The sequence below is a fragment of the Schistocerca gregaria genome, chromosome 1 (genome assembly GCF_023897955.1).
Source record: "Schistocerca gregaria isolate iqSchGreg1 chromosome 1, iqSchGreg1.2, whole genome shotgun sequence".
NCBI lineage: Eukaryota > Metazoa > Arthropoda > Insecta > Orthoptera > Acrididae > Schistocerca > Schistocerca gregaria.
In genome coordinates this window covers 189,208,766-189,352,944 of record NC_064920.1, presented here as the reverse complement: position 1 = coordinate 189,352,944, position 144,179 = coordinate 189,208,766, and the positions used below count along the sequence as shown (strand labels likewise).

Here is a 144,179-nt window from a genome sequence, read left to right as displayed (position 1 = left end):
GCACAAGTTACGACCAGGTGAGGCCTGATTGCAGTAAGTTACTCTGGCCACCGGTTGCGAAGTGGAATGGAGGCCACAGGAGCCTTTGAACCGCTGAAAAGAGTAAATGCAGCAGTTCGCATGTCGCAAGCTATAGGCAGAAGGGGCTCACTGGCGCAACCGGGGTGTGGGGCGTACGTGATTCGGAGTGATGCGTTAGTGAAAAAGAGGTGCAGAGCCGAGTACAAATAGGTGTTGTTTTCTAACAAGATTCATTCTAGTATGACAGCTCTCCTGGACGGCAGGGCGTGTCACACTACCGGCGACATACGGAAACAGATGGGGCGACAGCGCCCCAATCCACGCCGGTTCGTTGGTTCGACCATCTGAGGCTGACACTGGGTCTGCAGCCAGCCAGGACGAGCCACTCTTCGGCTCGCTACCGCGGGCAGTCGTCTCGTCTCCCGACACACGCCGGACACTAACGAGGTGAGGACCGCAGCTTCGGACGCCAGAATGGGGTCAGTCGTTGCCGCCTCGTTCCCACCTACACCAGCCGAGAAAGAAGCAGCAGTGGGGCCGGCCTATGGCTCCCGGTGCAGCAGTGCGGAGTCAACACGGACAGTGCCCACTGAGTCGGCTGCTGGCGCCGCCATCCTGACGTAATCGGAAATCTACAGCTGGCGAACAAGGCTGGCACGACGCAGCGTTGCATTGCACAGGTCGCTGGGGCAGTGGCCTCAGCAATGCGGGGCCTGTGACATGGACCAAAGTGAATGAAAAGCTGCAGTGGAAATGAATAAATCATTTAAAAAGCTCGGACGAGTTTAATACAGCGCCTCCTGGCACCCACACACTACATTTGGTGTCAATACGCCGCATTTGGCGTCTGATACCACAATAGTATCATGGCAGGGTTGGTGAATCATCAAGATCTTGTTGAAAGTGACTGGAGCTGTGATGGTGTGCAAGAAGATAGGATAAAGAATCGTGTACTCCTTCCTGACAACATATGTGCAATGATTGTATGTTCATCCAACTGTGGCAAGACAAATGTTGTCATGTCGCTCCTAACACATCCAGATGGAGTCCCCTTTGAACATGTATGCATATTTTCAAAAACGCTGATTCAGCCCAAATACCAACTATTACAGGCAATATTGCAGAATGTAGGTGGCATGACATACAAGACATTCAGTGAGGGTAGTGATATCCCTCCACTGCAAAAAAATAAAGCCAAACGCAGTGTTCACATTTGATGATGTTGCTTTGGGAAAGCAAGATCAAATTCGACGATATTTCTATTTTGGTCACCATATGGCTGTTGTCTTATTTTATCTGAGTCAGATATATTCCAGAAACCCAAAACAGCTGGTAAGGGTTAATGCAAACCTAAGTATAGCCTTCAAACAGGACAATCTGTATTTAAAACATATTTACCATTCTCATGTAGGAATCGACATATAGTTCAATGATTTTGTAAATATATGTGCAGAGCACTGGAATCACTCGCACTATGCCAGGAGTATATATATATATATATATATATATATATATATATATATATATATATATATATATATATATATATATATATACCGTGGGTAAATTCGCAAGCATGCTGGGAGCTCAGCCTGATAGGTGGTGGGTGTGCATGGACAAAACAGTCACTTGTACGTGAACGTGAAAATTCGAACTCTCTAATGTAAAGTTAGAGGTGTAAGCAAGAAACTAGAGACTGGAGATATCGTCAAACCCTTGTCAAGCTGAAAAATACACTCAATGATCGAGTTAATACAATCGAAAAGAAAGTAAACGACTTAACTGAAGGTGAAATAACTGTTATTGAGAAGGAAACGTTGTATGAATGGGTTAATGCAATTGAAAAGGAAGCGACTTAACTGTAGGGAAAACAGCTGTTACTGAGAAGGGGAAGGAGCATAAGAAGAATAAGAGCGAATATATAAAACTTCATGCTGCACAGAAGTCCGATTAGTATACATCGAGATGTCGACCAAGCATAAAGTCATCAATGCATGGGAGGCTATTCTTGAGAAGTTACAGTTGCTGTGCTTAAGGCGTTTGAAGCAGGAGCAGATGCTGCGAGAAATGTTTAAACCAGTTACTGAATCTCTTGATGAACACTCAGCGAAATTCCACAACGACGACAATGACACCGTTGTTGACTTCATTAACCATCACAGCGTCACTAGAATAGACAAAACATTCAGTGTCAGCGGTGAAAAAACCATACATGTGGGGCATGCAGCCTGTAAGTTTAAATAAAAAAACAACACATACCACCGACAGACAGTTTCAAAGAACACCTGTCTGCTGAACCTTAAGACCCACAAAAATTTAATTTATTCGCCTAAAGAACTGGAAATGTAATGTGAAATCTTGCATTTGACTGATCTGCATAAGAATGCAAAAAGTCAAAGCAATGCGAATCACAAATCCATTATAAAACCTATACTGGATGGTGAAAAACGTAGCAGTGGTGATGGTATTGACATTCAACACAAAAGAGGGAACAATCATCTCCAGCAGTATGTACAGTGTGAGTCACTAACTATTGCCACCTAGAATAATTCCGAAAGTATGATAGGAGCTGAAAAGTTTGTGGGACAACGAGAGCTATAATATGGCGTTGGTTTTTTATTGCTAGGCGGGGTCGCTTCAGAGATATGATGATCAACTTTGCTTTCTTAAATAGGATGCTATAATTTGGTACTTATTTTCTGATAGCAGCTATCTAGACAAATCCAATTATGTGTAATGGTAAGGTCTTTGAAGGACAACAAAGGTCACCCATTTACAGAAGGTATTCGAAATGATGACCATTGGTATAAATACAGTGCTGCAATTTTCTTATCGTCCGCAGCTCGTGGTCGTGCGGTAGCGTTCTCGCTTCCCGCTCCCGGGTTCCTGGGTTCGATTTCCGGCAGGGTCAGGGATTTTCTCTGCCTCGTGATGACTGAGTGTTGTGTGACGTCCTTATGTTAGTTAAGTTTAAGTAGTTCTAAGTTCTAGGGGACTGATGACCATAGATGTTAAGTCCCATAGTGCTCACAGCCATTTGAACCATTTGAGCCAATCTTCTTATCATGGCTTGAGTGGTACTGCTTACCACATTGGCACTTATAAAAGCACATGCTCTGACAAATCTCGCTCTTCAGGTGTAGTTGGAACATCTTTATAAACAATGTCTTTTACGAAAGCCCACAAGAAAAAATCCAAAGGTGTCAAGTCTGGCGAACGAGCCGCCACGACACATTCCCTCCGTGTACAATCCACCGATTTGGAAGTGTGTCTGCAACTCATTTCTAGCCATCGGCGAAAACTGGGTCTGATACTCATTGTGCTGATACCACATTCTGTTCCTTGTTCCTAAAGGCATTTCTTCCAATAACAGACCTAATGTTTCTTGTAGGAATGTGGTGTACTTCCTACCTTTAAGATATCCTTTGATGAAATAGGGGCCTATAATTCTGTCTTCCAGAATCCAACACCATACATTCACCGACCACGGTTTTTGGTGTGCAACTTGCCGCAGCCAACATGGATTTTCAGTTGTCCAATAACACATAATATGTAAATTAACATTTCCATGGTTCGTGAATGTAGTCAGTGAAATCAAATTAATAAATGTGCCAGCCCTCTGAATCTGAAGTTGAGTCAACTGGCAGAATTCAATGTGACGCTTACAATCCGTATCAGTTAATTCTTGGTTGAGCCTGATATGGTAAGGATGATATTTACGGCTATGCAGAACACAAACAAATTGACGCGAAGTAACACGTCTTGAACGACAGTGGCAAGAGTGCCAATTTCTGTTTCCTCGTTAGTAACTTTCCTTTGCCAAATATGTTTCCGATGGGTTAAAGATTCAATTGTTCGCAATTTATCATACATATATTTAAATGCACGACGTGTAGGGTGAGTACGTTGAGGATATCTTTCAGCGTATAAGTCTCTAGCTCACCCTAAACGTTGTTGACATTCTCAGTAAATGAGAAGCATATCGACTTGTTCTTCGAAAGAATACATCATTCACATTCGCTTGATTCAGCGATGCTAGTCTTACCGTCCCTATTAGCGTTGTATTGCGAAACTGTCGAATGGTGTTTACATGTCATTACATGTTACATGGATACGCAGTATTCGGTAAATATTTACTATTTGCACGAACACGAGAGAGAATTATAAGGGCCAAAGTGATAAGGAATACCACTCAATCCATGATAAGAAAATTGCAACACTGCATTGATACCAATGGTTATCACTTGGAACACCTTCTGTAAATGGACGTTCATGCCACCTTTTTGACCTTCGTTGACCTTTAAGTCCACAGCTAGTGGTCTAGTGGCTAATGGTGCTGCCTCTGGATCATGGGGTCCTGGGTTCAATTCTCAGTTGGGTTGTGAATTTTCTCTGCCAGGGGACTGGGTGTTTGCGTTGTCCTCATCATTCCATCCTTATCACCATTCGCAACAGTGGCTAAATTGGATTGTGAAAAAACTGGGCTGCGTAAAAATTGGGACTTTGTATGGGCATTGATGACCACAGTTGAGCGCCCCATAAACCAAACATCATCACCATCATCATCGTTGACCTTCAAAGACCTTAGTGTTACACGTCACTGGATTCGTCTCGATAGCCGCTGTCAGAAAATACCCAAATTATAGCATCCCATTAGAAAAAATTGGCCTTCATATCTCTGATGCAATCCCATCTAGCAACGAAAAACCAACGTCATCTTATTGCCCCCGTTGTCCCATGCAACGTTTGTCCCACAAACTTTTCAGCTCCTATCATACTTTCGGAGTTATTCTTGGTTGCAATAGTTAGTGACTCACCCTGTATGTTATGACGACCCCAGTGAACCAGCAGACCAACTACAGCTGCTCATGGCATCAGCTGCCGCTGATAATACAGCTCATATGAATGAAGCTGTTTCAATAGCTTCTGAATTTAGAGAGAGAGATATCATCGACGAAATATGGTAGCTGTGGTTCCAGAACTGCACAAATCAGCACACAAAACATACCCTCGAAGATACATTATGATTAAAGGTTTGGACGACTTGGGGCAGGCGGATCTTGTCGACGTGACGTAATTTTCACGTGTCAATAACGGATTCAAATATATTTTAATGATCATTGATACTTTTCCTAAATTTGCTTGGGCATTGCCCATGAAAGCACAAACGGGGAAGGATGTCTCACAAGTGTTTGAGCGATTGTTGCAGACAGGGACGAATTGAAGCCCAGATAACCTTCAAACAGATCACGGTGGCGGGTTTTACAATAGGTATTTCAAGACTGCGATGGGGCGGTATGAAATACATCACTACTCGACGTTCACGGACCTGAAGGCCAGTATTGTGGAATGTCTGAAAAGATCAGTTAAAACCCAAATGTGGATACGATTCAGTCTTCATGGCTCACACAAATGGCCCAATATCATCCCGCAAATAATTGCACGTTATAAACAAACCAAACATTGCACAATAAAAATGAAACCAATCGATGTTCGTGATAATAGGCTTTTAGATACGGTATACAACTGTATTAAAACGTTAGATCCGCGCAAACAGGAGTTTAATGTAAGTGATTTCGTACGTATTTCAAAGCAGAAGACAGCATTTGAGAAGCCAACTGCCAAACTGGTCATCGAAGATATTCACAGTTTCCGAAGTGCGGAGAACGAGCCCTAGAATCTATCTCTGAAAGTGGTACTGAAATTGCAGGATGCTTTTTCTCAGAAGAGTCACAGAACAGCTCAGAACCAGACGTGTATCTCATAGAGAGGGTCATACGGCGTCGAGGGAATAGAGCATTAGCTAAGTGGCATGGTTTTCCCACCAAAACAGCTGGATCGAGTCTAACGATTTTCTACACAACAGGGTGCGCAGACCACAACCACATGAGTATAACATGCGTGATAGGAGCCGCTTTAGTGGAGGAGGCGGTATTGTCGACAAACTATCAGTCGAATTACACATTCCTGGATATAACCGCTGTGGACCTGGATCTAATTTATAAATACGATTGCCACATGGTAATGGGGGGATAAATCTGCTAGATGAAGCGTGTATAGAACATGACAACACATATACAGCAAATAAAGATCGTCACACCGCCGATAGAATTTTAGCTGATAATGCTAAGGCAATACCAATGAGGAGGGCTGTTGATATATGACAACGCATTGCAGCATTTGCAGCAGAAAGAGCTATGCATGGTAAAGTTAGGGTGAGCTTGGGTGTGAAGAAGTTCAGCCACGTTATGAGCGCTGCACGTAGGGTGCTAAGGAAGAAGTTGACAACCAAAGGGTGCATGAGAAAACATATTCCGGCAGCGTTGTATGCAGCTAAAAGTGCCCTGAAGCAGAAAGGAGTGGGATAAAAAGATCTAATAAATCACGCAGGATTCTACCAATACCCAAGATGTAAGGTGGAATTATTTCCTTCCTCATTCTTGCTTTAGTCGGTCTATCAGTGATGGCTTCACTGGCTGAGGGTGCTATAGCTATTGTCCAGGAAAGTAAAGAATGCACATAACTCTCAGGAGCAATTGCAGGAGGCACCAAGACGTACCCACATGATGGAGGCAGCAGCCATATGAAAAGCGATATACTTGAAGCCATACAAGAAAGTATTAGCTCTCTTCATGAACAGAAAAAGCCCCCTAGCAGTCTTACCAGACAGGGCGCTTACAGATACAGATCTGTTAAGTTTGTTAAAAAGAAATGCAACATTCCGAGATGTGATTATGCGGAATACGTTACCAAAGACTATGTGCAAATCAGGAGAATGCAGAATTGTGAATCTGCATGTAGCAAGAGGACCTGGAACTTACAGGGTCGCATATGTTAAGAAAAGAAATACAAATGACATCTATTATTTCGACTCATTCGGCGACCTGTAACCCGCAGCAGAATTACAATGATACTTCACAGGCAGAAGACATGTGCTCTACAATTTTCGATACAACCAAGACTTTGGTACATTCCGGTGTGGTCATCTATGCATCATGTTTCTCCTGACGTTTACGAATGATACGTAAGGATGGGTATTCAAAATCCATTCACCATCTGATGTTTCGATGCAATGTTGTACGCTCTGACTTTAAAAAAACTGTCGTGAGTACTACTTGCGAATTACTTCCCACCAATTGATTTAAACGTTGGAGACTGGAGTATCGCCCCGATTGGACTGGAGACATACAACACCATCCGAAATATGATAGAGGCCAACAATAAACTGCATCTGGAAATCAGTGGTAAAAACGAAATTGTGGAAATTGAATCTGGTGCATACGCTACAGATCATCGAAACGAAGTTTTAAAACAGTTCAGAAAAGGGATTTAGCTCTGTGCGCAAACATCACCACACTTAAATCTGAAATAAGAATGGTGAATGCATCGACTGACTTTAAGCACAGATGTTCAGTAGGCCCACTACTGTGTTTCACAAAGGTTTTGCAGACGGATCCCAGTAAATTTTACAAATCTGATCAGACAGTGGATATTCTCCCTGTCAGTACAATCCGTGTTGAGTGTAAGATTGCAACGAACTTATATCTCAAAGATAAACTGGTTCATTCAATTTACGGATTCTTCCCATCAATTAGAACAGACAATGACATTGTTGAGACTCCTTCCTCTCCCAGTCACAGCTGCGTATTGTTGACCAGAATAACCAACTTGACTTTCGTGGTGACGAAATCGTTGTACGACTACATCTAAGAGAGCGCAAGGTATAAAACCAGTGCACACGGCACACAGCTCAGGATTTCTCAGCAGAACCGCAAGGTGATAACACATGCTAACCAGTGGAATATAATGAGCAAAACATACACCAGGAATGCTTTTCATATAAACTTTATGCATCAACGAATTTAACAAGAACGATAAATTTTGGATTGCCATACAGCACCAAGACGCTTTAACTCCTCCATGCAGGCTTACACATAATGCTTTGGCATTCCTGATCCAGGAAATATGATATGAACTTCATGGGAAAGAGATTGATCATACACATAATGTTAGCATGGTATCAATCCTTAAAACGTTTCTCTCGTCATCACCCTTGGATTTGAATGGTTTATAAAATTCAGAATGGTTCATAGACAACCCTGTGGGCAGAAAATTAGAAGAGTACCACCGATATACTTCATGCATACCTCTAAAAATGCATATGGGGTACTTTGAGAACATGCAGATGAATGCTGTACAGGAGCTTATTCTGGTATGGATTGCCAAAGATAGCAAATCATGCATTCAAGGACCTCAAGAGGAGAATCAGATCTTCATCCACTAAATTATATGGAAAATGCCACACATCACTGTGGCAGACAAGGAGCATTTAAACCTTTTAAAAGTTCTGAATACTGGCTCATATCTGGCACTAACTTTCCTCTAATGGGAGGTTTTTGAATATCCAGTGCTACCGACAGTGAGCAGCCAAACATAGGCTTTTAAAACCTCTGTACAGCTGGAATAACCGAGATTTAACATACTTATATTTCAGACCAATAGAAAGGGGAATTGAGCAAATGATTCCACCATATTTTAGAACAGTAATTCAGCTAATTCCAGAGTCTGCTTGAATTCAGAATTCTATGCATATGACAATTTACTGTTAAAGTGGGATTAGAATGTATACAGTCTAGCATTTGAATGTATATAATGTTCCATGCTTCTTACTATGCAGGTGTTGAAGAGGAAATATGTCTTCTCAGGCCACAGAAATTCAAGGATCTAGCACCAATCATTGTAACAAACTGTTCCAAACAAAATGAGATAATTAAATCAGCACCAATAGATTTACGAATCGCGTTTGAATCCTCATCAAATTTCCGATTATACACTGTAGAGTGTATGCTCTAGTTCTACAGGTCCATCTGATTCACTGTTACCCACTTACTGGAGTTGTGCATCGTGCTGTATAAACGACCAAGTGCTGTGGCATACCCAGAGCATTTCACAATAATAACTTACAGTGTGAACGTCGTTGCCAACATTCACGGTTTCTTTGATTATGGGCGCAGACAATTCATCTTTAAACACATAGCATTATAGCATACACAGATTGCATCACCGAGGCCTATCAAGGATGTGAATTGTGCTAAAACACACAGGACTGCAAAGTGTTTTACACGTTTCTTTCATGAACTGCACTGTGATGATCCAGGTATATGGTACCTTATAAAGAAATGATTATGTCACATCGAATATTCGATCATCCTGAGACCACCATCTACATCAAAGGTGTGGAGAAGGTCACATGGCTGCAGTGAATCTTCAAGCTTGCATATATTCAAGATCTGAAAATCTATGGGTGCCTTTCTATCCATCAGCTCAACAAGAAGAAGATGTGTGAAAAGAGTGTTGTGTCTGCTTATGACAATGTAAAATTACTTTTGAGTTGTATTAATGAAAATAAATGAACTTCTTATCTCACAGTCTGTGTTTTTCTTTCTTTCCACCTGGCTCCTAGTTAGATAGTATGCAACTTTGCCTACATCTTACGTCTCTGACTTAGTTCAAGCCCAGGAGGTATAATTTCAAACATGTTTTCTGTTAGTCTTTGGAAGTGGACACGATCACGCGCCCCCTGTTCCCAAAAATCTGTAAGTGCGACATGATAGACTAAATCACATGCAATCATTACACATATTTTGTTTTCCTCTGTCGTAAATGTCACCTTCCTCATGCTTCAAACTAGTACCTTGTGCATCTTGCAGAGCCTTTATATACATTTGTAAGGGTAGGGATTTGTGAAATAATAACAAAGACGAGTGGTAACAAATGACAATTTTTTATTCAGGCATAAATTTTCACAGTACTAACAAAGCTTTGCGTTGACAAATCTTCTTGCTTTACAGTACAAGAAGTAATACTTCTTTTAAATTCACAGTTGTTTTTAATGTTTGAATTTTTTTGTTCACTGCTCTCCTGCTCTTGGTATTACTACTGATAGTACTGGCCGAACAAATTTTGTACTCTACGCTGCAGTACTGATTACAGTTATTGCAGAGATACACATTTGTTTGCACTAATACTCTTTCTGCTACTACTGAAATCCCATCCAAACAGAAGACTTAATTTGTATGTTGAGCTGTGTGATTCTAAGCATGTTCCACCTCAAGAAGCTGAAATAATTTAATAATACAATGAAGCAGATGGCCATAAAATGTTCATCTCAGAAAGCTGCACTAAAATGAACTAATTGGAACTCACATTTAAACTAGTACAACTTGGATAGCTAATTGTAGGTGAAACTTAAAAATCAATATCTTTACACATACACTCACACAATCATGCATACACATAAAGTGCAAAATAGAGAAATATGGAAAATTATCTATTATATATATATATATATATATATATATATATATATATATATATATATATATATATATATATATATACTTATTTTTTGATGACTTTAATTCAATTTTTAATCTTTTATCAAAAAATAAATAAAAAATAAAAAATGAAGGAAAACATAGTTTGCCATATTTTTCTATTATATATATATATATATATATATATATATATATATATATATATATATATATATATATATATATATATATATATATATATATTAAACTTTTTCTTTTTTTAATTTTTTCTGGGCCTTGCTGCTTATCTATTCATATAGGTAAGAAAAGGCGGTTACTGTACTTTCAACTACTGGTTGTCAAGGTCTCTTGGCTACCCACTTTCCTTGTTGGAAATAAATGCACATGGATCAATGTAAATAGGAAATATCTTAGAGTTTTTGGTAGGTTAGTGAATAAGACAAACAAATATTCTAGTACAAAATTTTTATTAAGTTCTGCATATACATTTACATACAGAAAACAACTGTTTCCTTTTTTGTTAGGTATAGCTTTAATAATTTAATTTTTAACTTGTAACTTAAATCTACATCTGAATCACCTGTTTCTTCCTCCAGCCATTAATCTGACAAATGCAGAGTAGGCATGTTCTCAAATTCCATTATCTACCTAGTTTTTGTCCTGCAAACTACTTCTTTTATAGCTTTAACAATTCGTTCCATTCCTTCTGCAGCTCTTCTAGATGAGTGCAGTCCGGGATTTTAATTTTTCGTCTTATTTCCTGCATAAGACTGTTGTTATAACATTCCACATCTTCCAGGGTGTTCTGCTGCTGCACATTCTTCTAGAACTTCAGCATAGATCTTTAAGTTTACAGCTTTGGCAAACGAATTTCCGTTAAAGGTTATTATTCTGTATGTTTTAAGCTATGCAAACGGTTGTTCTGTTGCTAAGTATATATCGGTGTAATGCAACCATCCTTTTTAAGCAGATCCAACGAGAAATACAGTTTCATATAGAGATTTTTCATGTGTCCTTTAACACAGTAAACGCGCTCCACTCTGCCGTTTTCAGGCAGTACTCCAACAAATGGCCCGTTACCACTATTCTTGTCCTTGGTTTCATAACTACCATCTTACCTTCTGGTGCATTCATATTTCTCAAAAATAATTTTACTTCACATGATCAGTTAGTTGTTTGAACGCTCATGCAGGACAAATAGTAATAATTTCATTAATACACTTACCAAGGTTTTCTATTGACATGATTACGTGCATTTCACAAGGATGGGATACAAGTAATACTTCACTGACTTTAAATTTAATTCAGCTGTTAATAAGACTCCATCCAACTGAATATGATGAATTGTATAACATGCACTATACTGCATCTGGGCGTCATCCTCGCAATCCCATAGAGGAAAAATTTATATATACTCCCTTCCTCCTTAGAAAAAGGTGTGAATACAGCATAAATGCCTGTATTCCTAACTACATAAATCTATGAAAACAAAGAAAAAATTCAACTATTTCCCATTTACCTCTACATCCACAACTATGTATTTCCTGGTCTTATACCATATGGTCTATTCTGTGGTATTTCTTTACTCTCTTGCTCCTGCACTGTAGTATGTGCCATCTCTGCTGGTACTTGCAGAAAGTAATCTATGGCTCCTTGGAAAGGGGCAATAGATGTATACTACTGAGGTGCATACTGGTCAATTCAACTTCATATTTACAAGGGACTTGCCCTCAACCCCTTTGTAAGGACCCTGAAACTTCGTCAAAAACTTTTTACCTTACCCTTGAGAGTATAACGATTTGCCAGTAATACTAATTGATCTATTCGGTACTGTGGTAAATTCCTCTTACTTAACCCTACACGCTTTTGCCATTCTAATGCTTTTGTGTTCGCCTGGTTTACCTTTTCCTTTTGCCAGACTTCCTCTAGAGTTTTTGCGAATAACCTTCTTTTCCCAAATTTGGTTTAATCACATCTAATGCAGAAGACCACCTCGTAAGGTGATAACCCTATTCCTTTATAATTTTTTGAATTGCAGGTGCAAGTTATAAAATCTAAATGTACATTACAGTCTAAGTGTTGAGACTCCTCATAATGTCTTAGCATCTTAGATAAGTCCTATGAACTCTTTCCATATGACCATTTGCCTGTGGGTGGAATGGACTTGTACATAATTTCTTAACTTTCAGTAAGCGACAATTGCATAATGAGATCAGAGAAGAAATTTGTGCACTGCTCCTTAATAATCTTTTGTGACAACACAAATTTATGTATCGAATGATTTACCATAGTGTGAGCTACTGTGCTTGCTTTCTGATCTGATATTTCTGTCTTTACCAGATACTTTGAGGAGTGATGAATAATTGGTAACACATAGTTGTTGCCCAATTCACATCTGTGAAATGGCCCCAAAATATTTGTTTCTACCATTTGGAATGGATAATCAGACTCTGCTAACCTTTGTAACTGTATCTTTTGATGGCATAAGTCATCACATTGTGCACATGGAATACAGTTCATAAAGTACTGTTGAACATCAGTATGTCTTATCCTCCACCAGAATCTTTCTGCTACTCTTCTATCTCTCATTCTCTAACCCCTGTGACCTGATAACATATGATCATGTGCTTGTATCATCAAAGCTGCTGGAACTATATTGCACAGTCCAAACTTGGTTGATCTACACAAACCCCATCTTGTATGACAGACTATGATTGTTTGCAACACACCAGACTGTCTATATCATTTGATTGTGCTTTCTTTGGACCTTTTAAATCAAGTCCAAAGATTTGCAATGCCCCAATCTTCCTACTTGGTATGTCCACATTTGTGTTTTAATTCCTGGTTTGTGACTCACATCATACTGAAATTCACTTAGTTTCAAAGCCCAGTTCGTTAGACAACTTGACGGATCTTTTAGCCCTAGTAGCCGTTTTAAGACTCAATGATCAGTAATCAGTATGAACGTACATCCATACAGATAATATCTAAAATAAGAAATACCATGCATCAATGCTAACGTCGCCTTTTCAATGGTAGAATAATTATGTTCAGCCATATTAAGCTCATGAAATGCATATGCAACTGAGTGGTCTTTCCCATCAATGATTTGTCCTAAAACAGCAACCAAAGCTGTACCACTTGTATCACATGACAATATGAATTGTTTTTTGAAGTCTGAAAAAATCAAAACTGTATCTGAAGTTAATATGGATTTTAATTTTTGAAAATGCTGTCTGTCACTTAGGTGTCCAGCTAAACATAATACCTTTCCACAATAATTTTGTTTGTGATTTAGCCACTTCAGCAAACCCCTATACTAAGTTTTATAATAATTTGCTAATCCAATGAAGGATTGTAATTGTTTATCTGTATGAGTGACCAGAAAGTAATTTATTACTGATATAAGGTGTGGATCTGTCCGTGCTCCATCTTGGCTTATTGTATGCGCCATATTGTTTACTTGTGATTGTCCAATGTGAGACTTATCAATGTTAAAGCGTAAGTCGAGCCTTTCTCAATCTGTGAAATACGCTTTCCAAATGCCAAACATGCTCTTCCAAGCTTTTTGCGATATAATTATATCATCGAAATGTACCATGTATTTGTTTGGTTTTAAACTTCTCAGGACTCCATCTAATAAACGTTGAAATATATCTGGTGCATTTTTCAGACCAAAATGTATCCTACATTATTGGTAGTGACTGGATTTGTAGTAAATGCTGTTTTTGGTTTGTCCTCACAGTCTACCTCAATTTGATGATATCCACTGCTTAAATCTAGAGTTGAAAAGAACTTCCACTGACCCATGTTATCTAATATGTCACTAATATCTGGGATCAGATATACATCTGTTACTGTTTTCCTTTTAAGTATCTGTAGTCGCAACAAAACTGATATTTCTTTGTTCCATCTGGTGACTTCGTACCTACAGTCACAATACTCACTGACCATGGGCTATTACCATGTTCTATACTCCCATCTGATAATTGCTGAGTCTCCATTTCTTCTACCAAGACTGTTGTAAATGCTTAGTTGGCTGATATTGTTTTCTAAATACTGGTAGATGATTGCCTGTTGGTATTCTATGTTGTTTGACTGGTGTAGCAGGTAACACTCCTTGTGAACTGAACGAATCCTTATACCATATTAATAATGATTGTGTTAATGCCCTATCTTTACCCTGAAGGTGTTTAAGTTTTTCTTACAACACAACCATGACAGTTAGTTCTGTTCTACCTCATACCCTAGAATCACAATACCTCCCTCTTCAAGAACCTCTAATGTGGCTATCAGTAATCTGTGTGTGCATTATACACCTGTGTACAGCACAATGTTATTCATCCAACATATCATTACTTGTCAGTAGTTTTACCAAATATACTACATGCTGTGGAATGTTACTGTCTGCTGGTACCCAGATTAGTCTTCCCTTAACCGTTGGTATTCTGTCATGCAAAACAACTTTTAATGCACTTATACATAGTCTATTCAGTGAGACTTTTGGAATGGGTGCATCTTGTCATATAGAAACATTTGCAACTATTGTACCCAACGGAAATAACTTACCATCAAGTTCAATCGTTCATTGCAAAGCTTGATTCTAGCATGATCCCTAATCAGAAAATCTAACCCAAGTATCACAGTCACATGTTGTCCCACAATTTGTAACACTTACCTTTGCTCATGAACCTCTGTATTTCCCTTTTAAAACCAATGTGTGTATTTCTGGGTGAATCAACAGCATAGCTGCCTATTGTGTGTAACCTGTACCTTGGCTCTTGTAGTCTCCTCTTATACATGAGCTCCAGACCCACAATCAATACAGGTGCCCCTGTATTTAACAAACTTTCATTTTTTCCCTTTCAAACAAACCACCAATGAACAACCCATCCCTGCTTGTGCATTGAATGCACATCTACAGGGTGCGACAGAACCGACTAAGCAGTCTTAAGGAGCAATAAAATGTAAATCTGGATGTAAAGAGAAAAAATGGTTTTATTTTCTAAATTAGTACAGTATACTATTTTAAATTAATTTTATCTTGAAAATAATGTCTTCAAGATGGCGGCCATTAGCATCAATACATTGTTGCAGACCATCAACGAAGTTTCGAGCAGCTCTTGCACACATATCATGGGGTATGGCATTCACTTCATCAATAATCCGCTGTTTTAATTTTGATAGGGTGTGAAGGCGGGTTTTGAAAACTATTTCCTTCAGATATCTCCAAAGAAAGTAGTCACAAATGTTCAAATCTGGTGACGGATCAGGCCATCCGACATCACCAGTCAACGAGATGAGGCGTCCTAGAAACATTTCTCTCAAAACATCAAGTGAAATTCGAGCTGTGTGAGCAGTAGCTCCATTCTGTTGGAACCAAAAGTCCCCCAGTCCATGTTCTTCAACAATCTCGTCCATTCTGGGTTGCAGAAAATTTTGCAGCATTGAAACATAACATGTGGAATTCACTGCCGCGGTCATTCCTTCCTCCTCGAAAAAGTAAGGGCCTGCCACGCCAAATTATGATATGGCACAGCACACTGTCGCTTTAGGAGAATGTTACGGTGTTTCATGAATTATTCAGGTGTTATTTTCAGGCCAGTAGCGAAACTTTTGCTTATTCACACACCCACTAAGACGAAAATGAGCCTCGTCACTACTGAAGAAAACTGCATTCGAAGGGATCTGAGTAAGCATACGCTCACACAGATTTTGACGGTTGTTTTAGTCTGCGGGGCGTAATTCTTGAGCAATCATTATTTCGAAAGGATGAAGCTTCAGATCGCATTGCAGAATCCTTCTCAAACTGTGGTCTGCAATCCCCAATGAAACAGCATGTCGTCGAGCAGAACGTTGTGGCGATTGTTGAACAGCTGTTCTCACCCACTGCACATTTTCTGGCGTTCTGATGGATCTGCGTCGGTCATGTGTATCTATTCTTGGTGTGCTACCAGTTTCCTACAACTGCCGAACCCAGGACCTAACTGTGTTTGCAATAGGAACGACATTGTTGGTGGAACATTGAACTGTCGTCGAAAAGCTCGTTGTGTAGCGATCAAAAAAAAAAAAAAAAAAAAAAAGGCTCAAATGGCTCTGAGCACTATGGGACTCAACTGCTGTGGTCATTAGTCCCCTAGGACTTAGAACTACTTAAACCTAACTAACCTAAGGACATCACACACATCCATGCCCGAGGCAGGATTCGAACCTGCGACCGTAGCAGTCGCACGGTTCCGGACTGCGCGCCTAGAACCGCGAGACCACCGCGGTCGGCGTAGCGATCACAGATCTGTCGTTTTCATAATAACCACGAACGACAAAACCACGATGTGCACCGGTCCAGACCATGTTGGCTACTGAAATGAGGTCAACGAGTGAACAAAGGCAGACCATGTGCAGCTGCCTACCCTCACCACAGCCCCAGCGGTAATCGAAAGAAACTGCTTAGTCGATTCTGCGGTACCCTGTGTTTAATTGAAACACTTCTTGATAGAAGGAAGATTCCCATTGTCGTTTAACGATTCCATTTTCCACTAATATTTCTTTGAACTACACTGCTGTACCTTACCACCAATCCATTGACAGTTACAACATTGCAGTTGACAGCACTGTGTTTTAAAATGACCCTTTCTTCCACAGCGATAACATTCTTTGTTCGACACAAACATTTTCTCATCAGTCTGAGACTTAGTAGCACTATCTATCTTTTGAAGATATCTGGCTACCTGCATCGCTTCCGCTACGTCTTGTGGGTTTTCCATTCTCACTCGGCTAGAAAATTCTGGAGAAATCCCCGTCAGGAACACATCAAGCGTCCTATCCTCAGACTCTCTCATTAAAACTGCATGTGTCCGGTTTGTTAGTCAACTCGTAAGTTTGGGTGTTAAACTTGCTTATCCTGTCTGAAAGCACTTCGACAGTGTCATTTGGCAATTGTTTCAAATTACTAAATTTTTCTCGGAAGAAACGAGCACTATTTCATTTTCTGTACTGTAACCTTAAACCATATGCCAACTCTGTAAATGTGGTTACTTTACTTAAAATCTCATAGTACATGATGTACCTCTTAGTCTCACCTGTCAATCGCAATTTCGTCATGTGCAGTGATGTTTGTCGAGAACAGTAGCACAAACTGGTTACGGTTAACATGTCCCGAAAAAATATAGTGACATTCTCTGATGTTATACGAGAAAAAGGTAAATAAGGCTAGTGGCTACAGGATCCACAGGCGAAGAAGGTACTGCTAGGTACTTCAGTAGGACCCAGTTGTAAAGGAAGTTCCATTTGACTACCTGAGTGCCATGTCATTTGATAGTTCAGTTCTTTTCGCAATTTAACCTGTTTTATCAGAGCTGTAGTAACAGCTCGCATTTCTGTCACATTTCTGCAGTTTCCTTTTCTATCGTAGTAGCTTTATGCACAACACACATGATAATTAATATCAGAATCACATATTACTTCACCTCATCTACACCCAATGGCACTTAACAACGCTCTCTTTTGGATGACCACATTGGAAGCGGAATGTATCACAGGAAAAAATCAATTGCAAGGTGCTCTTTGCCCAGACAAATTACAAATTTTACAACTGCTGGTACAAAATATACTTTAACATAGTTCCCCTTAAATTCAGATACTGGCTGTCGAAAGAGTAGCTACAAACTCATGTTGTCTTATTTGGACATGATCACCACCAAAATAAACTTGTGTGAGAAACAAAGCTTTCCACTGACTCATCCCACAGTTGTTGTAACTGATGGTGTGTCTCTGTACAAAACGCTTCATATAGTCTTCTGATGTAGATGTTTCAAGCGTCAGGAACATGAACACAATTTAGCAAGAGACGACTATTGGGAGGGCGTGAGTATAGTTGGTTCTGTGTCAGGTGGCACTCTCCCAGTTCACTCCATGCCAGTTTTCCTCAGAAGGATTCTAGTGTAGTGACCTGTGATCGCCAGTAGGTGCAGTGAAAGAAGACTTAGAATTATTTATTTATTCCCATAAAAATGTAGGTAGCATCTTGATTAGTGGTTGGCATCGTCAGTCAAAGTCCGCTGAGGAATTGTGTCATAAGCAGCAGCCTTCAGCCCACTCATGGCAACTGACACTGTACACTTCATTCCAGCTGGCTGCTGCACTGGCAGTTCATAGCTTGTGGTGAGCCCAGTCTGGCTGTTCCACAACACCACAGCAATGAGTGATGGCGGCACTTATACTGAATTTACATACGTCGACTTGGGAGGTGCTCTGATCCCTCCTGCTCACCACCCTTCTTTGTCATCTGTCGTATGGTGCTGACTGTTGTTGTGCAGGTGTGAAATTTGATGATACCTGTCTGCTATCCAGGTAAGTACTATTCAGTTCGCCAGAATGTCAGAAATACTGGTGTCCCGATACTGGTGGGACAGAAATGCCTCCAGGTCCTCCAATCTGTGTCAGAGGCAGACTGTGGTGCTGAACTCTGTGACTGGTGATTATGGCGAGGTAGTCATCTCTCCCAATAGCTGCTTTTATTGTATGTGGCACGCAGGAAATTCACAACCGACTTGTGCCAGACGTTACTTCACTGCAATGAGGGAATTGAGTGTAAACGTCATATATGCCTTTGTATTTATGGTGCATCATTCATCTTGAGCACATAGGGCTTGCCATTACACAGGTATCGGCGGTTTCCATTCTGCTGTGCTTGCTTAATGTGTTTGTTATAGTATAGAACTGGTTCATAAGAGCTCTTGGTACCGTTTGTTGCATTTGCCTTAGCTTTCTTTCATCACATAACGAAGTTGGCGTGACCCTGTTTGGCTGCTCTGACACACTATATTCTGCTGAAATCTGCTGCGTGGCTAGCCAGAAATGTTGATGTGTTTTGCTCTGACCCAGTCACGGTGGCGAAATATTTTCATAGTGGCCACCTCGTTTCGACATTCCCATAATTTAGTGAAATAACTTTGCTTGGACTACGAAAACTTTACCTGTTTTACTACCCCGTATAAGGTTGGCCTGCAACAGTAGTCACTTACTTTCGTTTTATGGATAAAAACAATGTGGTTTTGCCTTTTAAATTATAAACTCACTTGTATTTAAGTTATTCCTTATTATAACTAATTTATCAGTGCAGGAGAATTTTTAAATATCTATTTGTTATACTGTAACTTATGGAACAGTGTTTGCGTACAGAGAACCACAATTATAGAAAACGAAAGAGAAATTTTTGGATTTTAGTTCCCTATTAAATACATTGTTATAATAAAAGTTAATGTGCACTTATTGGCTGATTTTAATATTAAATTCGAATACAGTATCTCTGATAACTTAGTGTTATGTACTTTCGGTAACTTATAAGATACAGCTTACCCTAAGTAACTGTAATACGCCTGCTTTTTTTATTGTCTTAGAAAAATTAATTGGTATTGTATGTATGGTAATAATGAAGCAGAAAAGCAACTCAATAACCTTTCAAACTTCCAAAAACAATAAGTGGTACACACATGAACTACAAAAACGTAATCAGCACAATAATTTCTAGTCCCTAGCAAAGATCTACTCTCGTTTGCTTGCCAGAGTAAGATACAAAGAACTGAAACATCAGTTCACAATGGATATTAAGAAAACTAAATTAGGATATAATTGTAAAGTTATTGCATGATATGTTAATAAATCAAAACAAAAATATGGAAAATTATTGATGAAAATGTAGTATCAGGTAGCAAAGAATTTGTGTCAAAGCCTAGTTTACATGACGACACTAGGTTGTAGGCAACTGTGTTACCAGCCACTGCGCATGTGCGCCTCAGGTTTGCGCTACTTGTTGGTGAAACTAAACTCTTTCGCTGTGTTCCAACTTTGGCGACACTAGCTTCATGAGTTCTGCGGTTATGTGTGTTTGTAGAGTGTAGACAAACTGTAATATGAAGTGGGGAATGGAGAATAATGTTTGTGTTTTGGATATCTATGCTTTGCATAGATGTTGTGGGATTTCAGTGATGCTGTTACAAAAATAAGCAACATATTGCTGCTGCTGAGACCGTCATGTGCGATCATAACGTAGATGGTTTGACAATATCTGAGCAACAGGGCAAAGTTTATTGAGTTAGGAGCACATATACAACTGAATAAGAAAAATACAAGCAAGTGTAATTCTAGCTGTAGCAATGCTCTCGTCTACAAGACTAAAATCCCATCGTTCGCTTTGGCCAACTCTTTGTTAAGGAATATTGTTGACAGGAGGGAAGGCTATACAGATTCAAGAAGCTGCATTCTTTATTAAATATTCATCTATTTAAAATGTCGCTCCAGTGCTCCCCATTCACATATGTTATAATTCAGAAATATTACCACTGTACAGATCTATTTTCAAGAGAGTAGTTTGCAAACCATTATCTTCTTAATATGGCCTGCTTCAGTTAATTATTGTTGCTAATGTAAATAATTATTAATGATAAGGTGAATAATTATTGGTGTTAATGAAATAACGTCATCACCAACTAAAACCGTATCTTATAGCATGCCGAGTGTTCTCGATTGTAATGCACACAATAACATATGTAATTTCCGTCCTGGTGACAGTGCTTCATGCATTATAGTACTTTTATTCCTTATTGCATAATTAACTCTATTTAGAAAAAATGTGAACAGTTCTGGTGACACTATAAGGTAATTAAAGTAACTTCTCAGATCTTCCACTATGAATTATTTCAGCAAGGATGCTGAGCAACCGAGCTGACGTCTTTTCTTCATCCAGTCCCAAATCGAAACAGATTTCTTATTTTTTATTCTCATGCAGCGATTCCACACAACAAACTTTAACTCTGTCACAACTCTTGCTATGTGAAGCTACCAAAACTTTCATTTCAGACACGACTCATTTACCCAGAGAGTGAAGAAACTGAAGTGTATACTTGTGTCGCCGTGTCTACAGCCGTATATGAAACCACTTGTGTGCAACTCATTCACGCAACGAGTGGCGCAACCCGATGTCGTCGTGTAAACTAGGATTAAATTGCAACTACCCTCTAGGTCCCTGTGAGCCAAGTTTATGACTGATTAGAAATGAAAAACACAAAATCTATTAATAGGTTTCTTTTGACAGAAACCATGACTTCTGTCTTTAACAGCTAATTTCTCTGTATCAGTATTCCAAACCAGGGATTCATAAACAAATCAGTATGCTTCATTATAAACATTTGGTTTACATGAATTATTTGCCAATGTTCTGTGATACTATACAAGGAGGCTCTGACTTCTGCTGATGTGCTATAGATCATTAAATAATCATGTGCATCCTCACCTTTTTCAAACAATGTACAAGTCGTAAATTATGATTAATACATTTCCTTGGAATAAAATATTTAATTTCATCTTTTGAAATTCAGGTAAAGTTACTGCTTTTGTTGCTCCGCACAAAGTAATAGGACAAATATCTAACAACTCTTCTTTCAGACACTCAGCAAAATGTGTTCACCCTTTAGTGATGAGAAAAGTATTTGACTCAGTGCCACATCTACAATTATCATCAAAAGTATGATCATATGATGTATCAATAAAAATTTGTGACTGGATCACTGTTTTATTGATAGGGAGGATGTAGCATGTTAGTTTCGACAGAGTGGTCTCTTCAAGTGTAGAAGTAACTTCGAGTGTGCCCCAGGGAAGCCTGTTGGGGCCTTTGCCGTTCATGACATTTATTACCAATCTCACACACAACATTAATAGTAACCTCAGATGTTTTATAGATGATGAAGTCACCTGTAATGCAGTATGGTCTGAAAGAAGCTGCATAAATTTTCAGTCAGATCTTGATAAGTTTCCAAAGTAGACCAAAGACTGGCAACTTAATTTAAATTTTCAGAAATACAGGATTGTACACTTCATACAACGATAAAATATCAATTAGTCACAGTGGAACTAATCAACTCATACAAATACTATGTTGTAAAATTTTGTAGGTATGTGAAATCGAATGATCACATATGTTCCGTCATGGGTAAAGCAGATTGTACTTTTCAGTTTATCGGTAAAACATTGAGGAAATGTGAGCAGTCCACAAATGAGGCTGCTTAAAATCACTCATCTGACTTGGTCTAGAATACTGCTCATGTGTGTGGGACCTTCACCAAGTAGGACTGACAGGGTATATTGAGTGTATGCAGAGAAGCGGAGCACAAAAAGTCACAGGTTTATTTGACCCATGGGAGGGTGTCTGAAGTAGTAGACTCTTGAAGATGACGATAAAGCCCCCTTACGAAGTTTCGAGAGCTGGCTTTAAATGTTGACTCTAGGAAATACTACCCCCTATGTGTCGCTCCCATAGAAAACATGAGGAGAAGATGATATAAATTACAGCCTGTGCAGAGACATTTAAACAATCATTCTCCTCACACTCCATACATGTATGGAACGGGAGGAAACCCTAATAAATGGTACAATGGGAAGTATCCTTTGTCATGCACTTTACAGTGATTTTTCGGAATATTGATTTAGATGTAGATGTAGATGTAAATGTTTAATGATGTGTGTTGTGGATAACTGTCACCAACTACACAGATAATTTACTGAGAACGGTGTTACTCTTAGGAGTTTTCTTGCCAATTGTGGTCAGGTTTCCTAGTATAATGTGATGCGCAGCATGCTAGTTTGTGAGCCTGGGAGGTGAGCTACACCAAGATCTAATCTACGTGACATCTTAACAACTGTGGGCAGGTTCATTGATCAGGCTGTGTGTTTTGAGGTAAATGGTGGGATGGTTTGTAAGACCCGCTCAGAGAACATGATACAGAAACTTAAAACACGACAACACAGAGAACAAAGATTCTACAGTTTACAGACAGACAGAACACAGGAGGTTACTGTGGCGACTGTGACATCAGAAAGGTATCCAGCCACAAATTAAATAAAATATAATTGGACGTTTCCTGAAAAACGGACAGTGTATTAGACTGTGTAAACGGTAGGGAGAAGGAGAATGTACATGTAGATAAAGTAAGAATATTTCTTGCTGGAAACTTAGGTTCATATATTATTCCTTTATTCAGTGCAGTCACGTTTGCGACAGTGAATTTTTGTAAAAATCAAATATGACATCATAAGTTTTTCTTCTGTGTTTGGAAAGGCTACTTCACCGCGATACTACATTTTGAGCAGTCAACGCCACTTTTTAGGGCGTCGCTTTATTTGCAGGTAGAAACCTGGATTCTCTTCACTGGTTTTGCACATTATCTTTCCCGTGTGGTAGGTGTGAAATATCTTTGAGAAGTTGTCTTTGCGCCAGCGTTTTGGTAGTGCACTTAAATTGCAGGTGATCAACGAGCTCCTGTGTTTGTTGTTATGCGGTATCTCTGTGGATGCAATTAGTTAAGGGGAAGTGTATATTTTCGCACCGGTGCCGTTCCCGCAAGTCACAGTAGAATGGTTCTAACGAAGGAGTATAGGATATGTATGCCATTGACAGTTGAGGAGGTAAAACATTTTTTTTAATTAAACAATTTGAGAAGACGTTTGAAAAAGAAAACCAAAGTTTATCACGCTTGTGTCTATAGGAGTCCTGTATATAAACACACTATAAATAAAGCCACATTACTAACTGTTGGCTGCTATGTAGTTGTATTGCATATTCAGGCAACAAGTTATTAAAACTGTTATCGCTTCTACCTACCAATGGCATAAAGCTATGTATTAGGAGTAGAATATTTAATATGCCGGAATTAGGTACATTGATCATTGGTTCCCTTTGATGCGAGTGGATAAAAGGGATCCCTCTACCGTAAAGAGTTTAAATTTGAGATAACGTGCTAGCTTAGCTGATATTCGGTTCAGGGCTTTTAATTGATTGGTTCATCTCGGAATTTGCCAGGAACTCATATCCAGTTACTAACATAGGCTGCGCGTTATGTCTTTCTCTTTGAAATAACTTATTTGATGAAATAATAATTTTGAACTGTGGGTGTATTGTGTCCCTATCTCTTCTTTTTTCTCAATTACAGTATCAGATAGGGCAGTTGTACATGATTGCTCGACATAGCCATGAACAAACAGATTCTGGAGAAGGTGTGGAGGTGATAGAAAACACTGCCTGCGAGGATCCAGAATATGGGAATGGCCAATACACGGAGAAAAGGATTCATCTCTCTAGGTAGTTGGCTTTACAATATTGTTTTGGCCATTAATTAATTTGCATGATTAAAATTGTTATGCAATGGTTGTAAAGTGTCAATTGAATTAAAGGTAAGATTCCTTGTGGCCTTAAACAATAAAGGCATGAATGAGGTCTTAGGAATGTTGCATGGGATATTCTGAAATATTTGTGTGTTTCAGATGAAGCATGTGTTATCCATGCTGTGGTAATATATTGCTCCAAGACATTATGTAAGGCCTTACTGTCATTCCCCAATAAATACATTAGTTTTTCTGCTTTTCTCCTTTGTGTGTTCATAAGCCTGAAATCTAGTTACAAGAGTCACTTATTTCGCCTTATCTGTATAACTTTGGGTTTATTGTAGTGTTATAGATCCTATTAGAATTTCACACATCATTTAAATTCTATACCAATGATTTTCTATGTCTGTAAATGCACATGTGGAAAACTGAAGTTTATGGCTTATGTGATAAAACATAAATCGCAACACAATTATACATTCTTACATTATATAAATGTTTGTGATGTATTTGACAGGCATGTGCAGATGTAAGGTTTACACTGTGCATAATTTAAAAAGTCACATTTAATCAAGATACAATTAAGTTTTGGCAATGTTTGCAACATGTAGTTCTGCAGTCGATGTGTTTATTTTTGACTTTTTGATTCCCTTGCTTTCAACTGTCAGAAGTTAGGTTTTGGGCAAATGTTGGATTGACGATGGCAATCACCAAGATGTATTGTAAATACTACTTTCGTGCAGGAGCATCTGCAGTACTGTGAACCTTCACAACTTGCTTTAATTTCTGCGTTATCGAAACCACTATTTGTGATGTGGAAATACATTCTAGAATGTGCATTTATTTTATGAAACCAATTTGAAGTTTTATTACATAAAATTGTTTCATCTCACCTTGGCTTTCATAGAGGATAATTTTGTTGTAATTGTTTTGGATTTATTATTTGAAAAATAATTCATCACAAACTTGATACAAGTGTTTTGTGCTTAGTATTTTCACCAACATTTTTAGACTTGTTTATAAAGAAATAATGTTGTTTGAGTTGTTACATTTTAAATTAAGGATGACGGCAAAAGTCATTAGTCAGATTCCTATGTTGAATTAAAACACTACATATGATGATCTGAATCGAAGACACACTGGTTGGCCCTAGGTCTAGGGTGGATCTGTCTTTTGAATCTACATGAAGCCTGTACTGTGAAGCATTGTGATCAAAATTTAGAAGAGGTTATTCCTGATTATTTTTAAAAAAATTATCACCTACAGTGGTTGCGTAGCCTTTATTGTAAGAAAGCTATGTATCACCTTATTGACAAAAATCACAAAACACTTATAACTTTGCTACTATGACAGACATTTTGTAACAAGTGCATCTTAATTGTAAATCATTCAAACAGTGAAATCTATTAGAAGCAAATGAGGCAGTTTCTTGGACCACATCATGCAGCATCGAAGACTCAACTCAAAAGTTAATAGCTGTATATTGTACATTTTGATATACTTTTAACATTTCACCTACCAAAGCATGTGTAGGCCTACATAAATAACACATTATTGCATTATATGCTATCAAAGCTATCAGTCCTGTCTATTGGCAAAACAGCTGTCATGTGATTGTAGTAGAACAGTGTAAGTGAAACATTGTCTTATGTCCATCATCTTTTGGATTTGAAATCGGACACAAAATAAGGAAACTGGAGGACATGGCATAAACAAAGATTTATGAAAAAAGATTAAAAAATATGAGGAACAACTGTTTACGAAGTATTTAGATTGTGTGTGGTGTCCCCCCCCCCCCCCCCCCCCCCTTTCCGCTCACTCACTGTTGTTGGTATCCTATTCTCATAGATATATATGTACATTAAATGTAACATGGAATGGAGATGGTACTGCTTTCATGAGAAGAGCTTGATCATGGGACAGCTTTATGGGAAAGTAATTACTTTCTAGTATGAAAGGTTCTTTTTTTTCCCATATTAAATGTTTGTTGAACAAACTTAGCCCCAAAGAGTATTGTCTTCTCTCATGATTAAATTTGACTACAACTTCCCTTGTTTTGTGGGACTAAATGCTTCTAAGAGTATTTTCTCTTACAAAGTTAAAAATGTGACCATGTTTTGGAGCCACAAGTGTATGGGAATTTCTGTAACACCAAAACTGAAACAGCACTGTTAGGCCATGTAGATAACGCTATGTGCTTAAGAAAGGCAGCTGCAGTTGTCATTGTACAGCTGGAAGATAAGGCAGCTGGTCAAACTGACATAAGAAATGGATCTAGTGTCATTACCCACCAAGTGTACCGTTTAGTTCCCATCTGAGAACTTCCTGTTTGTATGAAATTTTGCACAAATGTTTCATGGTAAATAAAATAAACCTCTTCGAAATTTGAGCTCAAGATATGAAAAATTCATGGTATCAAGAGAATTTTGCTAGAGAGCTGCAAAATGTCATGTGTAAGCTCTAGGACAGTTCTGGCCAATTGTTAGATTACTTAATAATGGAAACTAGTAGTAATCTAAGGTGATACTTGTATAAAGTACACAACTTTTTATGCTCTACATAGTGTTTTCAGGGCTATGCCGTCCACCATTTTCTTGCTGCATGAAGTCAAAGCTGGGGAAAATCAATAGCAACAATTTTTACCATTTTATGTCTGCAGTAATTTTTGGATGAAGAAAGTATGCTGAGACCCCTTTAGTAGTTAAGCAGAAATGTTACTTCTCAGTGTCACTGAACTGCAGCAGTTATTTTTGAGTTGGCCACCAGTATTCTAGAAATCATTAATGTGGAAACAGTGATTATCACCCTAATGATCAGGCTGCCACCACCAATTAAAACACTACAAATGTCAGACCTGTAAATAATAGATTTCAACTATCTGTCGTCCTTTTTAAATATTATTGGCAGAGCTAGATTTCAGCTAGAAAGTAGCCATTCTCAATGCACTATCATTTTTGATCAACGCATGTAATGCCTGTTGGTTGGGCTTCACAATGAACTGTGAATGAAGCCTAACCAACAGGCATTACATGCATTGATCAAAAGTGATAGTGCATTGAGAATGGCTAGTTTCCAGTTGACATCTAGATCTGCCAATAAAAAAATTAAAAAGGGCGACTGATAGCTAAAATCTATAATTTACAAGTCAATAACAGTTGCGTGCAACAGCCTTCTTAGATTAGATTAATACTTGTTCCATAGATCGTGAATACGACACTTCGTAATGATGTGGAACGTGTCAGGTTAATAAGATGTTCAGCAGAACAACGATGTGTTGCTTCCAGTTTAACCTCTCATCATTGGACACACCTAAAAATTTTGAAAATTCTACCTTAGCTACAGACTTCTGTTCAAAGTCTATATTTATTACTGGAGTTGTGCCATTTACTGTACAAAACTGTATATACTGTGTTTTATCAAAATTTAAAGAAAGTCTGTTTTCTGTGAACCACTTAATAATTTTGTGAAAGACATCATTTACAATTACATCACTTAGTTCTTGGTTTTTGGATGTTATTACTATACTTGTATCATCAGCAAAAAGAAGTAACTTTGCATCTTCCTCAATGTGGAATGGTAAGTCATTAATGTATGTCAAGAACAGTAAAGGACCCAAGACTGAACCCTTAGGGACCCCGTACTTGATAGCGCCGCCCCCCCCCCCCCCCCCCCCCAGTTTGAGGAATCAGCTGTTGTTTTAACTTTGCATCAACCACTTATTTCAACTTTCTGAATAGAGGGTAACCTGATATGTCGGACAGTTTGCATCTAGAAACAAGTATGTGTGGATGTGCATGGTGCTTGTGAAGTCATTTGTAAAATTTTCTATAGGTGGGTAATAGATTGTATTTCTTTTAAATTTTTTTTATATCATGGTTGCCCCTGATCATATTAATTACTTGGTTAAGGTTACATACAGATAAAACATGTAAGTATTAGCAAATATATAAAATTACAGCATCTATAAATAACAAAAGTATATTAAATATAATAAGTTTGTATGTGTCTGACAGTATTTTCAAGTGATTTTTTTTGAATTCATCCAATCAAAATATTTTCTGTTAAAGTGTTCCTGCTGTTTTTAGTTAGATTATTATGTTCTAAATGTAGTGGTAGACAGTAATTTAATAAAAAAATATGGAGACCTATTTACATATCAATAATTTCCACAATCCGTTCAAGTAACTGCAGCAGTTTGGTAGAGCTGACGATAATTAACTTTTCTATGGTCTTACAGAGGGGTTCTAATCTGGTTAGTTTGTTTAAGAATCACTGCAGTCCCAAAATGGTTGTAAATTTTCAGTTGATTTTTCTCCACTTTGACCATATGAAGTATGAAAATAGGGAAGACTCAGCTTTGGGATTATAACAGTGCGAAGAGCACAAAAAATTGTGAACATGATCCGAATATTTCTTGTATTTTACTACTAATTTCAATTTTAAGCTGCCTGAAAACTGTTGTAGAGCTCACAAAACATTTTGCACCATTCACAAAAAGCCTTCTAAAACCTTGAATTTTTTGTGTATTGAGCTAAATTTTGAACACTTTAGTTTTATTTTTTGGCAGTTTCTTTTAAATTGGAAAGAGCTCATTAGATGATTCCTGAAATTGGTGTGTGTGATGTGGAATGACCCCATATTGAATGATGTCATCAAGCATTGCTTAATGAGATTCTCCACTGAGTGAGTGTGATACAAAATTTTTGTTCAGGTACTGGGCTGAGTAAGGCATGAGTTGTGCACAGTTTTTGTTTACAATCCCTTACAGACTGGATCTGTGGGTTATTAGAATGAATCGGAGATGTGGTACACATTTCTTTCATGTCAGTTATTGTGGTGTCCCAAGAAAGTGTGTCATGAGAATTTATGAAACAGTGTTTTGTTAATTTGAAATAACCTTGCTGATACCCTTCAATACAATGTGTCCAGTTCTGACCAGACCAATATCAGCAGTGAACATGCAAAATTACACGTGAGCTTCAGCTATGGAACTTAGTATCTTGTTGATTACTTGATGGTGACTTACTCCTTTCATGTGTGGTGTACAGACATGTGCTTGTTCAAAAGCTTTGTATAAGAAATGGTCCCAAAGACCATCACTTGTTACAGCAAACAAAGTTTGTGCATCTGAGTTTGAACACACACACACACACACACACACACACACACTCTCTCTTCACAGGGGTGGATTGATATGGTTCTCTGGCTATTTGGTGTTCCTGCTGTGACAGTTTATTTACATGTTAACAAATTTTTGTCATTGCCTGAATGTTGCATTCTTCAGGCCTATGAAAATAGTACAGAATAAGTTTCTAAGCTAGGACAAGACTATCCGTGGGAAATATGTAGGGGGGGCAAGTAAAAGTGGTGTGGAAAACAAAGTTCTGAGGTACAAAGAAACACAGCAGAAGAAAGGAAATACGGTACTATCCTGACTACAGCAAATGTTGCTAGTGGCTACTAGTCACCTCTTAGCATTTTTGGGGCCTGGTCAGCAAGTTGCTGAAGACAGATCGAAGCTGGACTGCTGAAATTGCTGCAGTTGTGTCCAAAATATGCTACTTCAGATCTTGACGACTATGAGGGTGGTTGTGATACACCTTAGCCTTAAGGGCTCCCTACACAAATTAATTGCACAATGAAAGATCAGGTGACCTGGGAGGCCACCTAAGATCATGACCAGACTAACTGCTGCTAACAACTATGTCAGGTGTGAGGACTGTGTAAATGTGCACCAAGGTTCAGCTGGCAGTAACCGGCAGTTGCTTCATCTTGTTGGACGTAACTGTAGGTCTTTTCCTCCTCCATTAACACTGCCACAAATTGTTTCAAAATGTTGGCAGTGTAACATACCAAAGACAGCATCTAATGAAAGAAGATGGGACCAATAATGTGACGTACAGACACTGCGCACCAAACCCCAACCTTCTTATCGTGGAGAGGTGTTTCATGGAAGTTACGCGGATTCTCCGCTGCCCAGAACCTGTGATTGTCAGATCACATGACCACTGAGGTGAATAAAGGTTTTCTCAGGTACACAGAACAGATCCATGTCCAAGCCATTCATTAGTAGGAGTAATCCATCGAACTACAGACCTACATCATTGACGTTGGTTTGCAGTAGGGTTTTGGAGCATATATTGTATTCAAACATTATGAATCACCTCGAAGGGAATGATCTATTGATATGTAATCAGCATGGTTTCAGAAAACATCGTTCTTGTGCAACGCGGCTAGCTCTTTGTTCGCATGAAGTAATTGCCGCTATCGACGGGATCTCAAGTTGATTCCGTATTTCTAGATTTTCGGAAAGCTTTTGACACCGTTCCTCACAAGCGACTCCTAATCAAGCTGCGGGCCTATGGGGTATCGTCTCAGTTGTGCGACTGTATTCGTGATTTCCTGTCAGGAAGGTCGCAGCTCGTAGTAATAGACGGCAAATCATCGAGTAAAACTGAAGTGATATCAGGTGTTCCCCAGGGAAGTGTCCTGGGACCTCTGCTGTTCCTGATCTAAATAAATGACTTGGGTGACAATCTGAGCAGTTCTCTTGGGTTGTTCGCAGATGATGCTGTAATTTACCGTCTAGTAAGGTCATCCGAAGACCAGTATCAGTTGCAAAGCAATTTAGAAAAGATTGCTGTGTGGTGTGGCAGGTGGAAGTTTACGCTAAATTACAAAAATTGTGAGGTGATCCACTTGAGTTCCAAAAGAAATCCGTAGGAATTCGATTACTTGATAAATAGTACAATTCTCAAGGCTGTCAACTCAACTAAGTACCTGGGTGTTAAAATTATGAACAACTTCAGTTGGAAAGACCACATATATAATATTGTGGGGAAGGCGAGCCAAAGGTTGCGTTTCATTGGCAGGACACTTAGAAGGTGCAACAAGTCCACTAAAGAGACGGCTTACACTACACTCGTTTGTCCTCTGTTAGAAATTTGCTGCTTGGTGTGGGATCCTTACCAGGTGGGATTGACGGAGGACATCGAAAGGGTGCAAAAAAAAAAGGGCAGCTCGTTTCTTATCATCACGTAGTAGGGGGGAGAATGTGGCAGATATGATACGCGAGTTGGAATGGAAGTCATTAAAGCAAAGACCTTTTTCGTCGCGGCGAGATATATTTATGAAATTTCAGTCACAAACTATCTGTTCTGAATGTGAACATATTTTGTTGAGCCCAACCTGCATAGGTAGGACTGATCATCAAAATAAAATAAGAGAAATCAGAGCTCGAACAGAAAGGTTTGGGTGTTCGTTTTTCCCATGCGCTGTTCGGGAGTGGAATGGTAGAGAGATAATATGATTGTGGTTTGATGAACCCTCTGCCAAGCACTTATATTTGAATTGCAGAGTAATCATGTAGATGTACATGTATTATCTCAGTGAACAGCCACTCACAAAAGTGGAGGCTCTGAGTGGCATTTGCTGGTTTTAATGCATGAACAAAAGACCCTCAGTATGTATGTAATTGGATGTCTCTATAGGCCCCCGGGCTCAGCAGCTGTTGTGGCTCAGCACGTAAAGAATAACTTGGAAAATATTTCGAGTAGATTTCCCCACCATGTTACAGTTCTGGGTGGAGATTTTAATTTGCCGGATATAGACTGGGAGACTCAAATGTTCATAATGGTTGGCAGGGACAAAGAATCCAGTGAAATATTTTTAAGTGCTCTATCTGAAAACTACCTTGAGCAGTTAAACAGAGAACCGTCTTGTGGCAATAACATATTAGACCTTCTGGTGACAAACAGACCCGAACTATTTGAATCAGTTAATGCAGAACAGGGAATCAGCGATCATAAAGCGGTTACTGCATCGGTGATTTCAGCCATAAACAGAAATATTAAAAAAGGTAGGAAGATTTTTCTGTTTAGCAAAAGTGACAAAAAGCAGATTACAGAGTACCTGACGGCTCAACACAAAAGTTTTGTCTCAAGTACAGATAGTGTTGAGGATCAGTGGACAAAGTTCAAAACCATCGTACAATATGCGTTAGATGAGTATGTGCCAAGCAAGATCGTAAGAGATGGGAAAGAGCCACCGTGGTACAACAACCGAGTTAGAAAACTGCTGCGGAAGCAAAGGGAACTTCACAGCAAACATAAACATAGCCAAAGCCTTGCAGACAAACAAAAATTACGCGAAGCGAAATGCAGTGTGAGGAGGGCTATGCGAGAGGCTTTCAATGAATTCGAAAGTAAAGTTCTATGTACTGGCTTGGCAGAAAATCCTAAGAAATTTTAGTCTTATGTCAAAGCGATAGGTGGATCAAAACAAAATGTCCAGACCCTCTGTGACCAAAATGGTACTGAAACAGAGGATGACGGACTAAAGGCTGAAATACTAAATGTCTTCCTCCAAAGCTGTTTCACAGAGGAATACTGCACTGTGCTTCCTTCTCTAGATTGTCGCACAGTTGACAAAATGGTAGATATCGAAATAGACGACAGAGGGATAGAGAAAAATTAAAATCGCTCAAAAGAGGAAAGGCCGCTGGTTCTGATGGGATACCAGTTCAATTTTACACAGAGTACGCGAAGGAACTTGCCCCCCTTCTTGCAGCGGTGTACCGTAGGTCTCTAGAAGAGCGAAGCGTTCCAAAGGATTGGAAAAGGGCACAGGTCATCCCCGTTTTCAAGAAGGGACGTCGAACAGATGTGCAGAACTATAGACCTATATCTCTAACGTTGATCAGTTGTAGAATTTTGGAACACATATTATGTTAGAGTATAATGTCTTTTCTGGAGACTAGAAATCTACTCTGTAGGAATCGGCATGAGTTTCGAAAAAGATGGTCGTGTGAAACTCAGCTTGCGTTATCCGTCCACGAGACTCAGAGAGCCTTAGACACGGGTTCACAGGTAGATGCCGTGTTTCTTGACTTCCGCAAGGCGTTTTACACAGTTCCCCACAGTCGTTTAATGAACAAAGTAAGAGCATACGGACTATCAGATCAATTGTGTGATTGGATTGAGGAGTTCCTAGATAACAGAACGCAGCATGTCATTCTCTCATTCTCAATGAAGAGAAGTCTTCCGAAGTAAGAGTGATTTCAGGTGTGCCCCAGGGGAGTGTCATAGGACCGTTGCTATTCACAATATACATAAATGACCTGGTGGATGACATCGGAAGTTCACTGAGGCTTTTTGCAGATGATGCTGTGGTTTATCGAGAGGTTGCAACAATGGAAAATTGTACTGAAATGCAGGAGGATCTGCAGCGAATTGACGCATGGTGCACGGAATGGCAATTGAATCTCAATGTAGGCAAGTGTAATGTGCTGCGAATACATAGAAAGATAGGTCCCTTATAATTTAGCTACAAAATAGCAGGTCAGCAACTGGAAGCAGTTAATTCCATAAATTATCTGGGAGTAGGCATTAGAAGTGATTTAAAATGGAATGGTCATATAAAGTTGATTGTCGGTAAAGCAGATGCCAGACTGAGATTCATTGGAAGAATCCTAAGGACATGCAATCTGACAACAAAGGAAGTAGTTTACAGTACGCTTGTTTGCCCACTGCTTGAACACTGCTCACCAGTGTGGGATCCGCACCAGATAGGGTTGATAGAAGAGATAGAGAAGATCCAACAGAGAGCAGCGTGCTTCGTTACAGGATCATATATTAATTGCGAAAGCGTTACGGAGATGATAGATAAACTCCAGTGGAAGACTCTGCAGGAGAGACGCTCAGTAGCTCGGTATGGGCTTTTGTTAAAGTTTCGAGAACATACCTTCACCGAAGAGTCAAGCAGTATATTGCTCCCTCCTACGTATATCTCGCGAAGAGACCATGAGGATAAAATCAGAGAGATTAGAGCCCACACAGAAGCATACCGACAATACTTCTTTCCACGAACAATACGAGACTGGAATAGAAGGGAGAACCGATAGAGGTACTCAGGGTACCCTCCGCCACACACCGTCAGGTTGCTTGCGGAGTATGGATGTAGATATGTATGTGTGTATGTATTTATGTTCAGGTCCAGGTATATTTATCTGGGTGATCAACATGATATGCTGGTCTCTTGCAGAAGGTGTTTGGTTGATTTGGTAGGACTTTGAAGCATTTTCTGGTGAACTGCAGCAACACGTCTGGTGTGCAGAAATGTTTCGGAATCCTTTTTTGCTTGTTCAAAGCAGATCCTGTCTGACCCCATTTTGAGACTAAACATTGCATGACATTCTTTGCTGAACTTTGACACCATTAAACTGCTTAACAAACAACTGACAACACAGTTTCCATGACTTTGTTGTGACGTAACTTTCCTCAGTGAACACCCGCTGCTCCAGTATGAGTACATTTGCCCTATTTGCAGTGCTACACACACACACACACACACACACACACACACACACACACACACACACACACACACAGAGAGAGAGAGAGAGAGAGAGAGAGAGAGAGAGAGAGAGAGAGAGAGAGAGAGAGAGAGAGAGCCCTCAGTGCACTCTGAACTGGTGTAGATCATGCCGTGTGTGCATCACAGGGTGTGATTGTATGCATACATTCATGTCCAATCATATCCCCTTGTTTGGGTCACTTTTATTGTCCAATCATGTAGATTGAAAAGAGGAAGCACTTTTTTGTGTTGGCTCAAGCCTACAAAAACATGGACAAAGTTCCTCTTAAAGGGCAGAGTGGTAAATGATTCATTGAGAGAGAGTTTAAGGAAATAAAGATATGGTGAGGAAAATTCAGCTGGCCCAAGGCACAATGGAAAGAAACTGATGGTTGAACCAGGTAAAAGCGTTAACAATCAAGAAGTTGGAGATGTGGAAGACTATTATTTTTATACTGTTTATTCCATGACAGTAGTTGCCCTCACACACAGGCATCCACAGAAATTTTTTTGGGTGAAGTGATGGAGTTGGGAGCAAGGTTCTAAAGTTGCCATTTATCACTGTATCCCCAAGAAATAATGATTATCTACTTGGTATTTTTTCTGGGTAGATAACTTGGACATTAAGCATGATTTCAAGCTTACCTTCAAAGCAACATTTTTTTTACAGCATGTTCCACTAATAGTACGTGTGTGTGGTGAGAGAAAGGAGAAGGTGAAACCCAGTGCCAGCATGTAGCCTACTACTCGTGAATAGCACCAAGGGGGCCACCAAGCTCAATGTTCCCATCTGATGGGTAGATCCCCATCAGCATTTTCATGTGCCCTCATTTTGTGAGACACTGAGGAGAGGTTCGGTATTCATACAAGCACATTGGCGGAAGGTCTGGTGATGAGGAACTTTATGCCATCAACGCTCCTCCCCTTGCGAGCCAAATGCTGAAAGCGATTTTTTTTTTGCGCCACTAGAATTCAAACCAGCTTACCTCCATGTTGAATGCCTCTGTCACCACATCTGTTAGCAACCTCAGCTGCAGAGTTTGGTTCTGTTTTCTTTCGTATTATAAAATGGTTATGGGTATGACACATTTCTGTAGTAAACTTCTAAAAGTGTATCCTTTTATGTTGAAAACTTGACTGAAAACTTTTATGTTGGAAACACGTAGGGAAATAAAGCATAAAGTATTTAGAAACTATATTTTTATTCCTACACAAATTGTGCTAAACTGATGTAGTTTGTGAAAATTGTGAGGTAGGAAAAATTTGAAATAGGATTACTGTTGGTTATAAACAAAAATAGCCATTCATAAAGAGCCTTTTACTAATCTTCCTTGAAAGTGAAGATGCAGAGAACAAATTTTAAAACTGCTTATACGTTGTTATCAAAAGCTCTGCTAACAAAAAGTATGTCCAGTCACATTCACAAAAATGCAGTTTCAATAATATCAAATTACAGTTTGAAATAAATGTTCTCCTAACGAGCCGATGGAAAAAATGACTAACGATGAAGGAATTATTCACCTTCCTAGCATGATGGGTTGCTAAGCGAATGGGTGTGGTTTTGCTTCCCTGGCGAGCTGGAAATTTTCTCTACTCAAGGACTGCGCACTGGGTTGTTCTTACTTTTATGTCATGTAAATTGATATTACTATTGAGGTGGCTGAATGGACATGGCGCAAAACCCAATAAAACAATTTAAAAAAAAGATGAAGTTGCATATGTGATATGAAACTACCAAAAATGTAATAATACTTCTGGTGTTGTTTGAAGGTGAATAACAATCACCGAGTCTGGTACCCAAATTTGTATTGAGTAACTTAGTAAACCCAGGTTTTGAATCACTTTTCTTCTGTTAATACTTAGCTTGTACAACTCACATACCAAGTTTTTTCTCATCGTAGAACACAACTGCAGTTTTACTCTTCCTAGAGTCTGAAGAATAGTTCAGTCATGCATGCAGGCAAAGCAGTTAATAAAGCCTTTTTCTTAGCAGGAAGAAGCTCTGTATGTTTGCCAATATCGTCAGTGATTGATAGATTTATAGACATTTGTGCTCTTGTTGACCAAAAATCATATCTTAGTATTGCTTTGAGTAAGAAGCTCATCGTTATAATATTTTTGAGTTGCTTTGTCCCAGAAAACATTAGCTTTGCAGGGCTGTAAATTATGCAATACATGTGTCACATCATACAACATTTCTTGTGAATAGTTTTGATAAGAGAAATAATTGTAGCCATTCAGTGCACGTCCAGGTATGACGTACACATAGAAAATTGCAGAGTGAACCTAATCACTATTGTATTTGAGACAAATGAAGAAACACAACTTCATTATCAGTAGCTTTCATCACCCAAAGCCTTCTCCTCCAAAGTCCTAATTATTTAGAAATGGTTTCAGCTGATGACTTAGGACATGTGGTTTACTGTTTAAAAACATCAGTCACTGACTCCCTGCAGGCCATAACAACTGTGAAAAATAAGGATGGTTGTTGTTTCTGGCTTTAGCCTATTGAAATCCACAGGACTAAGACTTTTCAGTAGCCAGACCTGGCAGTAGCATTCCCTTTTTATGTAAATCTAATGCACTCGATTAACTGACAAAGCTTCCTTCTGCAGGCTAGTCTTCCTTCTACCTCTGTGAAATGGTGAAACATACACATGGATGTCATCTCGCGGTGTATTCGACAAAGTCCCTGTAAAAGTGTTCATTAAGGCACAGCACAAGCATACAAATACCACATATCGTGTCTGCGTATCCGCACAATGCTCTACGAAGCATGTTGTTCACCTATTGTTGAAGACTGTGAAGAGTAATTTGATTCTGTTACAATTGCGATACGCTTCATAGCCAACTTGGATAAGTGGAAACCATGTCTAGAAGTGTATGAGTGTTCTGTAATGAATAAAAACTCTATACTGTGGATACGTCTGACTTCACACATTACCAGTAACCAGCAGTTTGTTGAAACCCAAAGTTATAAGCAGATAGGTTTGTAGAAAACAGTTGTTATGTGGGTTCCTTTGAAAAGACGTTACCAATCACCCCCCCCCCCCCCCCCTTCCTTTCTCCTGACCAGCACTTATTCTCAAACTAATGATCCTGACTTCTAGGGAAGTCAAACTTTAATTCTCTTTATCCTAACCCAGACAGTGGAGTGTTCATAGAAATAAGCAAAAACATTAAATGTAGTGAGGTTCAAAGTAAAACTGACTGAGCTCGTACAGGCAGAAGTAAGTAGTGGTGATGTCAGAATTTGATTCATAATTTTTTTTCTGTTGTCAGGCTGAACCACAACAGTTGTAGCCTCATTCAGAGATAACCAAATCTAAATTTGATGGCAGAGAAAATTTAATTTCACCCTTATTACGAACACTGTATAATCAGATAGTTTTCTGACCTAATGATGTTAATAATAAGGGTGAATTTAATTTGCCAAGTTTTTATTGATGAAACTGTGGATGCATTTTTCATCTGTGACAAAGCCTTCAGAAGTAGTTCTGAACACATTATCAGAAAACTGCCTCATAAAATTAGTCGAACAGCCCACTTTTAAGGGAAACATTTTGGACGTCTTACCTTCTGCACCTTAACATATTCTCTGGAAGCCACTGAATAATACTTTTGATAGAGGATATTTCATAACGGTATTGGTAACTTTCTATCCTATTCAATTTGTGTTTGGTGTGAGGCAAAAAATTACTTTCTATGCTGATATGTCTCGGTACATGTTCTCACAGTTCTTATGCGCGATAAACAATGGAGGATGCAGAGTTTTTTCCTGGTCTTCTGTCAAATATTGGCACTCCGCATATATCCAGTGGTGTTCTCATTTGAATTCTCAGACCATCTGTTTTACAGCTTCATATGGACTGTACTGATCTGTTACAATCCTAGCAATCAATTCATTCGATGTCTGCTGTCATGCCTACTTGATGAGAACTCCAAGCACTGGTCAGTATACAGTACATTATAATTTGTTGTACTAACATGTGTGTGTGAAGTTTCTTTTACTGATTCAGCATACTTTCCAAGAATGCTGTGTCAAAATTAGCTGATCTTGCAGTTGTTCTGGTGCAGTTTTATATTTCTGTCATTTGATAATTATCCTTATCACATAAACATAACTGCTGCATTCTGCATCGTCAACTGTCTGCCTTATATATTTCTATTGAGGTTGGTGAACTCCAAATGTACTTCAGAGTTTCCTTTCCATTCTTTGAGGAAGCAATCTTGTGTATTTTTGATGCAAATTACGTTAGACTGAGTGTGTGGTAATTTTCACGTCCATCCACTCTTGCGTTCTTTGGGTGTGTAAAATTATTTTGTTTCCAAAATCTGGTAGAACTTCCCCAGGTACACAGTTTTCATTCATGAGCTTGTATTTTCTGGATGGCGATTCTTCTGGAAAATCTGGAATTCTCAACAAATTACATTTTACCTGGAACTGTCGGAGAAATCTCGGGGAATTTCAGGTGTTTCATAAAATCTCAGTGAATTCTGTGTTTTTAACCTAACATTGAAATTAAATTTTATTGGGTTTTATAAATCACAAACTTCAAAATAATTAATACAGTGGAACTCTGATTTTACATTCTCCAGTTTTACGTTTTTCATGATTCTGCACCTTAAATTCGTAGCCCCTGTGCAAAACCCAAAAGATCAAAATTAGTGATTTTACACTACTGGCCATTAAAATTGCTATACCAAGAAGAAATATATATTATACTAGAACTGACATGTGATTACATTTTCATGAAATTTGGGCACATAGATCCTGAGAAATCAGTACCCAGAACAACCACCACTGGCCTTAATAACGGCCTTGATATGCCTGGGCATTGAGTCAAACAGAGCTTGGATGGCATATACAAGTACAGCTGCCCATACAGTTTCAACACGATACCACAGTTCATCAAGAGTAGTGACTGGCGTATTGTGACGAGCCAGTTGCTTGGGCACCATTGACCAGACGTTTCCAATTGGTGAGAGATGTGGAGAATGTGTTGGCCAGGGCAGCAGTCGAACATTTTCTGTATCCAGAAAGGCCCGTACGGGACCTGCAACATGCGGTCATGCATTATCCTGCTGAAATGTAGGGTTTCACAGGGATCGAATGAAGGATAGAGCCTCACGTCGTAACACATCTGAAATGTAACGTCCACCGTTCAAAGTGCCATCAATGCAAACAAGAGGTGACTGAGACGTGTAACCAATGGCACCCCATACCATCACGCCGGGTGATACGCCAGTATGGTGATGACGAATACATGCTTCCAATTTGCGTTAACCATGATGTTGCCAAACACGGATGCGACCATGATGCTGTAGACAGAACCTGGATTCATCCAAAAAAATGACGTTTTGCCATTTGTACACCCAGGTTCGTCATTAAGTACACCATCGCAGGCGCTCCTGACTGTGATGCAGCATCAAGGATAACCGCAGCCATGGTCTCTGAGCTGGTAGTCCATGCTGCTGCAACCATCACCGAACTGTTTGTGCAGATGGTTGTTGTCTTGCAAATGTCCCCATCTGTTGACTCAGGGATCGAGACATGGCTGCACGATCCGTTACATCTCGACTGCTAGTGATACGAGGCCTTTGGGATCCAGCACGGCATTCCGTATTACCCTCCTGAACCCACCGATTCCATACTCTGCTTACAGCCACTGGATCTCGACCAACGCGAACAACGATGTTGCGATACGATAAACCGCAATTGCGATAGGCTACAATCCGACATTTATCAAAGTTGGAAACGTGATGGTACGCATTTTTCCTCCTTACACGAGGCATCACAACAACACTTCACCAGGCAACGCTGGTCAACTGCTGTTCGTGTAAGAGAAATTGGTTGGAAACTTTCCTCATGTCAGCACATTGTAGGTGTCGCCACCGGCACCAACCTTGTGTGAATGCTCTGAAAAGGTAATGATTTTTATATCACAGCATCATTTTCCTGTCGTTTAAATTTCGCGTCTGTAGCAAGTCATCTTCATAGTGTAGCAATTTTAATGGCCAGTAGTCTACATTTCTTCCTAGTAAGGCTTACCTCTATTCTAAGTTCTTGCTTGACACCTTGCTTGACTTCATCCCATTTTCTTCCTGTTGACATTTGATGTGCCTGATCAAGTTGTAAGTGGATCAAAAGACAGGTGGTTTGCACCACAGGTGGTGGCAGAATTAAGGGAATATGTTAGACCATTTTGGAGGGAGGAGATGTGAGAGGGGAAGTGCTGTTATAATCTGTGATTGGTGTTGCCAACACAGCTTGCAACTTTTAGCTTCACCAGACAATTACGATGCAACTACTGCTGTGTTGCAGTGGTAGTGGAAAAACAAGACAGTCAATGCAATGTGTTCTGAACCAAGCCAATACATGACAAAGGGGCCCAGCCATGACCTATTTTTGTGGCACTTAGAACTCAGTCTCATCTTTTTCCACTGTACTCAGCAACAGTATCAATCATTAACCTGATAAATTCAAACACTGAGTCCTGAAAAATATGCATGGTCATGAATGAGGAAATGTTGTCCATTCCTGGCTAGTGAACTGTTGCTGGCTGGCAACTTGTTAAGTCACCCAATAGCCAGCACAGCCACCGCACCACACTAACACACTTAAAATGAGCTCACTTACGGAATGGAGAGGGGGGAATGGTCCATCAGCAACAGGAGTGCAGGTAGGGGTTAAAGCGTTTTGTGAAGTGCTGAAAATGTACTTTTTGTGCATATGATGTGCTATGACAGAGATGTCAGATGGAAATAGAACATTTTAAAGACTTTTGTGTTCCAATAGGGCATCATACAGTTGTGACAACTACATTACGTATTTATATACTTTGCATCCCCCCCCCCCCTCCCCACCACACACACACACACACACACACACACACACACACACACACACACACTCTCACTCACTCTGTAAATCGCAAAGATTGGCAGCAGTGACAGAGCGCATGAAGTGAAGCTGTGGCGCCAAGCTTTCTGTCAAATTTACATGTTACACAACATACAGAAATTGACTGACCTGATTTGTAATAAGCGTATAATGTCAGTTGGGGAGGTAATTTAGTCAAACTGATTACTTTGATTTCCGGACAGATACTGCCTCTCGAAAAGGTTTCAAAAAGTGTATTTGCAATGGCAGACTTGAGCCCAGCTCGGGCTTCTATTACCATTTCTCCCTCCTCATTTTGCTAGCTGAGGCTGTACTCTCCACTGTCCACTACTTTCACCGCCGACTGCATTTCAGTCTCCCATTACGATTAAATTCTTGTCCCTTGGACTTATTTTATGAATTCATTAATATTATGAATTTTTTCAATTTCATTGTCATCTGCATATGTGGTTGGCATGCATAACAATGTGATAGTACTGTCTGTTGGATATACATTCAGTTATATCATCAATATTCATACTGTTTGCTACAGTTAATTGTCTACTCCAGTGCCATTTCACCTAATCTTTCACTATCTGACCTAGCATGAATAATCCCGTGACCTCAGAAAACCACCTCCTCCTAGCCATTGAATCTTGCTGATTCCTAAAACATCAGTCTGCATCAGTTTCATTTCTGCTGCCAGTTGGGCAACTGTTGTCTTCAAATAGGATGAAACATCTCTGTGCTCCAGCACCAACACAAAGGGTAGCTGTTGTTGCTCAGTGAGCTGTGTTGTTGATAGCGTTGTCCCATACACATCAGTCATCTGCAATCTTTACTCTAAATATGGCTAGAGGCTCTTACATGGTAGTATCACTTAGGCACTTGGATCAAGGCATTTGAGGTCTTACTCCTCCACCACCCCCTCTTTATCTTCTCTTATATCAGATAGAGATTATTCTCCCAAGGGGAGGACAGGTCATCAGGTCCATACAACCCACACGTAAGTGTAAGAGATGCTTGGATAGCTTCAGTGGGAATCTTTGGAAGAAGGATGCACAATCCTATTTTGTAAGTTCAGATAACCAGCATTTGAGGAAGACTGTTGGACAGTTTTACCACTGTCCAAGAATAGGTTGTGCGCATGGGTTCCATATGCAATCATTTTTCCTTTGCTGAGGATGTGAATGAATAGGACAGAATATCTCTAGAGTTCTGTGTGGGTAAGGAGGTGGGTTCTGGGAGAATCATAGTAGCAAGAGGCAGTATACTGGTTAATGCTGCAGTCAGTAGTGCAACTCTACCAGCTGCATGTTGCTTGGTGTGCTCTGAATATTATAGAAATCAATACCCAATTACAGATATCTCAATTTGGTGAATGAAAGAAGTTGTGGATCTCAACAGAAGCTGACAAATAGTGTTCAGAATATTAAAAGGCATAGATTTCACTTGTCTTAAGATGACCAGTGGGAGGAAATTAGCATTGGACAGGAGTGATATTTTGGGTGCAAGTGAGAATGTCAGAAATTTGTGATAGCACATCTGGCATTTATTACATCAATAATATAAATATATATATATATCTATATATATATATATATAATTTGTGTTACACCCACTGCATCTGACAGTGACTGACACGCTGGAAGGTGGGGACAAAATTCATACATGCACATAAAGGTCTCTTCTTTTACTGTGGCACTGCACAATCGTCTCTAATTTGCGTGGGAAAATCAAAGGTCGAATACTTTTTTAGACAGACCTCGTACACACAGGATGATTCCTTGCTGATGATACAAACTTTAAAGGATAATGGACAAGGACAAATGTATCAATTTGAGGTAATGGTGTCTGCACCAGAATTAAATGAGTTAAAAGTTATAAGCGAAAACTGTTCTGGTCTCTCTGTCAGTATATTACATATATGGTACTGTTGTTGCTAAGATCGTAGGGTAGACAATTTTCTGTGGATGAAAACAAGAAAAATTATCTAGTAAACGTGAGCTCTAAAATGCGTACCTATGAGCACTTTTTCAATAGAGGAGCTGTGTTTTACAGTAGCGAAGATGAAAAAGTGCTTGTAGGTTCTGAGGTGTGCATTTTAGAGCCCATGTGTACTGGATACTTTTTCCTTGTCTTAGTCCATACTACCACCTCTGAAAGTTCACACGTCCAACATTCTTAGCAACAACAGTACCGGTACATGTATTCCACTGTCAGAAGTATCGGAATGGTTTTCACTTATAACTTTCAGCTCATTTGTTTCTTGTAAGGAACTTTTGCCTCAAGTTGATACATTTGTCCATCACCATCATCCTGGAAAGTTTGTAACATCGTCACGGAATTGTCCTGTACATACATTCACAGGCACTGGTGACTATAACTTTCTTCCTCTATAGCATTGTTGGATGCCCTTTTTCGACATGGGTTCCTGTGTAAAAGTTGGTATGTAAGTCATCTCTACAACCTCTAAAAGTGTGTAACATGAATTGTGACACACCCTGTATAAGTAATGATGGAGGTTTACCATTGTAAAAGAACATGAAATATTTCCAAACCACTGTTTTCGATACCTCCCTCTATGTTGCAGTTATTGTAATTGACGTCAGCATCCACTCCATGTAAACCATTAAAGCTGCTGCTTTACAAACCAGGAAATTTTTGTGATATCACTTGGATATTGAGGAGTAGAATCCCCCACAAGTCATTGCAAACCAGACTGGAATTTCTATTGGTTGTCAGTGTCTCTAAGTTTGTGTACATTCCTTTTGGAATAGGTATTACAAAACAACATAGGCACCAAGTTAATAGATTCCGTAGAGCTGGCTTTAGTGCAGATTAGACCACTCATCAGATAAAAAAGTATGCTTAAAATTGTAGATTTCAAGAGTTGTCCAATAAAATGAGATGTCCATGCTTCCAGAACAGCTGTTTGACTAGTGCTGAAATGGAATCATATAGAGGGCAAACTGGTGATGTTGTGTGAAGTATTGTCCCTCCCTTTCTGTACAGAATGCTTTGATGAGCCACCTTTTTACTTAAGCACCATTATAATTTTGCCATGAAGGACTGTCTGCCACGTACTGTACAATGGCTTGTGAGTCTGTATTTAGATGTAAATGTTGATGTAGGAATCAAAGTTACCTAGTTAGTAGTGTGGATTTTTTAAATTCTACTCTGCATCTAGTGTTTCAGCTGTGGCACAAAGGTAATTAAATTACACTTAGTAAACTACATTTTGGCGAGTGGTGGGGAGTACTTTTGATTCCGATATCATGTTACCCCTTTTCTGTTCCATCACGAATTGTTTGTGTGAGGAGCGACTGTTGATAAGTCTCCTTATGAGCTTGAATTTCCCTGATTCATGAAGGCATGCTCTCAGAAACCACAGTAACCAGCCATGGCACACTCTTACTAACTAGATGAACCCATGACAAACTTGCCCTCTTCTGTGTCTCTCCTCTATCAATTTTTCCTGATAAGTGTCCCAGAATGATGAATGGCAGGCAAGAACCAATTCACCGAGACTTTTGCAGTTACTACTCTGTGGGTGAATCACATTTCTGTTGGATCCTACCACTCAATCTCTCTGGCATCTGCTTTTCATTCAGTTAGTTTCATATGGTTGTTTCAATTTAGGTTCTACTGGTCACATATTTTGGGATATTCTGTTGTTGTAACTGTTTCCTGTGATTGACTGCCAGCTATGAAATTAAATGCTAATGGTTCTTCCTACTTTCTTATTGTAATTTGTTACATTTTCTTTTATTTTGAGCACCTGTGATAACTATCTTTTTGTGACTCTTCATACAGTTCACTAACATTTATTTCTGTCGCAGCTCCCTAATATACAATGGTACCAGAAGCAAACAGCCTTGTGGAGCTTGTGACATTATCTACTACAGCACTTACACACATCGTAAATAGTAATGATCTTATAAGACTCCGTTTGTGTTTCCACTGAAACTGTTACACATTGGAAGATTTCTCACCACAAGAAAGATGTACTGTATTCAATCTGTAAGGAAGTCTCCAGTCTGTCATAGAGATAGGGCAAGATTCAGTTAGCTTGTATTTTGTTTGCCACACATGGATCTTGCTGGCCATGGGAATATCTCAACAACACATGGATACTTCACATAGGCATGAGCCTTGTTTGGAGGATGATTGTCCTACTGCAAAATATGACAGTGATACTGTTACACAAGAGGTAACACATAAGCATGCAGGACATCTATGATGTACTGCTGTGACATGAAGTCATGTGTGCTGGCTTGGTAGACTATGCCACCAGGAGTAACTCCATTGCCTCTCCTAAACATTGGAAAAATGGGACTTCTCCCCAGGTCATAACCATACTTGTCGATGATGGTCATCCGGGGTAATGTAGAATTGCGAATTGTCCGTGAACATTATGCGTTGCCAGTCATCAGCTTATAACACTTCCATCTGCTAATGCTATACCATAACCTTAAAGCTGGAGGCAGTTTGTATAATGATATTATTTTTATTCAAGCAGTTATAGTATAAAGAAGCAGGGCAGTGTTACCCTCTGAGAGGAATTTTGTTATGTTGATCATGTTGTACCTAATGGAGGTGGCTTATCGGAAGTGAAAGTCAGAATAACGTAAATATTTAAACAGTAACAAACAATATTTTACCTGTCTACACTGTTCAAAGAATAAAGAAAACGGTCGCCAGCCTAATTAGGCAAGAGAATGATTGACAATCTTGTTCAAGAAAATAGGTATGAGTAACTTTAATGGCCAAACACAACCTATACTTCACCACATGCGAGTGCAATGAACTCTGACACCTGAATAAAGTATGTTCACATTAAGGTTGGAGTTAACAGATCAGAACAAACTATTTACATAAACATAACGGATAACAAAACACACTTAGTCAAACTGAATGATCTCAATAACGTTACTCTTAATATTCATTGTAGAATCTTAAATTAGACATAGGTTTAGTATTAATTTTCAAACAAATTCCTATCTGATATGAAATATGGATATGGTTCACAGCAAATTTATTCACTGTGCATAGATTGTCTCTCACTACTAAACACTATTAAATTAAATGGAGTCCACTAAGAAATTACTTTTCACTGTCTTTTGAATAAAGAAGTTACTATTTTAAAAACAAAGATTCCAAGACTTACCAAGCGGGAAAGCGCCGGCAGACAGGCACATGAACAAAACACACAAACACACACACAGAATTACGAGCTTTCGCAACTGGCGGTTGCTTCGTCAGGAAAGAGGGAAGGAGAGGGAAAAATGAAAGGATGTGGGTTTTAAGGGAGAGGGTAAGGAGTCATTCCAATCCCGGGAGCGGAAAGACTTCCCTTAGGGGAAAAAAAGGACAGGTGTACACTCGCGCGCGCGCGCGCGCGCGCACACACACACACACACACACACACACACACACACACACACACACACACACACACACACACACACACACACACAAGCAGATATGTCTGCTTGTGTCTGTGTATGTGCGGATGGATGTGTGTGTGTGTGAGTGAGTGAGTGTGTGTGTGTGTGTGCGCGCGCGCGCGCGCGAGTGTACACCTGTCCTTTTTTTCCCCTAAGGGAAGTCTTTCCGCTCCCGGGATTGGAATGACTCCTTACCCTCTCCCTTAAAACCCACATCCTTTCATTTTTCCCTCTCCATCCCACTTTCCTGACGAAGCAACTGCCAGTTGCGAAAGCTCGTAATTCTGTGTGTGTGTGTTTGTGTGTTTTGTTCATGTGCCTGTCTGCCGGCGCTTTCCCGCTTGGTAAGTCTTGGAATCTTTGTTTTTAATATATTTTTCCCATGTGGAAGTTTCTTTCTATTTTATTTACATCATCATTAATTTGAACCCAACAATTACGAAGTTACTGTTTTCATAGATAGTGACCTTTCTATTAATCATTATCTAGCATGAGCACAATAGACAAACTGTTGACCCTGTTCAGGGTGTATACAACCCGGGAGATCCGGGAAAAACCCGGGATTTCTTTCATCCAGGAAAAACCCGGGAATTGTTTAGAATTTTGGGAATTTTTCATTGTTTTAACTTTCAGTAAAATTTTTGTGATTTTGGCTGGTAAGAACCAATACTCGAACAAAGGCTATTACTGTATACTGCTACTGCAGAATTATACTGCAGCAACAAAACATGAATGAGAGAAAAAAGAAAACGAAAATAAAACTTAAGTAGCAAAGAAAATGCACCTATACAACAACAAAACAGTGCTCATACAAGCGTCTGCCAACAGCAAAGTGTGTCAAAGTACCTTCTCCCGCTTCTGGTTACAGAAGTGTGGCTGGACACTACTGCTTAATATTGCCTCGGGTCGGAAATATAGTAAATCTGGGGCTGATGCACAGAGCAGTCTGAGTTGAGGTGGGGAGCGTCCACGTGACCTTTTGTTTCCTCTTTGTTTATTGCTCTCACGTTAAATGATAACAAAACGGATTTTTGTGGCCAGGAGCTATCAAATGAATTAAAATAAGTTAGCATAATTACGGAAGGCTAAAATATGTTATTAGTTTCAGATTTTATTTCCACTTTTCTGACAGAACAATGAAGTTATTTTTGCCGGTTTGGTAAAGAGATTTGGCTTTAACTTAAATCTTTTCTGCTGAGGCAGTCAATTTATTTGAAACGAAGTGTTTAATTTCACACTATTGGCTAGTTTCAAGTGTTCGCTGCATTGCAAGTGCACGTATAGCATTATGCCATAATAAAGAACCAATCATGAGATAATACAGTACTGGTACTCCAAGAAAATTTACATATGAATGTGCATTTTAAGCCGAATTGTGTGTTTTAGTATGGTTCACGAAATTTCGGCGCTCTTGAAGTATCATCTGATGTCTTGTTTTTTTTTATGCCATACATAAGATCTTTTAATGTTTTACACATACGAACATACGGGCTTCCTGCGTCATCGTAGCTGCGCAAGTGCGGTGACACCTGTTATTTGGCGTTCTCTTCCAACTGCTGAAACAAACCTATTTCTAACAGGTTGCGGGAAAATATTGCGAATGATGGTTTGAAAAGCGTTACATTCAAAGCAGATTTCCTTTTACGCAAGATGAACTATGTGCGAGATTGTACGGTGAATTTCTTAAATCAAAAAGAGTTTGACTCTCATTTAAAAATCAGCTCTCTGAGGATGACCATTTAGAAAAATTTTGGCCCTAAAAGATCAGACACTTATGTGATTTTACTAGCACATTTGTGTGATCATCTTTTTTGCGCGTGTTACATTTTAAGATACAACATTATACATGGAAGCTTTACTTCTTTTCCAGCTTATTAATCTTCGAGACTAATATTATATATGAATTCTGTGTATATTTATTTAAACCATTAACTTTTCGTATTTTTGTGTTCGCGCTACTTAAGAGTGATCTTGCTATTGGCTCACTACATCATGTGTCCTATGCTGCCATCAGCTGGCGAGATCACGTGACAGGAGCTATGACTGTCTTACAAAAGCCCATCATAATCTAGATTTCAATGTTTCGGAAAGTAACATACGATATTTGGTGGAATTCAAATTTATACCCTCGTAATACGAAAATATGCAGCGTACATGTTGCTGCACATCAAAGGTCTTTCAAAACGTGTTTGCCCCCTTCTGAGTTTCGTTTTCTAAAGTATCAGGAAATTCTACTCCCACATATAAAACCACACGGCTGATAAGTTTTACAGTGCTGTCATTTAGCATGGAGAAAGTGTATTTTCATCCAGGAGAATGTGTATTTTTAACCGGGAAAAATCCGGAAATTTTTTTGCCTTGTCCATGTATACACCCTGCTGTTACACCATTAGTATGCACTTTTAATACACAAGAAAAACAAGTGCTTAGCAAGCATGAGTATATAACTTTCCACAATTGCAGTTTTCAACTTTTACTACAGTGAAACACAAGTTTGAGATATTTGTAAGATCCTGTCAAAAACAATATTAATTTCAGCACACTCTAATGCCATATTAATTTTAAAATGCCTTCAATAAAGGATACTCGGTAAACACTTTAGCGTGTGAGGAACCCTAAATGGATATGTGACTGAGGATAAATCATGGTAGGTACAAGAGTTCAGTCAAATTTTACCTTATATTTGGGTACACTATAACATCCTATGAGCTGATCCTTCACTGTACATTACTATAGTGTTCCATTACAGTGATTGCGCAGTGTGGTGACAGTTGCATGTCGGTAGGTGGATTTGCAGGTAGAATTGCTGGACTCTGTCATTTCTTGGTGGCGATGATACATACCAATTCCAGAATAGTTCCAGCTCTTTATCCATCCATCCGAGGCATTGGAAAGCGGCACAGAAAGCCTCTCTCGGCACCAGCTCAATATACAACTTTTACATGAGAAGTTGACAGTTTGGTAGCCTCATCCCTGACTGGCTCTTTGTTTCACCTTTTCTACCTAGGCGAGCCACAATTTGCATGTGCTACACAGTTCCTAAATGATGATGGCATCCTCTTGGGTAAAATATTCCGGAGGTAAAATAGTCCCCCATTCGGATCTCCGGGCGGGGACTACTCAGGAGGATGTCGTTATCAGGAGAAAGAAAACTGGCATTCTACGGATCGGAGCGTGGAATGTCAGATCCCTTAATCGGGCAGGTAGGTTAGAAAATTTAAAAAGGGAAATGGATAGGTTAACGTTAGATATAGTGGGAATTAGTGAGGTTCGGTGGCAGGAGGAACAAGACTTCTGGTCAGGTGACTACAGGGTTATAAACACAAAATCATATAGGGGTAATGCAGGAGTAGGTATAATAATGAATAGGAAAATAGGAATGCGGGTAAGCTACTACAAACAGCATAGTGAACGCATTATTGTGGCCAAGATAGACACAAAGCCCATGCCTCCGACAGTAGTACAAGTTCATATGCCAACTAGCTCTGCAGATGACGAAGAAATTGAAGAAATGTACGATGAAATAAAAGAAATTATTCAGATAGTAAAGGGAGACGAAAATTTAATAGTAATGGGTGACTGGAATTCGAGTGTAGGAAAAAGGAGAGAAGGAAACATAGTAGGTGAATATGGATTGGGGCTAAGAAATGAAAGAGGAAGCCGCCTAGTAGAATTTTGCACAGAGCACAACTTAATCATAGCTAACACTTGGTTTAAGAATCATGAAAGAAGGTTGTATACGTGGAAGAACCCTGGAGATACTAAAAGGTATCAGATAGATTATATAATGGTAAGACAGAGATTTAGGAACCAGGTTTTAAGTTGTAAGACATTTCCAGGGGCAGATGTGGACTCTGACCACAATCTATTGGTTATGACCTGTAGATTAAAACTGAAGAAACTGCAAAAATGTGGGAAATTAAGGAGATGGGACCTGGATAAACTGAAAGAACCAGAGGTTGTACAGAGTTTCAGAGAGAGCATAAGGGAACAATTGACAGGAATAGGGGAAAGAAATACAGTAGAAGAAGAATGGGTAGCTCTGAGGGATGTAGTAGTGAAGGCAGCAGAGGATAAAGTAGGTACAAAGACGAGGGCTGCTAGAAATCCTTGGGTAACAGAAGAAATATTGAATTTAATTGATGAAAGGAGAAAATATAAAAATGCAGTAAGTGAAGCAGGCAAAAGGGAATACAAACGTTTCAAAAAGAAGATCGACAGGAAGTGCAAAATGGCTAAGCAGGGATGGCTAGAGGACAAATGTAAGGATGTAGAAGCTCATCTCACTAGGGGTAAGATAGATACTGCCTACAGGAAAATTAAAGAGACCTTTGGAGAGAAGAGAACCACGTGTATGAATATCAAGAGCTCAGATGGCAGCCCAGTTCTAAGCAAAGAAGGGAAGGCAGAAAGGTGGAAGGAGTATATAGAAGGCTTATACAAGGGCGATGTACTTGAGGACAATATTATGGAAATAGAAGAGGATGTAGATGAAGACGAAATGGGAGATACGATACTGCGTGAAGAGTTTGACAGAGCACTGAAAGACCTGAGTCGAAACAAGGCCCCCGGAATAGACAACACTCCATTAGAACTACTGACGGCCTTGGGAGAGCCAGTCATGACATAACTCTACCAGCTGGTGAGCAAGATGTATGAGACAGGCGAAATACCCTCAGAATTCAAGAAGAATATAATAATTCCAATCCCAAAGAAAGCAGGTGCTGACAGATGTGAAAATTACCGAACTATCAGTTTAATAAGCCACGGCTGCAAAATACTAACACGAATTCTTTACAGACGAATGGAAAAACTGGTAGATGCAGACCTCGGGGAGGATCAGTTTGGATTCCGTCAAAATGTTGGAACACGTGAGGCAATACTGACCTTACGACTTATCTTAGAAGAAAGATTAAGAAAAGGCAAACCTACATTTCTAGCATTTGTAGACTTAGAGAAAGCTTTTGACAATGTTGACTGGAATACTCTTTTTCAAATTCTAAAGGTGGCAGGGGTAAAATAAAGGGAGCGAAAGGCTATTTACAATTTGTACAGAAACCAGATGGCAGTCATAAGAGTCGAGGGGCATGAAAGGGAAGCAGTGGTTGGGAAAGGAGTGAGACAGGGTTGTAGCCTCTCCCCGATGTTATTCAATCTGTATATTGAGCAAGCAGTAAAGGAAACAAAAGAAAAATTTGGAGTAGGTATTAAAATTCATGGAGACGAAGTAAAAACTTTGAGGTTCGCCGATGACATTGTAATTCTGTCAGAGACGGCAAAGGACTTGGAAGAGCAGTTGAACGGGATGGACAGTGTCTTGAAAGGAGGATATAAGATGAACATTAACAAAAGCAAAACGAGGATAATGGAATGTAGTCAAATTAAATCGGGTGATGCTGAGGGAATTAGATTAGGAAATGAGACACTTAAAGTAGTAAAGGAGTTTTGCTATTTAGGAAGTAAAATAACTGATGATGGTCGAAGTAGAGAGGATATAAAATGTAGACTGGCAATGGCAAGGAAAGCGTTTCTGAAGAAGATAAATTTGTTAACATCGAATATAGATTTATGTATCAGGAAGTCGTTTATGAAAGTATTTGTTTGGAGTGTAGCCATGTATGGAAGTGAAACATGGACGATAACTAGTTTGGACAAGAAGAGAATAGAAGCTTTCGAAATGTGGTGCTACAGAAGAATACTGAAGATAAGGTGGATAGATCACGTAACTAATGAGGAGGTATTGAATAGGATTGGGGAGAAGAGAAGTTTGTGGCTCAACTTGACTAGAAGAAGGGATCGGTTGGTAGGACATGTTTTGAGGCATCAAGGGATCACAAATTTAGCATTGGAGGGCAGCGTGGAGGGTAAAAATCGTAGAGGGAGACCGAGAGATGAGTACACTAAGCAGATTCAGAAGGATGTAGGTTGCAGTAGGTACTGGGAGATGAAGCAGCTTGCACAGGATAGAGTAGCATGGAGAGCTGCATCAAACCAGTCTCAGGACTGAAGACAACAACAACAACAACACAGTTCCATTCCCGAGGAGAACCACAACACCTTTTACATACAAAATAACTAAGAACCCTTAAGTGAAGGTCAGCAGTTTACATAACAGCAAACAAACATTTTAAATAAAACAGAACATTTGCATATATTGGTAGTTCTGCATTACTTGTTCTTGGATGGCAGGTGCAGATGTGGAAGGGTTAAAATGTGTTTTGATGCACAATATGGTAGTCCTTCCTCCTTCCTGAATGTTGACCTCTATCTCTCTGATGGCTCTACCAACACTTGTGTCCACATTAAAATGTGGGGGTTGAAGGGACCAGACTACAAAGGCCATTGGTTCCACATTAAACCCACTAACCACCAACAGTATCTGCATTTTGACAACTTCCATCCTTTCCACACCAAAAAATCCCACCCATATGACGTAGCCACGTGTGGGCAATGTATCTGAAATGATGAGAACTGCCTTCCCCAGAATGCTGAAGGCAGTACCCCTTAAACCTAATCCATAAACAAATCTCCCATGCCATATCCTCCTCCTGCCCCCACTTCTCCCACCACCCCCAAGAAACTGCTACAAAAGAGTGTCCCCCTCATCACCCACTATCACTCTGGACAGGAAAGAGTCTTGATTATTCTTCATCCTGCATTGAAATGAGGGACATCCTACCCAAGATCCTGCTCACGCCTCCTAAAGTGGTGTTCTACTGGCTGCCCAATCTACACACCTTGGTCCATGTGATAAACTAAACCTAATTCAAGGATTGTTGCTGAATTTATTTTGTTTTGCTTTTTATAATTTGTTAAGTTCATTGTGTTTGTTCAGAAACAGTATGTTCTTGTGTTGAAGGCCATTACTCTGTTTGCTTTGGTTCCCTGGTATTTTCTCCAATTGTTTGAAACATTAGCGATGGTCATTTTGCGGATGTTAATAGTAGGCTTATCTTGTTTTTTGATGAATTTTGTTTTCCCAGAACCAATTGTTTTATCACTTTTGAACCAGAAGGGATTGCATTTATTGTATAACATTTTAAATACTGTTCATATTGTTATGTTAGTAAATTATTATCAGTGCAGTATGTACTTGGTTTATTATGCTTTTGCTTCAAATAGTGATATTATTACAGGTTTGAAAGTAAGTGAAGTAGGTGCTTTCGAAGTCTGATGAACAAGTGTACAAAAATCTTTCATTAGTTGGAAGCTTTTACATATTTTTAAGCTTTGTCTTTTTTTCTTTTGTAGTAGACTTCCATACTGGGTTCAGTCATTGATACCACGAGTATTCTACGTGACAGAGAAAGCATGGAATTACTACCCATTCACAATTACAGGTAGATTTCTTTGCTGTTAACTTTCTTGATCATAGCCTCCATAGAGTTGAAATACTTTCTGGGCATTTTTACTAATTGAGTGTTTCTTTTACATGTGCTTCCTTTTCCAAATTATGTGGATTTCAGAATACACTGTAAGTATAAAGTATTTAATAAGTATTCTGGGCTACTGTTTATTACAATTTGCTCCTTGCAAAGGATTTATATTTTAAGAGCATTTTATGTTGCAGCTTAATTGTTGTACCTAGATTATTTTTCTGGTGTCTTTTTACTCAGCACAGCCTATTTTTAGATGTCTGGAGTGTCTACTTTTAAGTTCCATGTTGGTGTGTTACCACACAACTAACAATATTAGAAAAAGGAACCCTCAACAGCCTAGCAGTACTGAACTTAAGGTTGAGGGCAAAGAGTAAAGTGAGCAATGCTGTTGTCAGTGGCATGTACAATGAGTAAATGGAACAAATATATCTCCAAACGATACACACAGCATATACTGTAGACATTTGCACTGTTGTTCTGATGTTTTCATTGAAATAAGTTACAAAAGTAAGTGGGGCTAGAAAATCAAATGGGCTGTAATTATTCTGTGGTGAGTCACCAGAGACAATGGCTCCCTTGCAACAAAAAATCTCAGAAAAAAATTTGCCTGAAAAACATCCGAAATTTTGTTGGAGTTTGGTTTCACCCAGTATGTAGCAGAGGTATATGTACACATTTGTGTAACTATTAATGTGACTGAAGTGTTACAGTGTTTTAACAGGGAATGTGGAAAGAGTTGTGGTCTGTAAACCTTACAGTGGTTATACTTGTTGTGGGTTCATAATCCTGAAGTAAGAGTCCAGGAAAAGGTTGCTACTCACCTGAAAGACTAGGAACCTGTACATAGATGTTAGGAACTCCTTCTTTCTCAAAGGCAGTTTTTTGAGCTTATCTTTCTGGGATGACATTCAAATTAACAAAAGTTTAATCAAAATCTTTTCATTAAAATATTCCTTTGATTTTTGTTGTGAAAATAGGTTATTTAGAGTAAGTTAAGGTGACTATTGTGTGTCCCCTATCATAGACTCCAGTGGAAGGTATTTCATTTCCTCAACAAATAATTCTAAGTTCTGTGTCTAAAATTGGGCTATTGTTGTCAAACTACCTGATGTCTCCTCAGATTAAGAAAAACTGGAATTGATTTATATAATGGTGTGAACTGTTTACAAAGTGTAATATTTGGGATTACAATAAAGATAGATCATAAAGGCAAATAGAGTTGGAATTTTCCGCTAACTATTTATGATTCCTATAACATGACAGTGCATCTTCCAAAAGGTATTATTTTAACTGGACTATTTATTCATTATATTTTTTATCACATAGCATGCAGGATTTGCTTACCGAATTTGACAGATTACTCGTGTGTCTGTCACATGTTCAGGTCTGTGGATTGTTTGATTTAAACAGTGTTTTAACTAGGACACACAACGCAACCAAGAATGTTAGTACAATTTTATTAGACTGTTGCCTGTACGCAATTCACTGTGACATATACTGAAACAATACGATAAGGTAAGGTATGCAAGTAGTAACAACACGATAACTGAACATGAGCATAGTGTGGCAAGGTTTGAGATGAAAGTTCACAGTATTGCTCTTTTGCGGCGCACTCTCGCAGATGTCGACACACTGCTAAAGTGGGTGGCTTTCAAATGTCTGCACGTTATTTCATTCCTCTTCCCTTGGGGATCAGCTCAGATTTGCAGGATGTTCATGGTGTCTCCATAAGTCTCCTACTGAGATGACATGCTGATAATGGGGCATATGTCGAGCAGCATTGCAGTCCACCTTCTCATGTCAGTCCATATGGTAGGACGGGTGACATCAGTGTGAGCTCCATGTCCACGTCAGGTCCAGGGCGTGGTGGTGGTGGTGCCGCCGGTGCCCCTGCACCTGCAGTTGGTGGCTGAGGCAGAGAAGACAGCTTCAGTATGGATGGCTGCAATCGTACTAGTAAGAGTATTGGGAAGCTGTGCCAGGTTCGTCCACTGGTGATGGAGGACCCCTTGTACGTCATGGCAGGGACCCAGCCACATCAGGTGATCCCTCAAGCAATGCAGACTAGAGTGGTGATGTCGATGTCCTGGGTGGGGGTTGTCCAGTTGTCCACGTGCAGGCACAACTGGTCATAATGAGGTGCACAGAGGTCCTCCTCCGTATGGATGTGGCAGAGACGGGGGCTGCAGCATTGGGAGATGACAACTGGAATCTATTTTGGCCAATGACCAAGCCCATGTGCCCAGACTATCCCCGTCCCCCTCACTCCCCCAGGTGAGAAACAGGATGATGGCTGCATGGATTGACATTCCTGGCCAGGCTGCACAAGATGCAGGAGTGTCCAGGGTTGATGCCCTGGAGGAGCTCAGTGGGTCTGTTGTTGCCAAAGACAGTAGGGAGACAGAATTTGATCCAAGGCAATGGTGGATGGGGACCGAGTCATGTACTTTTCATTTCGATTTTGAATGTTCTAACTACTCTTTCAGCCTCACTGTTGGACTGCAGGTGGAAGGACTGGTCGAAGATGTGGCGAATATCATAGGTGTTGTAGGATGAGGCAAACTCCTGTGACACAAACTGAGAGCCGTTATCAGAGACCAACATTGCTGGAAGTCCTTTGATGGAAAAAGTTTTGAACAGGGCTGCCACAGTGGCAGCGGCCGAAATCTATGGGTAATGAACAACATATGGGAACCAAGAGAATGTGTCAATTACTGTTAGCCCATATGCATTAAGGAAAGAGCCTGCAAAATCAATGTGGAGATAGTCCAAGGCCTGCGAAGGCTGCAGTCACGGAGACAACGTTTCCCGCAAGGCAGAATGCTGTGATGTGCATTGAGAATATGCTGTAACCATACTGAATGATTGCAGCATGAATCACTTGGTCAGCATATAACTCCTTATGTACATCTGTTACAAAGTGACAATGACAGCTTAAACCGTGAAGCTCAGCTGCCCAAGTCTTATAGGAATGTTCTGCTTTCTTTTGATTCATATAGAACTCAACTTGAGTGGCAATGACTTGTGTCCCTTTATAGTAGTATTTCAAAAGAGGGTCTCACATGTTATCAAAAGAGAGAGAAGACATATCCTACAGGGGGCCGTTTGGCAAAGAAACTGATACATGTGAAGCAATAAGCAAGACAAAAAGAAAGCATGGTATTAGGTAACAACAGTCAATCCAAACACATGCAAAACTGCTGTCGCAGTTGTTTTTAGAATTCATCCCATTTTTTGACAGACCCATCATAAGCCAGATACTGTGGAGGGTAAATGACAGCGATGCTGCAATGTCACAGTAAGAACCCCTTGCTGATCAATCAGCAGGTGTAAAAACTCATCAGTAACACGTCAGACCTCATAGGTGCAACAGATGACCAACCAGAGACTGAAAACCGCACGGAGAACATGCCTACACTCGTCATTGCTAGTATTGTAACTGGGACACACAACACAACCAAGAATGTTAGTACAACTTTACTAGACAGCGCCTGTATGCCAGTCACCATGACCTACACTGGACGCAATAAGATAAAACAACATATGCAAGAAGAAATAACATGATAAATGAGCATGAGCGTAGCGTGACAGAGTTTAAATAGGCACTCGCCTGTGTTGTGCTCTATTAGAAGTTCACAGTGTAGCCCTTTTTCTGTGCACACTTGCAGTTGATAACACACTGCTTATGCATGTAGCTTTCAGGTGTGTGTGCATTACTTCAACTGCAAGAGGTTATAATCTTAAAAATATATGCAATCTAGATGGACAATAAAATTTGTGGTACTCTTTTTATTTCAGTTCTACCTTTACTTCCTCAATGGGATTATCATCATCTATTATAGACAGTGCATTGTTGATGCATCTGTTCGTATGTTTTGTTCTATCTGTGCCATTTCCTTACAGTTTTCACAGATTATTCTGCTGACCACATACTGTAAATTGATATTCTAGTCCTGCCCCATGATTTTTCTCCAGGAAGTTTCCTCCAGTCTCCTTGACCTAGCAGCTATATCAGAGAAAGTAAATAGGAAGACTTTAGAATAAGCTGTTAAAGTGACAGACTTCAAATGCTAAACAATTATCTACTTCTGGAATCAGTGCCCTAGACATAGTTATTTTACTCAATGTTATTGATTGTTGCACCACATAGCAGTAGTCACCAACTTGCCTTTACCTATCTTTACCAAATCTTGCAACTTCACTCTTGACACTCTAACTTACTCACTTAGCTCTTTGACCCTAATCTTTACCTCAAAATGTTTCCATCGTTAGCACTAATATTAAATGTTACAGCCAGACTTATATAATTTTAGACACACCTGCTCTCCTTGCAAGTCTACCCCAAAAGGCTCTTCATGGTTGTGTAATTACAGCAACATCCATCCATTTGAACTTGGTTACTGTAGTCAAGACTTGACTGCCTGTACACAATTTTATGTTTCTTTTCTCAGTGATTTCATTCAGTGCCTTCTTATTAATTATTCAATATATCCAACTAATCTCCACATTCCTCTGCTAAACCATATTTCAAAAGCTTCTATTCTTTTATCTGAACAGCATGTGTCTCACTTTTGTGAAAGTTTATGCTTTCTTAACACACAAATCTGTATGTGATGTTAACAAATTTCTCTGTAGCAGTAAAATTTTTCTTACCATTGTTAATCTGCACTTTATAACCTCTCAACTTAGGTCGTTGTCAGTTTTTTTGCTGCCCAAATAGCAGAACCCTTTGACCACTTGGACGATCCCATTTTGTAATATACACAATTCTGTCAGCATTGCCTGATTTAATTCGAATACATTCCATTAATATTCTTGTAATTTTGTTGATGTTCATCTTATAATCTGTTTTCAAGACATTATCTATCATCTTCAAATTCTCTTCCAAGTCCTTTGCCTTTTCTGTCATTCAAGTGCATGCTGAAAAGTAATGCCTCCGAATTTTTTATTCTGTTCTCAGTATCGGTTGAGGTATTACATGTCATCCATATTACTCATTTGAATCACTCTCTTGTAATCGAGTTTCTAACTGTCCACACATGATGCACCCTCTCATTCAGCATGGCAGTGCCAGACCATGCACAAGCTCTGCAACAACCGGACTCCTTGGATCCACTGTCATCGATAATCCTCCTTATAGAACCAACTTGACCCAATCCAACTTCTGTCTCTTTCTGTAAAGACCACCTTCGAGGACTTTATGCTGATAATGATGAAGCAGTGCAAGGAGAGGTGAGGTTGTGGTTCCACCAGCAAAGTAAAACTTTTTACAGTGATGTTATCAAAAAACTGGTGTCTCTTTGGGAGAATTTTGTTCATCACCAGGGTCACTATGTTGAGAAATAAATTTCTAGACATAAGGAATAAAGATGTAGAATGTTAATAATGTTTATTTTATTTAAACAGCTACATAAAAGTTTTCCCATAAAAAAATTCACAGACATTACTTTTCAGTGTGCCTTTGTACTATAAATCGTAGGATCAGTGTTACCTTGCATGTTCCTACATTTCTCTCTCTGATCTTTTACGAGGTCAAAGTCTAATAGCTGTTAATGATTGGTGTTGGAATTTTACAACCAGGATATATTATATTGCTTGTTTGGTAACATTCACAACTGTCAGCAAGTCCTGTTTTTGGAATTTTGAGTCATATATATGTATTGCAGTGTAAGGATGTTTTGCCTGCCTCAGGTATCTTGTGCAACAGGCAGAACAATTTTACCAAGGTATGTTCTCTCAAGAATCTCAATAATTCTAAAGAATTTGTCTGCTCCAGATGTCTTGTTTTCACTAAGGTCTTTCAGTGTTCTTTCAAAATTCTTCTCAGTATCTTACCTGTCACCTTAGCTTTACCTACTTTCTCTTGTCATTTCATAATACTGTCTTCAAGGTCATTTCATTTCTGTAGTCCTTCTACATATTGCTTTCACCGTTCCTTTGTATGCTTGGTGCCGACTTGCCAGATGAGCTCTTAATATTCATATTGATCTTCTCTTTTCTCCCAGTATTTTTTCACTAGCAAGCATAAATCCTTTCCATAGTCATGCATACATCTAGAGCCTTGCATTTCTCCTCTACCCATCCTTGCTTTGCCATTTTGTGCTGTCCATAAATCTAATTTTTTAGTCATTTGTATTCTCTTTTATCTGTTTAATTTACTACATTTTTATATATTTTCTTTCTGCAGTTCAGTTCAGTATCTCATGTGTCATCCAAGGTTTTCTCTCGAGTTTTATCTCTTTACCTATTTGATATTTTGCTGCCTTCAGTATTTCATTCCTCAGAGCTACTTATTAATCTTTTATTGTGTTCATTTCTCCTGTTTGTCAGTTGTCTAATGTTGAAACCTCAATATCATCTGGTTCTTTCACTTTATCCACATCCCATCTCCTTAATTTCCTAGCTCTCTACAGTTTCTACAGTTTTAAGTTGCAGGTCATTACCAATAAATTATGCCAAGAGCCTTCATCTGCTTGTTTTTTGCATTTTGAAATCTGGCTTTTAAATCTCTGCCTTACTGTTATTATGTCATATATAAGAAAACTCTCTGTGTCTCCAAGTCTTGTCCACCTATACAGTCTTTCATGATTCTTAAAACAAGTTAACAATGATTAAATTATGTTCTGAGCAATTCTGCTAGGAGGCTTTCCCTTTCATTGCTGTCTCACTGTCCATATTATTTCTGCTTTCTTTTCCAGCAACCTATCACTGTTAAGTTTTCATCTTCATCTCCCTTACCTAACTGAATAATTTATTTTATATCATTAAAGATTCCTTCAGTATCTTTATTTGTGAAGGTTGTTCGCCTGTAAACTTGTATTACTGTGGTGGCTGGTGGCTTTGTGTGCATCATAGCTCTGGTTGTGTAATGATCAGGCAAGGGGTGGAGGGGGGTGGGAGCTGAAAAGAATCTCACCTGTATTTCCATTTCCTTGTTCATTATTAGTCTTGCACCTGCATCACTCTTATATGATTTTTTGCTGATTAATATGTATTTACATGACCAGAAATACTATTCTTCCTGCTACTGGACTTCACTGATTCCCACTGTATGTAACTACAACCTATCCATTTCTCTTCTTAAATTCTCTACCTACCTATCCATTTGCCCTTTAAAATTTTGAACCTATTTATCCTGTTAAGGAATCTAACATTGCCGCAGCAACCCATAGAAGTGTAATTTTGTTTTTCCTTATGACATCCTCCTGAGTACTCCCTGAACATCCTCCTGAGTACTCCCTGCCATGAGATGTGAGCCGGGAACTACTTTACCTTCAGAATATTTTACCCAAGAGAGTGACATAATTATTAAGCCATAAAGTAAGATTGCATGCCCATCTGAAATATAATAGCCGTAGTTTGCCCTTGCTTTCAGCCATTCACAGTACTAATGTAGGAGAAAAGTATTGGATAATGTCATATGTCCAGGTCACTCAACCATCCAAACGGTTGCCCCTGCAACTGCTGAAAACAGAAGCAATATGTTAGTCAAGACATTTCCATAAATGTAGGTCCACCTGCAGTATGACTACCTGTATTACTAAGACACATAAGCTACCCCACTTCGGCAGGATGCATATTGCATGGCTCTGTCATTGGAGTTGTCTTCAGAGCTGTTTGCTGCAATGTTTCAGTGCTTTCCACTGTTGAATGGATTGATTCCAGGTATGCCATTGTGTTGGCTTCCATTGTTAAGAAAATTAATGCCTTAGACTGCAACGAGCCCTTGAAAACTAAAGCTGTTGAATGGAGGGACGAAATGTAATCTTTTTTAAAATCTCACATCGACCTGTTGTATAATGATGGCCACATAGTGGTAGATGTTACTGTGGCTACTGTAGTAGTAGTGGCACTATTGAGGAGCAAATGTGTTACATTTTGGTATGACTTTGGATACCACACATTATCTTGACCTCTACATATTAAGGACCAATTGAAACTCAGCTGCTACAGTTTAGTCCTTGATATACTTCTCCCTCTTTCAGACAACCCTGTATGCAATATTTCAGCATGAAATTTTTCCATTGGATGTGCCATTTTATGAGAACACTTTTTCTCTGGGCTGAACTTTCATGTGACATGCTGTCCTATGAAAAGTCTGGGATGTGGTTTGTTGGCAACTTTTATCATCATAGTCTTTCAGCAACCACTGTTAATGTTTTGTCAATGTGCATACAAATCCCATGGAAAGAAATTAAGCAGAAAAGTATTCAGCTACTCTTCAAATTAAATTCCATGATGTTTGTGGGGTGGGGGGAGGGGGGGGGTCAGAGGAACTACCAATACCACCTGTCTACTTTATGACACATAAAGCACTCATTGAAATGTAGTATTTGTAAAATATGTGTTATAACAAGAATTATAATTACTTTCATTTCATTCGTTGGCTTTTCACCTTACAATCAAATATTCATCTTTCAACCTAATCTAGATCTTGGACTATGCCACTGATCAGTATGTCGCCACAACAAATATTTTGTATTCACATTAGTGAGCTTCAGTTTTATATGCTTCTTCAATGGTGGCAATAATCTTTTGATGCTTTGTTGACAATAGGCTGTTCAATGATCACGGAACCAGATTGAAAAAAAAGGTGTATCTTTAAATGACTATCATACACCCAGAAATTCCTCATTTGCTGGACATGTGTAAATGAAAACTTTGAAGCACAGAATATTTGACAACAACTAACTTGGAGTCACTGAGCAAGAGGTTAATACCTTTGTTAAATATTCCATGCTTCTATTTTTGCATGCTTTTGCACGATACCATTAACCATTTCGTAGCATTGTTCTGCTGTTATGATTGTACCTTTGAAATTTGTTTTAAAAGATAATTACACATTTTTCAGTTACATTAGTGTTTCATTCCAGTAGGGATGCAATGGATTTCGGTCACATCTTCCAAATGATGATGATGTAGTGCAAGAAAATATTATCCTTCAGAGAATAATGTTAAAGGGAAACTAGGGGATTTCAGACTCAATAATTTCTATGTTTGCAAGTCAAAAAGCAGGGAACACATCTTTCAGCTTTCGGCATTTCATTTGGAAGACAGTCTTTCATTTGCTGCAGCTGCTCTTAAGTACCCACTAGTGATGATTGTTTTGACTTTCCTACACAAAAAAGAAAGGGAAAAAAATCACTCGCTCATACTTTCATGTAGCCTACATACTGTCCACCGTTCATGGTGAATATATATGGAACATTTATCTTAGAAAGTTCATGTAGACATACTTGATCTTTGTTCATATTTCCAGATGATATGTCACTTTGCTCTGATACTACACACTTCTATTTACCATCATTTAATTGCATTGGCATTATGGATAACAGTTAATATAAATATCATTCTGAGAAACTGCAGTTTGTGGCAGGCCAGGTGTAAATTATGTTTTGATAACTGTCATGTCAGTCTCATTGTCAGAAATAGTTTATTGAAAAATACCTGAATTGCCACTTACAGGATAATCCTGAAGCATAATGATACTCAATTTCTCTTCTGTTACCTCCATCAATTGAATGTTTTTGCTAAAATTGGGTTTTGCACAAAAGATAATATTAATTATCTTCCAGAGTGGAATTATCACTCTGCAGTGCAGTGTGCACTGATATGAAACTTCCTGGCAGATTAAAACTGTGAGCTGGACCGAGATTCTAACTCGAACCCGAGTTCGAGTTTGTCTGGCACACAGTTTTAACCTGCCAGAAAGTTTCATTAATTGTCTTTCTTCTCTTGATAGTTTCTGCTAGTAGCTGAATAATTCTATATGACATATACTGAGTTCCATAACAGCATTATTGTGAAATTGAGCTTAGATTTTTCTGAAGGATGAACTCTGGTGAAACTGTCATAAATTTATCACTCATTAAAAGAAATAAGTAAAAATGAATATGGATATCACCATTTTCCACATACCATCAATAAATCAGTTCATTCTGTAATTAATACGCTAATAGTGAGATTTCTACAGCTATGTTCTACATGCCCTCCTGTAGAAGAACTAGTTAGTAGCACCATGATATGTTCATATCTTTGCTGGATGTTGGAAGACGGAAACTGTGAGTTTAGTGAATGTTTAAGATTAAGTGCAGTTTACAGTGCTAGAACAAATTTGCCTTCCACCCAGTCCCATTGAAGGCTTTGTTTGACATGTGATACGTAAGTCCTGTATGAGACCATTAAAATTTTCTTTTTAAATTTTGTTTCAGTGCTCATTCATACCAAAATTCAACATATCCATCAAGACAAAATATGAAAACAACAATGGTTCTACTGAAAATGTAAGTAAAATTACTGATTTAGCTTTCAGTTAAGAGTAATTATTAACTCAACCACCTAATGGAAATATATTTTTGTTTTTTGTGCTGCTATTAGGTTTTTTGGGTAGCTATCAAATTTCAAATATTCAAACATGTATTGAAGTAACACCTACTGACATTTATTTGTTTTTGTCTTTTTATTATTAATGTTTCATTCTTCTTTCTTTCTTTCTTTTTCTAGATTTTACTTTCATATTTTATCATGCATTTTTTTTCTTGAAAGATGCAATAAACTCTTAGTAAAAGCTTTCAGTTATAATTTAGGTAGTCTTCTTTCTCCCTTCACTATCTGGGACCACTGAAATTTTCTCATTGCATACTTCTGTACTTCTGACTGTTTAATAAAGTTATATAAAAAGGTAATTTTATTTGTTGTTATTGTGAGGTCTGCTGGTCACGATTTATATTTTCCAAAGAAGGCTGAATATGTTTCTGATAATTGTTACTTGATGCTTTGGTAATAAAGTTCATTTAAAAAAGTAGTTTATGTAAAGTATGGACAGTTTTTGATATCTCTCTGTTTGCCTGCAGTGCCTCAACCTGACGCCAGAGGTTCTAGCTGAGAGAAGTATAGATGAAATAGACATTGCGTACGATGAAGTTAGTCCTAAACACTATAAAGAGGAAGAGGTAAGTTCTGCCATCCTCAGTACATACTGTGTAACTTAAATGATAAATAATTTACTGTCGATAGTTATATGTAGATGCCCAAGAAAAGACAGTGTTGTTTTAAACAAGTTATGTATTTCATTATGACACTGCAGGCTAAAACATTTATCCTTCATTGGAAAATATAAGAGGAAAGTGTAAGAAGAAATCTGCTGTATATGTGTAATATATTTTTGAAAATTTACGCGTTTTGTGATTGTAATGAAATAATACGAAGTTTCATGAACATGTTATTAAACTTTATTTGTAGTGAGCATGGATCCTTAAGTGCATGTCCCTTTAAGGGATATAATATTAACACCTTCTGGCCGTTGTGTCCTTGCCATTGGTGGAGAGGCTTGTGTGCCTCATTGGTACAGACAGCCATACCGTAGGTGTAACAACGGAGGGGTATCTGGTATCTGATGAGAGGCCAGACAAACGTGTGGTTCCTGAAGAGGTGCAGCAACCTTTTCAGCAGTTGCTGGGGCAACAGTCTGTATGATTGACTGATCTTGACTCGTAACATCAACCAAAACAGCCATGCTGTGCTGGTACTGCGAATGGCTGAATGCAAGGGGAAACTACAGCTGTAGTTTTTCCCAAGGGTATGCAGCTGTACTGCATGTTTAAATAATGATGGTGTCCTCTTGGGTAAAATATTATGGAGGTAAAATAGTCCTCCATTTCGATCTCCAGGTGGGGACTACTTAGGAAAATGTTGTTATCAGGAGAAACAAAACTTGCATTCTACAGATTGTAGCATGGAATGTCAGATCCCTTAATTGGGCAGGTAGGCCAGAAAATTTAAAAAGGAAATTCGATAGGTTAAAGTTAGATGTTGTTGTTGTGGTCTTCAGCCCAGAGCAGCTCTCCATGCTACTCTATCCTGTGCAAGCTTTTTCATCTCCCAGTAACTACTGCAGCCTACATCCTTCTGAATTTGTGTAGTGTATTCATCTCTTGGTCTCCCTCTACGATTTTTACCCTCCATGCTTCCCTCCAATACTAAATTGGTGATTCCTTGATGTCTCAGAATATGCCCTACCAACTGATCCCTTCTTCTAGTCAAGTTGTGCCACAAACTCCTCTTCTCTCCATTTCTATTCAATACCTCCTCATTAGTTACATGACTACCCATCTAATCTTCAGCATTCTTCTGTAACACCACATTTGGAAAGCTTCTATTCTCTTCCTGTCGAAACTATATATTGTCCACGTTTCACTTCCATACAAGGCTACACTCCATAAAAATACTTTCAGAAACGACTTCCTGACACTTAAATCTATACTCGATGTTAACAAATTTCTCTTCTTCAGAAACACTTTCCTGTAGGCAGTATCTATCTTACCCCTAGTGATATGCACTTCTATATCCTTACATTTGTCTACTAGCCATCCCCGCTTAGACATTTTGCTCTTCCTGTCGATCACATTTTTGAGACATTTGTATTCCTTTTTGCCTGCTTCATTTACTGCATTTTTATATTTTCTCCTTTCATCAATTAAATTCAATACCTATTCTGTTACCCAAGGATTTCTATTAGGCCTCATCTTTTTACCTACTTGATCCTCTGCTACCTTCACTATATTCCATCTCTCAGATCTACCCATTCTTCTTCTACTGTATTTTTCCCCCCCATTCTTGTCACTCGTTCCCAAATACTTTCCCTGAAGCTCTCTACAACCTCTGGTTCTTTTAGTTCATTCAGGTCCCATCTCCTTAAATTCCCACCTTTTTGCAGTTTCTTCAGTTTTAATCTACAGTTCATAACCAATAGATTGTGGTCAGAGTCCACATCTGCCCCTGGAAATATCTCACAATTTAAAAGTTAGATATAGTGGGAATTAGCGAAGTTCGCTAAAGTGAATACAGGGTTATAAATGTGAAATCAAATAAGGGTAATGCAGGAGTAGGTTTAATAAAGAATGAAAAAGTAGGAATGTAGATAAGTTATTACAAACAGCATATTGAACGCATTATTGTAGCCAAGATAGACACGAAGCCCATGCCTACCACAGTAGTACAAGTTTATATGCCAACTAGCTTCGTAGATGATGAAGAGATTGAAGAAATATTTGATGTGATAAAAGAAATTATTCAGATAGTTAAGGTAGCCGAAAATTTAATAGTCATAGGGGACTGGGATTCAATAGTAGGAAAAGGAAGGGAGGGAAAAGTAGTGGGTGAATATGGAAGGGGGGTAAGGAATGAAAGAGATAACCGCCTCTTAGAATTTTACACAGAACGGAACTTAATCATAGCTAACACTTGGTTTAAGAATCATGAATATACGTATACTATGAATATATAATCATGAATATACTTGTACTACGTGGAAGACACCGGGAGACACTGGAAGGTTTCAGATAGATTATATAATAGTAAGACAGAGACTTAGAAACCAGGTTTTACATTTCCAATGGCAAATGTGGACTCTAATCAGAATTTATTGGTTATGAACTGTAGATTAAAACAACTGAAGAAACTGCAGGAAGGTAGGAATTTAAGGAGATGGGACCTGGATAAACTGAAAGAACCAGATGTTGTAGAGTGTTTCAGAGAGAGCATTAGGAATGATTGACAGATACAGCGGAAAGAAATAAGGCAGAAGAAGAATGGGTACCTTTGAGAGATGAATAGTGAAGGCAGCAGAGGATCAAGTAGGTAAAAAGAAGAGGGCTTGTATGAATTCTTGGGTAACAGAAGAGATATTGAATTTAAATGAGGAAATATGAAAATGCATTAAATGAAACAGGTGAAGAGGAATAAAAACATCTCAAAATAAGATAGACAGGAAGTGCAAATTGGCTAAAAAGGGATGGATAGAGGACAAATGCAAGGAAGTAGAAGCATATATCATTAAGGGTGAGATAGATACTGCCTACAGGAAAATTAAAGAGACCTGTGGAGAAAAGAGAACCACCTGTATGAACATAGTGTTCAGATGGAAAAATAGTCCTACACAAAATAGGGAAAGCAGAAAGGTGGAAGGAATATGCAGAGAGTCTATAAAAGGGAGATGTATTATGGAAACAGAAGAGGACGTAGATGAAGATGAAACAGGAGATATGATACTGCATGAAGAATTTGACAGAGGAAGGCCCGGGGAGTAGAAAACATTCCATTAGAACTACTGATAGTCTTGGGAGAGCCAGCCATGACAAAACTTTTCCTTCTGGTGAGCAAGAGTGAAATACCTTTGGATTTCAATAAGAATGTAATAATTTCAATCCCAAAGAAAGCAGGTGTTGACATGTGTGAAAATTACCGAATTATCAGTCATGGTTGCAAAATACTAACTCAAATTCTGTACAGAAAAACTGATAGAAGCCAACCTTGGCGAAGATCAGTTTGGATTCCGTAGAAATTTTGGAATATGTAGCAGTATTGACCCTATGACTTATCTTAGAAGATAGGTTAAGGAAAGAGGAACCTATGTTTCTAGCATTTGTAGACTTAGAGTAAGCTTTTGATAACGTTGACTGGAATACTCTCTTCAAATTCTGAAGGCAGCAGGGTTAAATACAGGGAGCGAAAGGCTATTTACAATTTGTACAGAAACCAGAAGGCGGTTACAAGAGTTGAGGGACATGAAAGGGAAGCAGTGGTTGGGAAGGGTGTGAGACAGGATTGTAGCCTATCCCCTATGTTATTCAATCTGTATATTGAGCAAGCAGTAAAGGAAAGAAAAGAAAAATTCGTAGTAGGTATCAAATTCTATGGAGAAGAAATAAAAACTTTGAGGTTCGTCGATGACATTGTATTTCTATTAGAGACAGCAAAGGACCTGGAAGAGCAGTTAAACAGAATGGACAGTGTCTTGAAAGGAGGGTATAGGATGAACATCAACAAAAGCAGAAGAGGATAATGGAATGCAGGAAAATTAAATCAGATGATGCTGATGGTATTAGATTAGGAAATGAGTAGATGGAGTTTTACTATTTAAGGAGGGATAACTGATGGTCGAAGTAAAGAGGATATAAAATATAGACTGACTATGGCAAGGAAAGTGTTTCTGAAGAAGAGAAGTTTGTTAACATCGAGTTTATATTTAACTGTTAGGAAGTCCTCTCTGAAGGTATTTGTGTGGAGTGTAGCCATGTATGGAAGTGAAACATCAACAGTTTAGACAAGAAGAGAAAAGAAGCTTTCGAAAGGTGGTGTTACAGAAGAATTCTGAAGATTAGATGGGTAGCTCAATTAACTAATGAGGAGGTACTGAACAGAATTGTGGAAATTGTGGTACAATTTGACTAGAAGAAAGAATCGTTTGGCAGGACACGTTTTTAGGCATTAAGGGATCACCAATTTAGTATTGGAGGGAAGCGTGGAGGATAAAAATTGTAGGGGGAGATCAAGCGATCAATACGCTCAGCAGATTCAGAAGGGTGTAGGTGGCAGTAGTTATCCAGAAATGAAAGGCTGCATAGGATAGAGTAGTATGGAGAGCTACATCAAAGCAGTCTCTGGACTGAAGAGCACAACAACAACAATATTAACAGCTGTTTTGAAATGTTGCAATAATGATTGAACAGTGTTTGATTATCACTGCCAACATGGATGTCAAAGTTAACTGCAGACTAGCGAGTTCATTAAAATACCTGCCCAAGTACAGCAGTAAAATTTGAAGCACAGTTAGTGTTTCTAGTCATAAATTCAAAGTACAGGAATAAGTGGTGCTGTTATAACATGTGATATCCTTGCTGTGGCATAAGCAGTTAATGTCCTTGCATTTGAGTAATGAATGTATTCTTACAGACCTGGCCAAGAAATTAGGAAAGTTTCCGGACCATGTGAGTAACAAAAATAAAGATAAATTTAACCTTGCTTGTTTTAAGATGTTTATCATCACATTATTGTGTGTAACACTTTTTGATGGAAAAAGGAGAAAAATATAGAAGTTTTTACAAATTATGAAATAAGGAAACTGAAAAACCTTTAAAAAGAAGGAAGATGCTTGGTCTGTGGAGTACAAAGAAAGCACAGATTGTTGGTGGGATGGGGGTAAAGTTCAAGAAGAAAAATATACTCAGTTTGTGACATTACTAGTCTTTTACAGCACCTGTAACCTGGCTCAAGTGGCTAAACACAGTAGATTGGTAATTGGGCTATGCACAACTCTGTTTACAAAGGTAGCCTTGATGAAGTCATAGAGTGGAGCTGCATGTGTCTGCTTTCATGCCTAGCAACTAAACTCGCTGCAGTAATAATTTGTATCTGTGATCCTGCAGTCAAATAGTCTATGGATTCGCTGGAATTGCAAATTAATAAAATAATCATTTGTATTAAATATGAGAGAAGATTAAATAATTAATCAAAAGGATATTTTTTTCTAATGCCTGAAATTGACATTGACAAACACTAGAAGATCATGTGCATAATTGTTGGTTTGTTCAATCAAATAATCATAAATATTTGGAAAGAGTGTCTTACAGTTAATAGTTATAATACAATCAGAAATAAAAGCATATTGAAAAGCAGTAAAGTTGCGTTAAATCCACTACAAGAATGGTAGCAGATACCCCAGCTGATCATCAATGATGCATAAAAAATAAATCCCATTCTGTCATTACAAAACACAAAATATTCACCAGCTCAAAATAAATTAAGCTTAGATATGGTGACCACATACCTACATGCACCAGCTAAATAGTAAAAACACATACTGTCTCCATTCTTAATTCCATAATGCACGTTTTGGAAAGATCTTTGATGTGCAGCAGCAACATGTACGCTGCATATTTTCGTGTTACAAAAATATAAATTCAAATTCCACCAAACACCGCATGTTACTTTCCAAGGCATTGAAATCGAGATTGCAATGTGCTTTTGTAAGCCTGTCATAGCCAGTCATTGTAAAAAAATTCCCGGGCAGTCATTGTAAAAAATTCCCGGGTTAATCATGGTTTTCTCCCGGATGAAAAAATTCCTGGGCTTTTTACGGATCTCCCGGTTGTCCCGGGTCTTATACACCCTGTTGACGCACTTGCGACTCCAATGAGAGGGTGCCCCATCTTTTTGAAAAATGAAGTTGTCTTCTTGTATCCTCGGAAACAACTAGTTTTGTAACATAGTGAGATACTGCTGACTGTTAACCATGTTTCCATGAAAGAAGAATGGGCCGTAAATAGATGATCAGGACATTACACAAAACATGTTGACTTTGGGCGAATCTCTTACACGTTCAATGGCTGGATGTGGTTTCTGTAGGCTCCAAATTCAAACATTGTGTTCGTTTTCCTGACCACTAACATGGAAAGTCACTTCATCACTGAACATGATGCATTGTCTGTAAGTGCTATCATTGTCAATAGCATTAAGAATCTCATTAAAAAATGCCACATGTTTGCATTTGTCATCAGCTGTAACTTGGATGGCTTCATAACCAACCGACATCTTAAAACACACCAAATTGTTGTAGGCAGTTGTAACTCCCAACTGGCACGATGAGTTGATTTTGAAGGGCTATGTCAGAAAGCAGTTTGAATTCGTGCAACATTTCCTTCAGGAACATGAGGGTGGTCAGGACTATTTCCTTTACATACACATCCGGTACCTAGAAGCTGTCGATACCATTTGTGAATTTTCCACCCATTTGGAGCATCAATTTGATACCTCACCCTGCAATCTAGTGGCTATTAATATAAACTAGACTCTCTATTTGTTTCTCCAACAGCCGAACTGTGGTGCAACAATTAATAGTTTGGGGAAAATAATAATTTGTAATACGTATATTCTTTTTGAAACACACTGTATTTTAAAAGTGGTCAGTTGCATGTACAAGATGAAACCATCAATGAACTCAGAATGCCAAAAGGGTGCTGTATCAGTGCTGCCAAAGTTACTGTTTAACAACATTTTACTATCATTTAACATAAACACACCTGTGTGAGGATTGTGTTATTCATTTATCATCAACTATTATTTATACTTATTGCAAATGGTCTGAGTGGGACCAAATGTTAATAACCTCCCATTTATTAAATATTATAGTAATATGCTAGTTTAATGCAGAAGGTGGTCACGTAAAGTCAAAGTAAGTCTTTAGAGGCTAAGAATACTGTATATTTTGGTGGGAATGGCCTTCAGCCAATGAGAATCAGGCAGTGGCGGAGCTTAGGTTGGTACTGGAGATGGTCATTTAGTTCTGAGAGCTGGAAGAAGGCGGACCTGCTGAGATAACAAGTGGTACTCAGCTGTGAAGATGGTAGATTTTGGGTGGTCAACAGCCACTCAAGTACTTTCAAGGTGACTTCAATTTTCACGAGTTCTAAGTGTGTTCCAGTTTTGAACTTTGATTTATAGTATACTTTCACATAACACCAAGGAAAATGTATTTTCATGCGGGAGAAAGTGTATTTTCAACCGACGAGAAATCTGGATTTTTTTTTTTTTTTTCCTTGTCCGTGTATACACCCTGGTCGATATCTGAATGAAACACTACTGAACTGTTGGATTGGTCATCGAGGAGCTGGCGACTTAGCATGTAAAAGCTGTGCCCCACAGTCACCAGAATTCACACCCTCTGACTTCTTCCTGAGGAGTTTCATTAAAGACCTTGTTTATGTACCACCAGTCCCACAGAACGAGGAAGAGTTGAAGAACCGGATCTGTACTACCATAACATCAGTGACAAAGGTCATGCTTGCCTAAGTGTGGGAGGAATTTCAGTTTCAATGTGATACTGTTTGTGTCGCTGATGGAGGACATATTGAACATCTGTAATCTGAACTTGAGAGGTTCATAAATATGTGTGTAAAGTTTCAAGTTCGTATGTCTTAAAGTTTAATAAATATATGCATTCAGAATACATGTACTCTTTTTGAAACACCCTGTACAGTGGTTTTTTTATATCAGCCATAATCAATGTTAAAATAAAGTTACTGGCAAAAAAAGGTAAAATATTCATTAGCTAACTACACAAATAAGACAACGTATGAGGCATGCCATACTGCATTCAGTTGCTGTGTTGCGAGTGTGGAGACTATGGTGTTCTGACAAACATTTGCATAATGGAAAAGATATAAAACTGTAATAAGTCAATATATGAAATAGATACAGATGTGTAGCTTTCAGAGGTGAAAACTACATTGCAATGTTATCATCTGAAACATTTTTTGTTGAAATCAGGTTACTGATAAGGGTTATAGTGAAAATATGCAGTCACTACAGAGTATTAACATCTGTAGTTTCCAAGATACTGAAAATATTAATGTTTCATTGGATGCACCTCATTCTTCCGAGACTGCAGATGTATTCAGATTTAATCTACTATGGAAATGTGATCTAGTATTGGATTTACAAGTCTTGTCTGTAGCCATATTTTAGACTGTCTTTAACACTGCCACTACTGGTCCATCTTCTGCATCAAGCAATGCAAGCAGTTACTTTCCTAGTCCCCCTGCTCTAGGTTTACCCATATTTGGCCACATGCTGACTACCTTGATACCTGAGCTCACCTACAGTGGCTGTGCGCCATCTTCGCCGTGCTGACTCACACCCAGCCACACAATACGAACACCAAATAAATCATCTAAACACATGTAATGTAACAGAGGTATTGCAACAGACATGGTCAGAAAACTGTAAAAGTTTCTGGACCGCATGGAGTAACAACAATACCAAAAGATAAATTTAACCGTGCTTGCTGTAAGTATTTTAATATGTTCAAGATGGTGTATAACACTTTTAGCTGGAAAAAGAAGAAAAATACTGAATTTTTTAAAAATTATGAAACAGGGAAACCAAAACAAATTTAAAAAGAAGTAAGGTACTTGGTCAGTAGAATACAAAGAAAGCACAAACTGTTGAAGGTCAAGTAGTAATGTTTCAGAAAAAAAGGTGCTTAGTTGATTAACAATCATGTGCATGGATGTTACACCACACACATCCTACCTGAACAACCTGTCTGGCCACAGTTAGATGATTGGTTATTACCCCAACATGTCGATGTCTTTGTTTTCACTAGCATTACTGTCCTGTTCTTCACTTGAACGATGTATCCTCCACTTCGGTAAACCCTAAGTGGAACACGGGATACAAATTGTAGAGCTCTATAGCTATACACAACATTTGTATCTTGCTCGCCAATTGACATGTGTAGATAGTGTCAGTGTAAAGGCGAAGTGAAGGACGGGATACCAATTTTAGTTGTGTCGGGGATTTCGCCTGTAATATAGCAAGTACACATTCAAAAGTGTCTTGCTGATACTAGTGCTGGGAAACGAAAGTAGATCAACAGCAGAGAAATTTCTATTGCGTTCTTCACAACACAAAAATACACATATTGGTGGAATAAAACAGTGAAATATGTCAAAATTGTGAAATACAGTGAAAGAAGCAAATGGAAAAGTGAGCTTACCACACGGAAATATCGAGGAATAACCGAAGCTCACCTAGACAGACAGTAACGAAAATTACATACCCACAAACAGACCAATCCATTTCTATAAACGAAAATAAGACACTAAAAATTGTTCTACAATAACAAACTAATACTCCAAATTACCCCAATATCATTACGAATAATTATTTTAATGTACAATGATAGCGCTTCTCCGGAACACAGAACTGTTTTATTATCTATGCCTCAAAGTGAAGACATTACTATCTATGACTAATGTATGACGTCATTGGTCAAAGCCGACGGGTTGTATCCAGTGCTTCATTAGACCCCATTTTTCAGATGCGGATTAGATTCGAGTGCGGCTTAGATTCGAGTGCGGCTTAGATTCGAGTAAATACGGTACTCAATCAGTAAGTGTTACTGTCCATGCATTTGTTTTATAAATTTGCAGTTTATAGTGTGTAAAAGTAAATTATGGCACCAACTAAATGTAAAAATGTGATACTACCTTTACAACCAGACATTGAGCCCAGTGATGTGAGTGAGTAGATCAGTACCGCGGATGTTGACTGCACAGTGTACTCAGATTTAACTGATGACGAAATCACTGATGCTGTAACTCAAACAACCAATGAGAACAGAAAGATCAACACAATGAACCTAAGGCTTGAGTACTCAAGTATCACATACATTTGCTAAAAATGCATTTGATGGAGCCCTTCAGTAAATTGAACAAAGCGCTATGTCTACCCTAACAGACATTTTGTGGTTTAGGACATGGCAGAACTTTGCAGAAAAATCAGTGTTCTCTGCTAAGCAAAAGAACATAAGTCCTTTTCATCCTGCTTAAGAACAGAACAATTTTATTACATGATTTCTCATGTTTTAAACAGTCAAGTGCAAATAAGTTAAGTCTCAGTGCAGTACTGTAGTAAGGTATGCATAGCTGTTACATTTTCTCTTCATTTTGATACTATTTTAACATGGAACAATTTTTCAGGCAGTATTTAAAGATGAAAATTAAAATTGTACTGTACTGTATTGTGATTATATGGGCCAATAAAAGTGTTCCTCTTATGACCTTTTTTGTGTTCCGGCCATGCTCTCAATCTCTTACAGGACAGATTAGTGAAGTTCTACTGTAAACAAATGTGACAAATTCTAAGGAAATAGATTGAAAGACACTTTATTTTAATTAATGATCAATCACTGTAAACAGTCACGACTATGGACATTTGCTGAAGAAAGATTGTATGCAAAAAATTCATGTACCTACCACATTTTCATGTGCTTATTTGGTGATCAATGCGTCTTTAATTCACAGAGAAGCAAGCTGTTCTCTTATAGTTACTTGTGTCCCATCCTCGATTGTTCATTACTGCATTGCCCCCCCCAGGATGGGTATCTTAAGTATTTTGCAACTGTCCTTCAGTTGCAACAGCTTCAAATTGCTTTGACTTACATGGTTTAACGTAGGAAATGTTAGTGTCTATTGTTCTCCAACATAGTTCACCAGCTGGTTTTCTTAGTTGCAGAAAGTGTGTGGTATGAGCTCCATGAGCTGCATAGTGCTGCTCTTATGCCAGTGTTAGTTATGCTGTGTGATTAATGTTCCTATCCCATCACCAGACCAACATGTTTCTTGAGATCTGTGGAAAAGGTGTAACTTTGACTCAAGTCTCCAACCAACTGAACACCAGTCAAGGCACAATGGCAGAGACTTAAAGGCAGTAAAATATAACTACTGTAATGCTCAACTTGCTCTCTCCAAGAAATTTGTGTCTTGCAAATTGAGCATGTGGTAGACAATATCTCATACCAATAATGAAGACGAGTTTAAATTACAGAAAAATCCAAAGTCACTTTCATATGATAGTTGCTAGTCTCCCAACTTGTTTCAGTGCCTCATCATAAGATGATGATTTAGATTAATATTCCTTTTATTTGACCGATAAGATAATTGGCAGGTAACTTAGTTGAAGAGACCAAATGAAGTGAAATGCCATTTTCCTACTAATATAATAGTTGCAAAATACCAACACAGATTATCTATAGTTGGGGGAAATGACTGGTTGATGGGGGAAATGACTGGTTGAAACAGACCTGAAAGAACATGAGATTAGGTTCGGGAGAAGGGGGGGAACATACAAAGCAGCACAGACCTGACTACTTCTTCGAGATAATAGATTGAAGATAAACAAATGGACATACATAGCTTTTATAGATTTAGTGAAAGCTTTTGACAGTGTTGACTGGAATGCATTCTTTGAAATTCTGAAGGTTGTTGTTGTTGTGGTCTTTAGTCCTGAGACTGGTTTGATGCAGCTCTCCATGCTACTCTATCCTGTGCAAGCTTCATCATCTCCCAGTACTTACTACAACCTACATCCTTCTGAATCTGCTTAGTGTATTCATCTCTTGGACTCCCTCTACGATTTTTACCCTCCACGCTGCCCTCCAATGCTAAATTTGTGATCCCTTGATGCCTCAAAACATGTCCTACCAACCGGTCCCTTCTTCTTGTCAAGTTGTGCCACAAACTCCTCTTCTCCCCAATCCTATTCAGTACCTCCTCATTAGTTACGTGATCTACCCATCTAATCTTCAGCATTCTTCTGTAGCACCACATTTGGAAAGCTTCTATTCTCTTCTTGTCCAAACTAGTTATCGTCCATGTTTCACTTCCATACATGGCTACACTCCAAACAAATACTTTCAGAAACAACTTCCTGATACATAAATCTATATTCGATGTCAACAAATTTCTCTTCTTCAGAAACGCTTTCCTTGCCATTGCCAGTCTACATTTTATATCCTCTCTACTTCGACCATCATCAGTTATTTTACTTCCTAAATAGCAAAACTCCTTTACTACTTTAAGTGTCTCATTTCCTAATCTAATTCCCTCAGCATCACCCGATTTAATTTGACGACATTCCATTATCCTCGTTTCGCTTTTGTTGATGTTCATCTTATATCCTCCTTTCAAGACACTGTTCATTCCGTTCAACTGCTCTTCCAAGTCCTTTGCTGTCTCTGACAGAATTACGATGTCATCAGCGAACCTCAAAAGTTTTTATTTCTTCTCCATGAATTTTAATACCTACTCCAAATTTTTCTTTTGTTTCCTTTACTGCCTGGTCAATGTACAGATTGAATAACATCGGGGAGAGGCTACAACCCTGTCTCACTCCCTTCCCAACCACTGCTTCCCTTTCATGTCCCTCAACTCTGATAACTGCCATCTGGTTTCTGTACAAATTGTAAATAGCTTTTCGCTCCCTGTATTTTACCCCTGCCACCTTCAGAATTTGAAAGAGTGTGTTCCAGTCAACATTGTCAAAAGCTTTCTCTAAGTCTACAAGTGCTAGGAACGTAGGTTTGCCTTACCTTAATCTAGCTTCTAAGATAAGTCGTAGGGTCACTATTGCTCACGTGTTCCAATATTTCTACGGAATCCAAACTGATCTTCCCCGAGGTCGGATTCTACCAGTTTTTCCATTCGTCTGTAAAGAATTCGCGTTAGTATTTTGCAGCTGTGACTTATTAAACTGATAGTTCGGTAATTTTTACATCTGTCAACACCTGTTTTCTTTGGGATTGGAATTATTATATTCTTCTTGAAGTCTGAGGATATTTCGCCTGTCTCATACATCTTGCTCACCGGATCGTAGAGTTTTTCATGACTGGCTCTCCCAAGACCGTCAGTAGTTCTAATGGAATGTTGTCCACTCCCGGGACCTTGTTTCGACTCAGGTTTTTCAGTGCTGTGTCAAACTCTTCCCGCAGTATCGTATCTCCCATTTCATCTTCATCTGCATCCTCTTCCACTTCCAGTACATCGCCCTTGTATAAACCTTCTATATACTCGTTCCACCTTTCTGCCTTCCCTTCTTTGCTTAGAACTGGGTTTCCATCTGAGCTCTTGATATTCCTACAAGTGGCTCTCTTTTCTCCAAAGGTCTCTTTAATTTTCCTGTAGGCAGTATCTATCTTACGCCTGGTGAGACAAGCCTCTACATCCTTACATTTGTCCTCTTGCCACCCCTTTCGATCTCATTTTTGAGACGTTTGTATTCCTTTTTGCTTGCTTCATTTACTGCATTCTTACATTTTCTCCTTTCATCAATTAAATTCAATATTTCTTCTGTTACCCACAGATTTCTATTAGCCCTCGCCTTTTTCCCTACTTTATCTTCTGCTGCCTTCACTACTTCATCCCTCAGAGCTACCCATTCTTCTTCTACTGTATTTCTTTCCTCCATTCCTGTCAATTGTTCCCTTATGCTCTCCCTGAAACTCTCTACAACCTCTGGTTTAGTCAGTTTATCCAGGTCCCATCTCCTTAAATTAGCACCTTTTTGTAGTTTCTTCAGTTTTAATTTACAGTTCATAACCAATAGATTGTGGTCAGAGTCCACATCTGCCCCTGGAAATGTCTTACAATTTAAAACCTGATTCCTAAATCTCTGTCTTACCATTATATAATCTATCTGATACCTTTTAGTATCTCCAGGATTCTTCCATGTATACAACCTTCTTTTATAATTCTTGAAGTATTAGCTATGATTAACTTATGCTCTGTGCAAAATTCTATCATACGGCTTCCTCTTTCATTTCTTCCCCCCAATCCATATTCACCTACTACGTTTCCTTCTCTCCCTATTCCTACTGACGAATTCCAGTCACCCATGACTATTAAATTTTCGTCTCCCTCCACTACCTGAATAATTTCTTTTCTCTCATCATACATTTCCTCAATTTCTTCATCATCTGCAGAGCTAGTTGGCATATTAACTTGTACTACTGCAGTAGGCATGGGCTTTGTGTCTATCTTGGCCACAATAATGCGTTCACTATGCTGTTTGTAGTAGCTTACCCGCACTCCTATTTTTCTATTCATTATTAAACCTACTCCTGCATTACCCCTATTTGATTTAGTATTTATAACCCTGTATTCACCTGACCAAAAGTCTTGTTCCTCCTGCCACCGAACTTCACTAATTCCCAGTATATCTAAATTTAACCTATCCATTTCCCTTTTTAAATTTTCTAACCTACCTGGCCGATTAAGGGATCTGACATTCCACGCTCCGATCCATAGAACGCCAGTTTTCTTTCTCCTGATAACGACATCCTCTTGAGTAGTCCCCGCCCGGAGATCCGAATGGGGGACCATTTTACCTCCGGAATATTTTACCCAATAGGACGACATCATCATTTAATCATACAATAAAGCTGCATGCCCTCGGGAAAAATTACGGCTGTAGTTTCCCCTTGCTTTCAGCCGTTTGCAGTACCAGCACTGCAAGGCCGTTTGTGTTAATGTTACAAGGCCAGATCAGTCAATCATCCAGACTGTTACCCCTGCAATTGCTGAAAAGGCTGCTGCCCCTCATCAGGAACCACACGTTTGTCTGGCCTCTCAACAGATACCCCTCCGTTGTGGTTGCACCTACGGTACGGCCATCTGTATCGCTGAGGCACGCAAGCCTCCCCACCAACGGCAAGGTCCATGGTTCATGGGGGGGATTTATCGGGGATAAAACGCTTGGAACGAAAGGCTACCTACAAGTTGTGCAGAAACCAGACTGCTGTTCCAAGAGTTAAAGGACATGAAAATAAGCTAGTAACGGAGAAGGGTGTGAGGCAGGTTTGCATCAGTAAGGGTGCATATCACCAACTTGCATTAGCCATGACCACCATGTGCATTTGCATCCATAATACGCACGGTGGTCAGTGGGAGTTGGTGATGTGTACCTCACTTAGCCTATCATATTTGTTATCCAGTCTGTACATAGAGCATTCAGTAAAGGGAATCAAGGAGGAATTTCAAAAAGGAATTAAGAGTTCAAGGAGAATAAATAAAAACTTTAGTTTTGGCAATGATGATGATTTTCTGTCAGAGATATCAAAGGACTTGGAAGTTAACAAAACACAATGAAAAGTTATTAATAACAACAAAGGTCAAACAAAGGTAATGGATTGTAGTTAAATTAAATTAGGTGATGCTGAGGGAGTTGGATTAAAAAATCAGACTAAAAGAAATAGTTAAGTTTTACTGTTTGGTGAACATAACTGCCGAAATAAAAAAAATATAAAATGCAGACTGGCGGTTGCAAGAAAATTATTTCTGAAAAAGATTAATCTATTAACATTGAATATAATTTTTTTCTGATAAAGATAGAAGCTGAAGCAGTGAATTAAAATTTGTGCCATAGCTGGGACTCAAACCCGGATCTCCTAGTAAATTGGCAAATGGGCTAACCATTACACCACTCGATGGGCTAACCATTACACCACTAACACATCTGCATAGTAAGCAGGAGACCTGGGTTCAAGTCCGGGCTGTGGCACAAATTTTAATTCATGCTTCAGCTTCTATCCTAATCGAATATAAAGTTGAGACTCATATGTCTGCAGGAAAATGTAATTCCATCAGATCAGTAGAATGTAAATTTGTTAGCTAAGTATTTTTATGGAGTATGACTTTATGTGAAGTGAAATTTGGATAATAAATGGTTCACACAAGAACAGGATGGAAGATTGTGAAATATGATGTTTGAAAAGGATGTTGAACGTTAGATGGGTAGATGAGTAACTAGCGAAGAGGCACTGATTTGAATTGGGAAGAGAAGTTCTTTGTAGACACAAATGTACTGAAAGAATGGTTAGGGTGATGGCATGTGTCATGAGACATCAAGAAGTATATGATTTTTCAATGAAGGAAAGTGTGGAACTAAAAATTGTTGAGGGAGATAAAGTTTGGGCTACAGTAAGCTGGTTAAAGTGGCTTTGGTATGCACACTTGATCATGGCAAGCTATTGTGAAGAACTGCATCAGACCTGTTGTCTTACACCTACCTCTGCATCTACACTCTGTAAGCCAGCTTACCATGTGTGGCACAGGGTCCTTCCCATACCAGAGTTGCTTCCTCTTTTTCTTGTTCCACATGCATATGTTTCACGTGAACAACAATTGCAGGTAAGCCTCTGTGTGGGCTTGAGTCTCTCTGATTTTATCTTGAGAATCTTTTTGCGAGATATACGTAGGAGGAAGAAACATATTGTTATACTCTTCTAGGAGTGTACACTCTCGGAACATTTGACAATGGACCATTATTGTGGTGCAGAATGCTTTTTGCAGTGTCTGCCACCAGAAATGGATTACTCCATCATGTTTCCACACTTACTAAATGAATCTCTAACAAAACATGCCGCTCTTGTTTGGATCTTCCCTATCGTATCTGGTATTGATCCCATACGTATTCAAGTATTTGCCAAATGATTGTTTTGTAAGCCCCTTCCTTTGTTGATGGGCTGCATTTCCTAAGATAGTTCTCCCAATGAATTTCAGTCTGGCACCTGCCTTACTCGTGATTACTTTTATGTGTTCGTTCCACTTCAAATTGTTCTGTATACATATTCCTAGATATTTTATGGAAGTAACTGCTTCCACTGATTGTTGTGCAATACATCATCATACAATGAAGAGTCTTTCTGCCTACATTTTGTAATATGTTTCATTTGTTTATGTTAAGGGACAGTTGCCACACATAGTCCCAGTTGACGATCCTCTGTAGGTCTTCCTGCGTTTTGCTACCATTTTGTTGCTTTGCTACTTCTCTGAATACATAGATTGATCTGTGAAAAGCCTTATGGAACTTCCTATGTTACCAACAAGGTCATTTATATACTCAATATTGTGAATAGTAATGGTTCTGTAACAGTCCCCAGTGCCATGCCCAAAGGTACTTTTATATATGAAGGATCTTCTCCATTCAGAATGGCGTGTTGTATTCTCTTTGCTAGAAATTCTTCAGTCCAATCACACAGTTGGTCTGTTATCCCATATGCTTGTATTTTGTTCATTAGTTAGCAGGGCTAAACTATATTGAATGCCTTCCAAAAGTCGAGGAACATGGCATCCATCTGGGTGCCTTTATATACTGCTTTCTGAATCTCTTGGTTGGACAGAGTGAGATGGGTTTGACATGATCATTGTTTTTGGAATGCATGTTGGTTCCTACAAAGGAGATTCTCTGTCTTTATTCGAGTATGAAACATGTTCCAAAATTCTTCAACAGACAGATGTCGGAGGTATAGGACTGCAGTTTTGTGCTTTTTTTCAATGACCCTTTTTGAAAATGGGAATGACCTTTGATTTTTCCAATCATTAGGAATTAATTTGCTCCTATAGAGACCTATAGTACACCATTGCTTGAAGGACAAGTTCTTTCACATACTCTGTGTAGAATCGAATGGGTATCCCATCAGGTTCAGTGGCTTTTCCTCTGTTGAGAAATTTCAGTTGGGTTTCTATTCCTTGCTCACTTATTTTGATATCTGTCATTTTGGTGCTCTTGTGATGATTTAGAGGAGGAACTACAATTTTATCTTCCTCTATGTAACAATTACCAGTTTTGTAAAAAGACGTTAAGTACTTCGGCCTTCTCTGTGTCATTCTCTGTTTCAGTTCCATGATGGTGACAGTCTGTTTAGACAGCGGGCTTTATCCGTTTATTGATCTAATGTAAGAACAGAGCTTCATAGGGTTTTTGTGACGTTTGTAGTTAGTTTTACTTTCATATTCATTGAACTCTTCATGCTGGCCCTCACTCTAATTTTGGCTCCTTTTGTTTTTGTTTGCCTGTGAGGGTTTGGCTACACTTAAATTTGTACTGAAGCTCTCTTTTCTTTTCTAGTAGCTTCCTATCATGGTTGTAAAATGCTGTCGAATTTTGTCTGTTGATATGCAGTGTTGTTAGTGGTGCAAATTTGTGTGCTGACAGCTCAGGTAATCTGAAATCTGTTTCTTGCTGAGCAGAAAGATCCTTATGCATTTCGCTGTATTCCTATTCACAACTGTATTCAGTCATGCTGCAATGGCCCTATGATCACTGATGTCCTACACTGAGTCATAAAACTTGGGTCTGTTTGTCATCAGCAAATCTAAGATGTTATCTTCATGAGTCAGTTCTCAGATTAACTGCTCAAGGTAATTTTAAGATAAGGCACTTAGAACAGTTTCACGCAATTCTCTCTTCCTGCTACCCACCCTGATCACTAGAGTCTCCCAGTCAGTAGCTGGTATATTAAAATCTTCATCTAAAACTCAAGACGTGACCAGGAAATTTATCCAAAATATTCTCCATGTTGACCTTCCACTGCTCCGCCACTACTGTTGCTGAGGCAGGAGGTCTGTAAAAGCATCCAGTGTGACCATGTTTAATCCACCTTTAACACTTATCTTCACCCAAGTTATTTCACATTCTGAATCTGTACCAATTTCACTAGAGATTATCATAATTTTTGTTGGTACAAACACACCTCCAGCCCCAGCATTCAACCTATCTGATATAAACATTCCACTCATTGAAGAATTTCATTGCTATTTACCAGAGGTTTCAGTCAGTTTTCTGTCCTTCTGTTATGAGGGTGTTGTTACCTTTTAGAAGCAAGATTAGTTCCAGGACCTTTCCATAGATGCTTCTGCAGTTGACCAGTACTGTATTAATGTTTTCTTTCTCTGAGCTGCTACGGTGAATGTTATTCTGTCTGGAACTTGAAAGGCATCTTATCGGGCCTCTGTTTCTTACTGAAGGCAACAACAACACATGGCAGTTTGCACACCATTAAATGTCTGTTTAGTTTTCTATTGCTAGTACCAAATGTTTTTCAATGAAACAACTTGTTTAAGTTTGGTATCTACCTTTCTTTTATTTATGGGTATCTGTAACTGTGGAATCATATGAATAGACATCCATGGTATATTACTTAATTAAAAAATTATCTTTATCGTAGCTAATGGAACCATGTGAATTTATTGCACTGTTTTCTTTTCAGGATTTGAGATTCTTCAGATCACAAAAGACTGGTAGAGGGCCACTTGTTGAAGGATGGCGAGATAAAACATCTCCCATTATGTGTTCTTACAAATTAGTCCAAGTTTCATTTGAAGTTTGGGGACTACAGACAAGAGTTGAAGAAATGATACAAAGAGTAAGTGTCTCTTGATGATCAATAAAGTACTTAAATATCTTACCATTTTCTCGGTGCTCCCTCTCTCTCTCTGTCTGAGGTGAAATTCATACGCGGTTTCAGAAAAAAAAGGAAACACTTGGAGATTGGTGTGTAAACATTTATGTTAGTAATCACTTTTAAAAATAGATCATCAAAATTTTTAATTTAAACTTTCTGTTAGTTTGATGCCCCCACCAGATTCCTGTACGTCAGATGAGGAGTTGGCTGTGGTTGGCAGATGCTCGTGGTAGCTGCATAGTTACAATTTAATCAACATCACAAGTGTTCCAGGCAGTTGTACATGGTGCAGATAGCCAACTTGCAGGGGTCAGCACGTAGATGACATTTTGGATGTAAACAATGTGGCCTATTGTGTGCAGACACTCTAATTTGCTATTTTGTAGTGTGGCTACTGCCAGGCAGTGCAGTACAGACTAAGGCATTAGCACAATCAGATCCAGTCTTAGAAGGCATAACACAAAGTGCAGAAGCAGAGGTGTTTATTGCTGAAGCCAAAATGTTTTTGCAGATTGACAGGTGTTGGAAGTTGATGAGTCACGCTAGCAGGACACAGCTAAATCGAAGGCTATTCAGGCTTTAATGAGCACACCACAAAGTTGGTCAGTCAAGCATTGTGACATAGGGTAATACAGCATCCTGAAACTGGCCAGCTACTCAGTTGCTGCCACTTGAGTCCCCCCACTAAGTTCACTGCAGGCACAGAGCACCGTCCTTCCCCTGCAAAGGACTCACCACTACAGGTATAGCATTCTGGCCCAGATTTTTGGTCTTCACACAAAAGGAGGTAACGCCACTATTTCTGTGTAACTTGTGAAGCCTGACACATGCTGGAACATTTAGTAGCTACATGCAGAAAATGCTGCTCGCGCCGTGGAGTAATGTTCCTGTGTTAGCAATCAATTACACCAGCTCATCAGCAGTCCTGCAGCCTCACCATATTGTGGAAGACTTGGAGATAGCTGGGTGTGGCATGAGGTTTCAATTGAACACAAGGGCCTCAACCAGTCTGATCGAGAACAGCTACTAGTTGAGGCCAAAACACAAATATGTGGGCACACCTCACACATTTGGTTGCAAATTTGAAGTTGGCGGAATATATTCTCGATCTTGATGCTCTCACAATTATTGAATTTGAAGTAGCAACAAAGTTAACCTTGTCTCTCGTGTAACGCTATTTTAAAATTTTGAGGCATTGCTACAGTCATTTGAGAAACTTCTTTTGTAAGGATCAGGGTTGAGCCACCAATTTTGAGGCCCACATTACACTGAAATCATCGGTAGCTTCTAAGTTCTGTTGAGTCCACCCCATGCCATGAGATAAACTGTAGGTATAACTCAACAGATGGCAAAATCTTGGGCTGTTGTCACTGGTTTCATTCTGATAGTGGGCCACCCCAATGGTCATGATCCAGAAACCCAATGGCAATGTTCAGTTTTGCGGCAGTTTTAAACACACAGTTAGTGCACAAAGGAAGTATATGTTTATCCCACACCACATTCGGGGAAGTTGTTGGCTAAGTTGGCTAATCGTCAATATTTTTTTCAAAATTGACCTCAGGCACTCATTCTTGCAATTGCCATTGGATGCTGAGTCTTGGTGCATTTTAGTATTAAATACTCTTTTTGGGATGTACCAACTTAACCATTTACCATTTGGTGTAGCTTCATCTCTATGAATATTTCAGTGTTTCCCAAGTGACTTGTCAAAGACATTCTATGCTGGTCACTTCTTTGGATGGCATTTGGTTTTTTGGCTCCACAAGAGAACAGCATTTTCCATATTTGTAGCCGGTTTTTCAGCAACTGTTAGACAACAGGCTGTGTTGTGAACTTTTTAGAAATGTTGTAGTTGTTTTGCTCCAGCAGTGCCGTACTTAGGGCATGTGTTAAGTAAGGATGGCATACTTCCAATGGAAGAATATGTTGCAGTGATGGACAAAGTACCAGATTGTAAGAATATTAGGGAACTGCAGTCCTATTGAGGGAAGATAAATTATTATGTGAAATTCATTCCAAGAGCTGCTCACTTTTGTCATCCATTGAATCAGCTTTGTAAGAAGGGAGTGAAGTTTGAGGGTTCGGAGGCTTGTCAGCTGGTGTTTCAGTAATTGAAGCAGCATGTTCCAGTCCTTGTTTGGCCTAGTTCAGTATCAGAATAGGTCTTCAACTCTGGCCACAGGTGTGTCCCAGTATGGCACTGGTGCCACTTTCTCTTACAGAAATCCTGATGGCTCTGAGCAGCCTATTTTGTTCATGTCCAAGGCTTTTCCAGCAGCACAGAGAAATTATTCCTATATCAAGAAATAGGCACATGTGCTCAAAAACAGCATAAAAAAGTTCCATGTATTCTTCTGTGACATTTAAGTTCCACCTCGTTGCACACCATAAAGCCACTCACCTTCCTTTTTGGCCCCAAGTCCAAGCTGCTGGACGGAAGAGCACAGCATTTACAGCATTGGGTCTTGTTTCTCAGTAACCATTCTTATGACTCTCACTACCGTCTCACCTCCCAGCACGAGACTGCAGACACTTTGTCATGCTTACCAATCGATCTCGATGTCTACTTCGAGAAGTAGGAGGCAGGCTGTCTTGCACTGGCTCAAAACCTGCAGGATACTGTCTTTGCACTGACTGCATGGGAAGTCGCTGCAGCTACGAGTGAGGAGCCTCTCCTGCACAGCATCATTACAGTGGTCCAGCAGGTATGACCAGAATGTTTTCCCAAAGCATCAGATCCATTGCCTTTGACATATTTCAAACTTTATGATAGGTTCAATGCTGTAAAGGGTGTTCTACTGCTAGCTACAGATCAGAATTGTTATTCCACCCAACTGAGTGAGGTGGCGCATTCATTAGCACACTAGATTCGCATTTGGGAGGACAACTGTTCAAACCCACTGCCGACCATCCTGTTTTAGGTTTTCTGTGAATTCCCCAAATCATTCAGGTGAATGCTGGGATAGTTACTTTGAAAGGGCACAGCTGATTTCCTTTCCCATCTCCTTCTGTAATCTGAGCTTGTGCTCTGTCTCTAATGACCTCTTTGTTGATTGGACATTAAAAACTAATCTCCTACTTCTCCTTCATTATGTCACCACTGCTGTGACTACACATTCTGCAAATTTTACATGCCTCCCATTGAGGAATGTCCCACATAAAAGTGCATACCTGGTGACATCTCCATTGGCCAGCAATTGATTCTGCCATAAAACATGTGGTGTGTGTCTGTTTAGTGGATGCCCACAACCAGGTGCCTCCACCACAAAAATTTTCTCCATAGCTCATGGCAGAGCACCCGTGGATCAGCTGCATTTGGACTTTGTTGGTCCCTTGATGGGGGCCAAGTGGCTGTTGGTGATAAACAACTTGTCTAATTTCTCTTATGTTGCTCAGTTTTCCTCCATGATATCACACACTAAGATTTGGTCTTAGTTGCTATTTTCTCTTTTGGGGGTGTGCTGTCCACCTTAGTCTTCAACAATGGTCGTCAGTTCCTGGCTGAGGATTTTTGAAACATTCTGCTGCCAGATTGAAATTCAGCACCTGACAACTGAGGTGTTCTATCTTGCTCCAAGTGAAGAGATCAAGTGTTTGGTCAAAGACATTAAAGTCACAAAGAAAACAGTACCTCAAGAGGATGCTCTTATCAGTTTATTCGGATCTTACTGGGCAACTCCAATCAGCAGGCGCAGTCCGGCAGGAGTGCTGCATGACCATCAGTCATGCAATCTTCTTGACCTGTTGTGCCCAGTGCCATAACCTCTTACACATGGGCCATTCCAAGGTATGGGCAAAATTCCACAGTCCAGGCATGCTTATTTGTGCAGTCACCTGGATAGACGCAAGGCATTGTGATGGGGCATAAGGGGCAGCAAAGTTGTATAATAATTGCGGTTGGTTGGCAGTGCCCGACACACCATGTGAACCAGCTATGCTTTCATCAAAATGAGCAGCATGTCCATATCTCAGGCAAACAGGAGCCCTTGCCATGGGCAGGAAGGGTCAACCAACCCTTGCTGACACCACTGAGCTACACCCACAGACATTCCCATTGCCTTTATGTTGCTTGCCTTATGACTTGTGCCCTCAACTGGAGAAAATTGCCACATAGGCAACCTGCATTCCAGGGGGGTCTGATGGAAGTGGAGAACCTCCCTCCATCTTCAACACAGCTAGGATTAAGTGCCTGCCCTCCTTCTAGACATCTCTTGACCACCTCTGGTGGTGGAGCATCAGACAATCACCACCACCAATGTCATCTCTGATGTCCTGCTGGAATACTCCTAGCAGAACCCCAGGCAGATATCCCTGTTGCCTATGGTGAGACCAGGGCATTTTCAGCCCTGTGTGTCTCTTAAAGGAGCAAGGGATTTGGTATCATCCTCGGATTCCTGTGTATTAGATGATGAGTTGTTTGTGATGGAGAGACGAAGGGATTTGCAACTCCATCATAAGCAGCGGGAGTGTCACTTTCATTGCTTCAGATGCATAACTTCCCTGGCATGAGCTTGTGGACTGTGTGAGCTTGTGGACTGAGAGATCAGCCTCAAGCTAGCTCTAGACCATACTCTTGTTTACTTTAGCCAACACTCACTCGCATTTGCTATATGAACACTTCCCACTGTTGGCACTCTGATTTCTGTGTTGGTCCCTCATTGTACTTTTGGGCTATGCTCACCAGTTAGGCTGACTGCGGGTTTTTTTACAGGCGCCACGTCATGATACATTGAGCTCATTACAAGTATTTTTTGTGAATGCTATCCTTTCACTCTTACCAATGAACCACAGAACTTACCATGGCGGGGTGGCCTGCCTGCCTCAATGATACAGACAACCATACTGTAGAAAAAAACATGTTGGAGGGATATCTGTTGAGCCCAGACGAATTTGTGGTTCGTGAAGAGGGACAGTATCCTTTTCAATAGTTACAGGGGCAGCAGTCTGGATGATTGGCTGAACTGACCTTTTAACATCAAACAACCTGGCCATGCTGTGCTGATATTGCAAGCAGCTGAGAACAAGGGGAAACTACAACCAATATGACAACATTACTGTAAGGTTAAATGATGGAAGCATTATCTTGGTAAAATATTCTAGAGGTAAAATAGTCAACCATTCTGATCTCCGAGTGGAGACTACTCAGAAGGATGTTGTCATCATGGGAAACAAAACTGGTATTCTGTGGGTCAGAATATAGAATGTTAGATCCTTTAGTTGAGCAGATAGGTTAGAAAATTTAAAAAGGGACATGGATAGGGAAGTTCAGTGGTAGGAGAAACAATACCTCCGGATAGGCAAATGCAGGGTTACATATGCACAATAAAATATTGGTAATGCAGGGATAGTTCTAATAATGAATAAGAAAATGCAGCGAAGCTGTTATGAACAGCATAGTGAGATCATTATCATAGCCAAAATAGGTACAAAGCTAACACCCACCACAGTAGTAAAAGTTGTCTCTACAGATGATGTAAAAATTGAAAGAATGCATAATGATATAAAAGAAATTTCTCATAGTTAAGGGAGAGAAAATTTGTGATGGGGGGGCTAGAATTCAACAGTAGGAAAAGAAGTGGAGTAAAAATTTTCGATGATTGTGGAATAGAGGAAAGAAATGAAAGATGAAACCACTAGAAAAGATTGCACAGAGCATAGTTTAATCAATGTTTATGTTTGGTTAAAAAAATGAAAGGAGATTGTATACATGGAAGAGAACTGGAGGAACTGGAAGATGTCGGATTGATTATATAAATCTATGACAGGCATTGGAATCATATTGTAGACAGTAAGACATTTCCAAGGGCAGAAAGGCACTCTGATCACAATTCATTAGTTATGAACTCTGAATTAAAACTGAAGAAATTGCAAAAAGGTTGGAAACTATGGAGATAGGACCTAGATACGTTGAAAGAACCGGATGTTATTGAGATTTCAGAAGGAAACTCAGATGGTGACTGACTGAAACAGGAAAGAAAAACAGTAGAAGATGAACAGGTAGCTATGAGAGATGAAATGGTGGAGGCAGTGGAGGTTCAAATAAGTAAAAAGAGAGAGCCTGTTAGAAATCCTTGAATATCACAGGAGGTAATAAATGTAATTGATGAAAGGACAAAATATAAAAATGCAGCAAATGCAACAGGCAAAAGGGAATACACACACACATCGAGAGAGAGAGAGAGAGAGAGAGAGAGAGAGAGAGAGAGAGAGAGAGAGAGAGAGAGAGAGATTGACAGAAAGTGCAAAACGGCTTAGCAGGAATAGCGAGAGAACAAATGTAACACTACAGCAGCATATATAACTAGGGAAAATAATAGATACTGCTTATAGAAAAATTGAAGAAGCATATGGAGGAAATAGAAGCAGCTGTTTGAATATCAAGAGCTCAGAAGGAAAACAGTACTAAGCAAATAAGGGAAAGGTTGAAGGAGTATACAGGGTGAACAGAAATAAACCCGACAAACTACTGAGATAGATTCCTGACTGGAAATGGAGGAAAATGGTTCCTGTTAACATGTGTTCGGAAATGTATCATTGCCACAATAGAGGGCACTGACAAATGAATGTTCTCTGATCATGTGCCGCATGTTCCTTGTGTGTTACAGGCTGTGTGATTGATGCAGCGTACTGTAAGCAGCAGAATAGTTCGGTATTCATATTGGGAACTAACCGAGATAGTGTTTGTGTACAACCAAGCAGATGGAAATGGTTGAGAGACAGCATGGCTATACCAGAACAAATACTCTCACAGGCACCAGTCACATCATACAGCATTTCAAACGAGTTTTGGGAGTTTGTGTGACCACAACAGTTTCCATCTTCTTGGCCATTCATAGACATGATCTCCGCTTGTTCCTGACTTGAATACCGAACCACTCTGCTGCTTGCAGTATGTTGTCAATTGCACAGCCTGCAACAGAAAAGAAACACACAGCTCATGATCAGAGGAACTGTCATTCGTCAGCACCACCTTGTATATCAATGATACATTTCGAGACGCATGTTCATAGGACTTTTTCCCTCCATTCCCAGCCAAGAATCCGTCCCTGCAGCTTGTCAGTTGTATCACTGTTCTCCATGTATCGAGGGACTGTATGAGTGAAAGGTAGTTGAAGATGTCATGGAAGACACGATGCTGCGAGATGAATTTGACAGAGCACTGGAAGACCTAAGTGGAAACAAGGGCCTTACAGTTGATGACGTACCATCGAAACTACTGATATCTTGGGGACAGCCATGACAAAAATAGTCCACCTGATGTGTGAGATGTATGAGACTGGTGAAATACCCCAGAACTTCAAGAAGAATGTAATAATTCCAATTGCAAAGAAAGCAGTGCTGACAAGTGTGAATACTATTGAACTATCAGTTTAATAAGTCATGGTTGTAAAATACTGACACAATTTATTTAAGAAGAGTGAAGAAACTGGTAGAGCCAACATTCGGGAAAATCAGTTTGGATTCTAGAGAAGTGTAGGGAAATGCAAGGCAATACTGACCCTATAACTTCTCTTACAAGATTGGTTTAAGGTAAGGCAAATCTATGTTTACAGCATTTGCAGACTTAGAGACAGTTTTCGACTATATTGACTGGAATACACTTTTGAAATTATGAAAGTAGCAGGGGTAAAATATAGGTGTGAAAGGTTACTTACAAATTGTCCAGGAACCAGACAGCAGTTGCAAGAGTTGAGGGGCTTGTAAGGGAAGCACTGGTTGAAAAGGGAACGAGACATGATTGTAGTTTATGCTGTTATTCAGTCTGTCCATTGAGCAAGCAGTAACGGATAACAAAGAAAAATTTGGAGAAGGAATGAAAACTAAGAGAGAAGAAATAAAAAATTTGAGGTTTTCTGATGAAATGGTAATTCTGTCAGACAGAGCAAACAATTTGGGAGAGCAATTGAATTGAATGGATGGTGTCTTGAAAGAGGATATAAGATGAATATCAACAAGGATCCAGAATGAGATTCTCACTCTACAGCGGAGAGTGGTCTGATACGAAACTTCCTGGCAGATTAAAACTGTGTGCCGGACCAAAACTCGAACTCAGGACTTCTGCCTTTCACGGGCAAGTGCTCTACCATCTGAGCTATCCAAGCACGACTCACGCCCCGTCCTCACAGCTTGGAAAGTAGGAGACGAGGTACTGACAGAAGTAAAGCTATGAGGACGGGGCACGAGTCGTGCTTGGGTAGCTCAAATGGTAGAGCACTTGCCCATTAAAGGCAAAGGTCCCGAGTTCGAGTCTCAGTCCGGCACAGAGTTTTAATCTGCCAGGAAGTTTCATCAACAAGGATAACCAAATTTAGTCACATTAAAACAGATGTTGCTGAGGAAATTAGATTAGGAAATGAAACACTAAAATTGATAGATTAATTTTGCTATTAGTGCTGTAAAATAACTGTCAGTGGTTGAAGTCGAGAGGATATAAAAGGTAAACTGGCAAGGGCAAGAAAAGTGTTTGTGAAGAAGAGAAATTTGTTAACATCAGATATATATTTAACTATGAGGAAGTCTTTTCTGAAGGTATTTGTCTGCATTGCAGCCACACGTGAAAGGGGCAATAAACAGTTCAGACAAGAAGAGAATAAATCCTGTTTAAATGAGGTGCCACTGAACAGTGCTGAAGATTCGACGGCTTGGTCATGTATCTGATGAGGAGGTCCAGAATAGAATTAGGGAGATAAGAAATTTGCCGCACAGATTGGCTAAAAGAAGGGTTCAGTTGATAGAATACAATCACAGACATCAAAGAATCATCAGTTTAGTATTGGAGGAAGTGTAAGTGGTAAATATTGTGGAGGGAGACCAAGAGTTGAACACAGTAAGCAGATTAAAGTGGATGTAGGTTGCAGTAGTTGTTCAGAGATGAAGAGACTTGCGCAGAATAGAGTAGCTTGGAGAGCTGCAACAAACCGGTCTTTGGAATGAAGACCACATTAATAATATCCTTTTGCTAAGTAAGATACTCTGTGTGTGTGTGTGTGTGTGTGTGTGTGTGTGTGTGTGTGTGTGTGTGTACACGCACACACAGAGATTTTTTTTAAATGTTGCACTGCTGAATTTTTAATGAAATTTTTATGCTCGCTAATTTTTCAGCTATGTGTAGGCCATCTTCAACACAAAATTGTCATACGGTGTGAGTTCCTACATCAGCCATATTTTTAATAGTGACTTGATGTGTAAGTCAGCTTCTATGTGTATGATTTTATCTTCAGATTTTCTTCACAAATTTGGATCTTTGCTGTAATGTTTAGATTAGATTAGTTTTTCATTCCATAGATCTGTGCTGAGGAGATCCTTGTGGATGTGGAACATGTCATTTTTTTTTAAGCTGAAATAACAATACTAGTAGTATGAGTATATACAATACATCATTTTTTAAGCTGATTTAACAATACTAATGGTATGAGTATATGCAATACATCATTTGTTTCTATTAAAAAGTTCGTCTATGGAGTAGAAGGAGTTGGCCACTAGTAAGACTTTGACTCCTTTTAAACTGATCTTTATTTGTAACTAAATTTTTTGTGTGTGCTGGCAAATTATTGAAGATAAAGTGTTCCTGAGTAGTGGACCCCTTTTTGAACTAAAGTAAGTGCTTTTAAGTCCTTGTGCAGATCATTTTTGTTCCTGGTATTGTATGTATGAACTGAGCTGTTTGTTGGAAAAAGAGAGAGATTATTTAGGACAAATTTCATTAAGGAGTAAATATACTGAGAGGCACTAGCTAGTATACCCAGTTCTTTGAAGAGGTTTCTACAGGACGTCCGTGAATTTACTCCACAAATAATACGTATCACACGCTTTTAGACTCTGAAAGCTTTCAGTTGAATTGTAGAGTTATCCCAAAATATTATACCATATGACATTATGGAATGAAAGTAGGCAAAGTATGCAAGCTTTTTCATTTTTATGTCGGCGATGTCTGCTAACACTCGAATTGCAAATTGTTGAGGCGTTTCTGCAGTTCTGTGGTGTGATCCTCCCAACTGAATTTATTATCAAGTTGTAATTCTTTATCAAGTTGTAATCCCAATGTGACACATTATGTATTTTGTATGAATACTAGGTATCCTTGTATGGTGTATATTTGGTTGCCTTATTATCCCATTAGTAGACAGAGTATAGGAAGAAATATGTTCCTTCCGTATGTGTCCTAATTCATCTTACTGTTTTATATCGTGCCCAAAATTCATGTTGGAGGAGAATTTCAGTGCAACTAGTTGTTACATGTGACCTTTCATCTAAATAGCTATCAGCTAAACAAACACGGCTAACAGAGATCCCAGCTTTAGTGGGAATCTATTTGATCATGACTCATACAGCTACTTTCTGGTCCAAAGTTTGTACATCGTTAATTCACTTTGCATGTTCAGAAAGTGAATAGATAAATTGTCTTAAACTCATAGAATTAATAAGCAGTGAAAAGAAGATAAATTGATGTTGCCAACAAGGTAGGCAAAGGAATGTGCATGCAAAATATTGGTGTTCAGAAAGAAATTTGTGTGATACTGAAGTCAGAAGAAAACTGTGCTGAGGAAAATGAATTTAGTATTTACTGCAGAGGAGAAGGAGAAGCAAAATGATTAGAGTAGTAATTTCATTGACAATATGTGTAAATACACTTTTATACTTCACCTGAAATAACTTACAAGGAGTGGTCCCCAGTGGTGGGATCGACTTTTTGAAATCAGATATATGGTGAAGTAGGTTAAGATCCCAGGTATCACACCGTGCAGCCATTCTCTCTCACCGGCCCTTGTTTGCGAGTGATTGATGAAAAAAGTTTTCAGAATTTTGCGTGATTCTCAGTAACATTGGAAAATTCATGTTACATAGACTTGTTGCGTGGTGTAGTGGATAGGGTAATAGTTTAACATGCAGGAGTTTGTGGATTTGAACCTTGTCAGGTGCAGTAAACTTCTGTATTTTAAAATTTTTATTGAAATGGCATTGATCATTATTTTTATTTAGTTAATTGGTTTAAAAGTAATATTTTTTATTTAACAGTTCATTTATACAGTTTTTCATGGGATTTTTATGTCACTTTTCAATTCTTTCACCTCTGGCAACATTTGTTAATGAGAAAAATGTAGAGTTACTACTCCTTTCATCGAGCATAACTAACACATCCTACACATACTGATGTAGCATATGCCACATTTTGCCAACTATACCAAACTCTAGCCTGGTAAAAAAGTGCTCAGAAAAATTATTCTTTTTGTGAAATCATTTTTGAAGTTGTTTGAGCAAACAAATGTCAGCGGAGTATACAGTACTATATTTTTATGGCAAAAAAATAACTGCCGAGATTCAGACAACCAATGGTTTATTTGGATGAGGCATTTATTCACTCTCACTCCACTGTGCCAGAATACTTACGAAGTGACGTTTGGTATTATGATACAAGTAGTTGAATATTTTGAGTGTGTAGCAAGTAGTAATAATTTTATGCCAGTGTGATAACATGATTAGCATATGATATGATGACATAATTGTGAACAAGTAAATAAATAAATATCATACAAAGTGCCAGTTAACATTTAAGGGTTGTGAAGTAGTTAGCATGTGACAGCTCTCCATGTGTAAAAATGCCAAGCATTAGTGATTGTTACTGTTTTTGTTTCTCTCAGAAAGTGGCTTTGTTGAGTAATACTTTGTTCTTAGTCATTATTTGTGATAAATGTTGTGATGTGAAACATTTCTTCTGTAGACTGTTATTCTTAGTCATTATACAGGGTGTTTATAAATGAATATTGGGGTTTTAATGTTTTATAATATTTATCATATTAAACTATGAAAGAGCAATTCTGCTGTGAATGTGTATATGTGCAGCACTTGGGTTTTCCCTGTAGTGTAATTGACATTTGTAAGCGACCTGAACGGCTGATCTCTTGCTGCTGTGGATGAGTTACTTCCATATCTCGGTGAATAAAAGTGTTTTGAATATTTATCATACAACATATGTGCCTCTATGCATGCTGTCATTTGCAAAAAACTTAATTTTGATATCTTGAACTTTTTATGAAATATGACTATTGTTGTGGCCACATAATTCCCGATTCACAGGGACACAAAACACGGACAGCTCATCAATAGAAGTGAAACGATTAAAACATATTATTGCCGTCAGTCAGATATTTTATTTCCATCAAGTTGTACGTCATTTTATTGCTGCTTACTTATTGTGGTGGAGATAATATCAGTGTAAGAAATGCTCACTATGAAATTGTGTTTCTTGTTTATCTATATGTTTGCTGCCTAATGATTTTTAGTATATATGTATCATGGTTTTCATGTAATAGAGGCATTTTTCCTTTTCTAGAACATGCAACTGTTCCTTATTCATCCATCTCCATAAAGTATCGCTAACCTAACTAGAGAGTCATGTTGTTGAATTGTGTCATGCATCGTTTGTTGCAATAACTGAGAAGCTGAAATCTCAGTAACTATTAAGAATACACAAGCTGATATTTGAATACAAGTTGCAGAGAAGTTAATATGTTTTACTAGTGTGTTTCTGTGGCTAATGGGTAAGTGTCAGACAACAACATGATTGGATCTGCAGTTGGTTCTTGAACTTTTTTTGCCATTGTTGCCTCCTTCACTCTTAGCACTAATTGGTTTATACCAAGGTGGATAATGGTTTCAAATGCACATAAAACCTTAGGTCGTCTTATAACTTGCTGGGAAAATCATTTCATAGGTTGGTGGAAGCTAAGATCACACAATGCTCAGTAAAACATTGTAGTGTTCAATCTAATCTTTAGCTTGGGGACCGGTTTACTTTTTTGTTACAATTTTTTGCACATGTCATTTTCTTCAGAGTTTTGTAGGTCTTCTTCCTCATCCATGATTAGACAGTAGTAATGGTTATTATTAATATTGTAATTTCATAAGTGGATGACGTACCTGCTACAAGAATCACGCAAGTGCATGGCGCATTCACATGGCCAGCATGCACCTGAAGTGTGCGAGTGAGAGCATGAATACACGTCCGAGATATCAGCGGATGTTGCTGAAGATAAGCGATGATGCCTTGCCTAATAACACACAAGTGGGCACTTGCCAACAGCCATGCTGATGTTACATGCTAGTCCACAGCCATACAGATATTATCCACTCGCACTCACGTACACATATGTTGTGAATTTTCGGTGTGTGCATGCACAGTATGCTTGCCTTACTACCAGAATGAGGCAAAACTTATGTAAATGATGAATAATAAATGCAGATAAAAATTATTATTCATGAATAACAAATAAAAATATTTATTCAAAACATTATTCATTTACACAAACAAAAACATTTGTTAATCAGTTAAACGAATTACAAATAGATAAATTTGAATCCAATGACATTTATTGCTCCATTTATTTGTCATTTATTAAAGAAATGTACATTTTGTTTGTTTTTAAATTAGTTTTCAGAACAACTCTTTTTTCAAACATCTCGTCAAATAGGTTGTTTGATTTTTAAAGATTTAACATTGTGAGACACTACAGAAAATATGTTCTAAATCTACCAAGAGGATATCATTGTGTTATATCTCCTGAAATTTTCTTCATTTCCAGGTAATGGTTTAAGACTTTCAAATCACAGCTCCTTCAGCAAAAATTGAGAAATCGTCAATTCTGATGCAGTTTTTGGCAAATAATTCATGATGTTGTCATTAGCTCCAAATCATGTTCAAAACAAACTTCCTTTTTATGTTTTTGTTAACTCTTTTGGTTGTTATATGTCTGTAGTTTGTTGTAAGCAACTCTCGCTAATGGACCATAATACAGGTGAACTATTTGTTTTTAAATGAAGTGTAAGATGTTGCTGCAATAATTGGACTTGGTGTAGAAAGAGAAAAAATTCTTTCAACTGTCTCTTTCAACTGTCTCTTTCCACTTTCTCGATAAAAACAGTTGCCAGTGTGTTGCAATATTGTGAGCACCTCTTTTTTTTTTTTTTTTTTTTTTTTTTTTTTTTTTTTTTTTTTTTTTTTGCTTGGACCTCAGTGTATGCTCTGAATCTTTTCAATCTGAAAAATCTGTGTAACTACATTGATGCGTGTCAGATTGAAAAGCTGTTCCATTTTCTAATGTCCTAGTTAGCACTAAAGACTTTCATATGACTTTGAATGTCCAGCAGCATTCCACAAACATTTTAGGAGACTTTAAAGTTTGTTGTTGATAGTTGTTAGCTCATTTTTTTAACACTACAAACATTAACAAATTGCATATTTATATCAGTGAGACATCTTTAGCTGATAGTACGAGCAACCTTGGTACAATGGAGGAAGATGTTGCATATTAAGAGTTTCTGTTGGCTGCATATCACATTTGTTTACGTGTGTAGAGTACTTTGCTTGTTACTATTGAGGGCGGCAGGAGTACTGGCAAGTGCAGAGGCAGTTAAATTGGACTGTATCAGTAGTTCAATTGCAAAGGCTGTGTTTTTATGTTGCATGTATTACACTGTAAATATTTACTAAGCAGAAACTGCAGCGAGCAAAGGAAACCAACATCAGTTACAGAATTCTGTACGATAAGCAAGAATTAAACAGAGTAAACACAAGTAATTTATCTGTGAAGAGATTTGTTTTTATTTGTGAAGAGCTTTGTTTCATAAGATCTACTTACTTGAATAGTGATGCAGACAGAAATTGATTCAAATGCTGTCCGTATCTGCTTACTGCTAAATCTTGCGCTTCCTTTCTCTTTGTGGTCAGTGCAGTTCACAATGACAGCTGTTGTGTGTCGTATTAGTTTATTTGCTTGACTCAGGAGAGCCAGCCTACAGTGTTGCTGGATTGAATTATTTTTTGTTAATTATAAACTATGTTGGCAATTATAAGTGGTCACACTTCTCAACAAGCTGCAAACTTGATGGGAGCATTATTTCATCAGCTATTCATTCAAACAAATTTACAATTCCTCGTCTAAATCAGTGACCATCAGTAACATTCTTCAACAATTGGCAGGCCCATTAGTGCTGCCATGTTGTGACAAAGCTTATTAGAGTTTGTTTCCTTAGCTGCATGGCCAGGCACACTTAGTGAGTATGCACTACTCACTGAGTGTGCATCTGCATGATGGTGCATAAGGAAACTGTCAGCCACGTACTTTTGCAATGAGTGTGAAGCGATTGATGGGGAATGAATGCCTGTCGTGCAGTTTGGTCATGGAGGTGCAGTACTCTACTTGTTACATCCTGTAATCAGATCTGTAAATTGACTTTGGCTAAGTGTATGTCTATTGGGCTGTGGGGAGGATGCATAATTGGACACTGCTTGCTGTGTGCATAGTGTTCAGTATCCTAAATTTGCCTACAGGGTGTACCAAATGGAGAGCACTTGAGGGAAGTGTGCTGGGTGGGCTTGTGATTAGGTTTGAAGATTTCAAGATTCATGAGCTAGTGCTGGGAAATGTTATCAGTCCATTTGACCCATACTGAGCAGTGTTCACTGTCGTTTATTTTGGCTTCAGCACTTCTATACAAATTGTTCAGTGACAGGCATTTTGATGATTGCTCATGACTGATTTTTGGTATAGATACACCTAGCAGATCAGGCAAAAAGGCAAATCACAGTTTAAAAGTGGTAGGTGTTCCTAAAAAGTCAAAGTACACGATATAGATTCCCGTGGTTGGCAACATGATGTAATGTGCTAATTTTTTGTCGAATCACCTCCAACCCCTCCATACTGCTGTGCTTGAGCAGGCGTGAGACACGGGCCAGTATCTCCTAGGGTGCAAGTCATATGTAGCAACAGCAACTAATATGCAAATTGTTGTTGTTGTTGTCTTCAGTCCTGAGACTGGTTTGATGCAGCTCTCCATGCTACTCTATCCTGTGCAAGCTTCTTCATCTCCCAGTACCTACTGCAATCTACATCCTTCTGAATCTGCTTAGTGTATTCATCTCTTGGTCTTCCTCTACGATTTTTACCCTCCACGCTGCCCTCCAATACTAAATTGGTGATCCCTTGATGCCTCAGAACATGTCCTACCAACCCATCCCTTCTTCTGGTCAAGTTGTGCCACAAACTTCTCTTCTCCCCAATCCTATTCAATACTTCCTCATTAGTTATGTGATCTACCCATCTAATCTTCAGCTTTCTTCTGTAGCACCACATTTCGAAAGCTTCTATTCTCTTCTTGTCCAAACTATTTATCGTCCATGTTTCACTTCCATACATGGCTACACTCCATACAAATACTTTCAGAAACGACTTCCTGACACTTAAATCTATACTCGATGTTAACCAATTTCTCTTCTTCAGAAACGCTTTCCTTGCCATTGCCAGTCTACATTTTATATCCTCTCTACTTCGGTCATCATCAGTTATTTTGCTCCCCAAATAACAAAACTCCTTTACTACTTTAAGTGTCTCATTTCCTAATCTAATTCCCTCAGCATCATCCCTTAATTCGACTACATTATCCACATTTTGCTTTTGTTGATGTTCATCTTATATCCTCCTTTCAAGACACTGTCCATTCCGTTCAACTGCTCTTCCAAGTTCTTTGCTGTCTCTGATGGAATTACAATGTCATCGGCGAACCTCAAAGTTTTTATTTCTTCTCCATGGATTTTAATACCTACTCCGAATTTTTCTTTTGTTTCCTTTACTGCTTGCTCAATATACAGATTGAATAACATCGGGGAGAGGCTACAACCCTGCCTCACTCCCTTCCCAACCACTGCTTCCCTTTCATGTCCCTCGACTCTTATGACTGCCATCTGGTTTCTGTACAAATTGTAAATAGCCTTTCGCTCCCTGTATTTTACCCCTGCCACCTTTAGAATTTGAAAGAGAGTATTCCAGTCAACATTGTCAAAAGCTTTCTCTAGGTCTACAAATGCTAGAAACGTAGGTTTGCCTTTCCTTAATCTTTCTTCTAAGATAAGTCGTAAGGTCAGTATTGCCTCACGTGTTCCAGTATTTCTACGGAATCCAAACTGATCTTCCCCGAGGTCGGATTCTACTAGTTTTTCCATTCGTCTGTAAAGAATTCGAGTTAGTATTTCGCAGCTGTGGCTTATTAAACTGATAGTTCGGTAATTTTCACATCTGTCTACACCTGATTTCTTTGGGATTGGAATATGCAAATAAAAGAACTTAATCACTACTCAGTCCAAATTTTCAGACTTCGCTCATCCCGCAATCTACTGACATCTATTTGTACTATCTCTATGACAGGCCTTGCCACTCCAATTTGTTATTGTCTCAACAATGACAGACAGTTTAATATGATTTATTTTGTTTGTTAAACATTTCATTCTGTGTTGGTTTTCCTTTTTGTTTTTTCATGTCACCGTCGTGTTGTAAAGTTGATTAAAATCCGATAATGTTTTTACCCGGTATTCTAATACGTGACCAGCAACTGAATTTCTCATTTGCAACCCACATAATAAATCATTACAGTCTCTGATAATCAAATAAGTTATTGATCTGGGTTCAGGATGTAGTAAAATTTTGTAAGACATTTTCATTTTTGAGTATTATCTTTACTTAGAAAGCAGCAGTAATGTTTGTACACAGAATCCATACATGTTTGAGAACATTTACTGCAGAACTGTTTCAAATAAAGTGAGAGTTTGTTAAATGAAGGAATTTAGTGCTATTTTCTTTTGTGTTTCGCAGAATGGTGCAATTTTAAATGAGCAATAGACTGTTGTACCAGCTAGTTCATAGTTTCTCGCATATCCCTTGCACTAGCGCCACACAAGTCAAAAGTCACATGGTTTTTCAAGCTATGCCAACATTGTATTGAGTGCTTTGGCGTATCGGGAAGTCTTGAGCCTGTTTTATTGTGAGTAGCATTTGCCCAGCCCTGCTCTTCTGGATTCTTCAAAATTAAACTTGCATATGCCCTCAATAGCCAAATTTTCCTCCATGTGCGTAAAATTATCCATATTACTCTATTAAACAACATAAAAATGTTAACCTCGGCAACAGTTATTTAATTTGTGAATGTAAGATGACTATGTATGTTCTGAATGACAAATTTGGGAAAAAACCTTATCTTATAATTGGCTAAATATGGTAGTCGGTGGTCACATTAAAGTGATCGCACCGTGTACTTTGTACATAAAATGTTTTCATACCTTACCATTGCTTGCCCAGTGCTTTTTTCTTCTTCTCCCACTTTTTCTCCTTCTGTGCTCAATCTGTAGATTGGAAAGTAGCAATTCTCCACCTCCAATTTTCTCTATCTTCTTCAGGTATCTTCATTTCAGAGTATGTTAACAATTTCAATTTTTTTTTTTTTTTTTTCCTGCTTGATGTACTGAAGTCTTGATCTTCCTCTTGCATTTTTCTGTCTATTAATTTCACAATGAATGGGCAATATCTGCATGAGGTGTCTTAACTCATTGGGCTCTCTTTCCCTTGATAGTTTTTCAGAAAAATCTTTCCTGTGTTATTAAAGACTTCTTCATTGATCATTCTTTCTCTGTCTCTCCAAATCATATAGGGCAATACTACAAACATAAGTTCTTACATACTGTTTCCTGATGTATAAACTAAAATTTTATGATGGAGTAGCTTCTTCATCTTTGTATTGAATGCTGTTTTAGCTTATACAATTCTACATTTAATCACCTGCCATGATCTATGATTCTCTGTTATTGTACTACCCACGTACTTAAATCTGGTGGCTTGTTTTTGATTCTCTTCATGCAAATGTGTGTTTGCTGCTATTGAAACTGTGCTGCATTTAAGATTTTGGTTTTCTTCTTTTTTGTTTTCATATTGTATTTCTCTGAAAATACTTTGTTCAATGTCTTCTATGATCTTTTGGAGACTATATTCAGATTTGGTTTCTTTGACTCTTTAGCAAAATAGTGGTTAACACTACTTTGCTAAAGACCCAAAGAAACTGGTGCATCTGCCTAATATCATGTAGGACCCCTACCTCCCCTACCCTAACCACGCAGAAGTGCTGCAGCATGATGTGGCATACACTCGACTAATGTCTGAAGTAGTGCTGGAGGGTAGTGACACCATGAATCCTGCAGGGCTGTCCATAAATCCGTAAGAGTGCAAGGGGGTGTGGAGATCTCTTCGAAACAGCATTTTGCAAGGCATGTCAGATATGCTCAATAGTGTTCATGTCTGTGGAGTTTGGTGGCCAGCGGAAGTGTTTAAACTCAGAAGAATGTTCCTGGAGCCACTCTATTGCAATTCTGGACATTTCGGGTGTCACATTGTCCTGGTGGATTGCCTGAGTCCATCGGAATGCACATTGAATATGAATGGGTGCAGGTAAACAGACAGGATGCTTTCACATGTGTTGGAGCCATATCTGGATGTATCAGGGGTCGCATATTACTCCAACAGCATATGCCCCACATCATTACAGATCTTTCACCAGTTTGAACAGTCCCCTGCTGACATGCAAGATCCATGGATTCATGAGGTTGTCTCTATACCTATACACGTCCATCCACTCAATACAATTTGAAATGAGACTCATCCAATCAGGCAACATGTTTCCAGTCATGAACTGTTCAATGTCGGTGCTGATGGTCCCAGGTGAGACTTAAAGCTTTGTGTCATGCAGTCATCAAGGGTACACGAGTGAGCCTTTGGCTCTGAAAGCCCATATTGATGATGTTTTGTTGAATGGTTCGCACGCTGGCACTTGTTGATGGCCCAGCATCGAAATCTGCAGCAATTTGCAGAAGGATCACACTTCTGTCACGAACAACTCTCTTCAGTCATCGTTGGTCCTGTTCTTGCAGGATCTTTCTCCAGCCACAGCGATGTTGGAGATTTGATGTTTTACCAGATTCCTGATAGTCACTGCAAACTTGTGAAATGGTCTTATGGGAAGATCCCCAGTTCATTGCTACCTCGAAGATGCTGTGTCCCATCACTCACGTGCCGACTACAACACCATGTTGTAACTCACTTTAATCTTGGTAACCTGCTATTGTAGCAGCAGTAACCAATATAATAACTGCGCCAGACACTTGTTGTCTTATATAGGCATTGCCGACCGCAGTGCCATATTCTGCCTGTTTACATATCCGTGTATTTGAATGCCCATGCCTATACGAGTTTCTTTGGCACTTCAGTGTATCTAATCTAAAAATTCAAGCATTTTCATGTTTTTTCCACATACAGTTATTATTTCACCGTAAGTACTATTATTTTCTTCTGTGTATATGTTGAAGAGTAAAGGGGAAAGGTAACATCCCTGCTGAACACCTTTATTTGCTCTTCCAGATTTTGCGTCACAGCATTTTATTTTGACAACCGCTCTCCGATTCCTGTAAAGCTGCTCGACTGTTTTCCTGTCTTAATGACCCAGTTTACTGCACATTAAAATTGGCATCATTGTAGACCAGTTTACATTGTCAAATGTTTTATGTACATCTACATATACTGTCCACTAGCCACCAAGCGGTGTGTGGCAGGGGGCATTATTCACACCAAAGTCATATTTCTCCCCCTCTGTTCCACTCGCGGATTCGCGAGGAAAAAATTACTGACTGAATGCCTCAAAAAAATGGTTCAAATGGCTCTGAGCACTATGGGACTTAACATCTTTGGTCATCAGTCCCCTAGAACTTAGAACTACTTAAACCTAACTAACCTAAGGACATCACACACATCCATGCCAGAGGCAGGATTCGAACCTGCGACCGCAACGGTCGCGCGGTTCCAGACTGAGCGCCTTAACCGCGAGACCACCGCGGCCGGCTGAATGCCTCAGTACAAACTCTAATTTCCCTTATCTTTGAGTGGTAATCATTGCGCGATTTGAAAGTTGGTGGTAATAATATATGCTCTACATCCTAGGCGAAGATTGGATTTTGGAATTTAGTGAGCAGCCCCTTCCATTTAGTGTATCGTCTATCTGCAAGTGTGTCCCACTTCAAACTTTCTAAATGGCTATATGTACCAGTCACGAATGTTGCCACTCTTCTTTGGACCATCTCAATCTCTTGAATCAGACTCAACTGGGAAGGGTCCCATACAGATGAATAAAACTCTAAGACTGGATGGACTAAAGTATTATAAGAAATTTCCTTTGTTGAAGGACTGCATCGCTTCAGGATTCTACCAATAAATCACAATCTAGTGTTCGCATTACCCTTTACTTGTGTCATCTGATCATTCTATTTGAGATCATTTTGGAATAGTTACACCCAGATACTTGACAGAGGTTACTGCTTCCATAGACTGGGCACTTATTTTGAACTCATACATTAATAGGGATTTTCTCTTTGTTATACGCATAGGCTACATTTACTAATATTGAGAGATATTTGCCAGTCATTACACCAGGCGTTTATTTTCTGTAAATCCTCATTGATTTGTTCACAACTTTTGTGTGATACTACTTTCCTCTAGACAACAGCATCATTGGCAAAAAGTCTAATGCTGCTGTCAATACCGTCAACCAGATCGTTTATGTAAATCGTAAAAAGCATTGAACCTATGATGCTGCTCTGGGGCACACATGTAGTTAGTTTTGTTTCTGTTGAAGTCGCCCCATTGATGACAACATACTGCTCTCTGTCTGTTAGAAAACTTTCTATCCAACCGCATATGTTATCAGATAGACTGTAAGAACACACTTTTTGGAGCAATCGAGAGTGCAAAACTGAGTCGAACACCTTTCGAAAGTTAAGGAATATGGCATCAACCTGGGAGCCAGTATCTAGAGTGTGTTGTATATCATGCACAAATAGGGCCAGCTGTGTCTCGCATGACTGCCGTTTCCTAAAACCATGCTGGTTTCTGCAGATGAGCTTCTCAGAGCCTAGAAAGTTTCTGAAAACAAAATATGTTCCATGATTCACAACAAATCGATGTCAGTGAAATTGGATGATAATTATGTGCATTTGATTTTCTACTCTTTTTGTAGATTGCTATGACATGGGCCTTCTTCTAGTCCCATGGAACTTTCCGCTGTTCCAATGACCTCCGATAGATGATGGATAAGAATGGGGCTATATTTGTATCACTATCACACTTTTCTGTATCACTATCTTTCCAGCAGTAATATGGAAAGGATAAATGTTAATCACCACATAGAGGAGGCACTGAGTAAAAGACAGGCACAGTGAAAAGGAGTGCTAAAATGTATAAGCTCTCGGGCAGAGTCCACCTTCCAAAGTGGAAAACACGCACATTTACTCAACCACACCTCACATACACTTGACTATTGTCTCTGTGTGCTAGGGTATGACTGTGAGTGCTGTATTGGGTTGGGGGGGGGGGGGGGGGGCGTAAGAATGTGGTGTGATGTGGTAATGTGGGAAGGAAAGTGTGGAGGAAAATGCTGTGCTGCCTGCGTGTGTGCGTGCGTGCGTGTGCAGGGATGTGATGGGGACCTGTATAGGACTGCTATGTGCAGCATGTGTGTTTTGGGGGGCAGGAAGGGGGGGGGGGTATTTAAAGGGAGAGAAAAGTCTAGTAGGTGCATTTGTAGGACAAAAAGTTTGTGTAGTGCTGGAGTGGGAGTAGGGAAAGGATAAATCGGTGGATAACAGGGTCCAACAAAGGTTGAGGCTGAGGTGCTTCCAGAATGAAGAGTATGTTATAGGGAGAGTCCCCACCTGTGGAATCCAGAAAAGCTGCTGTTGGCAGGAAGAGTCCAGATGGTGCAAACTGTGAAGCAGTCATGTACATCGTATTAGGTGGCATGTTCAGGAACTAAGTGATCCAGCTGTCTCTTGGCCACAATTTGGCAGTGGCAATTTGTGTGGATAGGCAGCTTGTTATTTCTCATGCCCACATAGAAAGTGGCACGGTGTTGTAGCTTGGTTGATGATGTGGCTGCTTTCACAGGTGGCCCTTCTGTGATGGGGTAGGATCTAGGTATATTGCAGAGCTATGAGCCATGAGGCAAGGAGTTTGGAGGACTGGATTAGGGATGTAAAAGGATATTGTGCGTAGGGAGGGGTTTGGAGGTTACTCCTCATTTCAAGCAGAATGAGAGGTGGTTAAAACCCTATCAGAGATTGTGATCTATTTGCTTCTGTCATTAGTGATGCTGAGTCACTGGAGAAGTGCTTCTTTTTGGCTCGATGTTTGTGGGAGGTGGCAGGTGACTGGAGAGACAAGGGACAGGATATCTGGTTTTGGCCAATGTTGGGAAGGTAATTTTGGTCAGTGGATGCTTCAGTGACACCCTTGGCGTATTTGTAAAGGATCTGCTCACCATTACAGACACAGCAAGCAAGGTGACAAAGCTGTTTTGAAGGGACTTCTTGGTATTTATTTGGCAGCAGCTGTCTGAGTGGAGGTATTGTTGGTGGTTGGTAGGTTAGATGTGGACAAAGGTACTGATGTCACCATTCTTGAGGAGGAGGAGGAGCAGATTAGTGTTTAACATAGCATTGACAATGAGAACATTAGAGAAGGAGCAAATGCTCGGATTAGGGAAGGATGGGGAAGGAAATTGGCCTTGGCCTCTGAAAGGAACCATCCTGGCATTTGCCTCACGTGACTTACCCTTCTTGAGGTTGAGGTCAACATTGATAAATGTGGCTTGTGCTGAGGAGGATCAAGTGGAGTGAATGAGGGAGAGGGTATTGAGGTTCTGCCGGAATGTGGATGGGGTGTCCCCAGTCTTGGTCCAGATCACATAGATTTGTTTCTGATGAGGGGTTCTTGTTGGTTAGAAAGGATTCTTCCAGATGGCCAATGAATAGATTGGGATAGGATAGTTGTGTGCAGCTATCCATTGCTGTACAAAGTATTAGTTTGTAGGTGATACTTTCATAGGAGAATGCCTAAACACAAACTTCAGCAAGATTTTGATAAAGTTTGTTTGATATTTTGTCACTTATGACCTTTGTTAATATATTGGGGCCATGAGGTACCAAACTTAGTGTACAATAGTCTATACACTTGTCATTTGTAGTTTCTTAGATACTGGTAAAAGAGGAAAAAAAGCTTGGGAAATCCTTTTTCATAAACCTCATTGACAAAAACTTTTCGTTTTGTGATCTAGTGGCTTGAGAATGTGTATTTGTGTGTGTGTGTGTGTGTGTGAGAGAGAGAGAGAGAGAGAGAGAGAGAGAGAGAGAGAGAGAGAGAGAGAGAGAAACATGAGTACCTTTACTAGAAAAAGATCAAGAGCTCAAAAGCTAATGCCAAGACTGTTCCTTGTTATGTGTTTCTGTCATCCACATGTGTCTGATATAGGTAAGTGGTTGCCTTTCCCTTGTTGTACGTATCCTAGAGTTCTCATTGTTCAGTATTGTTGCACCAGAACTTAGTCTAAAATAAATTTTTTTAATTTCTTATTTTATTTAGTTGCAGGTGAACTTTCCTGCAGACTAGGGTACAGTCACAGCAAACATCAGCTCCAGGATACATTTCACATTTTTGATTTCATTTCAGTACCTCTTTCTGACACTAATGTAATCCATTTTGGATCTGCCTGTACCCCTGATGCAACCCATGTATATCTCCTTTCCTCCTCCTGTTGGAATAGTTTGTTGATGACATCTTCTTTTCTTGGCAAAGGTCAACCAGCTGTTGTCATTTGTTGTTAGTTTTCCCTAGCATGAAATATCTAGTAATATTTTTGTGTGTTCTCTGACTACTGCATTCCAATAACCAATAATAACAGCATTCTCCTTTCCTATAATTATTTTAGATTTGACAATTTGGTAAAGAAGTTCAATAAATCACTTCAGGTATTAATATATTTAACAGAACCAGTCACTTCTGTTTTGTTATTTGTTTACAGTGCATAACCTTTACAGTTTATAATAGTATCTGATATGCGGAATATGTGGTTTTCACACACTTCTGTACAAGGGCTCATGCCAATAGCTGTCCCAGCGTTATTGTTGGGTGCAGTTTTACAAACAGAAGATGATTTCACCAAACAACAGCACTTGAGATGGCTATTGGCATGGGATCTTGTACATACGAGGGCTATCTACAAAGTACATTACATTTCGGAATTAAAAATAAATAATGTATTGGAAATTTTTTTATTATATACAGATGAAAGCCACAGTTCAATACTACTTTTCTACATAGTTGCCATTTAAATTAAGGCACTTATCGTAGCGATGGACGAGCTTGGAAATTCCTTTGTCATAAAATTTGCTGCGCCTTCAACCACGTGGTTACCTCTTCTTGAAGCTGTGTGTCGTCATCAAAACGCTGCATAGCCAACCACTTCTTCTTTGCTGGGAATAAGTGGAAGTCGCTCAGTGCCAGGTCGGGACTGTACGGTGGATGAGGAAACAACTCCCACTTAAAAGATTCGAAAACTTCATGAGTGGCATTTGCCGTGTGGGCCCGGGCATTGTCGTGAATCAGCAAGATGTTTGAGCCCAACTTTCCCCTTTGCTTGTTTTGTATTCCTCTGCTGAGGTTGTGCAGAGTTTGGCAATACCTTTGAGAGTTTATTGTAGTGCCTCTTTCCAGGAAATCCACAAAAATCGTATTTCTACCGGGTTACTGGTTAACCACGTGGTTGAAGGCGCAGGCGGCCGAATTTTACGACGAAGGAACTTCCAAGCTCGTCCATCGGTACGACAAGTGCCTTAATTTAAATGGCAACTATGTAGAAAAGTAGTATATAAGTGTGGCTTTCATCTGTATATAATAAAAATAAATTCCAATACTTTATTTATTTTTAATTCCAAAACGTAATGTAATTTGTGGATAGCCCTCGTACATATGTTAAAACCACACATTTTGACTATCTGATAATGAATAGTTACTCAACTGAAATCTGCACAAGAGAAAGAGAGAATGACTGTGCCATAATTGTTCTAATACCTAAGATTGAATTATATGTTCACATAGTTGTCTCTAAGTTCATAATGAATAAACGTATTTCTTAGAATAATATTTTTAGATATGCTTTATAATATTTTAGACTGCCACAATAATATACTATCTTGTAGACTGGTGGGATGAAACTGGAAAACTTCCTGGATCACTGAGTAGTTTTCAGTGGTCATGCTGTCATGCTAGGCCTGCCAGATACCTTGCAGTATAAAACACTGAGTTAATAAGAACATATAAAAAGTGAGGTATGACCAAAGAAAGAAGTTTCACTGACTTCTTTCATGAAAATGGTTGAGAATATATTGTAGATACTTCTCCTTGTTCAAAGACAGAGAAAGGAGGTTGCATTCTGCTGCTCACTGGGACACACAGGAATTATGGGAAATAAACAAGCTGATCTTGCAGCCAAGTAAATCTCTAGGGTTTAAAACAGTTACAAATTCCTTTGTGTGCCACAATATCAATGTTGAGCCAGGCCTGTGCCAGTGGGAAGAAGAGTTACTGGAGGTGAGGAACATCAAGCTGCTGATGCTGAAATCACCATTCCAATCATGGAATTTATCCTCCTTGTTGTAGTAACAGGATAAAGCTATACTCGCCACTTAGGATTTATTCCACTCATCAGGTTCTAGAGCTGGTCAATATGTTCTGTTAAGCAGCAAGTTCCAAGTAACACATTCCCTATGGTTATCTTGTGCACTACTGTTGGAATCATCCAGCAATCAGCAGGAACATATTGAGAGGGCAGTGATTTGACTGGAGTGTAGTTAGCGGATCTAGTTAACTGGTGAGTAAGTCAGAACTTCCAACTAGTTTACTCCCTGTAGTTACTAGCACTGCTTCCATAGGAGACACTGTGTGTTCTAATATACTTGACATGTTGTACAGAGTACAAGGTACATTGAAATGTGTGTGTGTGGGGGGGGGGGGGGGGGAGGGGGGGTTCTTAAATTACTTTATATAAAAATATTATTATATTTATAATCAAAAAATAAATCTCTCTTAGCCATATCAGAACAGAGATTGGATGTACAATAAATGCTTGAAAGAACAGAGGACCAAAACCAAGCTATTTATAGCTTTTCCACAATCATTTCTATCATTTAAAACAATGACACAATGATTGTAGTAGTGATGAAGTGGTAAAAACTAAGGAAGTCTTGAAATGCAGGAAGAAAAGCATGTATATGATAATTTCTGAAGATAATTGTAGGCAGATGTATCAGAAACTTCTAACAGGAAATGGTGGTACCTATACTGATAAGCCAGCCACATTTTTCTGCTGTACCATTTTAGATCCCCTTCAATTGAGAATTGATGAATAACGAGATATTTGTTTTTATGTGTATTTAGGAAAGTGTTATATAGTAGCGGTAGCAGTAATTTTTAATGTTTTGCCACATTATAACCACAATTGTCTCTTATGCTTTTGGAATGAGTTCTAAAGATCTCACTACCATGTTCCTTCTTTCCTAGATCATGTAAATGAGGGAAGCAGATGGTTCCTTTGAAAAGACCAAGGCTGATTTCCTGCCCATCCTTGTCAAATCCAAACTTGTGCTCTCTCGGTAATTTCCTTGTTGTTGGCGAGATGTTAAACTCTAATCTTCATTCCAAGTTTTTTCACCGAATGGGTGGAAAGAAATAGTTATATAATGTGATTTTTCACTGATCTTGTAGTTGTAGTTTAGTACTTTTGGAGCTTACTCACCTAGAGTACCAAATAACTTGTGACATAAACAAACAGGAGAAAACTCTTTGACTCTTTTGTCGGGAAAAAGATAGTATGAACACAAAGTTAAGAATATGCTAATAAGTTCCCTTCATGGATAGTAATTCTAATATTCACGAGAGATGTAATCTGTTAACAAGATAGGGAGGTGCCCTGACTCACTCTCTGTAATATCCAGTACAGCGGAAGATGACCACTCTTCATTTATATTCCATTGTGATCATCATTGCTGAATGGTTTACCTGACAGAACTGTCAGTTATCGTTGGTATGTGCTTGTGTTTGCAAAGCTATAAATGTTTTGGTGAGAACTGACTGTGAAAACATTTGGCTCTCATTTTAAAGTGTTACATCATGATTATAAAATTTCTCTATTACAGTCTATAAGTAAAAATTTCTCTGTTACAGTCAATAAGGGAAATCTTATTACTGGGCCACCGACAAGCATTTGCCTGGATCGATGAATGGCATGGAATGACTTTGGAAGATGTACGTGCATATGAAGGACGCATGCAAAAGGAGACAAATACAAAGGTAACTGGTGGGAACACAGAACCTCCTTCCAGTCCAAGACCATCTACTGCAGGGGCACCTGTTGATGCCCTTACAAACATCACAGACACACCTGCTGCTCTTCCTGATACTGTCACATCAAGTGTCACACCAGCTGATAGCGTTCCTGACACTCCAAAAACTCCTAGGTCTTGGTTCTCTTGGTCATAAGATGTTGTCATCTTACGTATCTCTAATGTTTCAGCCTTTGTTGCCAACAGTATGTGATCTGCAATCAGTGTTGACTTTCAGTTGTTATATTTTGATGTACTATTGATAAGTTATTTATGGTCGTGGCTTTCTTTGCTCTGACAGAGTGATAAGATCTCCTTCCTGCTTATCATGACAAGTACAAAGCATTGTCTGCAGCAATATTTAATGTTACCTGTTGCATTTGTGCAATTAAAAATGTAAATTAATGTTAGCTATCAGAAATATTATTTATAAAACAGTTCCTTTTACATTTTGACGAAAGGGTGATAATATTAAGTTAATAGTAAAGTTTTTATTTCACATCTATCATGTACTTGTGGAGACCTATTTCAACTTTACATGCTTGTCTTTAACATGTTAATTCAGTTTAACTACTTAACAGTTTGTAAACTGTCTTCTTCAAACTTGATCGGCAAGTGAACATACCACAAGAATGCGCATGAAAAGTCTTTGAATTGCATCTGATGTTACTGATTATTGTCAACTGCAGATTCATTCCTGGCATAATCAATTAGCTTTACCTGTTTTGCACTGCTCTTGTCATCCTTGTATAAAACATTTGACTTCTTTGTAAGATATAAGATAGTCTTCTGTTATTTTAATTTTGTACTATTGTTCCACACAGTATCTATGACTTATTAAAATACCTCTTTAATGCAAAGAAGAGAGAATTAATGCACAAAATTATATTGTGAGTATTGGAAAAATTTTAGTGAATGTTTTTTTTTTGACAGCTATTCATATATTCTTGTAAATTTTATATTTTCTTCAAGAAATGCAATTTTTTTCCAAATGTGAAATGCAGAGCTTTCTTAATAGTTTTAGCAGTTGGCATATATAACTGCACTATATGTACTAGCCGTCATTAATGTGATATGTATTAAAAATCCTTAAATGTGTGTGTATGTTTGTTCCTAAAATTTAGGCTGTCCTAAAAAATACAGTAGAGAGCTATTTCCTGTGTAGAAGATTGTTTTAATTTTTTTTAATTTTTTTATTTGGAATGATTTTCTGTGTCATTAGTACTTGATGTGGCAGTGCCATTACAGAGTTTATGTAACTTTACTATATTGTCACATAATCAACTCTCACTATGTGGATAATAGAAAAAAGTTATATCGAAATAGTTTATACATGTTTCTTTGCAGTTTGATATAGATACTCTACTTAATTCGCTAACATCCAGGTATAAAATAGTTAAAATTCTATGCAAAATTTGTTTGCTTGTAAACATTGAAAAAAATGTTTGCCATTTGTATCCTTACATCAAAATGACGATAAATTCATTTTTTATGACCCAATACCTTATAGCATTGAACATTTCCAGCTGATAAACTTAAATGAAAATGAGACATGAACATAATATGTGATGTACAATGTTATTGTTTATATTTTAAATTTAATTGGAGCAATTAGTTCAATCACTTGTAACTGCAGTAAAGAGCTGTTCATCATTAGAGCTGTTGTCCAACTGTACTACAAAAAGTGGTGAGTGTGCTACGTATGAAAACAGGTTACAACAACCAGGCCACATCAGTAATTATTCATTTGGAAAAAAATTAGTCCATCAACATGCAGGAGACTAGACATTTAGGCACAATGAGAGGTTTGTACAAACCCTGCTATGTATGTCCTAGGGTTATCCAGAGAGTAAGTTTCCTTAGCATCATAAAGACATAGAAAACATTTACTTGGAGATTTTAATTGGAACAAATATAGTGGGCAGTATATTTACTGCCTGGTACAGAGACTTTTGTGTTTGTATGTGCTGCACCTGGGTTTGAAATTAATATTCAGTACACATCATCAGTGGAAAATGTTGGCTGAATGATTTAGTTGTAAAAAATATCAGTATATGGAACAGAAGGGGAAACACATACCTGCCAGACATATAGTGCTCTTAAAGGTAGGTGGGTGAGAAATATTGTGGATTATCAGATCACCTCAATTAAGCATCTCATACATCTTATTCTGAACTTTCTATTCTAATATCCAGAATTAGTGCATGTGTGGGGAAATGGTTGCTTATTCCACAATCATAAAGCAATATCTCTCCATTGTGAGCTGCTGCATCTGATTTACATTGTTGTTATTTATGAGGAACAACAACCTTAAGTTCTTGTAATCATAGGAAGTTTGATCACCTTGGACATATTTTATCCATAAATATTGTAATATATCTGCTTGCTCATCATGTACAGTCCATAAACTAGATGGCTCTGATGTGGATTAATGTTCGGTACTATTTTGTGTCCTTTGAATGATTGAAGTACAGATTTGTGGAGATATGCACATCATGCATGTACATTTGTTTTGGAATGTGCATTCTGCTGTTCTTTGACAGCTGTGAGACACTTACTTCCTATGAATTTTTATTAGTAAAATATTTTGGTTTATCTGAAATGATAAGTTCAATTTTTAATGTGGCTGCATGAGTCTGCAGCCAGGGAACAATCATATCTTAATTGTAATGTGGATTTTTTTTCATTTGGATGTTAGAAAATTAACTCAAAATGATAAAGTCAAGAGAGCCTGTGAGAACCTATCTTACAACAAGCAACTCTATAAAAGAATCTCCCTCTCTAAATGCAAACTGCAAAAGTTCTAGAGTACGTCCATAGACCAAACCGATGTGTCATTTATTTATTTGTATGTGTGTGTGTTGGGGGGGGGGGGGGGGGGTAATAAACTTTCCTTTCCATTTCACAAGGTACAATTTTTTTTGGCAATAAAGATTTGCTTCCTGGTTACATTCTAGATTTCAAAGTTGTGCAGTTAATTTGTTAATTTAAATTATGACTCAGTTTTGTGAAAGATTGTCTATGGTTTGTTATTTTATTCCACTTCAAGCACAACCAAAACTGTGAGAAAAACACTGGTGTTCATTAAAGAACTGAGACGTGTTTAAGTATGGTATTAATTGTGTGCTTCGTTGCAAAGTGTTTGCTCGTTAATGTGCTCCTCCCACCCCACACCGTGTGTGTGTGTGTGTGTGTGTGTGTGTGTGTGTGTGTGTGTGTGTGTGTGTGTTGCCCATTGCTATTTAACTATATCTGAGGACCCAGGAAGTAAGTTTTATTTTATGCTGATTTTAGTGTTAGTCATTATACAGTAAAACCCTGATTTTATGTTGCTAACAGGTAAGAAAGAAAGCAGATGCTGTAAAGAAGTAAAAGGGAGAGCTAGATAATTACGTGAAGAAAGACATGGGAAAAAAATCACTAGGGACCAAACAACTTAAACCCGAATTACAAGAAATTAGAGTTGTGAGATCTGGATTTTACAGTATTTTCAAGTGTAATTTGACCTCTGTAGTTCATTCCAGATTTCGCTCTTTCAAAGAATTACATGAGCTGTGACTGCATTTAATGTAAGCATTTTTCAATGTAGCATGTTCATATTTGTTGAAACACTAGTCATGCTACTCCTGACGTTTGTTTTCTCCAGAAGAGCTTCATGTTGAGTATTGGTGTGTTTGTACCTTATAGGAATCTATCATCAATATTGTCTCAGGGTGTTAAAATTACTGTATTTCTGCTCAGACTCTATATTATGTGAGAAGTTGCAATCCAAGAAGCAGCAGCTTGAAGATTACTTTGCACAATTATATTATTTTTTTATTATTATCTACAATAACAGTGTATATTTTTATTATTATTATTATTATTATTATTTACAATAACAGTGTGCCAGATGTTATTCCCTGGTGTACTTGCCTGTTAATTGTCTATGGTTATTTTCTTACACTTGCAATATACAGACTCAGTAATAGCCTCATACCTGGACTTTTTTCTCCCATTCTTCAGTGTTGCTGAAGCAAGCCTCAGTAGTGTGCAAAATATTGTCTGTTTTACACTGTCTTGAGTCTGCATTATATGACTTTGTAAAAAGAAAAAAATGAAGACTTGTTGTCATCTCTTGTATGTATTTATGTATAGTAAAAATGTCTGTACACAAGTTATGTATTGTGTTGTTGGATAAATATCTGTAGAATAAAACCCAGATTTTGCACTGCAACATTTTGTTTTCATTTTTGGTTATTGACCATTTCTGGCTGTAGCATGCAAAGAAAGAAAAATTAAGAAAAGGAAAGTAGAGCAATGTGACAGGCTGACAGGACATGTGACTATCAGGTGCTCAAATACAAGCAGTAATGTAGGGCTGAAGGCAAAATGTTAAGCCCATTTTAGTATATATTTTATTTTAACCTAAGTGAGCCTACAGTTAATTACCTGGTATTTAATTTCATTAGCAATTCTCAAAAATTATGGTTTTGTTTGCTCTATGATCAGAATTCAAAATATCTAACTTGAACTGTTGCATTTAAATCAAAACTGAATTTAGAATCTGCAGAACATGTTGTACATTAAATAATTGTTAAAACTTTTGTGTATAGTACTGCTTTGCTGTGTTGTTACAGATGACAGTCATTCACTCATGTTGGAAGGAAGGAAAACCTAAAAATTGCGTCCAGAAAATATCCGTAATGCTTCAGTATTTGTCTATATGAATAAGTTTGTAAAGTTTTGAAATAGCTGACAAGAGAATTCCAATTGTCTGGTAATGTTGAAGGGAAAGTAGTTGCTTATGTTGTAGAGAATATGAGAAGTTTGAAGACTGCACTGACACTGTCTGGAATGACTTCTTGGTTACATAGTGTTCCACTTCTGAAGTTGGATACACAAACCTTCTTGTTCGGACAACCATTTTTATTGAATATACTGTGTATACTATCAGTACACTGATCCAGTGTTGAAGTGATGCTGACAGATAAAGATTTTATTATTTTCCATTCCAGTTTACCTACAGGCAATAATGTTCGTTACCACAGAGCATATTCTCTTTTAAAATTGTTTATTTTCATATCTTGCTGTCAATTTCTGTAAATAGGTTTTACATCACCATAAGTTAGTGTTAGGGATTTTGTCTCTGACTAAGCGACTCGAGTATTCTAAGGAAGGATGTTTTATAGGGAACTTGATACCATGCTAAGATTTGCTTGCTTCAATGGAAATACTTGCAGTTATTACATTTAGCTAAGGTATTTAGCCTCTTCTACAAAATAACCAATGCTTTGGGAACATGTAAAAGTGAGCATTGCAATAATGCTATTCAGTTAGGTTTTACCGTATTTGCCACTATAGGTTCTCCATTCAGAATGACAAAGCACTTGGTTCAGTCAACACAGCCACTCTGTCTTAAGGTGAGTCAATATGAGTTGGTGTTATGCAGACTGTTGCAGAAATTTGAAAATGTCACATGGATATATATGAAGATCTGTTGCCCATGTTCATGAGCTGAACCCTCTCAGCAAACGTAAACACCCATGTGACTGTTATTGGCCTAATGAATCCTGCTAATTAGGTTTTTTGTGGTGTAATGGAGATTTTGGTGAGTTTGAAGTCAGTGGTTGTGTGTTCCACTAACCCCCAGTTCAGAAGACAGTATTTGCTGTGAACTGAAGCACAAATGAAATTTATTCATTAGAAGTGGTACTCAATATGGCATTTCTCTTACTGAGGGGGAGATGAATTAAAAAGGTAGTCAGGCAGATAGAAGGTGTGTGTGTGTGTGTGTGTGTGTGTGTGTGTGTGTGTGTGTGTGTGTGTGCGCGCGCGCTTTGTATGAGCCTTTGGCCACTTGCAAACAAAATTTACAAATATTAATATAATTACATTAGTGTATGATAAGACATGATAGCAGAAATTGGCATAATTGATTGAAACCATGTTTCAGATGTTTGTTTAATATGTAATATGAAAAACGTATAACAACAAAAATTTCCCCTAAATATAATTTTCTAGAAGAGGTACTTCAGCTCAGCAGATCGTCTTGGAGTCAGTGTATTTGCATAGAGCACACAAGCATGGAAGAGACCATCTTTCCAGCAGCAAGGAATCTTCAGTGTTGATAATGATGCAGCTGCATAGGTATTTATTATACCATTGTGCTTCTACTCATATTTGATGGAGCAGGCAGAGAAGTATGGCGTGCAGTCTGTAACAAAACATTTCAGAATGATGTTTTCTCACAATGGTTGAGAAGAGGCAGTAGGAAATAGTCTATGAAAACTTGAAATATAGAGACCCATCCTTTGTACCCATGTGTGTCATTTGTGAAGAGAGATTTTTAATTGAAGCTGCGAAGCCTCATAAACTGGTGGAACAGGTTGCAAAAATTTATTCTGACATAGCTGGTATTTACATCTTTAAACCCTGTTACGATTTGTTCAAGTAACACAACACTGTAGGGGATTACAAAAAATAATTTTTTAAAGGAATTGCTTACTAACAAAGTAAATATTTAATAACTTGAAAAATCATCATCTAGATCATGTGTCAGTTGTGACTTGTGACTGCTTTTGTAACACACTATTTATACTTTTTCTGTACAATTTCTTCTTTTACTTACTTTAGTTAGAAATATTGTCACACTTTTAGCATATGACAAGACTTAATTATTAGGAAGTGTTGGTTGACTGTGGTACTAGGACTGTTATTTCACACTCAATCTGAGATATCAACAGAAAAAAATCAGGTGTTGCTGTGCAGAAGGAGACTTGACTTTACATGACTGTCTGCCATTGTGTTATCTTTCACGTGGTCATAATGTCTTATGTACACTCACTTCTACCTTGCACTGCGGTGGGAAACAGTCATTGGACACCCAGATCTGTTGTTGATGGGAGAGACTCTCCACTCTGAACTTTCTTATTTTTAATAAGAGGTGGACATTAGTAGACTCATTAATGATAAGAGTTTTGATTTTTTATTTTTTAATTGAATGTTTCTACTGTTGTTGTGTTGTTAGAACACAAAAACTTACATAGTTGTATATACTGTGTGTACTGTGAGTACACTGGTCCATTGCTGAAGTGATAACTGACAAATATAGACTTTTTTACATAGACATTGACTACTATGAAGCCACTGACTGTATCCACAGTGTCCCACATTAGATTCCATGGGCAATGCCCATATGCTCCGCTCTCTTCAGATTTCTCAAATAAAGTAGCCAAATTACTTCCTACTATTACAAAGAAAGATTCTACAGTACTGTAAAGTCATCTTTAAAAATCGTTTTGAGCAACTAAGTGGTAAAAACCTTCATTTGGTATAGAAAGTTGATGAGAAACAAAGTGCAAATGAACTCCAGGATTGGTATGAAATAATTTCCAATGAACAAGAATTATTGCAAGGATCAACACGCCACAAAAATTAAAACCATCTCACAATATAGTCCCAGAAAATGTACAGCACCACTGCCTTAGTTAGACAAGGATGCGTGCTTCTATAAATGATGTTAGGGTGAAAGCTTGCTCACAGCTTAATGGCTTGTTGCAAGAAATGTCTGAAACCATGGAGGTGCAGTTTCTGGGTGCCCTAAGAGCTTGGAATGGAATGTCAAGAGTAGGCAGCTGTTGTGCTGGATGACAAAAGCTGATTCTGTGTTAGTCATTGTTGGCTCCAGTGCACATCAACAGTCACCACCTGATAGCCGTGACAGATTCTGGACCCAGTGTGCATGCTTAAAGGAGTGTGCTGACCATGAACAGTGTAGTCTTGTTCTCCTCATGCTATTTCTACATCCTGAGGCATGGTAGGGAATTCTTTCAAGTTTTTGGATGACGTGGTGGCCTACGCAGTGGGATATATTTCATTGCTATCAAACTCTGGATGAGGTCCCATAGGCAATCCAAGCCATACATTTGCATTTAAATGTTGTTGCAATGGGCAGTAGTAAACAGAACTAACACTAACCTAGTGTTGGAGCCTGGTATGTTGTATAATCAGGCAGTAAAGGTAAAATAAATGTTTGTGGTCAGCCTACTCAATTCCCTGCTTTGACTCCTCTGGTCTTTTTTGTGTGACGAGAGATATGCAGCCTTATTTACAAAATCCCTGTTGAATCAGAGGGTCTGGTTGTCCTGACAGCAGCAGCACTAGGAATTGACACTCCTGCGGGCTTTGATCATGTTAGATGGAACATGACTCAAGAGTGTAACCTCTGTATACAGGTCAGTGGGGGCATTTTTGAAGCTTACTGTACATTTAGTAATTGTGTTGTGTTAACATTGTTGTCTCCTCATAATAAAGAATTAAAACTTGTTAGCAATACTTTTTGTCCTTACAGTAAAATGCATTATAAAAAGTGTTTTCATTGTTCCATGCAACCTCCCATAGTTCATTGGATTAATTAATTTTGGTTTAAAAAATCCTCACAGGGAAATATGACACTAGAGAATAATATTTATTGTGGTGTCCCGTGTAACCTCCCAGAGTTTGTTGGTTTAAATAATTTCTACCCTGCATCTGTCTAAGAAGAAAACTCTAACCAGTGTTATGACTTAGAAACAAAATTTTACTCCAGGTGAATTGTTTTCTTTCCTTATTGTATATTTTTTCTGGTCTTGAAAAGATACACCTACAGGGCACCAACATAGTTAGAATACACAATCTTTTCAGAAGTAGCTGGCAAAATATTGGGTAGAGCAATTTTCTGGATTACCCCGAATTTAAAGGATCATTGTTTCTGAGCCATAGCACCTATTCTTTATCTTTGATGCTGGTTGTATGTCAACTCTTCCATTTCGCTTGCCTTTGCTGTGCCATGATTGGTTGCATAAAGATTTAATGGAGTGGGCTAGGATGGTCATGAAGTCGGTTGATTTGCACCAAAGTTGGAGAGAGAGTTACAGGGATGGTCAGGAAAGGGCAGTACGCCTGTGTGAAAAGTGGTTGGGCGGTTTTGGTCTGGGTGGGTAGCCCATGCTAGAGCAAGGAGGGGTTGCTGTTGGCTTGATGCAACGCGGAGAGGCGGTACAGTAGATGGGACTTCATGTCATGAGGCCTCCTTGGCATAGCAGAACTGGGGTTAGCAGTGCCCATGGTGGAAGCTGTTGCTGTGCGTGGGCAGTTTACACCTGTGCGTGGCTGTGTCCTGTCCTATGGATCGCACAATGTCTTTGGCCTTCTCGCTGCTCCTGCTGCTGCTTCTGACTGCACTTTTTCTTGTGGGTGAGAAGTTTGTTACTATAAGTACTTTGTGCCAAACAATTAAGTTGTTATTGGCCCATTTCTTTTTATAAACTGTACCATGCTGTTATTGCACTGTTTTACTGTTCTGGTTCAGCAGACTCTGAATTCTGTCGCTCTTATAGTGCTACATGTGCTTAAGCAGTTGGATGTGGTTACATAAGAAAGACGGTGTAGTGGTTTCATTAATTTTCACTTTCCTGTGCAGCAGTTTAAAGATAGAATTATGTCGGCCATATGAACTAGAGCAGTTGCTAGTGTAGAAACCTATTTAAAAAAATCTTTGCTTCCACTGGTTGGTTTCATATTGGAAGATTTATTGTCTCATATTGTTGGTTCATAAAGGTTGGTGGCTCGGCAAGTACTGTCACACTTGGCAGTGAATTTATTGCTTTTTGTATATGTTGTGGAGTTGGACTTGTTTTGTCTGTAATGTGTCGGGTACTGACTCAGAAATTGTTGCCGTCTGGTGCATTCAGGAAGGGCTATGCTCTCTGAAGTGTGCCATAGTAGAATAAGCGTTCTAATTCTACAAGGCCAGTGGTTCCCAAACTTTTTGAGACAATTACTCCTGAATGAGATCATACAGAAAGGAATACCCCGACAAAGTTTAGTTAGACACCGAAGTTGATTGCAAAAAAGAAAAAAAATAATAAAATGCAGTTATTCACAAACAAGCAGGAGAGAATACACAAGCAGGAGGAAATACACAAAAATGCATTTGGAACAAAATACAATCCAGCCACAGCTCAGGACAGTCCAAATTCAACAAGGATGATATGGTGTACTTGTCTAGACCTGTGGATGATTTCCATTGACAGCCACAGAACTTGCACAGTGTAAACTGCAAGAAGAAATTTAAAAAAATAAAAAAGGTTGGGGGGGGGGGGGGGTCACTGAAGATGCCGCAGTTGTGGTGAAATATGTCTGGGTAGTAAAACAAAACAACTGTTTGCTTGTAAAGAGTCATACCCATCCTTAATTCATTATTATGGAAAAAAGGTTTAAATGTTCCAATTTTTAAAATTACAAGAAAATATACAACAAATTATTAACATTCAACAAATAAAACTCACGTTTTTGTAAGAGTTGTATTAAACCAGGACAGAACGAAAGTCAATGAGATGGTTGGTGCCGCTTATTTTTAACAATCTTTTTTTATATTCAGTTTGGTCTCTGCTAGTGCACATTGCATTGTAAATGTCCCAATTTAGATTGGTCCCTTGTTTTTTACCAAAGTCACAAATTCACTTTCCCACCTATAAGTTGTGGTGAATGGAGTCAATATTGTTGTTGCTTTTTTGATAACAATGGATACTCACCACTCAGCTTTCTCCAAAATTTTGCCTGTTCTGTTTTGGAGAAATCTGTTTTAAGTGTGCTGTCTTCACTCAGACCAAGAAATTCTTCTTTATATTGAATTTCACTATCTGAAAATATTACTTTGTTCACTGAAAATGTTCTTAAAACCCAGGCATTTACTTGTAGTGTCTCTAGTTCGGGAAAATAATTATTGTCAGAATTTATTACTGATGATTAAGGCTGACTTATGCCATTTGTGAATGAACATTTTTCATTGTTCGCATCGAGCATTATTGTCATTTCTGGGAACACCGAAATGTCTTGAACTTCAGTCCCAGTTGGTAAATCTCCAACCTCTGAACAAAACAGGTAACTTTATATTGTGCCGTCAAAATATTTCCTTTCAAGCCAAGGTTAAGCATATTGATTTCAGCAAAGAAATCCACAAGATATGCTAGTTTGGAAATAAGTATATTATCTGTTATTTTGCCATATGAGTCTTTCTCCTTCTCTGTCCTCACCTTTTCTAGAAACTGAGTAATTTTGGGGTCAGAGTGCAAGTACTTTATGCAACACCTTGCCACATGACAACCACCAAATTTCTGTGTTGAGCAAGAGTACATTAAATTTTGGTCCAACAAGAATTCTACCGCAGATATGGCTTACAATCTTCACTACATGGGCGAGTATGTTTAGCACATCAGGTGGAAGTGTTTTCACTGCCAGAACATAACAATATATAATGCAGTGGCTGAATTTTGCATTTGGAGGAACTTCTTTCGACAGTCTGTGGAATCCAGAGCAAATGCCGAACATGGAAGGTTCTCAGTCTGTACATTCAACCACCAACTTCGACCATTGCAACATATTTCCTTCAGCAAAATCCTTTACTGATCAAAGAACATCCACACCACGTGTAGTAGTGTCCAGTGGTTCCGAGCAAAAATATTCATCTTTCAGGCCATCATCTTTTATGTATCGACCATAGCAGCTGGAAACAAAATGCAACATCACTCAGTACATCTAACTGCTGTGCAAAAAAAACTACTTGACCTTATTTCATTGAGTATTGTATTCGAAATATCCAAACTCATGGCTTCTCATCGCGTTGTTAGAAAGAGAGATGTTGTTTACCTTTCCTACATGTTGCTCTCCTAGAACTAACATCACTACATGTAGAAAGCAAGGCTTGATGAGATTGTCTCCTATTGTATGAGGTTTCTCGTTTTCAGGAATCTGAAGAGCGATTTGGTATGGAGCTTTAAGACCAGTTTCTATCGACTGAGGAAAGCAGCCGAACCCATATGTAAACTTGTGAGTGCAACTTCTTTGTTTTGAAGAATTCAATGGCTTTTCAGTGAACTCTGCATGACTTCTTTCAAAATGATCTTTTAATTTGTTGGTTCTCATAATCTCTGCTGTTATCACTTCACTGAGCACACTGGGGTTTTCATTTAAAGAGAAAGTTGTCTGAAGTGTGGACACTTGAGAAAGAAGCACACCATAATGTGTTTTAGGGAAAAAGGGTCACGAAAATTTTAGAAAACATAATGCAACTGATACTGATGAGTTCCGGTTTATGACTATTTGCAACTGAAATAATTTATGTTTTGCCATAAATGTCTCGCCACACATTATTACGAAGCACCTTTAGTAGCCTGACGTGTATACGCATTTACGTACTGCTCCTGGCATTAATTCAACTGCAGTTGGACATAATCTCAGAATCATCAAAATACTGCTGCTATACTTTGTTCATCGTAAGTTTAACGTGGGTGTCAGCATTACTTTTGCTTTATTGTTCATTGTAAGCTTAACACGAATGTAAATATTGCTCTATGTAATTAAAGCAAAGCTTCATCAATCCAAAGACTGTTTTCAACACCACAGTGTTTTAGTACATGTGGTCCTGTTGGGGGTGGTATGACCTTGCCTTCCTCCAACTTTACAACTGATTTACCCAGCCTGTCATGGAGGGAACTACTGTTTAACATAGATCCTGAAACATAGTATAACTCGGCATTTTTCACACCAACACACTATGCCAGAGGGGAAAGAAGTACTAAGGGAGAGATAAAACTACTAGGGTTGAGCAGCGATCCAACCCGAGGCTTTTAGATTTGTAGTTTACCGTGGAGCTCTCTAGATTAGCTGGGAAAGGAAAGAGAAGATCTGGCCAGAGTATCAGCACCATGTTTATGTCTGAGAAAGAGATGGTCGGAATAAAATAATACGCTGCAGTGGTCTAAAGCCCAGTACGCTCTGATTGTGAGACGCAGAACTGTTCCTCACTGTCGCCAAGGCTGCTTCCGAATGGCAACTCATTGAGTTCATGTCACTGCATATTGGATCCGGTGCTTGCAGGACTATTTCCCAGGCATTTTGAATTCTACCCGAAATGGGATTCTCATACTCAGCGTTGCTGACGTGAGACAGAAACAATTGACAAGTGAATATAGCACAGTGCCGCCATGCAGTGTGCTATCTGACAAGTTGCAGCATATCACATTTTGCATAAATGACTTAATATTCGCATGTGCAATGACCCAGTGAGTGTTTACATTCACATTGTGCCAGTTGGTTCTCACTGAGTATGGAGCGTTACCACAAAGAAACTAAACAACTTAGAGCTCCTTGTAGAGAAAACGGAATTGTGGGATTCTAAGGACAGTAAATATCACATAAAAAACTAAACTAATTGATGACTGGGAGTGGGTTGCCAATGGCAACATATGTGAAACCGATGAAATGAGGAACAATAAACTTACTTCAGTGACAACTGCTGATATATTGAATGATACACGAAACTCATAAAGGATTCTGCCGTTGCCAGAAAGTTTGCTTGATATTGCAGTTATGTAATCTGTGTGCATTATTCGATTTTCATATACAACAGATGTTAAGTCCTTAAATGACATTCAATAAAAAAATTTCAAACTGTTCAACTTTGTCAACAAGTAGTCAGCCGTGGATATATGATACTTCTGTATCAGGGCAAAAATTTGATAGTGGCGCACTCCTCCTCCCCCCTCGAGCATTTGAGACAGGATGGCAAAAATATAAAAATAAATCGATTTTTCAAAAAATGTTCATTTTGGAGCATATCATTCTGAAGAGTTTCATATACAGAACATACATGTTCGAGGAAATGTGAGACATGTTACTCGGTCTTAAGTGTGCAAAAGTGCAGCGCCACACTTCGTCATGTAGGATTCTTCTATTACACGTCACTGTATTTCGCTCTGTGGAATTCAAACGTGTATATTTTGTAATGGAAGCCCTCAAACCTACATTCAGGACACTGGAAATTAAAATGTATTGTGAGACTGCTCCTGCTCCCAGTTGCCTGGTTTGAAACCCTACCCCTTTTTTAAAAAAAAAAAAAAAAAAAAAAAAAAAAAAAAAAAAAAAAAAAAAACCTTAAAATTTATACTGAATGGGATTAATTGTGACCACTGGCCCGAATCTAGGAGGTGGGGTGGGGCAAACTGGCTATCCGCCCCGGCAGCAATTTCATGGGGCACCAAATTCATATTCATAAAGAAAAAAAAAACCTTGTTTCATAAAGTACCTCAACATCCAGCGCTCGTTGGTCAATTGGTTATTCTTATGATTTTGAAACACACCCAGCTGGTTTTCGAACATATTCTAAGTTGATTTCTGCGCGAGTCGTAAGTTGACTTTTGAATGCGTGCATAGTGTATTTGATGTCACTGCCAGAGGAATCCCGGTTGCATCCAGAAATAAAAAAAAAACTTTCCCGCTGATGAAAGAGGACGGGGCTATACGAGTTGAGCCGAGTAAACCCGAACGGATGACTGCCAGTCGCTGTTTATTTATGAGGTTGGCTGGGTGTGCTAATGATCAGCGTTGTCATAATAATTAGCGAAATCCTTAGATCCAGACTACCAGAGTGGAAATAAACGACCAACGGGAATAAAAGCTCAGAAAGATTACATATTATCTTCTCGGTGATTCCAAGAAAATTAAATTTTGACAGATTTTTTTTTCCTGATCACTACACTACCAGTTTCACGCTACCTGGTTAGCGCCGCTATAATTTCTATTCTCGGAATAGCGCGGAAAACGCATTGTACGAATACGTAGGAACGCCTGTCTGGAGAGTAAATGCGGGATAAGTCAACCTGTGGGTCTGTCAGGATTAGTGGAGTGAACAAGGGAATAAGTTTCGAAAATGGTAGAAATAGTTACAGAAGTAGTGAATACAAGATCGTTTGTTAGAACGAGGAAGGACAAGAAACGGGGACATCTCACACATTATATGGAAGAATATGACGATCCCAAATTTATATAAAAATTTCGTACTGCTACTTTTAGACCTCATGCCTGAGAAACTGGAGCGTATGAATGAAATGTGATACTATTTCCTAACATAAAACTTTTTGCTTGTAGTAGTTCTAATAGGCATTTTATACTGGTTCTTCATGAATCATGTTCTGTCGTGTTATTTACGTAAAAATGACCATGTGTGCCAAGACGGTCTCGCGTATTTGGCATCAGTTACAACTGCTGCAATATTAAAAAGGCCTGTTTCGGTTCATCTAGCAACAGTGATAAAAATAGACGTAATGAAATCGAGAAACCACACCAGTCTTAGGTACTATTGGTATTAACAGCTTTTTCATTATTAGATAACGACATTTGTATTTTTAATGGATCAGGTAATTGATTCTGTCACAGGAAGGAAAGCACGCCGTGTAAAGCTGTAGTAAAATTAGAGAGAGAGAGAGAAACTGCTGGGACCTACGGATTGGGCGGGAGAAGTGGCAGGGCGCTTCTATCAACTTTTTGCCCCGATTAGGAAATATTCTCGATACGGGTCTCGGTAACTGGGAGTATAAGAATTCTTCAGAAAATCTTAACGCTTTATTGCCGATTAGCTAATAACTTTCTCTTTTGTATGACATAAAATTAAATATAGTAAACATAAAACCAATAACAACAAGAGGCTAGCAAGACAGCACACATTTCTCCAATCCTTAGGTCCCAGCAATTTTTTTCCTCTCTCTCTATAATTGCTACAGTTTTACAAGGCTTGCTTTTCTTTCTGCGAAAGAATCTTACCTCATCAAAGTTCGTCAAACATTTTGCTTCATAAAAAATCGAAATGTCGTTTGTAATACTGAAAACGCTGTTAATACGAATACTACGCAAGACTGGTGTAGTATCTCAATTCGATTAGGTCTGTATTGTCACTGTCTGCTAGATAAAACGAAACAGGCCATTCTAACACTGCAGCAATTGTACCACAAGCCAAATAAATGAGACTGTTCTGGCACAAATGGTCATTTTTACATAAAAACATGACAGAACATAACTCACGAAGCACCAATATCAAATGCCTATTAGGTCTACTACTAGCAAAGAGTTTTACGTTTGGTAATAGTTTCAAACCTCATTCACACGCTCCAGTTTCTCAAGCATGAGATCGAAAAGTAGTAGTATGAAATTGTTATATGAATTTGGAGTCGTCATATTCTTCCATATAAGTTGTGTGATGTCCTCGTTTCTTCTCCTTCCTCCTTCTAACAATCAATCTTGTCTTCCCTAATTCTGTCATTGTCGAAACTTGTTCTCTGGTTACACACAGGTTGAGTTGTCCCGTATTTATTCTCCGGTCAAGCGTTATTACGTATTCGTACAATGCGTTTTCCGCACTATTCCTAGAACTTAAAGTGGCTGCTTACTGGAGAGTGAACAACCGTTAGTGTACCGATCTGGGGAATAAAAAATTCTGTCAACATTTCATTTTCTTGGATAAACCGAGAAGATAATATGTAATCTTTCTGAGCTGTTATTTCCGTTGGTCGTTTATTTCCACTATGATAGTCTGAATCTCTGGATTTCGCTAATAATTATGACAACACTGATCATTCACACACCCAGTCTACCGCATAAACAAACAGCGACTGGCAGTCATCCGTTCGGGTTTACTCGGCTCAGCTCGTATAGCCCCGTCCACTCTCGTCAGCGGGAAAGTCTTTTCATTTCTAGATGCGACCGGGATTCCCCCGGCAGTGACATCACGTACACTATTCGCGCATTAGAAAGTCAACTTAAGATTCTCTCAGAAATCAACTTAGAATGTGTTCAGAAACTAACTGGATGCATTTCAAAATCATAAGAATAACCGATAGGCCAACGAGATCTGGATGCTGAGACACTTTGTGAAACAAGGTCTTTTTTTTTTTTTTTTAATGAAATGAATTTGGTGCCACCTGAAATTGCCGCCCGGGCAGATACCCGATTTGCCGCCTCCCCTCCCCCTCCTTCTCGCCCTTAATCCGAGCAGTTAGTTCAAAGAAAACATTTCCACCGTACGTTGCCCTACCTTTTAACACCGGTGTTAACCACAGACAACAGCTGTTTTTCAGATTACGGTACAGCAGAATAAATGCGGCACTTGCAATCTTAATTTGCTCCAGTTGCGGGACTCGGCTAGAACCAGTATACCCGGACTTAATGAACGTGAACTCTCACATTCGTTTGAAGTACCGGCAACATGCGGGACATGTTCAACGCGAAGCACTTAACGCAGATGGACCTTAACGTATTCAGATTACTTTTGCAGACACTTTAAAATTATGCGTAAGACTGGCATACGAATCTCCACTGACGAGAAATAGTTATTGATGTATTATGAACATAAAAAAATTATTTCGATATGGTAGCTACTTTCGTTTGCAGCAATATATGACTTAGAAGTGCAACAACCGAAAAGTAGCAACATTGCTTAAAAAGTTGGTGGATGCATGAGGTTCTTCAAATAAGAAACGCACATGGGTACAACCTTCTAGTTACCTGAAAGTGGAGGATGGAGTGCTGATGACTAAAAGAGTTTTCGAAGGGCTTGTAGAGGTGGTTGGGAGACGGATCTGGGGAAAAAGACGGCATTTTCAGACTTCTAATTTCTGCCTCCCACGGACCAGCAGTCGCACTTCTCACTCATAATTCACCTCATATTTTTCGTACAACAGCAAGTGAGTTACTCAACTTCGAAGAATCGTAGTAAGTGTGACCAACAATAAAAACATAGTCACTTCATTAGACTGCGATATCGGATTAAGATGCAAAAGAATCAAACATTGTTACCGAATAGTTTCCCTGTAATAGTTTCACAGACTGCATAGCGAAAAAATATGCGAATCCAAAATCTGTCGTTTTTAATTTTTTATGCAAAAAGCAAACAATTTTCCGAAAGAAAACTACTTCACCGAGTATTGCAGCTTTTGTTCCTTTAAACGAAGAACTTTTTTTAGCGGGGCAGCAGACGACCCCACTTGCAGCTTTATGCTTTCCTTGAATCAAATGCCGGCCGGTTCTAGGCGCTTCATTCCAGAACCACGCTGCTGCTACGGTCACAGGTTAGAATCCTGCCTCGGGGTTGGATGTGTGTGATGTCCTGAGGTTAGTTAGGTTTAAGTAGTTCTAAGTCTAGATGACTGATGACCTCAGGTGTTAAGTCCCATAGTGCTTAGAGCCATTGAACCATTTTTGAATCAAATCTACGTAGATGGGCACACGATTCTTTGCGTGGCAAGACGAAAATGTCTGCCACAAAGAATTATGACAGTGAGTTGCGTACTGAATTTTACAGGAGCGGTGCTGTCACCTTTTTTATACATGCCTAGGTCAGACGTTTTCAGGAGACAGCTTTGCGAACACAAGCGTTGTGATAAAATGGGGAGGGCACACAGCCGTATGTAGCGCAAAGTGTTCGTTTTCTTTCGAAGCATGACAAGGTGTTAAATTTGTTGTAGCCTTTATCACAAGCAAAGCCATTCACCGCACTATGGTGATAGTGAATGCTATCTCTTTTCATTGTAATTGGAATATTGTTAGAGCAAGTCTCACAGACTTACATAAGGATTTTTCTCCCTCTATATTTCCACAACTCACAAGCTTCTAATCACGACAATGCCCACGTCTGAGATCATGCAGCTGTGTCTCTGTCCTTATTGTTAAATAATTTTTAGATTGTAGTAATCTTTTTATGATTATTGTTCAGTGGCAACAACTACAGATAAAAAAGAAACTTGTAAACCTACTTATATCTTATCGGCTCAGCTGTTTATGTCCAGTAGTAAACGAAAAGCAGTGCTGTTAATTAGGAATTTCTTACCCAACAATAAGCGCTCGAATAGGAAGAACTTCAGTCACCTGTTCGTCGTCTGAACCTGAAATACGTTGAGAAGGTAGTGAAATCGGAGGCACTCACTTTGCATGCGTCGACTTGGTTGGCGAGCTAACAAGTGACTAATGAGAGAAGCAAAATGAGCTAGAGGGTAACTACGTAACTCGGCGGAGTAAATAATCAACTGCCGCGACAATACAGGCAAGTAGCCTGCTGCAGCTAGTTGTGATCGCCTACTGCGCGCGAAGTTCCAATAATGTCTGTTAATATATTCTCTGTGACCTCCGCCAGGTACCGTCATGCGTTAATGCTCATTTTTGACACTTTTAGAATTAGCAACCATTCTTAAAGTTATTAGTCTAATGAGGTAGTGAAACTGATTTTTTTGGAGCAATTTAGTTACCGGACTGAACCGTAATTTAACATTTCGTGTTCTTACCCTCCAGAAAATTTCGTTTTGCCCCTCAGTGAGTAATTATCTCCAGGTTGGGAACCACTGTTCTGGGCCCATCCGCCCAGAGGTTTGAAACTTAACCTGCTGCCTAAAAGATTTTCTCCGCAGTAATTTTTATAAAATATATTTTTTAATTGTATTTTGCTTAAAGTTCACATTTTCGGAGGGGTTGGTTGAATCTTGCGTTATAAGGTATTCTCATGTGGATTTGGACATTCTATTCCAGCAGCCCAGTGTCCTGCTATCACCTATCAATTTCTAGGCAAATACGAGCTGTCAAATATTTGTCTAGTTTGGTCATCACTGCAGATCTAAGGTCGTGACTTCCTTGGAGCTGACTGGTGATATCATTGAAGTTCTCTCAGATTGATTTCTCACCCTTTATGGCGATTGGATTTTCTTTCTAAATTTTTTGGACTTCAGCAACTTTGCTTAAGGTAAATCGACTCTGAAAACCATTTGACCTTGTCAACAGTTTTCTATGTTGACTTGGATGCGTTGTCCAGTGAAGTTTAAAGTATGTACAAAGCATGGGACAGAAGATTCGAAAACATGGCAACTGATCTCATCTTTAAAGCCTTGTCCATTATAATGACAGTAATTTTAAAATTATATGAAGTGATAACATCCTTTAACTGACTTGAAATATTTTTTGCAATGTGTCTTTCTTCAAATTGGAAGCATCCTACAAGATACGACTGTAATTGAGTCTTATCATGTGTAATATATGCCGTGAGGCATAGCAACTAAATTGGGGATGAAGAAAATAAATCAGGATCTGGTCGCTAACCAGATCGTGTTGGCGGGCTGGATACAGATTGACACTCACTTTGACTTCCTGGGAGGGGAACTTCATCTGAAGTGGATATAGACATCAGTGAGGACGACTCATGAGAAACGATTTGTTGATTTCTGCAGAAGAATCCCTAGTTGATGGCAGTCTTGATTAACTTTCTGACCATACTGTTCCAGAGGTGCTGATGGATGTTGGACTTTAGACAACTGTCTGTAACGTCCTCTAAATGTTCGATTCGTTTCATGTCGGGCAGTCTGGGTGGCAAGTCATTCTCTCGAATTTTCCAGGATGTTCTTCAAACTAGTCGGGACCAATCGTAGCCAGGTGACGTGGCTCATTGTCCTCCATAAAAAGTCCACCGTTGACTGGGAACATGAAGTGCGTTAATGACTGCACAGGGTCTCTAAGTAGGCGAACATAACTATTTTCCGTCAATGATGCAAGTAAACACACCACACATCATTATGGAGCCACCACCAACTTCCACAGTACCTTGACAGCGTGGTATCTGCGCCACTCTCGAACCCTACCATCAGCTCCTACCAACTGAAGTCGGGGCTCATCTAATCAGGCCACGTTTTTCCGGTCGTCCCAACTGATTTGGTCACGAGTCCGGGAGAGGCGCTGGAGTCACTGTCGTGCCGTTAGCAAAGGCATTCGGGGCGGTCGTCTGCTGGCGTAGTCCATTAACGCCAAATTTCGCAGCACTGTCCTAACAGATACGTTCCTAGTACGTCCCACATTGACTTCTGCGGTTATTTCACGCAGTGTTGCTTGTCTGCTAGCACTGACAACTCTACACAAACACAGCTGATCTCAATCGTTAAATGAAGGCCGTCGGCCATTGCGTTGTCCATGGTGAGAGGTAATGCCTGAAATTTGGTATTGTCGGCACATTCTTATCACTGTGGATCTGAATTCCCTAATGATTGCCGAAATGGAACGTCCCATGTGTCTAGGTCCAACTACCATTCCGCGTACAAAGTCTGTAAATTCCCGTCGTGCGACCGCAATCTTCGGAAACATTTTCATGTGAATCACGTGAGGACAAATGACACCTTCGCCAGTTCATCGCCCTTTTATACTTTGTATACGCGATACTACCGCCATCTGTATGTGTGCATATTGTTATCCCATGACTTTTGTCTCCTCAGTATATGACGCACGTTTATTTCATGTGTCTGTATCCAGTTTTATGGGGTAATAAATGTTGAGATCTGTCTACAAAAATGGTGACTAAATACTTATGAGATCTGACATCCACACCGGCACTGTGCTGGGACAGAACTGTGACGCACCACTCGAAGCTCATCAAGTGAACTTCCGTGCGGGAAGCCTGAATGTCATTCAGCAGTTACTGGATCAACGGCAGTAGCACAGAATCGACTGTGCATTGCGTGAAATCCATCGCAGAAAGTTTGAGAGTAACATAAACTCCAGCCGTTTCGGCATTGCCATGTTTGACAACGCCAAAGAGGAAAGGGGCGGCTACCAAAAGTGATTGATGCCTCATTTGCAGGAAGATCAAATCATCGACCCGCAGCGACATTGCGCCGTTCAGTAGTCAAGAAATCTGCACTGATAGCATTTAATGCAGAGGCTGAAGCTGTTAGCAGAGCCATCCTACCTGACTGCATTCTGGTATCTATTCATTTCGCATCATAAATGCATGTGGAGATTATACACATTAGGCAAACAGAAACATTTTATTCTGTCTAGACTGTAGATCTTCAGGAACTCAATCATAAGTGTAATTTCAAGTGCACATGCGAAAAGTCTTATCCTGAACCTTAAATAGAGACACGAGAAATTTAGCATCAGACCAAGATGTTCATTCACAGGCATTGTGCAAATCAAATCCCTTCCTACGGGAAATAATTCGGATCACGAAATCCTTTGTGATTTCACAACAGTACTCCAAGTTCTCTCAAGCTTATGAGATTTCTAAACTTGATCGCCTAGGGACAAACCCACCCCTCACCAAAATGGCAGGACAGTATTACGTCTGCTCTACCGAGAGTATTTCAAAATCGCACGCCCCAAGTATCGTCGATTGGTAAGCTACATAGTGTGATTTGTGATGCTTACGCATATAAAGGGTGGTCGGAACCATCCGACAACCTTGCAATGGTGTTGCAGGGTAGGTTGTCTTGAGAAATAATTGTTAGAAAAATATTGGATATGTTGCGGGGTTTCCGTGTTAGCATTGAAGCTAGCCAATCAGGTCGCTGCGCTAGAGTTCAAGCGACCCTCCAGAGACAGTGTCGGCAAACGTGCTCTTCGTTGGTCTTCTAAACACAACAAGACATAGAACGGTAATAAGAATCGAACCCGAGCCAAAGATTGAGCAGCCTCGTGCGCAGTTATCTACGCTATAACTGACACTGACTGTATCTGGCGGGCCGCTTCAATTGGCGCGCGCAACAGCCTGATTGGCTAACTTCAATGTTAATTAACTCGGAAACAGCGCAACGTATCTATTTTTTCTTAACAATTCTTTATCAGTACATTCTACCCTGAAATTTCCCTTGCAAGCCGTTTAGAATGTCTCTGACCACACTATAAAACAGACCACGTATAGCGGAAGTTTACTATAGCTATTGCTGGTTCTGTGATGTCATGGTACAAATTAACAATTTTCAGCCACTTAGCAGCGATAAGACTCGCTCTCCAAACAAATTGTTACTGTCACCTTCTGTGCAAGACATACCAGACAATTTTCTTTTTAAAGAGTCCAACTTCAATAGTTCAGTGATGGTATTCAATAGCAGTGTTGTTAATAAAGGGTATCGTTACACTTCCACAGCTTCTAGCCGCATCCACCTCAAAGCCTGTGTTGCTGCTAATGCCAATTCCTAAGCATCAAATGATTGCTCATGGCTGTGTTTTGTGAACACGTGTAGCTGTTGCATAGTACAAGGCTTGGTACTATTTCTGTTCACTTCTTTGCTGTTGCAGTATGGCTGTCAGAGACATGCTGGCGATAGATTGGCTACATAAGGACGCTGTCCTACAAAGTGGCCGTTCATGAACTTGTCCCTGCAGCTACGGTGCCCGCGCTGACGCACCAGCTTCTCCAGGCACTGGGAGAGCCTGTTTAGATAGTTTCTCAGGGACGACAGAACGTAATTACAGGCAGTGCAACAGTTCAGTGAGCCTTGGAAGAGACTGAGTCTTTAATTAAATTCTGGAAGGGGAAGCTCCTTCCCAGTCTCAACTGAAGAGGTTGGAGGCCAGGATAGAGCATATGTTAATCACTTGAGTGATTGGAAAATTCTGTATAAGTAAGGGGAGAGTAGTGAAATGGTGGAGTGTCTCTAGGTAAAGGGTCCGTCTGCTTAGCTGAGTGGTAACGTGCTTGCCTCCCATGCAGCGGACCCGGGTTCGATTCCCGGACGGGTTGGAGATTATCTCTCCTCATGAACTGGGTGTTGTGTTGTCCTCGCCATCATTTCATCCTCATCACCGGCACGAAAGTCGCCCGATGTGGCATCCACTAAAATAAGACTTGCACTCGGCAGCTGAACTTCCCAGATGACGCCTCCCGGTCAGCAACGCCACGTGATCATTTTTACCAGGTAAAGGCACACATGGAGTTATCATAAAGCAATATGTTGTCAGCAGCGTCGGTACTGAGTAACAGGGAAGTGGTAACCGCAGAACAGGATGGTGAAAGTTCCCAGCGCAAGCCAGTGCGACAGTTTTCGAGATTGCCACAAGTGGTTTTGGGAACTATGAAAGGTTGTTGTTGTTTTTTGGGGAAGGAGACCAGACAGCGAGGTCATCGGTCTCATCGCATTAGGGAAGGATTGGGAAGGAAGTCGGCCGTGCCCTTTCAGAGGAACCATCCCGGCATTTGCCTGGAGCGATTTAGGGAAATCACGGAAGATCTAAATCAGGATGGCCGGACGCGGGATTGAACCGCCGTCCTTCCGAATGCGAGTCCAGTGTCTAACCACTGCGTCACCTCGCTCGGTGAACTATGAAAGGACAAGTGTTCAGTGGACACAATTGGTGATATGGTTCAGTTCTCGTTTTACTTGGTGTCGGTGAAAGAGCAGAAAAAGGACTTTATGCTGCGTGATATTGAAATTCTGCAAATGTTGTATCCGCATGTAAAAGGGAGTCGTATTCAGCTGGTGACTAGGGCCACAGTATCACGGGAAACCACTGAAAGTTTTCACAGACAGGTTTGCCAACAATTAATCCCAGGACAGATCGTCGATAATGTTTACCCAACATCCCAAGAATTTCATGAACTGAAGGGATTAGTTTTTTTTTTTTTTTTTTTTTTTTTTTTGTAACTGTCAGAGAGCCGGTAGTGAAATGCAAATGGTCGATGGGGAGCCTGAAATGATGCGCCTGCAAGGACTGAAAAAAGTCACTTTTTTATGGGGATCAGGGCCAAGGTTCTGGTGTTGGATGATACTATGGCGTTAGCGTCTAAAGTATTCGAAGAGTTTTATTTTGGGTTAGGGTTGAGGCACTCTACCACCACTAACACCTGACGGAAAGGGTCAACTAGAATCTTAATGCTACATTAATTGCTTATGCAATCATGAACATACACGGCGGGACGAAACACTGGAGTGCTTAATGTTTGGTTTCAATACTGCCAAACAAGAGGCACATAAGGACATTCGAGCTGACCTTAAATTTACCTTTCAGCCTAATTCACCTCTGCCGAATTTGTGGTCTATTGATGACTTTCTACCTAACAGAATTGGTGTTGGGCCAGGAAAAAAATTCAAGCCACCTATTGGCATGAAGCGAGACTTTATAATAAAGGGAGACGACCTAACAATCTCAAGGTACGGGATCAGGTTTGTCTGAGGAATCTTGCCAGAGTTAGTGCTCCTGCCTTAACCCAAAACTAGTGATGGGGAAGCTCTTGCCCCAGTTACGGCTTTTGCATATGGACAATGCAATCACACCTCTCGGCACAGGCAGTTGCTGCACCGACGTGGATGGTCTGTCTGCGAAGAAAGGCCATCGACATTGTCTAGATAAACTTTTCTGGAAGCTGAAAGAAAACTGGCAGGGAAAGAGATTTTCCAAAGGTGAAGACGTTCACACAGAGCTTTTCGGATGGCTCTGTGATAAAGGAGCGGATATCTATCGCCGAGGAAATCAATGATTGCCTGATACCTCGAACTTCCACTGTCGGAAGATGGTACGGGGCTTCAAGTCCCACCGCCACACCTTCGACGTGCACTACAGTGAAGTCATTGGAATGATGTCATTGTAGGATAGAAAAAAATTACGCTTATACCAACACAGTAAGACCGAAATCGCAGTTGGCGCTGGAAATCATTCCCACACAATTCTTGGTGTAAGTGTACATGATTTTCGCGTGGTTCGCAACGTCAGTAGTAGAAAACGACAAATTTACCACCATCATTACTCATATAACTAAGAGACAATATCGTGTGGAATATCTCAGTTTTGGAGTAAGTGCAAATTTTTGCGTAACTGGTCGTCAGCCAAGTGATTATGGTATCACCAACTGCGACATAGTCGCGTGTAAAAACAGTGATCCAATACTGCCAAATGTTTTTTATTCCAGTCTTTGATCACAATATCAATTCTTCAGGCGATGACCGGTTTCAGTCGGTAATGAGGATGGTCATTACGGACTGAAACCGGTCATCGTCTAAAGAAATAATATTCTGATCAAAGACTGGTATAAAAAAAATTTGATTATGGTATGGTCACTTTCACCTGGGCTTCAGTGTGGCTTGTCGTAGTAACCGAAGGCACGTGACAGCTGTGGAGTACGCAACCATTAATGCGAACCAGTTGCGGTCCTTCACGCGTGATGTATGACGCCTTGCAGCAGGATAACAGTCGCTGGAACAAGTCCAGAACCGGGCTGAGTGTTAGAAGAACATGATTGTAAACTCACGTGGGTGTCTTGGCCACGAAATTCGCCTGATCTGAATTCGATGGGACAGATTAGAGCAGCTACTGTACACCAGATTTGCATCCGCGCCGCCCGAGGTAGCCGCGCGGTGTGGGGGCCTTGCCACGGTTCGCGCGGTTCCATCCCTCCCCCCCCCCCCCCCCCCCCCCAACGAGGTTCGAATCATCCCTTGGGCTTGGGTGTGTGCGTGTGTTGTCCTTAGCGTAGTTTAAGCTACTAATGTCTGCCTTTATTCTGAAAAAAGACGTACGTCTCCTCCCTATAACAACAGGCATTTCTTTATTTTCTGTATCAATTCTTGCTTTTCTTCTGCTATCACGGTGACTGCAGAAGTTATGGCACATTTGCTATAAATACACAGTGCGATTTTCTGAATATCTCCCTTTGCTCCTAACGGCTCCGAGATGGTCTCCAGTTACTGTACTTCGACAGAGGAAACGTATTAGCTGTTTCACTATTTAGACAAATTAATGAAATTACACTACTCACGACAATTAAAGGATGACTTTTTCAAAATGCCGTAATTGTCTCCCATTGAGACGCGTAAGTTTTTACATTTGGCTCAAAGGTGCCTACAACCTTCCTCTGTAATGGTGCAAAAATGAGGCGCCCCGCGATGTCACCCTGCGGCTCGGCAATGATTCAGAGAGCAAGGTGTCGACACCTCCGAGAAAAAGATCAATGCTCAAAAGCTTACGTGCAGTGTAAGTTGGGTTAATGATGTCGCAAAGGCAAAAATTTCACCTCAGCTCTGCCCAGTGCCACTGTGGACTAGCATACGATGGGCAACTCGCCCCCCCCCCCCCTCCCCTCTCTCACCCATATATCACCACCTTCTTTTGAAGCCTCGGCGGTGAAGTTACAGACCAATATCCTTAACATCGGTTTGTTGCAGGAGTCTCGAACATATTCTCAGTTGGAATATAATGAATTTCCTTGACACAGAGAAGTTGCTGTCCATCCATCAGAACGGCTTTAGAAAGCATCGTTCCTGCGAAACGCAAATCGCCGTTTTCTCACATGATATCTTGTGAACCATAGATGAAGGGTATCAGACGGATGCCATATTCCTTGACTTCCGGAAAGTGTTTGACTCGGTGACCCACTGAAGACTCCTAACTAAGGTACGAGCATATGGAATTGGTTCCCAAGTATGTGAGTGGGTCGAAGACTTCTTAAGTAATAGAATCTAGTACGTTGTCCTCGATGGTGAGTGTTCATCGGAGGTGAGGGTATCATCTGGAGTTCCCCCGGGGTAAGAGTGGTAGGTCCACTGTTGTTTTCTGTCTACCTAAATGGTCTTTTGGATAGGGTGGATAGCAATGTGCGGCTGTTTGCTGATGATGCTGTGGTGTTTGGGGAGGTGTCGTCGTTGAGTGACTGTAGGAGGATACAAGATGACTTGGACAGGATTTGGGATTGGTGTAAAGATTGGCAAGTAACTCTAAATATAGATAAATGTAAATTAATGCAGATGAATAGGAAAAAGAATCCTGTAATATCTGAATACTACATTAGTAGTGTAGCGCTTGACACAGTCACGTCGATTAAATATTTTGGAGTAACACTGCAGAGCGATAGGAAGTGGGACAAGCATGTAGTGGCAGTTGTGGGGAAGGCGGATAGTCGTCTTCGGTTCATTGGTAGAATTTTGGGAAGACGTGGTATATCTGTAAAGGATGCCGCTTATAAAACACTAATACGACCTATTCTTGAGTACTGCTCGAACGTTTGGGATCCCTATCAGGTCGGATTGAGGGAGGACATAGAAGCAATTCAGAGGCGGGCTGCTAGATTTGTTACGGGTAGGTTTGGCCATCAAGCGAGTGTTACGGAAAGGCTTCAGGAACTCGGGTGGGAGTCTCTAGAGGAAAGGAGGCGTTCTTTCTCTTCGTGAATAGCTACTGAGGAAATTTAGAGAAGCAGCATTTGAGGCTGACTGCAGTACAGTTTTACTGCCGCCAACTTACATTTCGCGGAGAGACCACAAAGATAAGGTAAGAGAGATTAGGGCTCGTACAGAGCCATTTTCCCCTCGTTCTGTTTGGGAGTGGAACAGGGAGAGAAGATGCTAGTTGTGGTACGAGGTACCCTCCGCCACGCACCGTATGGTGCACTGCGGAGTATGTATGTAGATGTAGATGTAGATGTAGATGTAGATGTAGAAGGTCAGATCCGTGACGCTCGGCGTAGAAATCACGTGGTTTTCTTATGGGTGGCCACGGAAAACATTTCAGACACCTCGACGCTCAGAGTCGACACGAAAAGGCCTTAGGGGGTGTCATAAAGAGCGTCAACGAAACCACCTCTTTCATTGGAACTTTGATTTCCACACAATTTGAGGTCGAAAACATCAGTTCACAGTGTTATGAAGAACAAGACGATGTTGTTGACAAGCTTTGACACTGCTGACATGCACTGGAAGATTCAACCCTTTGCTAAGGACACCGTGGGCTACCAACCACACTGAATGTGATCGCTCTGCTTCCGTGCGCAGTGCGACTGCGGTATTTGCTCTGGTGTACAAGGTGGAACCACTTGGGACTGTTCTTAGCCATTTGACGAAAACAGTACACGGTCCAAAGCAGTCATAGCGGGTCCATCCTACACACCAGACCCAAAGCTGCAGTCGGCTGCACTTCATTCCGAAGGGGTGTTATCACGTTCATTCTCGTTGCTCGCCCACGATGTCCTTAGAATACATCTACATCTAGATCTACATCTATACTCCGCAAGCCACCCGACGGTGTGTGGCGGAGGGCACTTTACGTGCCACTGCCACCTCCCTTTCCTGTTCCAGTCGCGTATGGTTCGCGGGATGAACGACTGCCGGCAAGCCTCCGCTCGCGCTCGAATCCCTCTAATTTTACATTCGTGGTCTCCTTGGGCGGTATAAGTAGGGGGGAAGCAATATATTCGATACCTCATCCAGAAACGCACGGTCTCGAAACCTGGACAGCAAGCTACACCGCAATGCAGAGCGCTTCTCTTGCAGAGGATGCCACTTGAGTTTGCTAAACATCTCCGTAGCGCTATCACGTTTACCAAATAACCCTGTGACGAAACGCGCCGCTCTTCTTTGGATCTTCTCTGTCAACCCGATCTGGTACGGATCCCACACTGATGAGCAATACTCAAGTATAGGCTGAACGAGTGTTTTGTAAGCCACCTTCTTTGTTCATGGACTACATTTTCTAAGGACTCTCCCAATGAATATCAACCTGGCACCCGCCTTACCAACAATTAATTTTATATCTTCATTCCACTTCAAATCGTTCTGTACGCGTACTCCCAGATATTTTACAGATGTAACTGCTACCAGTGTTTGTTCCGCTATCATATAACAATACAATAAAAGATCCTTCTTTCTATGTATTCGCAATACATTCCATTTGTATATGTTAAGGGTCAGTTTCCACTCCCTGCACCAAGTGCCTATCCGCTGCAGATCTTCCTGCATTTCGCTACAATTTTCTAATGCTGCAACTTCTCTGTATACTACATAATCACCCGCGAAAAGCCGCATGGGACTTCCGACACTATCTACTAGGTCATTTATATATATTGTGAAAAGCAATGGTCCCATAACACTCCCCTGTGGCACGCCAGAGGTTACTTTAACGTCTGATAACAACAGGCTGTGTTCTGTTTGCTAAAAACACAGCTAGTCTGATATTCCGTAGGCTCTTACTTTGATTATCCGTCGACAGTGCGGAGTGGTATCAAACGCCTTCCGGAAGTCAAGGAAAATGGCATCTACCTGGGAGCCAGCATCTAATATTTGCTGGGTCTCGTGAACAAATAAATCGAGCTGGGTCTCACACGGTCGCTGTTTCCGGAATCCATGTTGATTCCTACAGAGTAGATTCTGGGTTTCCAGAAATGACATGATACGCCAGCAGAAAACATGTTCTAAAACAGATTGATGTCAGAGATATAGGCCTATAGTTTTGCGCATCTGCTCGACGACCCTTCTTGGAAACTGGAACTACCTGTGCTCTTTTCCAATCATTTGGAAGCTTCCGTTCCTCTAGAGACTTGCGGCGCATGGCTGTTAAAAGGGGGGCAAGCTCTTTACGTACTCTGTGTGGAATCGAATTGGAATCCCGTCAGGTCCAGTGGACTTTCCTCTGTTGAGTGATTTCAGTTACTTTTCTATTAGCGTTGAATCACCAGGGGATGTCAGCGGTGTTAAAGATTATTAGGAACGTCGTCCTTTTTCTAATCGAACTGAGGACTGTGGTTTCGATCACAAAATGTGAGCGAGTCAACGCCCCAAGGGAAAGGGTGTTTTCACTGACGCTCTTTACGTCACCCCCTAAGGCCTTTTAGTTTCAGTTCTGATCGGCTGTGTGTCTGAAATGTTTTCCGTGGCCGCTTACAAGAAAACCAGGTGATTTCAACGCTAGGCGTCGCGGTTCTGACCTTCATCGGCGAGGCGCCAAAAGAAGGGGTGACTACCTTTACGTCCACGGTGCTGTTGGACAGAATTGTGGGAGAACTTGGTGCCAACATGACATCATTAACCACCTTGCACCTCACGTAAACTTCTTACCTCTGGCCTTTTCTTTCGCATATGTGGACACCTTGCTGTCTGAAGTATCGCCGAGTTCGAGGGCAATATCGCAGGGCGCCTCGCTTTTGCAGCGTTAGGGAGGAAATTTGTAGACACCTTTGACCCAAATTTCAAATTTATGCGTTCCTATGGGATACAACTACGGGGTTTCTAAAAATTCATCTTGTAATTGCGTTGCACTGTGTAGATTCTTTTCATAACACTGGAAAGTTATGCAATTCAGAAAGCAGAAGGATCACTAATTTCAGTCTATCCTCAGAATTATTTCTTACTGTTCATGATCATTATATCTACCACTGATATCACTTATTCCCCACCGCCAAATACCTAGAAACATGATCTCGACGCCGGTGGCGACACCTAAAACGTGCTGACTTGAGGAAAGTTTCCAACCGATTTCTCATGCTCAAACAGCAGTTGACCGACGTTGCCTGGTGAAACGTTGTTGTGATGCCTCGTGTAAGCAGGAGAAATGCGTACCATCACGTTTCCGACGTTGGTAAAGGTCCTCGTATCACGACATTGCTGTTCGCGTTGGTCGAGATCGAATGACTGTTAGCAGAATATGAAATCGGTGGATTCAGGAGGGTGGTAGGGAAAGCCTTGCTGTATCCCAACGGCCTCGTATCACTAGCAGTCGAGATGACAGGCATCTTATCCGCATGGCTGTAACGGATCGTGCAGCTACGTCTCGACCCCTGATTCAACAGTTGGGGAAGTTAGCAA

General features: G+C 39.4%; 1 protein-coding gene across 1 annotated transcript; it reads left to right on the top strand.

Moving 5' to 3' along the window:
- Positions 1–23,615: 23,615 nt before the first annotated feature.
- On the top strand, positions 23,616–117,229 carry LOC126336497 (cytoplasmic phosphatidylinositol transfer protein 1). Its single transcript, XM_050000249.1, has 8 exons — positions 23,616–23,816; positions 24,341–24,489; positions 54,450–54,538; positions 54,665–54,672; positions 64,789–64,860; positions 65,431–65,529; positions 84,744–84,899; positions 112,856–117,229. The coding sequence occupies exons 1-8, from the start codon at positions 23,766–23,768 to the stop codon at positions 113,168–113,170; spliced, it is 939 nt and encodes a 312-aa protein (XP_049856206.1). The 5' UTR covers positions 23,616–23,765; the 3' UTR covers positions 113,171–117,229.
- The last annotated feature ends 26,950 nt before the right edge of the window (positions 117,230–144,179 follow it).

Bases quoted from the DNA above. Each gene is read 5' to 3' on its own strand.
- LOC126336497 (XM_050000249.1), top strand. From the start codon at position 23,766: ATGGTTCTAACGAAGGAGTATAGGATATGTATGCCATTGACAGTTGAG. The intron at 23,817-24,340 runs GTAAAACATTTT...TCTCAATTACAG, and splicing joins TGCCATTGACAGTTGAGGAG to TATCAGATAGGGCAGTTGTA. The intron at 24,490-54,449 runs GTAGTTGGCTTT...TTTCTTTTGTAG, and splicing joins AAAAGGATTCATCTCTCTAG to TAGACTTCCATACTGGGTTC.